The sequence below is a fragment of the Perca flavescens genome, chromosome 2, assembly GCF_004354835.1.
Source record: "Perca flavescens isolate YP-PL-M2 chromosome 2, PFLA_1.0, whole genome shotgun sequence".
NCBI lineage: Eukaryota > Metazoa > Chordata > Actinopteri > Perciformes > Percidae > Perca > Perca flavescens.
The window spans coordinates 18589447-18733625 of record NC_041332.1 but is presented as its reverse complement, the minus strand read 5'-3'; the positions used below and the strand labels follow the sequence as shown (position 1 = coordinate 18733625).

The 144179-nt window shown below is 40.9% G+C and overlaps 8 protein-coding genes and 2 non-coding genes across 14 annotated transcripts in view; 4 read left to right on the top strand and 6 right to left on the bottom strand.

The window, feature by feature from the left end:
• LOC114571256 (E3 ubiquitin-protein ligase SMURF2) overlaps window positions 1–15595 on the bottom strand; it is a 61256-nt gene extending 45661 nt beyond the window's left edge. The window contains exon 1 of the mRNA XM_028602130.1: window positions 15145–15595. Within this exon, the coding sequence (XP_028457931.1) occupies window positions 15145–15196 (52 nt within the window). The 5' untranslated portion in view covers window positions 15197–15595. The remainder of the gene's footprint in view (window positions 1–15144) is intronic.
• A 1011-nt stretch (window positions 15596–16606) lies between these two features.
• On the bottom strand, window positions 16607–24375 carry LOC114545987 (importin subunit alpha-1). Its single transcript, XM_028564618.1, has 11 exons — window positions 24275–24375; window positions 23830–23945; window positions 23599–23739; window positions 22494–22582; window positions 21817–22085; window positions 21192–21286; window positions 20108–20371; window positions 18841–19074; window positions 18086–18268; window positions 17455–17604; window positions 16607–16841 (listed from the first exon to the last, which is right to left on the bottom strand). Exons 2-11 carry the CDS (start codon window positions 23893–23895, stop codon window positions 16755–16757), a joined length of 1578 nt encoding a protein of 525 aa, XP_028420419.1. The 5' UTR covers window positions 23896–23945; window positions 24275–24375; the 3' UTR covers window positions 16607–16754.
• Window positions 24376–24627: 252 nt separating this feature from the next.
• Window positions 24628–24700, top strand: trnar-ccg (transfer RNA arginine (anticodon CCG)). The gene has a single exon. It is a non-coding gene; the product is annotated as a tRNA-Arg (tRNA).
• A 3056-nt stretch (window positions 24701–27756) lies between these two features.
• LOC114545401 (UPF0450 protein C17orf58 homolog) lies at window positions 27757–31695 on the top strand. The gene is made up of 4 exons (XM_028563676.1): window positions 27757–28088; window positions 29271–29357; window positions 29477–29668; window positions 30470–31695. Exons 2-4 carry the CDS (start codon window positions 29300–29302, stop codon window positions 30655–30657), a joined length of 438 nt encoding a protein of 145 aa, XP_028419477.1. The 5' UTR covers window positions 27757–28088; window positions 29271–29299; the 3' UTR covers window positions 30658–31695.
• A 2453-nt stretch (window positions 31696–34148) lies between these two features.
• Window positions 34149–84958, bottom strand: LOC114564970 (nucleosome-remodeling factor subunit BPTF). Of its 5 annotated transcripts, none has more exons than XM_028592703.1 (36): window positions 84162–84958; window positions 81216–82038; window positions 71671–71722; window positions 71243–71411; window positions 69240–69473; window positions 68324–68533; window positions 67186–67374; window positions 66638–66810; window positions 66057–66233; window positions 65676–65857; window positions 65011–65142; window positions 64046–64175; window positions 62421–62556; window positions 61692–61994; window positions 59417–61481; window positions 57188–57312; window positions 56444–56572; window positions 56148–56298; window positions 55757–55796; window positions 55186–55411; window positions 54728–54877; window positions 51395–51525; window positions 50863–50977; window positions 50476–50681; window positions 49457–49697; window positions 48956–49218; window positions 48568–48681; window positions 48224–48385; window positions 47656–47738; window positions 44833–45058; window positions 44228–44565; window positions 43510–43683; window positions 42940–43132; window positions 42134–42218; window positions 39544–39730; window positions 34149–36636 (listed from the first exon to the last, which is right to left on the bottom strand). In XM_028592703.1, exons 1-36 carry the CDS (start codon window positions 84730–84732, stop codon window positions 36600–36602), a joined length of 8922 nt encoding a protein of 2973 aa, XP_028448504.1. In that variant the 5' UTR covers window positions 84733–84958; the 3' UTR covers window positions 34149–36599. The 5 variants fall into 5 exon arrangements, with proteins under 5 accessions (XP_028448504.1, XP_028448513.1, XP_028448530.1 ...); XM_028592712.1 differs by having other exon boundaries at window positions 48962–49218; XM_028592722.1 differs by lacking the exon at window positions 34149–36636 and adding an exon at window positions 36746–37575.
• Window positions 84959–86099: 1141 nt separating this feature from the next.
• On the top strand, window positions 86100–86181 carry trnas-aga (transfer RNA serine (anticodon AGA)). The gene has a single exon. It is a non-coding gene; the product is annotated as a tRNA-Ser (tRNA).
• Window positions 86182–86570: 389 nt separating this feature from the next.
• Window positions 86571–96002, bottom strand: nol11 (nucleolar protein 11). The gene is made up of 18 exons (XM_028597765.1): window positions 95796–96002; window positions 95134–95247; window positions 94553–94609; window positions 93354–93502; window positions 93080–93137; window positions 92667–92808; window positions 91996–92202; window positions 91466–91542; window positions 90865–90988; window positions 90574–90665; window positions 89524–89589; window positions 89225–89409; window positions 88814–88939; window positions 88406–88645; window positions 88106–88184; window positions 87861–87953; window positions 87437–87544; window positions 86571–87177 (listed from the first exon to the last, which is right to left on the bottom strand). The coding sequence occupies exons 1-18, from the start codon at window positions 95940–95942 to the stop codon at window positions 87064–87066; spliced, it is 2178 nt and encodes a 725-aa protein (XP_028453566.1). The 5' UTR covers window positions 95943–96002; the 3' UTR covers window positions 86571–87063.
• A 2344-nt stretch (window positions 96003–98346) lies between these two features.
• LOC114548209 (beta-2-glycoprotein 1) lies at window positions 98347–103691 on the bottom strand. The gene is made up of 8 exons (XM_028568021.1): window positions 103382–103691; window positions 103065–103241; window positions 102341–102437; window positions 101558–101634; window positions 101055–101243; window positions 99985–100164; window positions 99223–99420; window positions 98347–98631 (listed from the first exon to the last, which is right to left on the bottom strand). Exons 1-8 carry the CDS (start codon window positions 103461–103463, stop codon window positions 98567–98569), a joined length of 1065 nt encoding a protein of 354 aa, XP_028423822.1. The 5' UTR covers window positions 103464–103691; the 3' UTR covers window positions 98347–98566.
• Window positions 103692–105090: 1399 nt separating this feature from the next.
• On the bottom strand, window positions 105091–109094 carry LOC114562507 (beta-2-glycoprotein 1). The gene is made up of 8 exons (XM_028588909.1): window positions 109025–109094; window positions 108533–108712; window positions 108026–108122; window positions 107805–107881; window positions 106625–106810; window positions 106092–106271; window positions 105619–105816; window positions 105091–105200 (listed from the first exon to the last, which is right to left on the bottom strand). Exons 1-8 carry the CDS (start codon window positions 109092–109094, stop codon window positions 105091–105093), a joined length of 1098 nt encoding a protein of 365 aa, XP_028444710.1.
• Window positions 109095–113246: 4152 nt separating this feature from the next.
• prkcaa (protein kinase C, alpha, a) overlaps window positions 113247–144179 on the top strand; it is a 155948-nt gene continuing 125015 nt past the window's right edge. Inside the window, 3 exon segments of the mRNA XM_028593335.1 lie at window positions 113247–113557; window positions 113560–113648; window positions 115998–116029. Coding sequence (XP_028449136.1) covers window positions 113480–113557; window positions 113560–113648; window positions 115998–116029 — 199 coding nt within the window. The 5' untranslated portion in view covers window positions 113247–113479.

Genomic DNA, 144179 nt, shown 5'->3' with positions numbered 1-144179 from the left:
ATTTGAAGGCCCACATCCTTTACCCCGGTTATGGCTCTTGCTACAGCCCCATGCTGTCTCATTCACAGCATTGTTCAACAGAACACTTCCTCTTCCTGTCCTCATGCCTCCCTGGCGGGCTCGCTTTCTCACTAGAGCACACTGAGATTAGGCACACATGTTGGAAAAATGTCAAGCACAAGCACACTGTGTGTACGTGACCACCTTTATGTTACAGCGACCAGTTCACACTGCAAAAAAAATAAAGGTGTGGTTTTGATTTGTGTTTATGGGTATCCAAAATTGGGCAATGTTGCCAAACTGGGGATCTAATCTACATTGTGCTTCCTCTGGAAAGCCATTACTAACTTTCCCAACCTTTCTCCAGACCAGTGAATGCTCGGGATGCCAATTATGTCATTGATTCGAGAGGCCAGCAGTCTACAGCTGACACTCCACCTCCCCCTCCCCCTCCCCTCTGCTCCCAGAGGAGACGCCAACAATCTGGAGTCAGGAATCTGGAGTGGAACGTAGTCACTACACAGAAAAAGAGGGTTGGGTTGGAGAGGGGTGAGAAGGTAAAAAAGGCAAAATGTTCATCTGGAGGCATCTACAGTGGAATGGAGAAGAAGGGAGGGGAGGAATGTGAGGAGGGGTGGAGAGAGGTCTATCTAGAGTCACAAATCTGTGGAATGCAGACAGTTGAGGGGGAGAAAGGGAGATAAATATGGGAAGGCAGAGGGAGGGAAAGAAAGGGGAGAAGTTAATTTGGACCAGGGAATTTTGATAGTGATGACATTCTGGCAACAATGGAAACACTGAGGGAGGAGAAGCAGGGATGGCGGAAAGCGATAAGAGGAGATGACAGAGGAGAGGAGGGATACAAGAATGAGCAAAGTAGAATAGAAAATAGATTGGGAAAGCGTGGTGTGTGTGTGCACGGGATATTTGGCATTTGTCACATTTACTTGCAAGTCTGCACTGAAATCCCCAAGGTTGTATTATTAGGAGGATGTCTAAATTTTTTTTTGTTTTAGTTTGTACAAATCTTATTGGCTGACATTTACCTGACATCCAAAAATAAGTAGACCATTTCAACTTTAATGAGCTGTGCAGGGTTTTTCATGCCATAATTCTGCTTAGGCACACGATGCGCCTAAGCCGAATAAACGCAGGGAACGGCGCAATAATGTATCGATACAATGTTCCCAACCTTCAAAAGTGGTACATAATATTGCCGATGAGAGTGCATTATCTACCAGTCATTCTGTTAGGCGTTGGGTTGGAACTAATGCGATATAATAAGCCCTGATAAAATGATGTTCATCACACTAATTGAGTGCCAAATAGCTGATTAGCATATAAGTAACAAGACTCTCGCTTAAGTACAGTTTATCATACCATTTATTTGTGAATAAATAGAATTAATGAAACACTGTTTAAAAGTGTTCTGAATCTGCTCTTTTGATTTAAAGAATACGATTTTACAGGGTAACTTTGCCAGAAGAATACAATGTTCAGACCAAGGCTGTGATGTTTGTAAATAATAAAATTATTCAAGTTTTGTATTTAAGCTTTTTGGGCATTGATAGTAGTAATGGTCCAAACTGATGTAAAATTGCATAGTTTTAAGTCAAAAACCTTCCATTTGAATTTTTTCAATTATGGTAAATACTTGCATAAATGGGGCCTGGGATCATATTACTATATTAAAACAGAAATGGCCAGACATGGATAGGAGGTGATGAGTAAAGAGAACACAGGGAGGAAACTAAATGAGTTTTTAGGTGGAGGCACGCTGCCACATAATGAACAGATGGAGAGTCTGGATGGTAGGAAAACAAAGAAGAAAGGTGACATGAAGCAGAGAGAAAAGGATGGAGGGAGCGATAAAGAAATAAAAGAATTTAGGAGGAGGAAATAAGCCATAGGGATTCAAGCTCATCTCACAAAGTAATTTGAATATGCATACAGGAAGCTGACTGATTACCAAAGCACAGCGACGTCATTCCCATATGACTCCTTAGACACACTGATGGCGTATCTACGGGGGAGCCGTTACAGCTGTTTTATAGTCGCGTTTAGATTGAACTTTTGCATGCCCTATTAATCTATCAGTAAACTAAGGACGTTTCTCAATACCAAGAATGCAAACTACGGACTTGTGTTCTTGGGGAGAATGTTCTTGCTGGTTGTTCTTGGAAGAATTAACTCGCAAGTTCACAAGCACAGAAAACGCTGTTAACAGTTTGAGACGATACATTCTTCCGGTTATTGCTCAACACTCCCAGCACAGAGGCTACCTGCAAGGCTCCAAAATACCAGCTAGAAATAAAAACCACAACAATATAACCACTTTGTATTAAAACAATCTCTGGACAAGAAAACCTCATAATGCTACAACTATTGCAATAATATTGAAAAATAAAACTAATTGAGCTTTAATTTTATTGTTTATGGTTTAGCTCAAACACCCCTTATTCAAAAGAGTGGAACGCGATCCCTATTATTAGCGTATAAGTTTAAGTCAGTTTAAATTAAACAAATAAATAGGCATATGCACTGGTGTGTCCTATGTGTTTCTATTAGTGTTATGTGGAATTATTATTTCTATATTATTGTAGTGCACTGTATATGACCAGGGAGATGGAAATTAGAAATTAAAATTATAAAAGGTTGCTGTCTCCCCTTTAGTCTACATAACATGTCATAGCATGTTATCACTTTATGTACAACTGTTCATTTATCATAAAGACTGAAACTCAACTTCTAATAAATCAGAAAACAAATACACCAAAAATATGAACTAACTACAAAATATAATGTAGGCTATAGTCTATGGCATAATTTAAACAAGTCTCCCGAAAAGAAACGGGTGTATCTCATAGACTAATAATATACAGTGTATCTATGGTATATCTCTCCTCTGCCTGATGCGCTGTGTGTGTGTGTGTGTGTGTGTGTGTGTGTGTGTGTGTGTGTGTGTGTGTGTGTGTGTGTGTGTGTGTGTGTGTGTGTGTGTGTGTGTGTGTGTGTTGAGTTTAACTCCGAAAAGACAGTTAACCACATGTGTTGTGATATTTACACAAACGATCCGAAACGGCGAAATAAAAGCCTCTTATTAACGGGACCGGTCTAAAAGACCTCCGGGGTCCTACAGCGGGGTCTCCGAGTGTGACTGTCCGAGCGCCGAGCAAGCGGCCCCGGCAGGCGCAAGCTGGCGGCCGCGTCATTTTATGGAGCTCCGAAAACTCCGAAAACTTTGGAGCAAATTGTCAATTAGAAAGATTTTCGCAAGACTGCCTATATTCGAAATATAAACCGTTCATTTCTTGCCTAAAATGTTCTCAGAAGTGAATTTAGTGATGAGTAAGATGGCGAAAATTGTTAAAATTGTCCCGTTTTTGGGCTGTCTACGTACTGGAAATCCAACCATCATTGAATGCCGAAATAAATGTTGGGATACAGGTGCTGCGAAGTTCATACAAGTTACCAACCGATGTATCCTCGGTAAATGGGCGTGTCAAGAATACATCCGGGAATTTTAACTGTTCTTTGCAAAATGCGAACTTGTGTATTGGGACAGTACTTTGGCAACACGAGATGACGTTTCACAGGGACACAAGTCAGTAGAAGAACACAGATTGGGAAACGCCCTAAGCAAATACTTAAAAATGGAGGACACTAGCAAGCAAAGCCGAGCTGACTCCACCAGAGCATCTAAGAGGCATCGTGTGGAAGTATTTTGGGCTCTACACCGTAGATGGCAAAATTACCAACAAAGATAAAGCGATTGTGTATTAGGCTCCGAGTGCTGCAGTGGATGACTTACATACAATAATGTGCCTGACTGCATCCTTTGTAGATGCCCACTAGACGTAGTACTGAAGCTGTCGCTCTGCTAAGGTGCTGCTTACAATATGCCTCCTATGCCGATGAAGTTTTATAGCTAGGAGATGGCTGGCACAGTTTGATGGTGGAGTCCAGGGATATTTGTTGTCTGTGGGTGGAGAGTGGTGATGCCTGACACAGAAGAGCATGTGTAAGACAGCATAAGCGGACACCGTGCCCACAAATCGCTTACGTGAACTGAAATAATCAAACTATAAAACTATTAACTCATATTCCCATTTTAAAGCAACAGAACAGGCCTTAATTACTGACCTTCACGTTCTGTCAAAACAGTGTCTTTCCAGTATCCAACTTCAAAGCTCTACTCTTTTATGATGCCCAGGCCTCTACCCTTGTGGCCATCTGTATAAAACTTAATAAATCACTGCTTTGGGCGGTTGTTTTTACAGCTAAATTGAGAAACGGACTGAAACTGTAAAGTTGTCCTCAAGCAGCTGGATTGCCATGTATGTTGCAAAATGTTGTGAAATCTCTAACAATCACTAATGTGAAAATCAGCCTTTAAGAATACAACAAAGTCTATAAAGTGGCCTAAGAACACAGCTTCTCAATGTCTATAATAAGCATGTGAGCGATTGGTTTCTCTCAGAAAATTCAGTTATCCACCTGATTCAGTAGTAGACTACTAAAATCGTCCACGCACCGTCACTACTAGTAGTACCAAAACATCCCTATTGTTGATAAATAAGGGGTCAAATCCTTTATTGGTAAAGCACGATATTAAGCATTGAAGTGAAGGAATCATCTTTCTTTACTTATGGACCTTTGTAAACAGGTGGGAAATTCTGCTGTTATTGTGATTAGGTTAAGAGTGGGATGATGTGGCACACCGGCGCCGTCCGAGCTACTTGATCCTCATCTCCACGAAAAAAAAAAAAAAAACACACACTGCATCGCTCACGTCCTCCGACTGTCTCTCTCCCACACTGAAACTGAAAACACAGACTCAGAGACAGGGGGATGCAATTTGAGTGGCAGTGTACGCAAGTGTGTGTATGTGTTTGCTATTCGTACAGTAGACATGCTGAGTGGTTTACCAGACACACAGACAGTCTCACACACAGACAGACACAGACACACAGACACACACACACACACAGCAGAAACAGTAGCAGGAGAACAGTGAGGGGGAGGAAAGTGTGATCCTTAAAGTCTAACCTGCCTTCCTGCTTCAATTGAGTTTAAAAAAATAAAATAAATAACACAGAAAAGTGAAAAGCTTTTTCTCTATTCACAGGCAAAACCTAATTAATATTTACAACTCTAGCCCGGCAACAGTGATAAATCTGTGGACATTCTTTGACGTTACACAGACATTTTTCCTTCTCTGGCGCTTCCTCTAGTTTCAGTTTTCATTAACATGCTTGCATTAACATTGCTCTGCTGAAGTTAAAGGCATCATAGTCTCTTACAAAAAGATGGAGATCGAAGCGCAGCATGAGGCTACAAACAACATCCTTTTAATAGCATTAATTGTATTCTTGGCCACACCAATGCCATGCTTTGGTTGTTTAGGATTTATCAAAGCTTTCTGATATTGGTATTGAATTATACAACTATGAGGACTGTATAAGGGTAAATGATAGTGATAAAGTAACAAATACAACTACTGTTGACAGTTCTATGCATAAAGTGATTGAAATAAGAATGAATGTATTACTTTTGCTCGGGGTCCCTTGAATCCCCTAACGGACTCCTTAGGGTCCCCAAACAAATGTTGACAATGACAAATACTAAGTACTGCACTGTGGTGAGGGACCGGTACAGGAAGTTTGTGTCTGTACATCACAAGTTGAGCACAGATAAAGAAAAGAAAATATACACCAAACTGGAGCCACACCGGCAGAGTCGTCTGTCAGCTGTCTGGACTAGATCCGGGGGGTGAGGAAGGGTGAGGAAGGAAGAGCGAGAAATGACAGAGATGAGGGGCATCCTGTTCAAGAAAGAAAAGCGAGTAAAAGACTGAAGAGAAAAAATACAGGACACAGAGACACATGATGAGACTGCAGTGGGGGGGTTAAGTTCAGGCAGTGAAAGGAAGAGGGCTAGGCAGGATGCAGTTAAGAGCAACACTGCAGAAAAATCACATCTGTAGACCAATTACCTGCCTTTTCACATGTTCCAAATTAAATTTTTAAGACTCAAGTTCTTAGCCTCCCCTCATAATTCTCAGAGGCTGTCAAAAGTAATATGCTCTTGGCCTGTGAATAGAAAAGGTGATATTTCTTCTCCATATTCTGCAGGAAAATCCTCCTGCAGCACTTGGAAAGTTTAATGTATTCTGCATATTGAAGACCCCTCCTTTCCAGTCAGAGGCTGTTATGCAATAGTGAGGTGTTCAGTCTTTCCATTTTCCTGCTCAGAAGCACTCTGATGCCACAAAGTTCAAAAGTAATTTGAAAAGCAGATAAAACTAAAAAGCTCTGACTGAAACCAAAGGATAAGAACAAAGTTGCACAAAATCTAGAGAATATATAGGGGCATATTCATAGGCTATATAGTGTGATGTAGTATACAAGAAAACCAATACAGGTAACATAAAATGCCATATACATTGTATCATTTATTAAATTGATCCATTTGCTGCAGTAAATCACAACGAGTTTTCCTCAAGACCAGCTTTCAGCCAAATCCAGTGCTCAAGAGGTGTTAGTCCAGTAGGAAGCATGTAAGCTCCCTGTGTTGTGTGGTAAAACGCAGGTCATGAGTGGAGAACAGTAAAGCTGAGTTATGAGACTGGCAGCGCCTTTTGAGATTTCATTACTTAGTCAGTCTCCTCGTATGCCAAATTCTTTCTGAAACACAGTGCTGCGTTGAGATACACAGACAGAGCCCGAAAATGCTAAGCCAGCTGGAATTTGTCGTTTTTAACAGTAATGTTTCAAAACAAATCATTACAGCCTGATCAGATTTCAAGGAGCATCCATCTTGTGTTAATAGAGGGTTGACCAGCTGCGCACACAGCTGACATCTCTCCAGAGCAATGCTCCTTCATGTCTGCTTTTCTGTGGTCGTGTTAAATGTGCGAAACCCACGTGAAAAAAGGAAAACGAAAAATCCACACGTCAACTGAAAATAAAAACGTATCAATGAAACAAAAGGGTATAATTTGAGACTCCAGAGACCCGGGGGTTCCCCCACAGCATTAAATATGAGCACAAAGGAGAAACTGAGATGACCACAAACTGTGCGGAGCTTTGTGTTCCCTTTTCATCCGCATTATGGAATTACATACCCATAAATCAGTATCAGCAATGCCAAAAATCAAAAAAAACAACACATACCAAGAGCTTCATTTCATAGGCCGATTTGAAGATGAACAGGGGTAAGGAAAGGGAAAAAGGGAAGGGGAAAAGAGTGGCTCTCGATAAATCCTTGGATTCAGGGGCTTCAATAATAAAATATGCATTTGCTGTGTAGATACAATATGACAACTTTCAGGGACTGTCAAAATAACTGCCATAAATATTGGAGAAAGCAAAATGCCAAATCCAATCCAATTATTTTTGTTTAACCCTTGTGTTGACTTTGGGTCAAATTGACCCGTTTTCAATTTTTGTTTTATATCAGAAAATATGGGACGTAGAAATAAGCGCTGAAAATGTGTTGAAGAAAAATTTTACAATTTAAAACGTAAAAAAAAAACAAAAAACACTTCTTTTTGACAACTCATCAAAGTCCCATCAGACCTTAGATGTAAAGGGCAGTGATGGATTTAGGTTAGCTTACTGCAACTCTGGTGTTAACTCTACATTGCGTTACTCCGAGATTAAAAGCAAATACAACCTTTTGTGTGCTACCATTACACATACCAGACAGCTGTACCTGAGCAACCGCTGGACAGGTAAGCCATGGATTAGATGAATACTGCACTGATTCTGGCTCAACGTCTGCAGATTATTGGAAAAGCGAGAAACATGGGTGTGCCAGCATGAGTGTTGCTGAACCGCAGGGTGATCCTCTCAACTACTCCGCATTCATTCATTATTATACAGACAAATTCAGTTACGGGCTAAGGCTACATCCAGACTATTACGTTTTCATTTTCAAATGGCATTTTGAAACACAAACAATCTCCGTCCACACAAGCGGTTAGGCTCCTTATCAGAAATGATACATATCACGTTACCAGTCGCATACTTGGAAGGCGCATGCCGGTGTAAATAGGAAGCAGATTGCTAACATTACTCCAAAAAAAGTCATTGATGCAAATACAGAAAATACTTTGGAGAAAGGACAATAGCGTAAAGTAAGACCAGGGATTAATTTGCTTGGACAGACGACAAAGTGGAACGGTTACTAAAAAAGTATGTAAGCCTACCTAACCAAGAGTGGCTCAACAAAGGTGCCCTAACGGTAAACAAACATGAGCATCAGCTCATTGATCGTCCACGGTCCTTCAACCATAGTGTTGCCTTCAGCAGTAAAGCAATAAGAGAGAAAAGAAAAAAAGTGTTTGACTTGAATCAGGATAACATTAGGCCTATATCTAATCAAAACAGGAAAAATCAAACTGCACACACACTTAAAAGTGTACATAAGTAGTTTCTACAGAAAGGTTTTGTTTCCAGAGGTCTCACACACACACACACGCCTATGCATTTCTCCAGAAGAATACTTAAAAATAAAACTGATAATTCAAGCTAAAGAGACCTTATAAGTGTTTCACCATCCTTTTATTTTCTAACTTAGAAACAGGGGGTCCCTCTTTCAAAAAGCAATAAGCCACGTGGCTGGGTTGGCTCAGTGGGTAGAGCAGGCGCACATATACTGAGAGGCTTATGCCTCGATGCAGAGGTCCAGGGTTTGAGTCCGACCTGTGACAATTTCCTGCATGTCTTCTCCCCCTCTTATTGTATTAAAAAATACAATAAGCCACATGTATTTTCTATTTTCAATAAATAAAACATGCATTTGTTTGGGAGTACCTCATTAGCAGTGGGAAATGTTCATGCTTTTACAACAAATTGAGCACAACGTGCAACAAAATTTTGGGTGGTCTGCTGCATCTGAAAACCGTTAACCCCTGTATTTGCCTTTTAGATGTACTGATAACAGAAAGGATAAATACAGCTGGAACAGCTGCATCATAAGGTGAATATAAATGGTTCCATGTGATGGCAAGGGCCACGTGAACACTAACTGAGTGTATGTGTGTGAACCTGTGTAGCGTGTGTATGGTCAATTGAAGTTTCTGCTCGTAATGCAGACTAAACAGAGCTGGAGGAAGTTTGGGTATCGAGCCCTGCGCTGCACTACAAACCCTAACCACAACACAGTGACCCCAAAACGCTAGAGGCAAGATCAAGCAGACACTCAGACACACACGGATACAAGAGCATCATCTCTTTCAGGACCGTGCACACAGACTAATCTATAGTAAAACAAATATTTATGCTAGAGGATAATTCAGCATTCACAGCCAGCCAGATGACTCAACTGAGTCATTCAATGTAAATGAAATAAAGGTCTTTAACTAGCCCAATTATTCTTGCTGCAGACTATGCATTTTTACACAGAGGTATGCGTCCCTTAAACTAAGACTAGTTTACACTTTCTAAAGAGTCTAGCACTTATTTCTGCCTCAGATGCCCAGGGCAAGGGATTCAAGCATAGAGTGGCATTTAAACGCAGCCTATAAAATCAGAATAAGAGAGGACTTTCAGAGAGGAGAAAATATGTTGTCAAAAAGGAGAATTGCTACGAGATCTAAGAAAAGAATAAACATGAGATGAGCTGATGGAAGGAGAGGTGACAACAGAAGGGCTGACAGCTGCAGGGTGGGGGGACGGGACGGGACTACCCCATTAGGGCTGCTCTCTTGTCTTGGCAGATCTGGTGTAAAATATTTAAGCAGAAGCACATAAACACAAACACAGGCCACCAAACAAGAATGTCAAGTACACACAAGTTGAAAACATACACATTGTCTCACTCTCATGTCTTGAGACAAAGAGTAACACAGTGCGATGCACTGTATGTTCAGGAATCACGGTGACAGACGGGCTCAGAAAAACAAGAGGAATGTCAAAAACGCGTCAAAGGGAAAGCGTCTGGTTCCAGAAAGAGGAAAGCCAGAGGTAAGCATTATTAAAATGGGCATGTAGGCTTGTACACATCACACCTTTGTACTAGAGATGCTCCGATACTAAACTAAAACGCTGGTATCGGGAAGTGCTGGAGTTTATGCACCGATCCGATACCACGTAATAAAGCCTTAAAGAAACTCTACGTTAAAGTAGTTTATTTATGTTGTTTTTCTGTTATAACTGACTGTCAAACTGGATAATAAAAGAAAGTTCTACGGCATTCATTGTTTGTGTTTGTTCATGTTTCACAAAGAGTTTAACCTGAGCCAGACAGACAACAAAGATAGAAATAATATCACATACTACTATCCACATACAGGGATAGTAGTATACAGCTGTTAAAACATAAAATATATGACACACTGGTATTGGATCGGTACTCGTTATCGGCCGATACGCAAGTTCAGGTTATCAGAATCGGTATCGGGAAGCAAAAACTGGTATCGGGCCATCTCTACTTTGTATAATTCTGTCTTAAACAGCACCAACACTGAACCTCAGGCTTCAAAAAGTCAGTGGACTGCAAAGAATCGCCCACTGCCCTCCCCAAAACACACACTGCTTTTTCAATGTGGTGAAGTAGAGATATGAGGTGCATACTGAAGAGCTAAGCCTTACTTATCTGAGTGTCTGGGTAGGTCAGGTTTATGAGCAGGTCTACATGGCTCCATCCTTATACTACGAGTTCAGAATCTACATCACATTAGCAGTTTACTGTCTCTCATTTTTCCTGAAGCTAGACATAACATTTTCTGGAAATGCACCAGTTAATCATCAATGTTGTTGGTGCAGCCACTATTTGTCCATATTTCTCGATGTGTGTGGAGTAGCAGACATTTAAGTTAGATAAATTCAGTGAAAATCTTAAGAAATCCCAGTAACTTAGAGGAGATTTCTGCAGAATTAAGGAATTTTGAGCAGTGTGTACTAATTGGCTCATAACTGGGTCCAACTGCATTTTCTGCCAGGGCATTGCTTGTTCTTAAATAAGCTGCTGCCAGAGATATATAAAACAGAGTGTAACACCACAACCATGACACAGTATGAACCACGTCCATTGTGTGCTTATAAATCAATCACGAACTCTGGTCCACATTTTAACGGTTAAAACTCTGTATTGTCCAAAATAGGGGGAAAAGCCACTTGGAAAAGAAACAGCTTTTCCAAGTGGAAAAGCAGCTTACAATGTGTTGATTAAATGTGACCATCTATGTAATCAGGCAGCCAGCAAGCAGAAATAATACTACCAACCTAAAACATTCAAGGTGAAGATAAAGAAGGGAGTCAGAGAAGAATAGTTAGCCTGCTTTTAAATACAAATTAATATGTATAACACCTGCCCGAATAAGGCAAATAGAGAGAACTATTTGCAAATAATTAAGCAGAAAAGCCCAAAAGGCAGTACATTACCCTTTAACGAGATAAATGCATCCGTCATCATAAATTTTTTAATTATTCTAACATTCTAATGTGAACAAAGTTTATCCATATTGCCCACTTGTCCCTCAACTCCATGTGGGCGTCATAACTTGTACTATTTCTCGTTCTATTTCTCACCATTACCAAAGCACACTCTCCACGTAACATTCATTCCTTATCTTTTAGGAAGCCTACAGCCCTTATTTAGCTCAACATCACATGCTGACAGAACATCCTGTGGAAGCTTAACGGTGAGTGTGACTGTGTGCATGTGTGTGTGTGGAAGTGTGTTTGTCTTCTGTTTTGAGAACACACAGCATTGCGCTTGCACATACAAACAAGCTGGCACACACATGCATGTACTTTCTGAGAGCCAACAGTGAATGCAGTGGTGCAGTGACAGTGGTCCCTGCTAACTTCCCTGAAATGCATTCTGGCCCGGTGCCAATGCTGGGCCAGGGACGGAGGTTTGATCTCTACATTGGATCTCTATCTTAAATCACCAGCTTCCTAGTTTTACCCCTCTTCAACACAAACAAAAGCTTCAGCACCAGCATCCCAAAATGTTACACACAAACACGCACACACGACAGTAAGTGAAATTGTACATGTGGGTTTTCTTGCTTGACTGTGTGTCACACCGCAGTCACACAGAACAGGAAGAATCCCAAGATGATTCTTCCAGACAGTCCCTGCTTGCTGCATGCCAACGGGAGGCTTATGGGGGAAATGGATCCCATAGACAGACTGCCTTCTTCTCAGCAGAAGCAGCGACAGCATAGTGATGCAGCCAAGAGGCCATATTTGAAAAGGGGGGTGTGAGATGGATTCATCACCTTGTACATCTCATGTTATTCACCTTGGAAAAACTCCACATTCCATCCAGTGAAGGAAAGCGAGCGAAAACACCCTGTTCCTGTTCGATTTCAGTAAATCATACACCTCCTCTCACTGTGCAGGAGACAGAGGGGGAACTACACCAATTGTTGGCTCCCTGCAGTGTTAGGAATAGCAGCTCTCAAAATCCAAGATTGCTTGCTTTTACAAGCTTGGCAGCAAGCTCTGTGGGAACACGACGACACACCAGCAAACTCAAACTAGAATGGTTTTTTTTTTTTTTTTTTTATTTAAATTAAGCATCAAAGAGCAGCTGTCCCTGTGTCCCAGATAAATGTTCTAGACATAAGGAGGAGCTCCAAAAATGCCATTATGAGAAGCTAGAAGGTGGCATTTAAATGCAGCGTGGGATGACTAAACTGGGGATGAATTCAGTCAAAATCCTGAAGTGTGTGTAAGCCCACCCTACGCAAATTCTAATCAACTGCCATGACGAGAGGGGATCCCAGTGAGGGTGGCACACTATAACAGCACACTTTAAATTCAGCTGCCTCATATCTAGGAAATTTACTAAATAGGTACTAACAAGATAGAAAAAAAAAATTTACTTTGGATTCTCAGGATTCTAGTTAAAATGACACTGTTTGATAAAGAGCAGGGATAAAGGCTGGGAAATGGCAATAAGGCTACAGACTGCATTCAAATGGCACTTTCACAAGTCACCAACCAGCACAACATGTATATCGTTTAAATTGAATCCGATTTTAAACAAATCATATCGGTCTGGGCATTGTTTAATTTTAAACACTGCGCTGGGGCTTGCTCACTATAACAATTCTCGCCAATTATTCACATTGCTTATCAAATAAACTGTTGCATAAACCCAAAACCTGGAGAGAAAAAAAACAACAGAATTATGCACAAAAATAGTTTACCAGATCTCTTAACTTCCTTAGATTCAAGATTTTGGTCAGACATATAAATAAAGTGTGGCCACAACTTAACACACATTTAAAATTTGAATGAATGCACAAGTCTAAATGTAGACTTAGCGTCACTGATCATCACTGTGAGCAGCATTTCTGGTCGCTCTCAGCCATACGAACCCCAATTTTTTTCTCTCCCCATAAACACACACACAGTTTCCCTTATCCTTTCTCTCTACTGAAGACAGAGAGGATGTGTCTATAATCGGGAAAGACTCACATTTCCTCTCTGAGGTTTCACATTCCTGGGATTCCGTCTGAAGACCACTGCAGCCCATTTAAAACCATTCCCCATATGGAGGGAGCGGGGGGGGGGGGGAAGAGACTCAGGGAAGGCGAGGAGGGTAGGTTTTAAGCTTTGAGAGTTAATTTATCTTTACAGTATTACTCCACCATTCTAGTAAATTAAACTGTTTTTTCACTTGTAGCACACTGCAGAATGAGAAGAAACTTCATTCATAGGATGTAGCTTACTCTACCAAAAATCATACCATGATAGAACACCTGTCATTATGCCATGCTGTTGGAATTAAAGGTTTTACTGGGCTGTCTTAAAAGGTCCTATGACATTTGCTTTTTGGATGCTTTTATATAGACCTTAGTGGTCCCCTAATACTGTATCTGAAGTCTCTTTCCCGAAATTCAGCGTTGGTGCAGAATTACAGCCACTAGAGCCAGTCCCACAATGAGCTTTCTTAGTATGTACCATTTCTGTGACTGTAGCTATTGAGGAAGAGAGGGGAGGGGTGTGGCCTTGACCAACTGCCACTGCCACTTTGCCATGATGTCTCTCTCTTTCTCACGGGTGGGCCGAATTCTCTGAGCAGGCAAAGCAGAGAAAGGGGAGATAATCTTCCTCCTTATGACCTCATAAGGAGCAAGATTCCAGATCGGCCCATCTGAGCTTTCATTTTCTCAAAAGGCAGAGCAGGATACCCAGGGCTCGGTTTACACCTATCGCCATTTCTAGCCACTGGGGGACCATAGGCAGGCTGGGGGAACGCATATTGAAATTTTCATGCCATGGGACCTTTAAGAATCTTAATGGTCTATCACCAAATAAAAGGTAAAAACGCCTTTTTAAAATGAGGAGGTTCTCTCTTTTCTCCTTCAGTTCAACTATTGTACCTTCTGAACACCATCAGCTTTATCATTTGATGTGGCTGCAACCAGACGATGGAGGTGAAGGGCAGAAAATCTGGTCCCTGCGTGAATCCATTCATGCAAGTTAAACATAAAATGATACAATGCTGTGTACCACATGGTAAGTATAGTAGTGTTCTATGCTGTTCCGTATTTATGGAGCACGTTGAAAGTCATTACCTAGCTAAATACATCAAGGCCGTTGGGAATGAATACATTTTTTAAACAATTGTAATTTGTGATTCCACATCCACTGAAGCCCAAGCATGGAGCCACACACACACACACATTGTATGCCCCCTTCCTCCTGAAATGTTCTTGAAACATGACTACACAGAAGAGATGTCCTAATGATTAGATGTAGTTCTGTTTTAATGACGATACAGATAAACAAGTGTTAACATTATTAAGCTTACCTATTTCATCTAAGCTAACCTTTAAGATAAACCCATTAGTAAAGATGCCAAGTAACGTTAGCCAGCTAACGTAGATTAATTTAACATCAACAGCGTTGTTGTCACAGCTAATGTTTGCTAACCTGCAAGGATTATGGGTTGTCCTTCTATGCTGCTTCGTAGGTTAGCGTGAGTTACATTCAGGTAAAAATAAAATAAAGTGCAATAAAAAAAAAGACAGAATGCGAGTTGAACATTTTTATATCACACAAGACACATGCGACAGTGTCCAGCGGCACCATCAGCAGATGTTAGCCTGCTAGCCAAGCAGGCTATCTTGCTAACGTTTCCGAGCGGCGCAAGACGGGGTTTAAATTTGCTTACCTGTCAACCGCAGCTTTACTGGGCCATTTCTCCTAACTCCTTGGCTAGACATCCCCCTTTGTGTTCCAGCTTGATGAAAATTCCCAAAAGGCGTCTAATTCATGTGTCAGCGTACGAGTCTCAAAATGGTATCTCCCAAACAATCCCTCTGCTAGCTTGTGGTATCACCATAGCAAATCACACTGGCTGTGGGGTAGCGTTATCATAATAACGTCGCTGGAATAACACTCTCACTTGAGCCCCTTTTCCGTAAAAAAATGCAAATAACTGATTACGTCCCCAAATGCCGGTCACGCCGCGAGCCACGGGTACTCCTACAAATCAAGTGGACGACTTGCCCTCCATCCAGACAGGCGTCTACTCTGCCCGTGCAGCTTGAACTGAAGTTGGTCGTGATGATGAGTACTGCAGGCAGGCTAGCAGAGCCAGGGAGAGACATAGGAGCACATCCGGTAAGATCTTTCAAAATAAAAACACTATCCGACATGTTCTCTATTTTGTTACGTTGTGAGCTAATTGTGCATCGAGGCAGCTTTAGAAAAGGGGTATCTTTCATACACGCCATTGAAACACAATGTCATATATCATCAATATTATTCAAATCACGTTTACCTGGTTAGTGATATAAAGCATGTGATAATTTTACTTAAAACTTAAAATCCGTCTTTAACCGATTTTAATCTGGATAGTTTGACACAGTTTATGTAGCTAGACAGCTCCTGCGAATAGTTAAATAGTAGAGCGGTTTCAATTTCTACACTAAATACGTGCACTCTGGAGTGATACTACTCACTAAGAGTTGAATCACTGAAGATCGAGGTAATTGTAGAAGTGAGCATCAAAGCTTTTGGGGGGCTCATTTATTCATTATAAAAAATAACTGACAGCCACAATTTCGGAAGCCAATTAGTATACATATCTTCACACGTGAAATGTAATGATACTGGGGGGCAAAATTCAAGTCACAAACTTTCATAAACTATCACAAGGCCGGTTTACACGTCGGGCCACATTCAACCAATAAGCAGAATTCGATTTTCCCTGGAGGGCACATACTGTCGATGCAGGTCTACAGTGAAGAAAATGACATTTAGCCTCCAGTCTGGTTCTGCTCCTTCCTGAACCCCCTGAGCCATCATGGCTATATAGTGTAATATACTATGAACACACTGAAACAGATTTCATTCATATTGTCAATTGTCTACAATGTACAATAGACACAACAGGGTCCTTATAACATGTAGGTTTACAACCCTATGCTCACAACCAACACGTAAAAAGAATAACCACAGTGTCACCTAGTGGTGACAGACACAGAATCACCTCCCACTCCCTATTTCTCATAGGAAATAATTCTTAACACCTCGTTCTTAACCACAGAATAAAAATCAGGCACACTTCCCAGTTCATGGCTTGCTTATACCTTAAACATCAATCACGAAAAAAAAAACGTATGCATGAGTAACATGTATTTACAAATATTTATTTAAAACAGGAAGATGTTCGTTGTACTGTCACATACAACGATAAAATGTCTAAAAAAAAATACAAAAATATCAACAAGGTACGAATTTTCTTATTTCTTGTTACAGAGAGAAAAGCTGGACATGTTAAAACTGGAATGTGCTTTGGTCTTCAGGGATCTGGAAAGTATAGCTGTCTGCAGTAGCTTCAGGAACCACAGACTCATCATCATTCTGAAAGACAAGAGGGACAGGAGGAGAGAAGCATTAGAGCATTAACCAAGTCTTAGCATGTTTTTTTTGGGATAATTTCATGTATTGATATAGATTCTGTGAACTAGGACCATTTCTGTCAGCCAAGAAAGGGTCTGTTGTGAACTGAGATCATGAGACTGAGATCAACAGATCATGTAAGCAACAGTTTTTTTTTAATTTATTTTGAAAGCCTTTGATCAATGATTTTTACCAGGAAAAGCAAAACACACATTAAACATTAAAATAAGCCTTATACTGAAGGTGGCCTCGCAGAAACCAGCCAACATCAAGCTCAGGCTACTGTATTACTGCGTCACACCCCACATTTACTGTATTCTTTGGCAACGGTAAGAAGTGACAAGTAACCACACGAGTGACGCCACCCCTGCCAGCTCTGTCAAGACTGTAGCCATTTAATATGTGAATGAGTCATACAAGTCTCTATGGGTGTTGGCAAAGTTAGTGCTGATCATTGTCGTCATCTCTTAAATTCTCTGAATGGTCCATTTCACCTACTGGAATAATTTATCAAAATGTAGCAATGCTTTCTGCATGGCTAGTCTGAAGGCACTCCTGTTTCAGTAGCATTTACCTCTTCAGAGAAGAATCTGTCTATGATGTTGAGAGAGGACTTGTAGACAGCTTCGTTGTCATGGGACTGCAGTGCCTCAATCTTGTCCAAACCACCCAACTCCTCAATCATTAGGCACAGTTTCTCAATTTCACCAGTTTTGTATGCCATCTGTTGAGAAAGGGAAAAAATAAATAAAAACTGTGAGACTAATAGTTCCCTCACCAAGAGATGAACCTGTGACCATCCATTTTAATCTGTCAAGAATCCATCTGCACCATTCAGACTATAATGTGATGAGATTAAATTCTGCAAATCTTCATGTTTTCTAATCTCAGAAACCCACAGTGTTAATCTCTATTTCCTCAGGACCTAAAAAACAGTCTGCTGGCAGAATTCCCCCATTGTGGGATTAATACAGAATTTTGAATTACCTATAACTAAATCAAGTATAAAATTGTGTGCATGTTGATTTACACACACATGCACGCCTGAAATGCTGCCCTGGAGGAAATGTGTACAATGTATTACATATAAATGTAAAACGCATACACTGAGATGTATAAAATCTACTTGAAACATGGCACACACTGTTAATTGCAGCTGTAAACAACTCCAATGCAAATATTTCAAAAAGCTCTTGGCAATATACCTGTAAAATATTGTAGATTGCATCCAGGATGACCAAGATGATTTTGCTGTCTTTGGCTGTCAGCAGATTAAGCAGAGGCGCCAGAACATTGCATTGGACCAGGTAGGCCACTTGCTCCACCGTTCCACCACTGGTATAATTGGTGACAGCCCACACTGCCTCCTTCTGAGCCTTGTAGTCTCCCTAAACAGAAATCTGATGTTTATGGCCAGAGAAAAAGTATAGAAATAAACTAGAGATACTAAAGATATAGTTAATGGGCCTATATGAATAAACATGAAATCATCATATATTAGTAAATCAGAAAATCTGTTTATTTGTTCATAAAATAAGAAAACTAAGCATAATCAGCAGCAGGGGAGCCAAGAAGTTGGGGAACAGGCAAGTGACTGGGCTGGTCAGGTTATATTAAGTTACAGAAAAGACGATAACATTTTTTTTTTTTTTTTTTTAACCATCAAATCAAAGTATGAATAAATAATCTTATTTTCCTTGCGATTCTGTTCTTGATAAATGTATGCATGTAACCATAGATATATGGAATACTCTAAGACTGGTCTCAAAACTAGAGTTGGAGCCCTTGTGCTTCCCTTTGGCCATCTACTGTTCAGGAGAGGGTGATGGGTAAATAAAGAAAAAAAAAATGTCCCCACACTGATCAATAGAATATAACTTGACTTTTCATGGATTAATACATCTCATTTGGATTATTGTAACAATTTGGCTATAATTTCTGTCTGCTCCTGTGATCTGACCTGTTGGAGGATCTCCACCAGCATTGGCATCAGGCCTGCAGTGATAACCTCCTGGATCTGGCTGTCCTTGCCAGCAGTGATATTGGACACTGTCCAGGCTGCCTCTTTCTGGATATTGGACTTGTGGTGGCGCAGCAGGCTGGGGAACATGGCCAGAGCACCTGCATTCAGCACACACTGTGTCTGCTCATCTGTCCCAGTCACAATGTTGCCAAGTGACCGCAGGGCCGGAGTCTGGGAGGGGAAGGAGAGCAAGTCAATTATCTGTAGTATTCACAATTTAGGGACTATATGGAAGGGATGATTAGCTGGCTGACACCAGACCCTTCTCAGTTGTAACTGAGAGGGGGTCTGGGAAAGGTTCATTGACAGTTCATTTCCAAAGGGGCGTCACCAACGGACGCCGCTCAAATGCCTCTGGGCGCATTGGATAGTCCAACCAATCAGACCAACGATCCGGGTGTCACTGTGCTTCGGTAGCCGTCATGTTAAATGTAAACAAAAAGCTGCTCGCCGTCGCTGCGCTATTGTCGTCGCGTAAAGCCCGCCTCAACGGTTGTGATTGGTGCCTCAATTTTGGGGACATTGGAAATGGGTTTGAATGGACTCTTCGCCAGACTGACTTGCAGAGCAAATCTCAAATTTACCGGAAGTTCGTCAGGGTTTACCCAGGCTAGGGGATGATGGTGATTACAATGAATTTGATACCTAAATTCCTTGTGTATTGTTGTTACAATTCGACCCATCTATCTGAATGCCACTAACAATGCACGCAACAGCAGAATAAGCTTGGTTTTCTGTTACAATGGTTCACGTCTCTGCACACTTTCATATCAGTAATTCATCCTACATTCGGCCAACATCTGACAGAAAGATTTCCCAGTAGTGCAGGAATGAACAAATAAGAGAAGTAATGAGAACAGAAGTTTAAAAACATGGCCGAGACAGAAAGTGGTTTTCTTCAACTTTGAGGTAAGAAGTAAAATATAAATGAGGTTTTCCACAAAAAAGAAACATAGTATGGGGTGTAAAGAACGTCTTGAAGAGTGCTGGTATGTATAACCATACAATGAGCACTCTTAGAGCCAATGGTACAAGCAATTATAGTAAAGGTGCACCAAAAATTTCAAGACTTATCAAGAATTGATAATTCCTTTGCATATCAATGTTGTACTAACTGAATATGAACACTGTAGACCGTGCACTAACTGCAGTTTCAAATATCACAAATAACAGTAACTTTTGACTTAAACTCAACACCACATACCACAATGGAGAGCTCCCCACAGGCTAGCAGCTGTACCAGGCGGGGCACCAGGCCAGCCTGCACCACCACCTCTATCCTCTCATTGGAGCCATCGGTCAAGTAGGACACGGCCCAACAGGTGTCGGCCAGAATCTCCTTGTCGTCACAGTGCAGGAGACGCACCAGGGCAGGAAGCAGCTGCTGCACCGCCGTCAAAGGAGGTGCCGGGTTCTTGTTCCGACACAGATTGGACAGCGTCCAGGTGACATTGCGCAGGTAGCTAGGCTGGTATGGTGGATTAAGAGCAAAGTGTCATAACATGATAGTTGTCAGAGTGACAGATACTGACAAGACTCAAGTTTATTAAAAGACCTCTCTAAAGAGAGAGCCATCTCCAAACAGAATAAGTTTAATATATTAAATAATATGTAATAAAAATGTAATACATTTTAACATTAGCCCTTTCCAAAACCAAATAACATCAGAGTCTCAGGATATTTATAAATCCATGAAACTGGTCAGTGAATTTAAATAACTGCAACTTAAGTAAATATTTTGCAGAATCATGCAATCTGTACAATGTGAATAACCCCATTAAATGACTGTACTGTCAAATCACTAAATAAAATGTTTCAGGTGCATAAGCAAAGTCAAATTATGGACCACGCTGCTGTGGGTAAAAGGCTTCTCAACTGTGTAATGACTTTTCAACAGGAATAAGTAATAAATAAACAGCTGTGACTGCAACCAAATCATATGGAGGAGGAATGCAGATCTGATTCTAATGTGGTAGGGGTTACCCATGTCCAAAGATGCACATGTACTCCTGACCCCACTAAAAAGGACAGACCAGTCAATTCTGGTTGAGTATTAATTACATTACAGATCTACTGACAGCTTGACTCAGTTGATTTGCCTACACCATGGAAATCTTGCCATTTTAAAGTGTTGAGTGTTGCCAAGAGCCAACAGCTGTCTGTCTCAACTGGACCTAGACAGCCTGGATGTCTATATCTGAATAGAAAAAAACAGGGTAGTGTAGTGCTATGTAAAATGAAAATGTCTCTTAAAACCAGCAGTGCAATATCGTTTGACCGAAACTCACAGGAAACACAGACAGGTCAGGGGCTGCCAGCAGGGCTAGGAGTGGCTGGAGACCACCATGCTTGATCACTAGGTCTCTGTAGTTAGATCCATCACCTAGATTTGGGGGGGAAATAGACATTTACAGTCATGTGCTGTCAGCAGTGCAATCAGAACAGAAAAAAGTACACCGTAACTAAATGAAAACCACAGTCAGATACTACAGTATGCTAGTTACCATGAAAAATGCATAATTTTCTTGAGCATTTCAGAGCTAGCTCTACGCTTTGCCTTTACCGTGATCTATTACCATGTTCTAATACTTTTACTGATTGCGAAAACAACCAGCGCAGATACTCCGATAGATCTCGTATGAATCATGTTTAGACAATTAACTCACTGTGTTAACAACACTTAAAATGTTTAGGACACACCCTTTCACATTAATTCAAAATCCCTCAATATTACAGCCTGTGGAGACCAACAACACATCAAGACAAAGGAAGCACAGTTACATACAACAACAACAACAACAACAACAGATCCTCCCATCACAAAAATCTAGGAAAATATTATACACAACATTGCAGGATGTAGTAATGGAGCAACAGTAGTCAAACAAGTGACTCAAACACATATCACCGTACCTGCGATGTTACCCAGGGCCCAAATGGCCTGCTCGCTAATGTGTGGGTGGGGTGATGTCACCAGGCTGATAAAGGCCGGGATGGCCCCTCCTTCCACTACGGCAGTAGTCTGGTCTGTGGTACCTGAGGCAATGTTGGTCAGGGCCCAAGCTGCCTCAAATTGGATGGGGGGGCATTCAGACAATGCCAGAAAACTAACAAACCTTGGGATGAGGCTGGCAGCAATGATGCTGTCTATAGGTGGGTGCTTTTCTCTGGAGAGGAGCCTCCTATACAATCAGGTAAAAACAGTTGGAGAGTTAATAAAGGGAAGTAACTTCAAGGAAAGTAAAAGTTAACTTATTCCATTGTTAAATGTCATCAGAGTAACAACTAGCTGGCACTGCAGGGGTTATCATGTTTAACAGGTTTGGGAACAAATTGATTTCCTACTCAATAGAAACAAGTCCGCAAAAGAATATGCTTGAAACTGGTGTGATGGACACCTTATCATAATTTAGATCTATAGTAGAAAAAAAGTGTAATGATGAAAGATTGGATAAGAAAAAAATGCAACATGTCACTGGTCCACTGAACCGCACGCAAGCATAAAATGCCATGGTAACACAACGGGAACAAGTTTATTACATCAGCACATCAAAACTCGGCAGTCAACGTTCTTTACAAAATGATTTTACCTGGCTGCCTGCGTGGCCTGCAGCTGATGATCTAGATTCTGGCTGTTAACCCCTTCTACAATCTCCTCCACAGACCATTGCTGAGGAGGCTGTCGAAAAAGAAACAGAAGCAATATACTTATCTGCCCAGTAAACCTGGGTCAAACAGAAGTTAAAAAGAACCCTCAAAATTCATTAAAACATGCTTAGAATAGGGCTGGGCGATATGGAGAAAATCTGATATCACGATATTCTTGACCAAATACCATGATATCGAGATAATATTCTAGGGTTGACAATTGGTGCTTTAATAAATAATCATCAGTAATGTGGATATAATGTCTAAGAGGGGGAAAAGGCAAATAATAGAACAGCTAGAACAGTCTGGTAAATTTAGAAAAATACATCACTCTACTGTAATGCAGCCTTTAAAACCAGTAAAAGACAACACTTATGTCATATCACGATATTACTATATCCAAAATCCAAAAAGACGACATCTAGTCTCATATCACGACATCGATATAATATTGATCTATTGCCCAGCCCTAGCTTAGAATATGTTTAGGTCAGGATTATAGAATCAGGACAATGCAAAAACACTTGACCTATTATTTGCTGGATGTCTTGACTATTGGGTACTGAATGCAAATAATGAAGGAATATTATTTCGGGTTATTATTTATGTTACGAAGCAACATTTCTGTACCTATGACTACCTTCGTATTTTCATCAAAAAAAAGGCAAATATTTATAAGGTGTATTCTATCTTGTGTGTTTAAGGTGTTCTATGCTTTACTGTGAAGCACATTGAATTTGCCTGCGTATGAAATATACTATACAAATAAAATTGACTTGACTTATGGGTACTGGGCAAATTTTACCCAGTACTGCTCGGTGCTAGATGAACACAAATTGGGTTAAAATGACCCAGAGTTTTTGTTTGTAGTTTGCTCCAAGTGACTCATTGGCCAGAGGAGGTTGATGTTGCTCATTCATTGCCAACTAAATTATATAAATCAGATGTTTCAGACATGGAAAACAGCTGTATTTATTTCAGTTACTGTCCCTAGCCAAATCAATTAGCTAGCTAGTGTGCGAAAGGGGCTGTAGAGCTGCTGTCTACCTGTGCGTTGGGATCTTTCTCATGGAGAGGAGAGGTTGGCTCGTCCAGAAGGCTCTCAACGTTTCTCCTCTTCAGGATCTGATCATCCTTCTTTGCTTTTCGTAGCTCCACGTTGACTTCTGCTCTCCTGCGCCGTAGCTCCTGAACAAGTCGATACCCATAAAAAATATGGAACGATTAACTACATAATTCGTGTTCTAGCTAATGCTGGGTGTTACTTGCAGAACTTACATTGGCATCTCTCCCTTTGTTTTTGAACTGGGTGAGTCGAGCTCCGTTGTCGTTGCCAGCTGACATTCCTGACCGTTTAACAAGACAATCGATTCCAGTAACGTTATAGATATTCCCTGTTGAAAGATGATAATTTAAACCAAAACGGAACCACCAACGGCTGCTTTCACTACCTTCTTCTGGTTAACTTTATGTTTTCTAGCTAGCAGGCGGTGAATTAGCTAACGCTAGCCGTTAACTGCCCGCTTGTCTTGAGGCCAAGCCGGTTATCTAACACCATGTGGCCCGTCGCACACGGAGTCTGTCTGCTATACCAACACCCAAAACCCGCTGAAATTCATAAGAACAACGATAATACATTCACATTATAAACTAGTAATGTAACAAACGTTAGATATTTCTTGAAAATGTAAAATTGGCCACACAACATGTGCGACGTGCTTACCTTAGAGCTCTCTTGTAATTTTTACGATACGTGACGTCATTTATATACCGCCCTATTTTTCCGAGTTGTGATTGGTCAGTCGAACTAAAAAAACGCTTCAAACAACAAAGCCGTTGTCAAAGGCAACCGCTGTTAGTATCGCGAGATAAAGCTGCCACATCTTTATGGGCTGGTTGGTTTTCATTGTGGACCATTGCGGCCATTACTGATTTATCTATTGTATCGTGGGTCACATTTTTACTTACATAACAATGTATTATTCAATTTTAGATGCTCAAATACACATCATATTGCTGATTTTGATTCTGTCTTTAATTTTTATAAAGGTTATTTTCCACATATAACTACGTATTGACCCAGTGGCCTAATGGATAAGGCATCAGCCTCCGGAGCTGGGGATTGTGGGTTCGAGTCCCATCTGGGTCGTATTTAGCTCCTTTTCAGGGTTAAAGTATAGGTCGCTTTTCACTATGATTTGGATGATGGAATATATGAATGTCTTGTAAATATTGAAACCATGAATCGTTAACGGCAACAACTCTATTCATCTAGCCAGGAAATTATGGACGACACCAGAGTTAAATGCTGTTAACAGCCACACTTAAACAACGCAGTATGGGCTCCTTGATCTGAGCCTCAACTAGCAATGCCAACGAAGTTAAATACGTAAGAAGAAATACGACATGCAAAGATGAACATGTATGCACACAGTTTAACTCACAAAAACTGCCACTCAGCTGGAAGACATAGTTAAGCACATCATCTCTTTCTTTACTTTTTTATTATAACTAATGCAATTTATTTTAATGGAAATGTTGAAAATGGAAAAATAAGAGCAACTATGTATAAAATGTGGTGCAAAACTGGTTAGGCTCTTTGGTGCCGCCCAGAATCTGCAGATACAGAGACCTCCAAACACTTTTAATGGGTTAAAAGCTATGATAGAGAGGCATTACTGGTGTATTACTCTATACATTGTTTTAAGGAAAGTACTGCATACAGTATTGTACCCTTAAAGGTCCCATGGCATGAACATTTCACTTTATGAGGTTTGTTAACATTAATATGAGTTCCCCCAGCCTGCCTATGGTCCCCCAGTGGCTAGAAATGGTGATAGGTGTAAACCGAGCCCTGGGTATCCTGCTCTGCCTTTGAGAAAATGAAAGCTCAGATGGGCCGATCTGGAATCTTCTCCTTATGAGGTCATAAGGAGCAAGGTTACCTCCCCTTTCTCTGCTTTGCCCGCCCAGAGAATTTGGCCCACCCATGAGAGAGAGACATCATGGCTTTCAAACAAGCAAAGTGGCAGTTGGTCAAGGCCACACCCCCACTCTCCACCTTGCCCATCCCTCTCTCCTCCTCAATAGCTACAGACACAAAAATGGCACATATTAAGGAAAGCTCATTGTGGGACTGGCTCTAGTGGCTGTAATTCTGCACCAAGGCTGAATTTCGGGAAAAAGACTTCAGATACAGTATTAGGGGACCACTAAGGTCTATATAAAAGCATCCAAAGAGCACCATGTCAAGGGACCTTTAAAAAAAGGTTGATCTCATACAGACTTGTGGCTTCCACAAAGGCATAAACCATTGTTTCACAAACTTATAGCTTGTGGTAACTTTACCTTGGATGATTAAGACGTTATCGTTAATGGCAAAATTCTGATTCAGAATATGAATGGGAACCACAGTGTCGAACTCTATAGGTCAGGAAGATGCTAATTTTACAAATGTATTGATTTGCTGTAGTTCCTCATTGTGATCACCAGAGGGCAGCGAACACTCATTGATATTAAATACACTCAGGTACACCGTCACCTCCACCTCTCATCAAGGCGAGCTAATGTTAGTAGACTAGTTGCTATCACTTGCCCTGGAGTGGAGTGCATTTTAAATATGTCCACCTAAGTGTCCCAAAACAAACAAACAAAGCAAGTAAACAATCAGTGCAGACACTTTGGAACATTGTGTTGGACACCAGATACCAGAAGGTGAACCTAGTTCTCTTTGACCTAAAATCCTACTTCGTAAACAACAGAAAATATTTACACAGAACCACATGTAGCCTTTTTATATTGCAAACAACAATGGGAGCCTTTTTAGAATCCATTCATGAATGAAAGGAGTGTCATGTCAAAGTGTTTACTTCTGCGTTAGGGACGTCCCACCATCTCCCTGCCCACCCCATCCCATCTCATTCCTGAGCAGCCTGTATAAAAATCCCAGGATTACCCTCTCTGTAGCAGACTTTAAAGTGTGTCCACACTCAACATCCAGGATGACAGGGATTATTCTGTTTCTCTTGTTTCTAGGGTTTCCTCTTTACAAGACAGAGGAGCATGTTGTCAATGGTGAGTGCACTTTTGTATTTATAGTGTTTTTATGTGTTGGAGAAAACATGATTTTCTTCTACAGACACCCTTCCTCGTTGCTTTACGTGTTTCCTTGTTTTTTTTTTAATGAGGTCTATACATTGTACACAGGTTTAATTTCACATCAGCTTACTCTGTCATGATTTGTTATTTACCGTTCGGCACTAGCTTTGGATCTCACCATTACAATATCCATTACATCAGTGCTATTCTGTTATTTGTCAAAAATATTTAACAAAAACTACAAAAATGACATCCCAAAACAATTACTTAATGTGGTTTAGATAAAATGCTAAGTGAGTAATACTTTACATCAATACTAATTTAGATGGATTTGGGGACTTTTATGATTTGGTTAATTTTAAAATCTAATACATTTGAGCTGTAGATTATTATGCAGTTAGACATATCCAACCCACTTGTGCTAAGGTCGTGTCATAGCCTAGTGTTTATGAAAGTGTCTAGTTCTCACAATGAAAGATAATTATGATCAACCTCCTACTAACACAAACATTTGTCATACTTTGTTAATTAAGCTAAAGAAAGATCCTAAACCCTGAAATATATAATATTTCAGGATTGAGCATCTTTAGCTTCAAGGAACATCCACGGTTATTATGTAAATTAAATTAATCCATTGTTGTCTTACTGGAGGACCAGAGAGGCTTTGATATTACATTGACGTACCATATACAATTGAAGGAAATGTCTGAAGTATAACGTTTTTGTTTGTGTCAACCCAGAGCTGTACACTCTGATAGAAAAGGGTCAGACCAGCTTCGTGGATCCATCTCCGAGCAACCAGACCTGGATGGTGGTTAAAGAACCCTCCCTGCCCATCAACGAGCTCCTAGAGAAGAGCAGCAAGACCGGCGAGTCCAAATTCACCCTCCATCCTCTACCCTCTGCTGTCTGGCCAAAGCACAGTGACCTGGCTCCCATCCCTCGCCACCACGGCCCCCACAACAAGAGCAAAAAAGGCCCCAAGAGCGACCGTCTGGTGGAGCACAACAGCGAGAAAACCAGAGCAGAGGTTGCTGGTCTGCTTCCCAAAACCCCACTGACAGGAGCTACAGCTGCTGCTGCTGCTGCCGCCGCCGCCAACAACAACAACAACAACAACAACCGCACAGTGCAGAAAACCAACCAGGACACCCAGTCCAACATTAGTCCCCCTCAGCAGAGTGAAGCAGAAGGACACCCCAACTCCAGACCCAAGGGTCCACCCCACACACAGCCTCAGGCTCAGCCGCACCAACCGGCCCCTTCCCCGCGCAGAGATCTCCCCAACCGACGGCTGGACCCAGAGGAGAACCGGCCGGGAAAGTCCAGTCTCTATCAGTCAGGTCTCGGTGCAGCGACCCGGAACAGCAGCCGCCCGCCTGTCGTCTTCAACCGGCGCTCCTCCAGCCTGCTTTACCAGTTCGACATCCTGAGGCGAGGTATGGCAGGATTTGTTCTGTCCTAACCTCGGAGGCTGACCTGTGTATTGATAGTCTACTGAGTTGTCCACATATTCAGATTCTTTACATGTTACTGTGTTGCGTTTCAGCTGTATCATTTCTCAAACTCCCCTTTTGGAATTACATATTTCAAAACGATTGAAATGATGTAAGAGTTTAGCCATCTGTGAAAATCTTTGATGCTTAATATCACAGTATTTATCACCAGCAATGACCTTTAAAATATGACATTACACAATCACAGTGACAAATGACTAAAACCAACTACAATATATTTTAGTTTAGTATTAGTTTAGTATTAGTTACTGAATTATATATGATATATGATAATGATATTTATATATAAATATTTATGTAAAACATTTTTCCTGCCAAGTTAAAAGAGGCTTATTATAACATTTGATCACAAAAGGGCCCAAACTACGAAATTAACAAAATGCCTTTAAAATAAAAGGGATAAAAGGGCTCAAATGCCAAATTTGTTGGTGCATCCGGATGGCCAAATGGGGTTTTACATGTTGACCATGTCATTGCAATGTCCCTGGTTTGAGTCCAGCCAGAGACCTTTGTTGAACGTCATCCCTCATCTCTGTCCTACATTTCCTGTCACTCTCCACTGACTCCTTTCTAATAAAGGCTACAAAATACCCCATTAATAACCTAGAAATATAAATGGTTTTACTTCTGTGTAAATGCATCAGTCATAGTAATATGATAGATACTACAAATAGAGAAAAGTTCACTCGGAGAGTGATAATGACAGTGATGATTTGAACCCTTCCACTGGTAGTTAGTGAATATCCCCTGCCACTAATTACAACCACTTCCCTCAAATCTGTCTGTCAGTGTTTCCCTTTGTGTGCAGTGAGGTTGTGATGAAACTGACGCAAAGCCAGAGATAATTGTCCTTAATATTGTAATTAAGATGTTTTTTTTTATCAATTAAGATTAAAATGTAACACGGATGTGATCCCATCACACACACCGCCTCCTCCAGTCCCACGTGGAGGAATGCAACACCTGGGTTTTGTAATGACAAGCTTGTCCTTTTTCTAATGATGCTGGAATGAGAGTCTGGCTCTGTACGGGCTTGGCAGGAGACAGTCTCTCTCTCTCTTTTCTTTTCATCCCTCCATCCTGTCCTCTGCTTCTTCTCCACAGAGTCCGACTTCACACATGATGCCTTTTGCATGAACGAGTGCAGGAAGGAGAAGGAGGAGAGAGAGTATTACTGCTACAGTGAGTTTGGTAAGTACCCAGCAAGAGACAAAGATAGAGTTTGTCAAAGGTAGACAAAACAAAAGTAAAATGTTATGAATTTTCCCGCATTTTGACAAATGTGACAGATGTTTTTCATTCTTTAACAGCTGTCAATGGGATAGTTCACGACATCGATGTGTTGCGTAAAGGCATACGCCTCATTACACTGATGGTGAGCAGTGATGGCTTCTACAAGATGAGTCGTCTCTATGTGACCCCAGACAGCTTTTTTTTCAAAGTTCGCCTTCTGGTCCTGGACACCTACAAGTGCAGCAAGCCCTGCCCTGATATCAAACTCGGTGAGTGTAGCAGGGTCCCTCAGAAGCCTCATAAAACAAAAGGATCGGATGAGAAAATCTGTTTAGTTTAGTAAAAAAAGAATGAAACTGATTTCAGACAGAAGTTAGGGCATATACTGTATGCAGAAGTATCAAAGCCCATTAAGCAGTCTATTACAAGTTTCCACCAAAGTATTCATGTGTGGGATGTGGGAAGATGTGCGAGTTGCATATGCATTATATGCAAAAAGCTATATATTTCTCTTTTTAAGGAAAAGGACTAGCCTATTTGAAGAACAATGAATTGCCTAACATGTATATACAGATACAAAAAATTAGGATTGTTGTGGAACTCAAAATGTTTAAGAGCTATTTTGCTGATTTAAATCCAGCTCTGTGTCATGGCAGTGTGGGTGGTGTGTTTAGATGAATGGTGTTTAGCTTCCCTCTGTGGCGCCAGTGCATGGAGCTCCCAGCAGAGGTTCGCCATGGAGTTTTGGAGCGTTTTTTGGCAGACCTCCGCTGCTCGAGTGCGAGCTCCTTGCACTGGCGCCACAGATGGAAGCCGAACGTTCACAACATTCATCTAAACACACTGCCCACACAAAGAGGACACAGAGCTGATTTAAATCGGCAAAGTACCCCTTTAAAAGTACCGCTATTAGTCTACGCACGTCAGATAATTAGTATTGCCACCCCAAGATTTTCAGTGGCCCCATCTGAACACCCCTATGGCAAATTTACTGGTGCAAACATGGAAATTGCAATTGAACTGTGCACTTTCTCCCAGTCACTTCAACATTTCCCCTGTTTGTTCCCAAGGGACCAGATACATTATAATGGGCCAGATCTACCACAGGAGGCGCCATCTTCCAAGTGACCTCCTGAACCTACTGGGAGGTAAACTGAAGCCCGGAGACGGCCTCCTGCGAAGCAACAACTACGTCAAGAGGTTCAACAAACGGAGGCACCAAAAAGCCCTGGAGGCCACCCGATCCAGGTGTAGGTGAACCAAAGATAAGACTATCGCCCCCTACTGCAGGGGAAGAGACATTGCAGCTTACCTGAACTGATCATAACTAACCCCTCAGTATTGTGCAAGACAGAAGACATTTTGCAGAAGGTATGGATTTATTTTCACACGGACTGCTATGATGTATCCTTATCCTGGTTCATCTTTTTTACTCTGTAAAGTTCCTGAAGTACTGACTTGTGGGTTCTTTGGTACAAACACAAAACACAAGCAGCTTTAATTAAATGGATATTCCACGATCATTTTGTTACGTTTGGGACATCAAACAAGGGTGTCCTCACTATTATTTAAAAAAAAACAACTCCACTCAAACTCCTCATTCATTCGTGACTGGTTCATGAAGTCCCTAAATTAAAAATGTATACAATTTGCTCACTTTTAAAGGGATATTTGGCTCATCTGAAGAACAATTAGCCACAAAATTAGTTTATAGACAGGGTATACTGTATATTATTATCTTGCATCAGCAGTCACATTGGCATGTTACTGTTTTATTCGTGTGCATTTAGCAAGCCTATATTTGTGCTGAGAGAGAAACATAGTTAGATCCAGTCTCTTTATTCCCACTATAATCCAAGCACACATATGAACATGCCTACAGATAAGGTAATTGGTTTAATGTTGTTTTTCTAGCTGGCGCAGTAGTTTTTCTAAGCATGCTCCCATATTAAACAATACCAGAAGACAAACTCTTTTACACAATATTTTTTTCATACAAACATCCTGTTTAAAAAATTAAATAATGGCTATTGGTTAGTGCATTTTAGGATCTGTAGAAACCCTGGATCTCATTTAGCAAAAATCCAACATTTTAATCATGTTGATTCCTTTGATTAATCAATGATGCTTCTAAATTTGTATGAATGCAAAATGTTGTATTGCACCAAATATTGTTTTGTAACATTCAATCCCATGCATGTTGTCACTGTGGTTGTTATTGGTAAGTAGGAAATGCACTATTATTGTAACATGGACCAAAGGGAGGGAATGAAGGGCCTGAAAAAGCAGCGACAAACCCCAGTGGAGGAGGAGGGTGAAAAAGGGAGAGAGAGAGAGCACAGGGACTTTGCTTGTCATGAGAGCAGCTTATTTTTCTAACTTTAATTATGTGTCCACGATGAAATATCTGCCAGAGTAGATTGGGACATCAAAAGGGGCCTTGCTGAATGAGGAAGGGGTGTGTTGTTGTAGGGAATAAGCCATATATCTAATCGCAGGAATCTGATCCTCTCCGCACCTGGACACATGACTCTGGAAAAAGTGCCTCCGTGACAGCTCCTCTTTGGGATGGCTCTTGTTTTCTTGCTTACACACAACCACGTCGTCCTGTGGGAGAGCCAAAGCTCAAAAAAGGGGGGATTTAAAGTATTAAGGCAGGATCAGTGAAAGAGAGAGAGAGAGAGACAAGGGGGCAAGATGGAGGAGAAATAAAGATTATGTAAAATGACAAGGACGGGGATTGAAGCAGGAGAAGAGGGGTTGGGTCTGTCTCTCTAAAGGGATGGTTTCTTATTTAATCAGAAATCCCTGGCTTGATTGTAGTACGACTCTGAGCTCATGACAGGGAAAACTTGCACTGAACGCTTACATTGCTTTACTATACATGAACCCAATAAAAATGTGTATTTTCTTTTTGTACTCAGTGACCCCGTGAGGAATTTATTTGTCTTTAAACCAACTCTCCACTCATGCTATCACATACATCTACCCACTGACTGAAACTTTGATCCTCATTATCCTTCCCAGTGATTGCACGGGAAGGAGCCCCAAAAGTAAGACACCCTAATTAGAGTTTAACAACCATGGTCTCTGTCTGGCCTGCGGGAAGAGAGACTGACTTGGGAACTTGGACGTCAAGGCAGCCAGGGCTAAGCCTCTTTTCTCGCCCTCTGTCTGTCTGTCAGCTCGGCCGGTCAGTTCCCAGGCTCGTGGAAGCCCCTATCTGGGATCAGCGCTGGAGGGAACAGATGCAGGCGGGCAGGAAACAGGAGCCTGCTCCACATCTTGGCTGCTATCGCAGCGGGAGGACATTCCTCATCGCAGAGGATGTAAAGGAGAAGGAGGGAGAGAGAAAAAAGCGGGGAGAGAGGAGAGGGAGGTGGGAATATCTCAAAGTTGCTTCCTGTGTGATTGCCCTCAAGCCGCAAGGGGGGGGGGGGGGGGGGAAAGAGACAAGGGTGGTGGATTGAAACCACTTGGGGCTTGTGGCCATCTGCGGTGCTCGCGGCGTCCATGCGAGCCTCTGGATTCATTTAGCGGTTTGAGTGGGGGGTTAAGAGAGGGAGGGTGGGGGAGAAGGGTGTGAGGGGAGAGTTAAAGGTCAACCTCGGAGGTGGCTTTTACGTGTCTTGCTGATAATTTGATCACAGGAAGATGGTGTATGAGCGTGTTGGAAGTCATGACCCCGTCCTTCAGCGATCACAAGTAGGCCTAGCCTATGCACACTTTTCAGTTAAAGCTCCAGATAATTGACAGGAGTTAAGGAGATTGATTGAGGACGGGGGTTAACTCACTAAAGGCCCCCAGGGGACTAATGAGCTGTGGGTTCAACTGAGCCCTCCCAGTCTCTGCGCATTATGTCTGTATTAGATAGTAGGCCTAATTAGTTTGTCATTACTACTTGATCAAGCGCAGATTTATTTTCATAAAATACATCTTATAAGCACATAACAACATATATAGGCTTACATTGCATACAGATATTAATATATACATAAACATCTATCTAATATCTATGTACGTATATGGCCATACAACTAGATGTTAACTCAGGAGTTTGCCTTGTAGGCTATATGCTTCTCCTTGGGCACATAAGTCATTTTTGGGGCACTTTTGATATTATAATACATCATTTTAGATATCTCCTATCACTGCTATGCAGACAATGTTCAATTATATATATCTCACTTAAGCCTCATAATTACCACCCAACTACCTAAACTCTATAAAAAAAATAGATGGCAGATAATTTCTTCAACACCGATGAAACATGTTATTGCTGCCACGCCCAGCCTTGTCCCTAAGGAAATGGAAGGTCTCGGTTTTCGTTCCTCTGCTTTTAAACGTTCTGTACAAAATCTAGGTATCACTATGGACCGGGCACTTACTCTTGATTGTTTTGATTCATTCTTGATTTTCCCATGCTAAGGAACATTGCGAGGCATAGGCCCACTGAGATGGAGATATTATTCATTCCATCCTGTCCCAGCAACTGTAACTCCCTCTTCACTTGCTTTAGCAAAACATCCCTGGATCACTTAACAAGTGGTCCAAAATGCTGTTGCTAAGCTTTTGACCAGGTCCTCCAAAAGATCTCTCGAGACACCGATCTTGATTTGTGTACACTGCGTGTCCCATCAAATCCAGAAGCCAATTCAAGGTTCTTGTGATCCCTTTTAGAGCTCTGCAGGGTCAGGCACCCGTCTGTCAATCAAAGAAAACACAACTCTTTTGAAAGCTGGTGTCAAAAGCTTTACTTTATTATCTAGGATGAAATGTCCTATCAAGTACAAAAGAGAATCTCTTCAGAGTTGCCACAATCAGTTAAAAACATAGTTCTTTTTTTTTTTTTAAATCTGCAGTTACGTTTCCTCAACATTACTAAAAAAACTGAGAACTTTTTCATTGATATGAATAAATAATACAAGAAATGCAATGTCAATATACTGTAGAAGTTATGTTGAACTGGTTGGTTTCTTACAAAAAAAAAACTCTTTACAAGAGTTAACTATCTCACTCTCACCCATTCAAAACCCTTATGCTCACAATATGCAGCACTTTTAATATAAAGAGCCATTTCTTCTAAAATGTAGAGTTCACTTCAATTAAAGAGAAAAAAATAGACAGTTAAAATATACAGGCGGGCTTAGTTGCTGGTTCAAAGAGTGAAAAATAAAAGTTTCTACTGCTCTAAAAATCTTTTATCTCTACATATTTGGACAGCCATAATATACAATAGAGGTTTCAAACAGTGGATGAAACACATCATCATCATCATCATGACAGACATTTGTGTGAAAGACACACAAACACAGTAAAGAAGATAGGCAGCTACATTATCTCTCAACTCTGCAAATACACACAAAAAAACTGATTGAAACCAAAACATTTGCCTAGTTTTTTTTTTATTTATTTTTTTAACAACTTAAAGACAACCGTGTATCATGACTGCTCCCCTCCTACAAAACTGATAATTACAGATTACAAAAATGTTCCCAAATATGATAAAAATGTAGCTATAAAATTTTCATACAAACCCCACGGTACAAAGACTCCCGAGTCCCCACTCAAAGTTTATTCCCAGACATACTGCAGCAGACCGCAACATAACTGAGTTGATGCTGAGTGGAAAAGTCCATTATCCAATTACTTAACCATGCTTTGAGGGCGAGTTGAGAGACATATGTGAGCCAACCTGTCAACCTCAATGAAATATGTTGGAAGAAGTGGCTGATAGATAAGGGGGAGAGAGAGAGAGAGAGAGAGAGAGAGACACTTAACAGACTCAGCCACTGACAGAAACGGAGCTTTTGACGAGACGGTGTGTGTGTGTATATGGAGGGGAGGTACAGTACATGTGGGTTAGTTAAGCCTTGTACAAGTTTCACCTTCCCTGGAGGCCTAACAGTCGCGCTTCCTCACTACTTGACCTCCTTCCAAATGGTCAAGTTTAAAGGAGAGCAGAGCCAGTTCACATTATGAACTTGCATTTCAGAAGAACACAACACGGTAAAAGGTCAAAAGAGGAGCAGGGTGTGGTGGGATGGCCGGTTCTGGGTATTTCCTGCTGGAAATTAACACGACAGCCCTCAGACAAAATAAAGACCCCTTGAATTACTTGAGAGTGAGTGCTGTCTAGGCCCATATGTGGTGATTTAAATCCAACAGAAAAAAAACTCACCTTCTGACTAGTTTTCATAAATCTAGCTTTGATTGCAAATGGAGCATCTCAGCATCAGGTTACAGTGACAGGGAATGTACAGAGAAATGCACCACTGAATGTGAATGTGCCACCGAGTGGGTTTTTACGAGGCTGCTTCAAGCTTCGTGCAGGGCTATGCAACGGAGGGTTTAGTCAAAATAACAGGGTGCAGTGGAGTTGGGTGTGAAACACGGAAGGTGAGATTGGCTGCACAAAGTGGATCTGAAACTGATCGGCTTCAATAGGGTTCTTTTTTTTTTTTTCTTGGTGGGGGACCAATAAAATGCTGGCTTGGGGCATACAGTCGTTAAAAGTCGTTAAATATGAGAAGAATGAACTCCAAGGTACTGTACATGGTTGTGATGCCTGCCTTTTGCCACATGTGAAGCCTTTTCATTTTGACCTTGTGGACATTTCCATGTAAGGCAGGGGACTAGGCTTTATTGGGATGTTTCAACAAACATTAAAATGCACCCCTGGGTGGAAAGATCAAAGCTGACACTTTGCTATAAAGGATACACAAAAATAGTGATCAGCTACAGTACGAACACAACTGTTTTAAGAGTCCGCTGCTGACGTGACAGACTGCCACTGAACATCCAACCAGCCAACTTATCAACTTTTTCTGCGTTTCCCCATCTAGATCTTTCTTCTCATGGGTGGGATGCGCTGGCAGGAATGGCTGGTTGGGATGAAGCAGGCTGCCAGACAGAGTGCGTAGCCATCCCGGCCCTGGTCTGAAGGTGGGACTTCTTTGCCATTACGTCCCAGTGACACTTTAAAAGAAAAAAAGGGGCTCATCTCTCCACTTAGCACTGCAATGGAGGTGTCGGAGGTTGGGCGCTTTTGTCACCAGTGCGAGCTGATTTTCAGCTGGGAGCGTGCTCTCCTGCAGAGAGGGCTCCGGTTCAGATGCAGCCTGACTTGGACCACGGGGCTTAATCATTCAGAGGGAACCACAAGGCTTGTCTTTTTGACACTTGGATTTTAGGAGGGAGCTAAGATGCAGCTGATTGTAGTTTGTTGTTATGAGACCTACAGAGACAGGCAAAGAAAGGAGGAAGAAAACTGTTGGAAAAAGTCTTGTTGTTTCCTTTTTTTATTAAAAGCTTTACAATATGACAAAAATATGCACTAGGGGAAATACAAAAAAAAAAAAAAAAAAAAAAACTAAAATAAAAACATGAATTGGTTGCCAGTGGGTCAGACACTTTTGACAAAGACCAAGCAGCCATGTTGGTGAAATGTTATTGAAGTGTATGACGTGATGTCGGCCAAACAGTGTATGTACAAGGACTTTTGTTTTTAAACTGGAGACTGTTAAGCTTGCCATATTTAGAACAGAGAAGCTAAACTACATTTTTCTCCAATCTATCTTTTAAAGGTCCTACCATTATTTCCTTTAGAACATAAAAATAGTCCTTCACAAAAAGATATAATATGCACATAAAATAACATTATACATGGGTACAGCCAATAAAAAGAAACTAGGAAATGTTGCATGCTTTTTTTTATTCTCTGCTAAGAAATGAGGTAAAAATGTTCTGCTGCAGCATGTTATGACCAATTCCATAAACAGTTAGGTCAAATTAAATGATGAGTTATCTGTGTGTGGAACTGAAGACAGATTTTACAATCAAAATCAATAGCTTTCTGTTTTTCAAAACAATCTCAAGAAAGAGAATGACAAACTGTATATGTTGTCCTATATCCAACTCAAACATAAACAAAATATCAGTCATCTGTTGCAAGAAGTGTAAGAAAATACATTTTCCCTTGAATGCTTTGTGTTACCAACATGGCTGCCATTATTCGACAGTAGAAACTTTTTTTTTCTTTCCTTTGCTTCTAAAATAAAAAAAAGGATCACACCTACAGTGTGACTTAATATATGCACTTTCTTACAAAGTTTTTAACGCTGTTTTAAACAAGTAAAAAGAGTGACCCCGGCACTCAGGAGTTTGACATCACAATCTGCAAGAGAGAGAGAGAGAGAGAGAGAGAGAGAGAGAGAGAGAGAGAGAGAGAGAGAGAGAGAGAGAGAGAGAGAGAGAGAGAGAGAGAGAGGGGGAATGGATGGTGTAAATACATGCGGGTGAAGCACATCACCGTTTAAGGCACATAGCTGGATGCAAACCACAAGACTTACTGAACTACTTAAACTTGACATGAAATGTTCAGCCAGTTCTACAGTAAATACATAACCAATTAAGTACAAAGTTAAGAAAAAAAAACAGCAAAGGCATATAAACGACAACTATTGTATGTAAATATGAATCAACCTGTTGCTAAAATCTTGTAGTGTACATCCACCTTAAGCAATCTCATCACACAGTGAGAGCAATGCAGTGAGGTGAGTTTTGAGGTGGAGTTATTGGGGCTTATTTGCTGCTTTTATACTACAGTATATGCTGGAACAGCAGTAAGAGCATCAGTAAAGAACAGGGTAAACATTACAGATGATAGAAAGCTTTGGTTCTCAGCCGGAACCTGAAGAGCCCTGATTGAGCAGAAGTCATTTTCTGTACTTCCCAGCCTATGTGCTACCAACTATTTGGGGAAATAGTAAAAAAAAAAAAAATAATAATAATAATAATAATAATAATAGTTGGTAAGAGCTCAAATCTTTACTTTACAGAACTCCACTAAAAACATCACAGCTGAAAATGCACCTTCATTACATGATGAAAGCTGAATGGGTGTAAATTCAGCTGACTGAAGATACTACCAACATGAAGTTGTAGAGCAGTGGTTCCCAACCTTTTTTCCTTGGCGCAGCCCCCCCCCCCACTTATGTCTAAGAAAAGCAGAAATTGAGGTAACTCTCGAGATACAGCCTAACTCTCGAGATACAGCCTTACTTTCTTTTTTGATACAGAGCAGTTATCAGCACTTTTACGTTTCTCCGCCATGTTTCATTCATAAAATAGTGATGCCGTGGCGGCAGGAAAAACAAGGATGATAGCAGCTAGCAGCTGACCTGATGACAGCAAGGGTCCCAGGTTAAGAGGTCCCGGAGGTTTGGCCTACTAAGTAGCATGCCTACAATTTTAAGCGAGAACAAAAATATATAGTTTTTATACCGACTTTTGTATACATTATATATTCTAGTGTATTATCATAATTTGTTTAACATGTGCAAATATTTTTATTTTTTTTACCTCAACCTCAAACCAGATAAAGACTTGCGCGCCCCCCCCCTGTGATCTTTGCCGCCCCCCTGAGGGGTCCCTGGACCCCAGATTGGGAACCACTGCTGTAGAGGATCGGGGGAATGAGTGAAAGCTCATACAGCCCGCCGAAAAAGTACGGAGGGTAGGGAAAGGCATGCATCCCTTGCAGAGGCTCAAACAATTCAGGCTTTTAAAATAATCCAAAGCAGTGGACGGGTTGGTTCAGTCGGTAGAGCAGGCGCACATATACTGACGCAGAGGTCCAGGGTTCGAAGAGGGACCTGTGACAATTTCCTGCATGTCCCCCCCCCCTTTCTCAAAAATGAAAGGCGGAAAAGCCCAAAAACATAATCTTTAACCCTGTCAGTGTCTTATGCTGACTTGTTCCGAAGACAGAAGAAGCTTGCTGGTTTTATCAGCATTCAGTCACGACTCCAAATGACAAAAAAAACAACGTGATTTAAATTAAATGTTTAGAGGCAGCACTAGATGGTTACCCAGGAAATCAAAGAGAAGGAGGAGTCAATGAACTCCACAAGCGTCTGACAAATTGTATTGCTCTCATTGGAGAACGTGTACTTCCACCCAACCTCTGAGGAGGCCGGAGTCAGCTAACCAGCAGCACATCTGGAACTGCTAATGACTTAGGTCTCTTTCTTAAGGACACTTCACTCTCTGACCCAGGGGCTTACACTGCCTCGCTTTTCTCAAAGTCACCTGCTGCCATATCCCCAATCAGTGGTGATTATTACCATTATCCCCATCTTACCTGCTGGCTTTGAACCCTTTGAGTTTCTGGACAAAGAAGGTCTCCAGAACCTCAGCACACTGGTAGAAGGGCGAGTCACTGGGGTTGTAGTAGCGGCAGTTGTCGAAGATTTTGGTCATGTCCGCCACAAACTCGGTCAACTTGATGTATTCGCGCTTCTGTATCCTCTCCTCCATAGTGGAAAGGTCTAAGTAAAAGGGGATTCAAAAAATATATATTTGGTTAATGATTGTATATACAGTATGTAATAGAAATGAATAAAAAGACCCTACTCTTTTAAATGGGAACTGTTCAAACATCACATAAGCGGAAGCGGCAGATAAATATATCTGGCTTTTCTAAATCGACTTTGTTCCACAAATCAGCATGCCGGCTTCAAAGTAATTTGAAGCTTATGTGGCATGTGTTTGACAGACATTCAGATAGGTTTCCTGGGAGCACAGTTCATCACTTTATATGTGACAGCAAAAATCCAAAACCTCGGCCAGCTTTAACCTCGATCTAGTCAGCCTTCCAGATCAGTTACTAAGATCTGACCGATTTGTCATTCCTGAGGAGAGCGTCATTATCCGAGTATCAAATTAGTGCTTCCAAGTCTAGGTCTCCCATAAAAAAAAAAAAAAAAAAAAAAAAAAAAGAGCTTTCAGTGTTACTAACCTGGTTAAATCAAGTTAGTTAGTTAATACAAGATTGAGTTAGCGAGGAAGCTAACTGGCAACAGCCCAAGCTTCAGACGCGCTGCACGGCGTCCCCCCCCCCGCCCCTCCTCACCGCCCCTCCTCACCTCCTTAACCCCCACCCAGCTGGCCAGGGGCTTACAAACTCATGGTCAATATCAAAGACCTCCTTCTTCTCTGTCATCAGATTTCATCCTAAAACCCTCCAAAAACTACCAACGGCTGCAGCTACACCAGCCAAATGCTCTTTTTTTTTTTTTTTATGAAAACCAGCAAGGACTTTTTTTTTTGCAGTGGAAGGGAGAGGGGAGGACTGGAGTTTCCAGGGCCGGGCCAACAGGAGCTAAGTGTGAGGCTGGTCCCTTTCCACAGGGAGCCCGGCAGACCCGGACCAGCTCATTAACGGTTTGTTTGTGTGGAAGTTCAAAAAGGCCCTGCTGACGTAAGTCCCATTTACATGGCCGGTTTGATCTGAGTTGGAGGCCTTCCTCCCTGCTGGCCTCCTCGTGGCTGTGTTTCAGTGTTTAAGATATAGAGACTGGGTGTTGCTTCCAGTAACCTGAAGCAATTAGGAAACGCAAACAGCACTACTGAGGCAATTTTATCTTCCGAATGGGGATTGCTCCCAGTTTTGGTAATCTGCTGATTCATGAGTCACGATTTTAATATTTTCCGACATAACAAAACCACAAAGTGCAACACTAAAAGAATGTCTACATTGTAAAGCCACTCCACAAAAGATACGTTTTAACTAACTTTGAAGAGCTCAGCATTCAGAAAGCATGGACCATTGCTTTCCTTTAATAGTTACCTATAATATTGTGCATTATGTTATGATGTATGGATATGTATAAACCAGGGCTGAAACTTTATCAACTATTTTTATTATCAATGAATCCATTTAATCATTTAGCATGTCTGTAAAATGTCAAAAAGACCTAACACTGTCTAAACACCTAAGGTGATTTTGCTCAACCAACAGTCCAAAATGCAATGATATTCAGTTAATAATGATACAAAAGAGATAGAAGACAGAACCAGCAAATGTTTGGTATTTTACCTTGATTAATGACTTTTACCAAAATTGTTGACAGATAATCTTTCACAACTGCAAAATGTCACTGAAATAGATGCAAAGGGCCAAAGCAAGTCTGTTTGCAGACACTCCCTGGGATGATTTTATTATTGTGCCACTTTTCGGTTTATACAACATTGTGTTTAAGGGTCTCCCCCACAAATACTAAAAAAATACCAACAAGCTAGTTTTGAAACTGTTTTATCTGGACTTCCCGCTGAATTCACCTGCAGCAACAGCACAGACAAAAAAATAAAGGCGACCATAAATGAAAACCAAGGCAGGAAGAGCACATTAATCAGCCTTATAATCTAATGGTATGCTGCAATTTATATAGCTATTTATTGTCTATCTTGTTTGTTTTTTTTAAATCTCTAATGCACCTTCAGTTGTGGCACTCACAATTTCATTGTACGGGTCTTTCAATTACAAAAAAGGTTTATCTTAACTTATCTTAAATGAGCTAAAACATTAGACATTTGTATGGCACTAAAGAGTTGTAATTAGTTTCTAGATTTTCCTAATTAATATGAATTTTATTCCAAAAGGCTATCAATGGGAAAACAATGGCAAAACAATGTTTTCCCAGGTCACAGTCAGGTCAGTGATAATATTCGTGAGAGAAGGAGGGGAATGTAGAAAGGTAAGGATATATGCACAAATACAGGCCTTCAATGGCATGAAGACCACAGAAAATGCTTGGGTCCAGAGTAGCTGCTGAGCTAAATTGGACTGGATGCTAATTCCACCCCAGTACAGCCGCTGGGAAGCATTAAATGACAGACCTTGTTGTCAGAATCACTATTATGTTTGTGTGCTTTTACATATTTCATCTCACCCATTGGTTCCTTGATAACCCTGTAGTAGTCCGGGGCGTCGTTTGGGTCCACTGGTTCCAGGAACGGCCATGCCATTTTATGTGCCTGCAGAGGAGGGTGGGGCCGTGAGAGAGAGATAAAGAGAAAAAAAAACACTACTTGAGAAAGCCGAAACCAATGAAGAATAACAAACAGCACCATGAAAATGACACTGGAAGCAGGTGGGTCAACACAGATGTTCTCTCTTACCTTCTTCCACACTTCCACCTCTCTCCCTCTCTCACACATACACTGGAGAGAGGAGGAGAAAACGAGAGGAGAAGAGGTAGGGGGAGGAAGAGAAAAGAAAAGGAAAGCTAGAGAAATTGCTGAGGCCAGGCAGCTGTCCAAGTAGCGCTCTGGGGAGCCGAACCCATCAGATAAGACAGACACAGAGGACTTTTGTTTGCTGCTCTTACACTGTAGCGAGGCGACGACGAACTATGTTAGTGTTCGCTCTATTTTTTTGTAATTACAGTGCCGCTGCAGCTACTGCTGACCGTGTTCATGTACCTGTACAGTAAATGCAATGCAGAAGAGTAAACCTCCCCGAAATTCTGTTAACCCATCGCTTTGGTTTGCAGAATAGAGTTTTACTGTATTTATAGGATTAACTTTTACCAGTGTATATTAAAAAAAAAGTACTAGAGCGCTCATTGTTTCACCCCTGAGATGCCAGGTAAGTGAAATTCGCGAGCTTGGCTGTAGTACAAGCATTGTATATACATCGCTGTATACAGTACACTGGAAGCACGTGTGTTTGTAAAGCTACAATAAATCAGTTTACCTGTAAGGAACGCAGGATTCTCCGCAGGCCCTCGTAGTCTTTGTCCGTAAGCGGCGTGAAGACCGTCATGGCGTCCTCTGTCGACTGACATTGCGGGCACACGTATTCGTCGATGTGGTTGGCCTCGCTCTGCAGGATGCCCACACAGCGACCGTGGTACCAGTTCTGACACCGGTCACAGCCGATGTAGAACCTGGAAAGGCAAGACGTACTTTTACTTGTAATGAAGGGCCATTTGCATTGCATTTCAATGTGCTTCATAAATAAATAATTATTAATAGAGCAGAGATGATGATAACATGTAGTTAGGTTAGCGTGGCAAAACAGAGACCTAAATGTGATTTCCTTCGAAGCAACAACATTGGTTAAGTAAAGCAAAAACACATAACATTACTTGTTCACATTTAATCCCTTCTTTATGATTTCTGATCAGATTAACTTGTAAGGCAAGGACAAGCACTTGGGAACAGCAGGCTAGATCTTGGAGAGAGTGTACATTTTCCCAATATTGCTCTTCTTTTTCGCCTCAACCCACTCGTGTTTGCCAAAAACATTCCTGCAGCTCCTTACTGGGACTCGTCGTATGGCGTCTGACAGATGCAGAACAGCTCCTCTGTGCTGCCCTCCTGGCCCCGTTTACACTCCACACAGATGTAGTCGTCCATCTTCTTGGCCTCCTTCTCTGTGATGCCCACACAGTCTCCGTGATACCAGTTGGTACACAGGTCGCAGCCAATGTAGAACCTTTAGGGATACAAAGGTGTTGTCACTAATGTCTCGCAGTAGACACACTAGATACACTTTTTTTTTTTAACATTGTGCTTTTCCACTTTAGTACATTTTTACTCATGTGGAAGTCGGCTGCACAACTGACGTTTAAGCATCAACTTTAAACGAAATTCCATCCCTCGTCCTAATATTGATTCTACAACCAGTGCTTGCTCACAGGCTGAATGAATGCTCTACACTTGTTGCTGCAGTCTGGAGGCTTGTGTTTGACCAGTCAGCAAGTTCAGTACGGTAAACTCTACCCTTGTAGTTTCTGGACCATTGGAAAGTACAACCTCGAGGAGCTGGGACTTTTTGGGAGGCAGCAACCAAAACTGGAAGTTGAAATGCAGGTTAAGTTTCTACGAAGGTTGATGGGAAAGTTATAAAGGTTACCATTAGATTCTATTTTTTGGGGGAATTCTTTATTTATAACGGTTTTATTGTGCCTACCACTACCATGCCTGCCCCTGGGTAATATAGTATTTAAATTAGAGTATTCCAGAGAGCTTCATCATACTTGGTCTCGTCGTAGGGGGTCTTGCAGACGCAGTAGAGCTTGGTGTCCTTTTTGCTCTCCTTGGTGCTCGTTGTTGATATCATCTTCTTCTTCTTGGACTTGGCTGACGTCGTAGTATCCCTCTCCTCCTCCCGTTTCCTCTTGTGTGTGGAGGCGACGCCCGTGGTGAGGTGGTGTTGAGAGGTGATGCCATGCGTGTGTGCCAGAGTATGCTGCTGTTGGTTGTGGGCGGCGGTGGCGGCGGCGGCGGCGGCGGCGGCCTGGGCCGCCTGCTGGGCTGCAGCCTGAGCCCTCTCCTTCTCCCTCCGCATTCGCAACAGGTCCCTCTTTAGCTCCTCCTGAGGAGTGTAATGTCAGGAAAGATGGGGTCAAAATGGTTGGAGAACAATGAATTCAGATACTGTCTTTATGACTAATAATGTTTTTAAAAAGGGATAAAGGTGTTTCCAATGCCATTTGTCACACCTGAGTGTGTAAAGCTTTATGCATTCTTGAGACCATTTTCATAATTTGTTATGTACCTCCTTGTTTTGATAAAGGCACACAGGACACAGATTTGTTCCTAATGTTTCTGCTATTTTGTCCCTCCCTCCCTGCCTTCATACCTGGGCCTCTAGCTGCAGCTCCTTATCGAGAAGCGCCCGCTTCTTCAGGATCTCCATCTTGAGGCTCTCTTTGTGTCTATAAAGGAGCGAGGAGAGCTTGCTGGCGTTGGCCAACCTCCTCTTTGCCTCCACCACCTCCTCTTTCTTCCTCCTCTTGGCCGCCTGCCTCTCATCTTTGTCTATCCGGTCAAGGATGAACTTCATCACCTGGTTGCATACGATCATCCTGGACAGAGACAGACAGAGACAGACAGGAAAAAAGGAAGATAAATAAGGAATACATTTTTCTTACTTGACTTATATCCTCCTAACCTTTAAAGTTAGAGGGCCATAAATGCATATTGTGTAGAGTGTATAGTGAATTACTGTATATTAAGGAGGAACAGCCCCTTGAATACAGTAGAAAAATGTACAGTCTTGCCTAAAAACACAGCTCAAGAAATAGCCAGAGTGAATCTAATGAGGACCCATGTGAAATAGGGCTGTGGCCCAATCAGAGTATTTTTAAAGGTAATAATACTCCTGCTGAGTGAGAAGGATAAAATCTGAATCTTGAATTCAGAGAGTCAGTACAGTCAAAGTCACAGAGGAAGAAAGTTATCCCTCTGTCACACCAGTGGGCAGGAGTTGAGTATTAATCCAAACAATGCTTCAATGTTTCAGAGAGTACAACCTGCACGGCTATTGGCTACTTCAAATAAAGTGAACATCTAACTTTCCACATGTAAGAAATAGCAGTGTGTGGGTCAATGAACAATGAAAGCATTTCTCTCAACACACGTCTTTTGAAGTTCTGCAGCTCTATGTAACGCTATGTAAATACAAAGTCCAGGGTTTGACTAAGCTCTAGATCATTCCTTTCTTTGCTGCAAACTATCAAATAAGATACCAAATAATAATCTTGGGAAATCAAACGGTTTGCCTTTCCCAGCAACTTCCACTAGTACAAACAACATAGCCTTTTAAAATCCTAAACCTAACTTGGCTACTTCCTAAAAGCGAATGCTGTTGTGCCATCATTCCTGTGAGAACCAAGCACTGAGAGTAGTGATGTTACTGGGCCACGTGTCTTACAGATGTTAGAGGGGTATTTGGTTGTCCAGTGTTTATTTGTACGAGACTCTGTGCTTCAGTCGCATGGGAGTAGAGCTGAGGGTTGGAAGAGAGGTATGGTGAGAGATGGACAGATAGATGACGACTGGGAAGCCACAGTGATCTTGTACACATAAGAAAGGGAGGGAGAAAGGTCATTTGCGCAAATTCAAGCAAATTAAAATGCACATGGGGATTCAGGGTCATGTGTACGGCCCTATATTTAGCAATGAAGAAGAAAATAGAATTACCGAATGAGGGTTGTAGGCCTTTCGCCAACCGGTCAAGTTGCAGTTTACATTCATGTCTGTCCAGACTCATAAAACATGCAGTGAAGACTTTGAAGGAATTTAATTAAAAAGGTATTGCTGAAGCTATAATTTAAGTGTATTTTTTGGTTAAACATGAATACACAAACGTCTTCAACCCAGCAGCACAGAAGATCTATACAATCACCCCCGTTTCAAGGTGGGCACCCAAGATTAGTGTCACCAATTTAGTATCGGACAAATTGTCTCCCCTTCCGTTCCTGAGTTTTGGAGCTGAATATGAATACATATGACTATGTTCACTTGTGTTCGCCAACATTCACAACTAAGATCGAAAATTGTTGGTTCACGTTCAGCGACAGAATGTTAGTGCATGTCTGTGTGAATAACGCACAAACACATGCATGGCTGCTGAGGTCAAAGATGGACCAGGGCTCCCACAGCGTAAATGCAGCATGAAAGTGGAAGAGACTAATGAAACAGGACACACAAACGCACGCAAGCTGATGTCAGAGTTTGAGGCTATTACTAACAGAGTGGTGTTTGGAAGGCAAAGCGAGAGAAAAGGATGACATGAAGAAATGGAAAAAGGATGAAAAACAAGCTGAGAGACAAACGACAGACAGAGCTGCTGTAGTGATGTCACGGTAGTCTGGGTTTGGTATTTCAGGTTTGTGTGAATGGGTACAGTGTTGACACACCGTCTGTGGACATAAACACATGGTTGTCAGAGTCAACTGTAGGTCAGAGTATAATCTATCTACAGCATATAAAACGGGAGGGAAGGAGGAAAGCCTCTCTAAACATTCCACTACTTTGACTTTTATTTTATAGATTCTGTTTTTGTAGTTGTCCTACCTGCTTACAGAATAACATTGCACCTTTTTCAAGGTAAAAGTAGGCCAACAAACTTCTTGACACACTGGGTCTTCAGAAAGTCTCTTGGGAACTACAGTACAAAATAAATGATTATTTTATCTGAATTATTTTGTCAAACGATGCTAATAGACTTGAAGAAGTGTAAATTCGCTAAATCCCTACAAATTAGGGTTGGAAGGGCCTTGTGTGATTTTATTGTGCAACTCCTCTCATTTATACATAGGCTTGTCCTTGTGTTCTTGCTTGTAGGGTCACAGTGAGTACATGCAGCTGTTGGTGGTTACACACCCAAAAGTTCCCACGCTGTGTAGTACCTCCCTACGTGGTGTTTGGATAAAAGTCAAATAGAGAGACGAGAGGATAGTGTACAGCCTGCCCAAGTGAGATCCATATGATGAGAACATGGACACATTAGAATTTAAAGAAGAACTGTCCCACAGATAATCACCCTAAACATAATTCCTGTGCTGCATTGTTTCTAAGGTGCATATGTTGCACAGTGCGTTTGGTATGATTGGTGAGAGAAGTCTGATCCTTCCAATGAACTATGAACACCCTCCGAAACACACAGACACACACACACCTCTGATTTTCTTCTCTCTCTGCAGGCGTCATGGTCTTCTTCTGCTTCAGGTGCTCGATCACCGCGTTTTGTTTCATCACCACCTGAAACAACCGACGCAGGAAGATATCAGAACAAACCACATGTTTAACAACAGAACATATATTTATAGTTTGAGAGGAAACAGCTACAGTGAAGCAAAGAAAGAACAGATTTTGATAACATATTTAAACCAATGAGTAGCAAAAAAAATAAAATAAAAATACAATAATCTGGACTTTGGGACTTTAGGGATGTTTAATGTGTACTACAAAGATCTAAAGAAATGGATTATTATTAAATGTGACCAGGCAGTATCGTGTGTCAAATGCACATAAAGAAAGATGAAAACATACACACACAAAGTAGAAGTGGCAGTATTAAGTCCAACAAACGGAGACAGGGCCCGAGCTGTAAAAATAAACCCAGCCTTAGTGGAGGGTTAGAAGATGGTGACTTTTACTGATTGAAGAGGGGAGGGGGCGAGCCTTGGACTGAGGTGGATGACCTGACGGCTACAATGAGTGCCTGAGCACGCTCGCATACACACCTGTTTCTGAATGATGTCGCTCTGGCTGGCTGAGTTGAGGGCTTGCTCTCTCTTGGCCTCTGCGGCTTGCCTCTTCTTCTGCTGCTGCTGTTCTCTGAGCTGCTGGATTCTCTGCAGCTGCTCCTGGACAGAAGCTGCCTGGATGGTCACTACGTTCCCAATCTGTGCAGACAGCAAAGTGTGATAAGGTATACCGTTTTGAATACTCTGTCTAAATGTGTGAAACAGTACTTAGGGAATGTCTCAATTGTTTTCCTTTAATTTTATGAGGATAAAAAGCCCTTAGCAAGGTCCTATTGAGATAATATAAATTAGGGTCTTGTTTAGCAGGCTTGCTGCACTACCTGTCCTCCCTGAGCTGAGGTGGTCCCGGTTTGTTGTATCTGGATAGGAAGTTGCAGTTTGATGTGCTGTGGCAGAGAGCCTCCACCCTGCTGGGCCTGCAGCTGTGCCAACACCTGCATTCACAGCACAGAATATACACACATTTAACAAAGCTGAAAAGAAACCCAGGGTTGTGTTTAATACATGTATATAAAACTTCTATTTCAATTAGTCAGATCACATCATCAGCTAAATTACCATCACCCTTAATGTAATAGAGTGCCACCTTAAAAAGTCTCCTAAAGTCTCCTACTGCTGGCCAACACGTAGCTTCATGTGAACAACAGCTGTTTTGGGAAGTGGAGTGAGGCTATGGCTAACGTTACAGTGTCTCTTTGCTAATCATACCTGTACCTGTTGCTGCAGTCCAGACATGCTGATGAGCTGGGGTGTCTGCTGCAGCTGCACGGTTCCTCCCTGCGTCTTCACCTGCAGCGAGGTGGGGGACTGGATGGGCATGTGGGCCTGCGTCTGAGGGGGTAGCTGGCCCTGTGGGGTGGCCAATGAAGGGCTGCTGGTGGTGGCCAAGGGCGTCGCCCCTGCCTGGACGGGGGCCGCAGCCTTCTGGGCGGGCTGCGCTGGGGTTTTAGTGGAGGTGGGAACTGTGGTGGCTGGAGAGAGAGAGAGAGAGAGAGAGAGAGAGAGAGAGAGAGAGAGAGAGAGAGATAGATAGAGAGAGAGAGAGATGTCATAAAAATATAAAAATGTCACCCTTATCCACTGCAAATCAGCCAGATGAAACACATCAAATTTATATTTTATTTTCACAATTATTTTCAAGAGTTTGTCTGAAAGCGAACCATCCTAAAATATACGTGTCAGGTGATCAATGCTCGTTTCTTATCATACTTGTGCTTGATGTGGGTGTCGCAGCGGAGGCCAGGGGGGTGAAGAGGAAGCGCTGCACCTGGCCGTTGGGCAGCGCTGCCTGCATGAGCTGCTGACCGGGACCTGGGATGACAGTGACCCCGTGGGGTATGACCTGCAGCTGACCGGTGGTCTGGCCCTGGCCCTGAACCATCACCGTCAGAGCCTGCTGGGTACCACCGACGCCAGCCTGCCGGTCCACACCTGACCCAGCCTGCTGCTTCTACGAGAGGCCGAGAAGAGAGGGGAAGGTAATCACATTGTACCGTCCAGTCTAAGCCAAAATAAATTGCCTGTGGTGAAAAATGTTGAATATATCCCATTATCCAAAGCATAGATTACTTTTAGTAACACAATTTCCCCCCAAATTTCAAAACTTGTTTCAAATTGGTTAAAGGTTTATAGTTGTTGGCTCTTATTGCATCAACAGCCATCTGAGAAGGGGGGGCTCTCTCTCTGAACAATCTCTCACGAGCTGTCTCCCATTCTCCATGTGTTCTAAAGTTTTTGGAGTTTCTTTTCGTCTTAACTTGAGCTGGGTTATGAACTGTTGCTGGTATGTGGTTGTAAAGCCCATTAAAACATTATGCAATACTGGGCTCTACAAATAAACTTGACTTTTGAGAAAACAGATGATGTAATTAAAAGCCAATTTTTTGGTACAATTTTACACTGAACTACATTTTGCATTTCTGTGGCGACCAGGGTGTCTGCACAATTTATAATCATCCTTTGATAATGGAGCTAAAATAAAAACATCTTAGTTCATATTTATACATAATCAATTGATGAATCTAAATATTTTCCCATCCTTTTTCTCTTACTGTAATTCAAGGAAAAAATGATGTCTACAGACCAATATAATAAGTGTATATTTCAATACCAAGACTGTCTCAAGGTTGTAACTGATATAATCTATGCTTTATTTTAAATTATGTCATCGCTATTTGGGAGGTGTTAATTTCAAACCCTGCACGCAGTTTTCGGTCTCCATCACTAACCTGTGTTAGCTGGGTGAGCTGTGCCAGGGTGAGTTTAACCTGGCCTTGCCCCTGCGCCCGTGGGGTGCCAGGCGGTGTTTGGCCTGCTGTGGTAGGGCTGGCCGCCCCTTGGCCAGTGACCGTGGCGACAGGGCTGGCACCAGATATTGCCGTGGAAACTGCCTGGCCACGAATGATCTGCGTCACTACCTGCTGTCCACCCTGACCTGGAGGAGAAAGGTGTATAAAGATGGTAAATTGAGCTCCACTTTCACACATGCTTACAAAGAGAGCATGAAACGGTTACATTTTAGCTTGTTGCTAAACTTGCTGCCACTGTGTGCAGTGATTCTTTTTTAGAGTGAGTTGCTATTTGTGCAACTGAAAAGTATTATAACTATACATTACCTTGCTGGACCATGAGGGGTGTGCGGAGTATCGTCTTTCCCATTGGTCCTGTCTGCTGGATCGGTGTTCGGATCACTGTCATTCCTGGACGGATCTGACCACCAGCTGCCAGAACCTAGAAGCACATTTTCATGATGACGTTACTAATTCATTGTTTCAAAGACAGCATCTTCTTCCTAAATGGTCAGAGTCTGACAAAAGAAAGGTCGGTTTCAATATGGGATTATACATATATAGAAAATAAATGTTATGGTATAAAAGAATGTACAGAGAGATAGTAGATATGTCACCTGCTATATAAAATTTTAAAAGTACCAACAGCACATCAACAAAATTGTAATGTTAGAGTTTTTTTTGCAAACATAGTAGAAAATACAATGAGAACAAAACAAAGCAGAAGGCAATATAAGGAAATTAGCGAAACAGAACATGTACAGACTACAGTTGTGATCACACAAAAGATGAACAAATTGATTACGGTAAGTTAGAACATCTCTATGAACACTTCAGAGCAAGGAGAAGGCAGATGTACCTGTTGCTGGGAGCCCGGGGCATTGTGCCTGATGTTGAGCGTGGTGGTGCGGGGCTGGAATGTGGTGTAGGTCTGGGCACCGCCTGCTGTGCTGGAGGGGATGATCCCCAACACTTTCTGCTGAACCACACCTGCAGAGGAAAATAGAAACAGAAAGATACCAGAGTGAACAAATGAGAAGAAATGAGAAGAGAGAGGCATGAGGAGAGGGGTACGGTGAAGACAAGGTATCCCGGGAAGCAGCGCGTCAATTCTATACTCAAACATAACTGGTGGATTGAGTGATAAGGGATGACAACAATTGGCAGAGTGAAAAGTGAAAGAGAGAAATGCGGTTTAAAGATACAATTGTAATTGTATCCTAATGGGAGTGCTTGTAAGCTATATTTTTTTTAGAGATCGATGCTATTTGTTTGTCAAACACCTGCCTTTTACTACATCAAACACATCCATCAACAAATTTTTAAATGCCTGAACATTCCTGATACAATTACTGATGAGTGAAGCAGTGGCTATATGTTTGCCTGTCTGAGCAGTTGTACAGAAGTCCGGCATTGATGCAACTTAATACATTATTTCTGGACTTCTCTCCTTGCTTGATGGCCAGCTTTTGATTACAGCAATGGTAAATATTAGTTGAGCAGGTAAACAAAATCTTCAAAAAGGCTCACTGAAAGCTTAGTTGAGTTTCCCCCAACATACCTGATCCCCCTCATAAATTATGCATGAATACAGATCCTACCTTTCAACTTTAATCTGACAAAGGGAGCGTTTCATATTTGTTCACCAGGCTCTGTGCCTTAATGACCTCACGTGAAGCTGATGGCAGAAATGGAAACCATGAGAGTGTCGCTCTTTTTTCTCTGCTGCCTTCTTGCTGCGGTTTTTCAACCGCAACCGAGCAGGTAAACCTATACATCAAGGGTTTCCCTCTTCAAACAGGGATGGTAAACCCGGTCGTAAGACCAGGGGAGTAGCTGCTCTGGTCACACACTTCAAACACACTTTTCTATGGACTGGCTGTTTGGAGAGGTTGGGGAGTTGGGACTCCGGTGAGTTGAGAGGTACACTTTTATTCAAAAAGGCGGAGGGGAAAAAAAAAGAAAAATGGAATCCCGCTATAGAGGGCTACCTGTCTGGGAAGCAGACCTCAGGGTAAACTTGTTTTCCTGCCTAACTTCCTCAAGCCCTTCCAAAACAAACAGGGTGCCCAACAGTCATGCTGGATAAATACACATGTCCAATAAATGGTTACACTCGATCTGAACTTGGTTTTTACTTCATGGTAACTTCAATATTTAGAAAAATCACTTTCTTTGTATCCTTAGAGAATACCATTCTCTTTATCTGGTGAATGCAATATTTTATTTAAGCAAGTCTGTTTTTGATGATAGCCTACATTTACTGCATACTGAGTGGCTGTTTTTTAGCAGCATCATCATTGCATCATGTTTGAAAATAAAAATATCTTCAGTTGTTTCTTTTCCACATTTTTTCTGTTAGTTGGCTTGACAGAATATAAGGGTATATAGGATAAAACAGGAAAACCTTTGAGTTATTGTAATTAATTATACACAGCTTAGAAAGTTCTTTTATTTCCAGACTAAACTTTCCTATCCAATGTTTTTGACTGAAGAATATTTACAGCTTGAAATGTCACACTTTAAATTTCAAAAATACATCTAGTGCATACAGCATGTAACTCAAGTAATTGATTTTGTGAATGTTGAATCTGACCTATATAACCCACGCGAGAGGTCAACAGCTTTAATGGAACATGTCAACATGACAGACCACCTCTACTTAGTGTTGAGCAATATCCATCATCCAATAATTTGATAGGACCACAGACAGACCAGCTGGTGCTCGGAACAAATCCTCGCCTCATCCACGGCGTCAATATTGACATTTCAAAAAGTTGAAAAGCACCTAACTTAAGATAGTAAAATCCTAAACCCGCATTCTGGATTTAGAACCTCAGACTACACAAGTCTACCATCCTACCAAAATAACAGCTTTCTATTAGATTACCATGCCGACAGAACTCCAGACATGATGTGCAACACCAAACTAAGCTGCTGACTCATGAGGTTGGCATATAGTGGGCACCACAATGGGGTTGGGGCAGACCAGGCTGCCACAGTAGCATAAAACACAATGAGTGCTGACTGCTCCTGAAATGGTAGCACATTTTATATTTTGTCAGGTGGAAGCAGATAGAACATACTTAGAGCACAAACACACTACCATTGCTGGACTTAACTTAGCTCAGCTTAACATTTGTAGTATGCGTTCAATTATTTAACTTGATCTCCCTCTTCCTCTCGTGTTCCTCTCGTGGTCGTGTACAGTGGCCAGCATCTTTGCTTTCATTTGGAGTCCATTTGTTTACCTGGTGAATGTGAGCCCAATATTCAGTCTCCTTTTAGCTAGTTTTTGGTTTCCACCGACTTCTGAGAGAACCATTGGTCTCTTTAGCTGCTAAATGCTCCACTATTTTCACCAGCTAATTGCTAACCTTGTCCGTCAGCTGTTTGCTGCTGTGCAGGTAGTATACAGTGGGTTTATAAGAGCTTTTTCGTTGAAAATTCTGCCTGCTGCAGCCGAAAACACTACTAAGAGTGGTGAAAATTAATACTTAACTTTAGATAGCTATGCTTTAAATAATAAAGCACAATGTTTCAGGGTAATCCTATACCATCACTAAAGGACAAACTGAAATAGCAAAATAAAGCTAACAGGAAATCACTGAACAAATGAGGGATGTGGGCAAAAAAATTCTGAGGTCTGGAACCAGGCTAAATTAAATGCTTAATTTCAAGGATGTAAAGAAAAACATGGCTGCATTAGCACCATGGTAAAACTAACCGTGACAGCTGTGTGACTGAGGAGACCAGTGTGTTTAATAAAGCTGAACACTTGAGCCCTATAGTTCTTCAAAGTTGTGGGCCTTTAAAATGGACCGTCTACTTGCTTACCTGGCTCACTGGCAATCAAGGACAGAGGAATGTCCAATTTGTAGATTTCAAAATATTTGGGCCTGCGGTAGCTGGCACCGACAACATTTAAAATGAGTGAAGACAGACTCAGTACCTTTAGAGCGCCGAGTTGCTAAATAGCTTACGGCGTCCAATTAAAGAGCCAGATTTAATCTGGCTCCTTAGACACATTTGAAATGTCTCAGCTGTGGGCCCGAGGTGAAGCAATTAAAAACACAAACATACATGTATCTCAAAATAGTTGTGCATGGAAAGAAGAAATGTCTACACTGAATCAATGCAACTTGTGCCCTCCGTCCACCTCCAAGGTGTGACTTATTAAAACCTGCCGTACCTCCTTGTGAAGTTGGCACGTTGACTGTGACAATCTTGCTGTTGGCGGGCAGCGGCAGCTTGGTGGTCACTACCTTTCCACCTACTGAGGTTCCCGTAATCTGGAAGGTGTGCCCACCAGACGTGGCCACGGTGGTCTCCGTGCCCGCTCCTAATAAAGCAAGCAAACAAAAAATTACAACAAATATTGTAAATCCAATAATATCACTTCTTCTAATACATTTTGATAACCAACACAGCGATGCTGGCGATCAACACTTAAAATACAATATATACGTGTAAACAATTATAGATTATATATGGTGAATGGTGTCTCCCTTGTGAACACATGTATTATGATTTGTTCTGACAAGCTGTGCCCCTTAATTTAGGTGACAACATATAGTACACTGTACCTCTCTACAGCTCCACCAGACTAAAGTACTGTAAACAGGCTATTAGTAACACTCTGCAAAGTACCTTGTGTGCTTTGACCCTGCTTGACCCAGGTGGCGAACGACTGCTGGAAGTTTTTGTTCTGCTGGAATGTGACGGGTGTGCCCATCTTGCTAGACAGTACCACCTTGGTGCTGGGGGTGCCCTGTCCTGAAAGTGAGCTGACAATGACTTTGGGCGTGGCAACAGGTGTTGAGGGAGTCCCTGTTGGGGTAGCTGTGACTGAGCCCGGTTTCTGCTCCAGACGTTTCTGAGATGGTATATCAGGCAGTCAGTACATTAATATTGGCACCCATGACAGAAGTATTCATTCAATCAGTAGAGTAGAAAATTAGCTATTACAGTGGTATAGATTGATATAGACAGGGATGTTTGGGGGATAGCTACCTGGCCAAACTATACCATCAATAGATCATCGGTTATCTTGGTCCAGTTTTCACTCATTGTTCAACAAAGAGTATGGGTAAAGAAGAAGTGTCTACTACTATTTATGCACTTTTTTGGGTAAGCCTCAGTTGAAACATAAAAAAAGGCTTACTTATGTTCCTTTACTGAAACTGAACATTTTGTGGAAAGACTACTGAACCACACTCACCTTGGCCTGCTCTGCTGCCTGAGCTTTCTCTTTCTCCACCCTGTAAAAGAAAAAAAAAACAAAGAAAGTTACACTCTAGTAATTTAAAAACACCCTACAATCTTTCCATAAATTCTATAAATTAGATGTGATTATGTCCAACATGTTGAGCATTCGCCTGAAGCAGCCTACATTTTATCACACGAGTTTGGCAGGACGAGGCAATTAACCTCAAGCAGAGCAAGGAGAATATCATTTTTGTTTGGACTTTACCTACTGAGACAGTAAAATCACCATCCTGAATAATATCTGACTCTCCAGTTTGACATTCTTCAGTTCTTAAATCGTTCTGACAGACTGCACAATTGACGCAACATGGGGGGCAAAGGCATAACATGCTTGACCCTCTGACCTTTCTGAGAAGGCTCTGATCTCCCAGAGGTCCAGCTCCTCCTCAGCCACCCAGGTCTCGATCACCACTGGGCCTGTCTGCTTGGCAGGCTCAGGCTTTTTGGGGCGCAAGGCGCTGGAGCGCAGCCCCTTCCTCTGAGGGGTGTGGGTTTCTGGAATGGTGGACCAATAACATATTAATGGATAGAAATAGATAAATTAATCCATTTTTTTTCTCCCTCAACTATGATCATGGTTCTGCCTCTGTAGTCCAAAGCTTCAAGCATTTCAGTGTCAGGAATAAAAAGTGCATCTAACCTTTCGGAGTCTCAGGCACTCCAAGGGGGCAGATGATTTTGCGGATGCAGTACTCTGAGCGAATGCCATAGGGTCCCACGTCACGACGCTTGATGATCTCGGTGGTGGTGATTTCAGTATCTGAGGTCTCTGTAGCAATGAGTGGGGATAGGGCTGGGTTGGTATGGTGATGAGAAGGAGAGCCCGAGAAGATGGAGGAAATGCACTCCAACATAAACACAGTGACACCTACATGAGACTGAGGGCTGTGTCTTTTTCAGACAAGCACTTTTGTATATGTCTCTGGGCCAACATGTGGATAAGAAGGATAGCCCAAGTAAAAACAGGAAGACACTATGGAGTTATTAAACAGCAGAAATGCTACAGTATTTTTTAAGGTTCAAGGTTGGAGTAGATTGATTTTTGTGGAAACACCAGCTGCATCTATCATCCACAGTATAGGTAGGAATAGGAGTATAAATAAAGCAGACAATACATGAAAGAACCATAAAGGAAATTAGATAACAGTAGATAAATAATAATAAATAAATAAATAAATAAATATAAATATATATATATATATATATATATAACGAAATAAATAAAAATAAAAACAATCACTTCTTCATCATATATGTCAAAAAACATTAATTCCCTCAAAAGCTAAACTCAAATTTGATAATTTCTTCCCCATCCTCCCAGGGTAAAAGACATCTTTATTTGGAGTCTGGATGGTTTGGGAGAGTAGTGTGTGTGTGTGTCTACCTGTACGTGTGGTGCCTACAGCAGCGGATGGTTTGACAGCCATGTCGTCCCATCTCAGAGAGGCCCACAGGAGCCTCAACATCAGGCTCACACCAGCCAAAGACTTCACCGTCTGCAGGCGATACCTATAACGCAACCACAAGGTCCCCACATTAGTCATACATACAGTTGCATGCTGTCCAAGTATTGTGTCGCTTAAAACTTCGCACCTATACATAGCATGAACTGAAAGAAAACTCCTGGAAAATGGAAATGTCTGTAATTTTTTATTTAAAATATTAGAATTTTTATTTAAACTAGAATATAAACTCTGACTGAAAGAAGAGTTGTTCTACAGCTATGAGCTGAAGGGGTTTTGGCGTTCCCCACTGCCCTGGTGTCATGCAGTTCATTAGTGCTGGACAACTGACCGCCGGTGACTCACTCACTGTTACAGACATACATTGCATCACGATCATGTAACAGGAAGAGGCAAGAGTAAAAACAGACTGAGGTTTCTGGTGATGTTGCTGTCCTCTCATGACCATTTTTTATGAAAGAATGACTGGCTGCCATATTTAATAATTCTATACGCTAATTTAGTTAAGGAATAGATATTATCTGTGACTACAAAAGGGCACAAAGCAACAGTTCAAACTCACAAAGTTTAAAGTGGAAGCTTGTGTATATTTCAATTGGTCATTTTTAATTTAATAAACAGTTTTGGGTGTAACAGGCTGTTCTGAGTGTAGAATTAGATGACAGGAAAAGATCCCTTAGAAGAAATATTCCTTCCTTGCATCATTATGGCCGTGTCTGCTGTTCCAACAATGCACTCCTCTCTTGAACATTTACAAAAACATCATCACAAGGCTGTGTGTGTATGGGTTTTGGTAGATATTCCCTTTCCCATGTGTAACCACAGGCGGGAAAATATCCCTGGGTTGCAGGGCTGGGTCACTGCATAAAACGAACATCCTGACACTTGTCCGCTGTATGATTCATGACTGCTTTGGAACTCGGAGGTCCAGTTAAAATAACCGGTGTGACACCAAGCTCAGAGCCACAACATCGCTCAGGGCCAAAGCCACGAACAGCAGACAGGGAGGGAGACACAATGAACAACAAATCAATAGGACATGGCACTTTGACAAAACCAGGAAAGGGTTTAAAGGTGTATGCTTAAAAGGACAACATATCAGCCTTATCCCTTCTGTTGTCTTTCGTAAACATCACAAATGAATATTTTAAACTATAGCTGTTAAAGAAGTGTGTTGTTATAAAACATTTATGATTACACAACTGTGAATAATTCTATAAGATTCTATACACAGGCCTTGTTATGTCACCCAATATACAAAGCTAAAAGTGAAAGTACACGTTAAATGCGTATTATTCTGCTCATGCTACTATGTACCACAGCCATATGTTTTTGATTTCTATTTCATAGAATCCATCTGTACATACACTGTACTATGACACTGAACACACATAAGTCTTTGACAAATGTGAAATTGACTTTTAAGAAATCCAAGAAAAAAAAAAAAAAAAGTGTCCTTTGATTAAGTTTTATTTAGAAATAGTTTATTCTCAAGAGGCCATTTATAAAATAAGGGTACAATTTAATTCTAGTCAAGCCATAATTTTTATTAAAATTTGGAGTGCTGCCCCTGAAGGGTTTTTAATGAATATTTTTTGGGGAGTCCATAGATACAAATCATGTCTGACTGACTAAAACTAAACTAAAATATATTCTGTTTATTTGATTTGGGCTTTCTGTATTGGAATTTCCGTTTTCATTTGGAAAGTGTTGTGTGTACAAGATCCACAGTGTCAATGGTAGGACCACCATCATCATTGCTTGTCCTCTGTATTTGCACTGGGTTCCTCTGGTGTTTTTCCTTCTTCTTTTTTTTCCCCCTCACACAAAGGGACATGCACGTTAGCTATCAGTTACTCTAGAGCCATTGCCCTTGAACAAGACGCTGGCATCAAAACTTGGTGTCGCTCCCCAACTGCCACCCACTAAATCACTGACACAGCCAAGATGGGTCAAATGCAAAGGAGAAATTGCACTATAGAAAAGAGCTACTCAACCAGCAACTTTTGTCAGTGAATATGGGGATTATTATGTGTAAAGTGAGCCCAAGGGGGGCAGAAAGAATAAAAACTTTCAAATATGCTTTGTGGTTTAGGTGGGTGAGAAGCTTATGGGTGTGAGAAGAATAAACAAAAAAAGAGCGAGCTTACCTCCAGGTGATGCCAAACGTGGGCCTGGGTGAAGGATATGGCCAGATGTCCAGCGCTGGTTTGGCATTGTAGCTAAATATGGACACCTCACGGAATCCACCTCGCCTCGCCAGCACCTTCAAGTCGTCATGTGGCAGTACAAAAATACTCTTGCGGCTGCTCTTGGTGACAAACTTGCGGTAAGAAGGAAGGGCGGTGTCTGAGCGGGTCTTCTTGGTGCGGGAGAACTTGAGAAGACGTACACGGCCCTTTGTTGATGACGAGTCCTCCAGGCTCACAGCAACAGACGACACTGAGGTTTTACCACTGGAGTCAGTTGTTGACTTACTGATAGAGGCCGAGAGCGCCGTCCTCTGTTCTTGTGTCACTATTTCACTCCGGCTGGCCTCTGACTGACCGTCGAGGACGGGGGAACAGATTTTGGTCACAGTTGTTTTGGTCATGGTAGTAAGGGTGGACACTGCACTGTTTTCTTTTGTCGACACATCAGGCTTCATTACCACTACAGATGCCTTCGATGGCACTTTGGCTATCCTCATCTCCGTGGAAACTACTGTTGTGGTGGTTGTGGAGGTTGTGGTTACCTGTGTGATGATGGTCTTGAGTGGTTCTGTCGTACCACTGTTACTATTCTCCTCTGCAAAGTCGTCACTTAGACTGGACTCTTCTGCTGAAGGTATGGGAGACGGTGCCATTCTGATGATCTTGACCACAGGACTGGGTTTGGTCTCCACAGATGTGCTGCTGTGTTGTAGAGTGCTCTGAGTATTGGCTCCAAGTGCATTTACGTTGTTCTCTAGCTTCGTCTTCTTCAGCGGCGGCTCGTAGTGCTGGTCTATTATTGCCGTTTTGCTCTCTACCTTAGAAGCTAAGCTTGGTTCCTCGCCCCCAACCTCTGTACAATCATTTACAGAAGCCAAATCTCCGTTTACTAAAGGCTGTTGCTGTGTGCTGTCCTTCAACGAGACAACCAGCCCTTGTTCTTCAACTTTACCGATGCTGTTCACCATGGGCTGTGGACTGTTGCTGAGCACAACATTATTTGAGCTCATTACAGAGTTACTCAACATGCTTGCACTCCCCAAGCCATCATTACCATTTACCTGAGGGAGATGAGAAACTGGCTCGGGAGTGCTATTGCCTTCGGTTTTACCTAGTCCAATGCCTTCTATATTTTCTTGGTTCTCCTCTGGCCCCATGCCATTTTCCTCTGTACCCGAATGCGCTGAGCTTAAAGTTTCTGGGTTTTGCTGAATACCTTTAGAAGGAGATATGTTTCGACTGCTTATTTGGTCAACAACACTTGTAGATGTCCTCAGAGAGTCCAATTTTAAGTTGGGTACCTCAGACCCTGTATTTTCAATATGCACAGCCTTAGTAACATCTGATGGTACACTGGCTGTTTGTCGCTCTAAAGAGCTATGAATTCCCCCTGCTGTTTCATGTACATCAGGCAGTGTGACACCCTCCTTCACTGAACTGTCCGTTTTAATTTCTTTTGGCCCCATAGTCCTTTCTACTAAGTTTGCCTCCAATACCTGGGGTATGGAGCTGGTTTGGTTTTGTGTACCTGTACTGCAACTGTCTTTGGGTGTTGAGTCCGGAACAGGAGAAGGAAGAGGAGGAGTGACAAGCTCACCTGTCGTTTTAGAGAGTTCCGCCAGACTCTCGCTTTCAACCTCTCGTCCTCCAACTTTTCCTGGCCCTGAAGTTTGTGTTGTGGAAGCTTTGCCCAGTGCAAGCTGTGTCTGGGCGAGTGTATGGGGCTTAAGTGGTGATCGCGGCCGTACCGGAGTGCTCAGAGCGGGGTTTGAAGTGGATGAAACTGGTGTAGGAGTCTGAGGGTTGGAGGCAGACACCTGCTGCCTCTGCCTCTCTTCAATAACGTGTTGCTTCACTCGCCGCTCTAGGAGGCTGTCCAGCTTGGAGGACTTGACCTTCTTCTTGTAGGCGATGCGGGTAAGGAAGCCCTTACTGACATCCACTACATCGTAGTTAAAGGGTCGTGTCGGGCCCTCTGTGGGCTCCTCCTTAATAGAGACCTTTTCCTCCTGAATGCTGGACCCTGGAGAGAAAACAAAAAAAGACTTTAATCTGCACTGAAATGAAAACTGGGACACTTCCTCACATTCTCCTTACAATCTCTGTCAATCAAGTTGAAAAAGCTGTGGAAGGATAAACAATACTAAAGTAAAAGTAATTATAAATGTTCTACAACTCATCGCCACATGCAATTGAATACAATGCTATTAGACACTAAGTTGCACTGTCATACTTTGCTCTTCATCTGATCTTGAGAATGCGGGCTCCACCTCCATCTTTGCAGGTGATTCATCTGCTGACAATTCCTCAGACTTTTCATTTTCACCCAACCCTTCTTTCTTTTCCTCTTCCATCCGCTCATTAGACTCCAAATCGTCAACAGACATCGGATGATCTGTTACAAGCTTGGAGAGGCCAGAGGAGTCCTGATCTTTTGCCTCACTGTGTAAGACAGCAGCTCCTTGAGCTTCTGGTGCAGATACACTGGGACGTCGACTCAAGTCCAACAGGGTACATTTCTTGCCAAGTTTAGCATCTTTGGAAAACACAATCACAGTGAGAGTTTATTTTTCAAATTTGTTTGAAAATGCACATCTGGAGCTACCAATAACATAATTAACTTGAGAAGGTTTATCGTGGCGTGTCCAGCTTTTATAACATAAAGAACATGATTTTGATGCTGCAGTTAATCTGCAGCTCTGCTTAACATTTTAAATATTTAGTAGCAGTTAAAGGATAAATAATAATCTCAACTATTTGTGAGGTCTTTGATTGGCTCTTTGAGATAACTCAATGACATCAACAGACACATCAAAAGAGGCTTAAATTCATAGAATGCCAACCGACACACACAATGGCATCGTTGAGATTACTGAACGAGAGACTTATTCACTCTCAGAGTCAAAGATACTTTATATTAGAGAAAACCACATTTTAGGCCCCAAAGTCTCCCATTCCAGACCTTCAAGTTCTTTGCGGTAGTTGGCGTTGGTGTTGCCGGGAAGCCTGGGGACAAACCGCTGCACATAAGTCTTACTGATCCAACTCCAGCCCCCATAGCCCGTAACGCGATACTCCTCTCCTTTCTGCTTCCACACCTTTAAATAAGACAAGAAAGTAGAAAATAAATGAGGGAAAGAAGGATAAAGAAACAGAAAGCAATGCAAGGTTCAAACAGAAAAAAGTTATTGGGAGAGAGAAAGGGGTGGGAGAGGGAAGAGCAAAGGTATGAAGAGAGATTAAAAGTTAAAAGGTTATCCACACACTGATCACTGTTGAGGGAAATGACTCACAGCGCAGCTCAATTTGCTGCATCAAACAACCCTTGATGGTCACAGACACACAACATACACACCAGTGTTTCCCAGAGCAATGCCTCAGTTTTTCAGGCAGCAAAGTCTCAATCTAGAAGTAGACTAGAGTAAAATGTTATTGCCATTATCCTATTGTCAGTATAGTTTCATGTAGAATAGTCTCTAGAATAGTTAGGATGTTTGTATCTTATTTAATCAAACCTCTTGTAACTTGTTCAGCGGTGCATCTAAAAATGTGGTTGCCACAGAACGTTTTATTTTACATTACATTAAGCTGACGCTTTTATCCAAAATGACTTCCAATAAGTGCATTTAACCATGAAGGTACAAACTCAGAACAGCAAAAATCACAGAGAAGAATTATATTAAAATTAATATAATCACATACCGTCACATTAAAAAATAATGTCACGGTGTGGTGCATGAAGGCCTTTTTACAGTCGCAGCAGGCAACCTGGCGCGCGCCAATGTGACGTCAAAACAACGTAGACCTCGGTGCGCGACCAGAGGTTTTCAGCGGTGCGCGACAAAGTGGAAACATAGAAGCGGGGATGAGTTCGGGGGGTAACCGAGTCTATAAGGACTCTCAGAGTGACTGCAAGTCTCTCTTGTAAACTTACTGGGTTAAGAGGAGTTCTTTTATGGACGGTGAATGAAAGGCTTCATTTGACGAAGTAGGTCATCGAAATCAAACCGAAACATTGACGTCAATGCTGCTGCCAGTTCTGCCATTGTTTACCTTTTTCTTCTTCTTCTTGTACGTAGAAATAGCAAAGTCAGTAGCCTTTCCTCAGTTGCGCCACCTCTGTTCAGGAGAACACTACAACTAGTGTTGCGACCACCACACGCGAGTATAAATAGTTACTGTGCACCCATGGCGTCACACTGGTGTGAGACAGGTCGGCTGCGGCGAGTATACCGCACATCTGAGACTCTGAACTTCCAGTGTCAATTTCAATGCCCATGTTTACATTTAGCTTTTAACACTGTGATGGCAGCCATACTGGACACCCCGGTGTGTGTGTCATGTGCTGTACAAAGCTCATTTACATGAGGAGTGGATTATTTTATGTAGAAAAAATGGCAGGCTTGCAGCCAGCTGGTCCAATCTCAATCTGGCATGCTAAGTACAGTATGTATACATGAGTGTAAGAGGATTGTCCTTGTGTGCATGAACGGCAAAAGAATATCTAACTTCTGACAAATTAAATTCATCTTGTGTTAGAAATAATCAATTGAAAAGCCAACATTTGTGAATATGTATGCGACCTACCTGGTGTTTAATTGGAAAGGTGTATTTGACCCAGGTGGCCTGTTGCATTGTCTCCTCATCCTCAAGCTTCTTCTCCCTCTTCTTCACTTTCTCCTTCTCCTCACGCTCCATAGAGGTCATGCGGTTTAACCTGAAAATGAAAATGTCACTGTCATACAGCATAGCCTGCCCTGCTGCTCTTAAATTAGAACTGCAATTGATTTTACATCTACACAGACTAGTAACGTAGAAGAAAAGTTGACAATATAACCTTTGATGTGACTTCTCAGTCTGAACTTTTGTGTTCATGGTGTGCTGCACAGACAACTGTTTGTTGTATAAGTTCATCGATCAATTAGCGACAACCATGCATATCTTTTCAACCCTTCACCCTTCTGTTCAGCCTTTTGGAATTGGAAAGCTTCTTGAGTAATGCAAAAGTATGATTATAGCCCTGACTAAAGATGAGATGATAGTTGCTCTTGGAACATAAATTAAAAACGACACACACAACACACACACTTGCCCTACAAGTTGCTGAGAAGCTCTCGCTCACTTACTTTGCTCACAGTTCAGTCACACATTCTGATCCTAACCTTGTGAAATCTTGGACAATCGCTTCTTTACTGGGGCGGTGTGGTGTTGAAGCAGTAGTAGAGGCAGAGGTGGGTGGCACTGGTAGTGGTCTTGCAGTCTAAATATTATGCCTCACAGCTAGGGTGGGCCTTTTGATCTGACCTGGTTATGATTGCCTCTGCCTGCTACACTTACCACACACCCCCTTGTGTACATGCACTGAATGGTTGTTTGAGTATTTGAATGTCTTGCATTTAAACTGAATTTCTGGATGGATCCTATAACTATTATTTTTGTATGCATGTTTGATATATCATATCACTGTGCAAAAGCACAGATTTATGAATATGTGTAGTATGTAAACAATATGTACAGTACACATACACTGTATATATACACTATGTGTGTACCTGGTATGGCCCAGTGAGTCCTTCCAGACAGGTAGCATAGCCACAGGCTTGATGGCACACTCCAGGATGGCCAGAGCCAACGCAAACTCTCTGGCCTTACTGCACATCTGAACTGCTTTGATCCAATTGGTCCTACAAAACAAGCAAAGAAACATTAAACAAATTGGAAACTTCTGTTTATTTTAGGCGCTTTCACTTTTAGGCTACATTTAGTTTTAAGTTTTCTGTTATAGTGTGCTTATAGTTCTGGAAGAAGTACCTTAATTCTGACCTTTTTTCCATATCTAAACATAAGATGATGTAATCACTGAAAGGCAACAATACCAACATGACAACCTAAAGCACTAAAACCAATACCCACTAAACATTTTTTATGGTTCTAAAATACACAGCAAGCTACACAAGTATACATGTGTATATTTTGTAAGATTTTTTTGTGGCATTTTAGGTCTTTAATCAACAGGACAGCTGAAGACATGAAAGGGGAGAGAGAGGGGGGAACGACATGCAGCAATAGGCCGCAGGTCAGAACCGAACCTGGGCCCACTGCGTCGAGGAGTAAACCGCTATACATGGGCGCCCGCTCCACCAACCAAGCTATCCGGGCGCTCCAAGTATCCGAATTATAACACATAATTTCCATATCACAGTGCCTGACTCTGTACCTGTGTGAGGCCCAGTTAGGGTGCATGAACGGTGCTGGAACATTGTTCTCCAGCTGGATGATGGTGATTCTCAGTGTGGAGATGGTCAGAATCTTTGAGCCATGAATGGACCCATTCCACTTAAACTCTCCTGCTGGTGTCATGCAGAACTTATGGGAGAGATGCCGCCTCTTGTCGTGGTCCTGAGGAAAAGACAGTTATAAGTTATAATTGCCAATCCATGTGACTTGGAAGTCTATATTACAATGGGAGAAACCCTTGAAAACATGCGGAAAAATGAAAACCCAGAAAGGGCTGGAATGCACTGAGCAACCCTGCAGCTCTTATTTAATGTTTCTGAACATTCAAATGGCAAAACCAACAAGATGTAGTGCTACTTGCCTCTCTATGCTGGTGCTTGTTGAGGGCCACAGTATTGGAACTGTACTGGTTATGATAGACGCGGTATTTTCCCTCCTGGCCAAGCTTGAAGTATTGGCTGAGTGTCCCCTTCATCACCACCTCCTTGCCTCGCGTGCTGACACGGGTGACGTCACCTTGTGCATTTACTACTAATACCTGTAGAGGTAAGGAAAAAATATATGAGTCACTTACATTTATTAAAGACTGCCTTGTAACAACAAAGTTCCTATTCCAATTTATAATACAATGTACAACTTGTTGCAAACCAGATGTCCTGAATAAGAAACATCCTCATTACAGACGCTGATGTTGCAGCCTTGAAATGAGCCGTGGTTTACTTGCTCATCTGCTTCGGATAATAAATGACATTTTACGAGAAGACAAGTTATTTTGGGACAATGTTAAATAGCTTGAAGATTGTCAGGTAAATTCTTCCCCAAGGCCATTAACCTAATTTTCATCCATTGGCCTGCTCTGTGCACCTGTGTCAGACACTATGCAGGCATTTTTCATTTATTGTCTGAAAGAGCAAAATCGTTATCATCCATGGTCCTTCTCACCTCTTTGCCCTCCTTGAAGCCCTTGTTGGCTTCGTAAACAGCAGCGGCCACCTGTTGATTTTTCATCTGGCTAAGCTTGCTTTCTGGGTTCCTCAGCCGGGTCACCATGCGAGTGGCTGCAGACTTCTTACTGCCGGGACCCGTCTCACCATTGGCTGAGTCTTTACCGTCCCCTGAAAACCCAATGCCAGGTTCAGTCAAAGACAGACGAAGCCAAGTCTTACACAGTTGTGAACTCCATTTGAACTATGGCCGTTTGATGTGCTATGATCACTGAAAGCAACACCCTGTTGACGGTGGTTACATCAAATATTTATGCATATGCATTTAAAAAAAAATAGTTGTAACATGCTTGTACTGTGGTTTTTAATACAGAAAATTCTACCATGTAAAATGTGCTGCTTTTATGTTTTAAGGCTATTAACTGGGATGTAGAATGTGTACATGAGTAGTATGTATGAATATAGAGGTCAATTATTGGCATCATCACGTAGATAGCTATATTACAACAAACAAGACGTAATTATGGAGGTACTGTTTTGTCAGACCTGTGTCATCAAGGCTGGCCAGGGATGACTGGGAGGACTTGTCAGCCAGGTCTGGAGGTTCGGGACCTCTGGGAGGGACCCCAGCTCCCATGCTGCTGTTACTGTTCTCCTCACTGGTCTGGGAGGGCTGGCTCAGGCTGGGGATGCCATCTCCGCTGACACGGACAGAATCTGATGATGGCTTTTCTGCTACACAGACAGAAAATCACAAAGAGGATTGACCGTTACATAAACAAGACTAGCTTGTTTAAGTGTTTCAGCAATGTACAAGTGTTAGACGGGGCTGAAGTTACTCAACTAGAAACACCAAGACAGATTGCTGCATCAAAGCTGTTTAAAATGACCACTAACTAGGAGGCGCAGTACAAGCAGAAGCTCAGTCTTAATAAAGCCAGAAACATTCTTGTGATCGTTCTGAAATAGCTAAAGCTGTGGCTCCCCCTACTGATAAGTCATGCATAACACATGCACCAAATAACCACTTGAAAGCAAGGGTGACCAATCCAGGCAAGGCAAAGATCCAAAAAGGCTTGTGTATACATGATTACACTGACCACAACAATAAAAGCTCTGCAATTATTAGAATGAATATGTGCAGATCATCACTAAACATTTTTAAAAAGGAACTACATAAACAGAAAGCTATCTAATCAGAGTTCCTGATTACAAGCAAGCAGCAAAATAAAAGCAAAAAAGAAGAAGAATTATTGCGACAAGCAATGTAAATGCTGTCCCCAGTTGACAGTGGCTTGGTTCCAGTCATGCTGAGTGTAGGGACAATGCCATCTGATTGTAAATCAATCAATGCTCTTCAGAGAGAGCATTAGGGAATTAAGAGTTCAAGTGCAAAATGGCTGAAAGTGTTCCAAGGCTGAAGCCCGGGTTTCAAGAAATAAAAACTGGACAATTGAACACAAAAGCCAGCAGCTGGAATGAGAGCCACATGCAAAGAGGCAGGCTGAGAAATCGTGAAAAAAAAGGAGGAACGCCAGAGCACTGGGGGTTATATGGCGGAACAAACAAGTCACTGATTTTAGATTTATCGCACAGTCCTGTGAAGTTGCAAACTGTGGCAGTAAAGCAGATCCCCGAAAAGAGCTTAATGAGGTCAACTTCCCACTAAAATGTCCTTGTATACCTTCGGTGATGTTAGAGACCTCCATATGGGAACATCCCTCTATCAGAGCCTCTGGTGTGGAGGCTGGGGGCTTTGGAGCCTCAGAGGCCAGGCTATAGGTCACGTTGGTGGGGATGGTTTGTGTTGGGGCACAGGTTGCTGGGAGTATGGGTCCGTCTGAGATGCTACTGCCACTACTGCCTTCTTGGCCAGTGGGTGGAGCTTCAACAACTACAGATGAACAGCAGCAATGTTGTAAATATTGTGGATTTTATTTTATAACGCATGCATTACTTGGAGAGAACCAGTGATGGTTGGGGCTGACAAATATGGCCAAATCATAATAATCATCATTTAAAAAACAATAATCATCTCATTGACATTGTTGCATTACCTTTAAAAATGTATCTTAACTTCTGGGGTCATTTCTTTTTTTTAAGATGAATGCATTTATGGGAATACATATAGACACTTATATTCATTATGCTCTCGAAGCCAAATAGTGTACCAACGCTTACCAAAGACGTTAGCGCTTTTTTTTCTGCTGCCCATAAATGTCTTATTATTCTATATAGGGGTCTCTTTATGGCTCTGGATAATACATATTCAGCAAGACACAGATATAAATAAAAATATGTGCTTTATAATTGCCAAACGTATCGCTTGAGTCTTGAAAAAGACCACAACATTTCTAATTGGTCGAAGAGCCAAGGAACAATGGATTTGATTCTTTAAATCAATAACTAATTACACCATTGTGATGATGTCTTCTTCTCCAAGGCTCAAAAACAGAATAGAGTGGAGTTACTGAGACCCAGGGAAACTGCTTTTCAGGTCAGACCGTACAACATTTTTATGCTACTATTATCATTACTTTGGGCTACATATTTGATTGGGTTTTTCAGAATACTTTGTGAAATACAAACATCATAAATACCTCCACCACTTTTTTTCTTTTCCGTGGCCTCTTCTTTTGTCTCCTCCTCTTCGGTCAGATCTTTGCCCTCCTGTTGCCCCTCGTCCCTCACCTTGGCCTCTTCATCTTTCTTCTCCACATCCATCTCCTTTTTCTCCATCTCCAGCCGCGCCTTCTGGGCCTCCTCAGCAGCCCGTCTCTTCACCTCCTCCAGCTCCTCCTCCTTCTTTGCCCGCAACCGCTCCAGGATCTCCTCTGGATGAAAGAAGGTGTATAAACAAAAGACGATAGTTTTAAGACAAAAGAAATGAAAGGGCTGAGCCACTAAATAGTGTGTGATATTATTGAAATCACACTCAGGGATTTGATCAACAACACAACATAGGTACTGTGTTTCTAAAAAGGCATAATTTCAGAAGATACTGAGAAAATAAAATGATTATAAGTTGTTATGCAACAGTAATAAAGAAATCACAAACTACAGAAATACAATAAAGATACCATATTCCATAGGTAACAAAGAAGACTTGGGAACCAAACCAAAATGACAAAGAGGGTGTGTTTTTGGAGGCCACATTAGGACGTGCTTGAACTTTATATTTAAACTCAAAACTAGAAGGATTACCTTCCAATGAACCTGCTTGTTTAGAATTCAAAAACGGTAGCAGCAACAGACTGTTTACATGATTTACATAACATGATTTGCATGTAAAATGTGGGAAAATGTTAAAAAATAAACATGCTTGTTGAGGTTGACTGAGAGCAATTAACATCCTAACCTGCTGTAAAACACCACAATAAAGTTAGACTGTCGTGTGTGGTCAGAGAGCACAATAGTATCATGATGTGATTCACTACAGTGTTAATATGTGTAGCAACAGTGATGGTCATATACTGAGAGAGAAGCATACATAGTGGAAGACCGTAACCGTAAGTCCTTTACCAGAGTATGACTCATTGGTAGCACCATTACAAATTTAACATTAGCTGAGCAATATAAAGCCTCCATCTGCACTGTGCAAAACAGCACAAACAAACCACAAAGAAATATGATAAAAACAGAAAGAAAAATTCCAATCCTGAAATTGAAATGCTCAGGAAAAAAATATACAGCAAAAGAAAAATTGACTGCAATCTGTATTTTATCACTGAAGCAGATATTATTTTGTTTGTGTGGTACAACAGCTTTGATGACACCTTTAGAGTGAAGAAGAAAAACACTGGATGACCGACTATATCTTCCGTTTCACACTTGTCACCAGGCTTGGATGAAATATCCAGTCATAAAGAGACTATGTCTATATAAAAACTTTGTTTAAACAAAGCAGAAATTGAATTTAAAAGCCTCTATATTCTTTTCACTTCATGGCACTTTTTAAGCAGTGTTAGAATTGTAATGCACTCTTATGGATTAGTTGTGAAAACAGCTGCCAAATACACACACCAGAGCATGCCAAAAGCAATGAGGGGATGCACTTACAGGACATTAAGTGGTTTAACACACACAAAGTACAGGGATGAAGTTTCCAGTTTGAAAAAGTTTGACAAAAACTGTCTTCATTCTTTCAAGTGGCATACTTCCTGGGGGGTAAAATGTCAGCTGAGGAACCTTTAACCTATCCGTGCACAGCAGATGCTTTATGGAAGTGCTAGTTTGCTAGCAAAAAACATACAGATGGATTTGGTGGACACAGACAGAAAGGAATGGATGAGGGACTGAAGGGAAGCTCAAGTGCTGGATACTGGCCAAACTGGGACCAGAGTAAGGTTACATAATAGCTGTGTTGATTCCTATTGCCCAGCCATCTATGACTGGGTGGCATTCATGAGTATTGGGGGGAAAGCAGACAGAGGAGTGGGGAGACAGACTCAGAAAGAGAAAGGGAAGAAAAAAAATACTTTGGGCTTAAAGAGATCCTTCTTCCATGATTGAACTCCGCGACAGAAAGCATCTCAGATTTTCTGGGAATTGGTTGTTGTTTTGTTTTTTTATTGAAACGGAGAAAGAATGAAGAACTTTTTACCATTGGCAGCAGTGAGGAAACACTTATTGCTGCCACGGGCCTTGTTAGTTAGGTCCTCAGTGATGTCCATATGCCCGTGCACCTCGTCCCTTATCTCCTCAAGTGCTGCATACAGGTCAGCCTCCCAGTACTGCTTATCCAAACAATCTATGAGCTCAGCTAGCTGGACCTGGGAAGAACAGAGTTTAGGGAGAGTTCAATAAGTGCAATACAAGATTAGCTTAATACCATGACAGCCGCACTGCCAAAAAACAGGGAATGTTTGGATGTATTTTGTTACTTAAAAGAAAGAGCAGGATTGTGACACATAACTACAGTAAGTAAGAAATTAAGATAAGTAACAAGATTACTTAAAAAGAATAATTCAATTTTATTGTGTGAAAAGCATACACCCGCAATAATAAGATAAAACCATGAGTGGCATTTACCTTGGTGCTGTAGTACCAGATGGCTTTGTCCTCCTGCTCGCCATCCTCCTCACTGTATAGGAGACATGAGAGTAGACAGGAGGGAAAAAAATTAGGAGACACAATAGTGAGTAGGACAAACGGGGGGGAAAAGGTAATGATAAAACTGGAAGATCTATGCTCTAAATATGCTTGTTTTCTATATGCTGTTCTGTGGCTTAATGTGTTTAATGCTATTTGTTTGCCTTGCAACGTTGCAAAATGAACATAACGTTTAAGGATCAGAGTGTAAAGCTACCAAATTACCTAAATATTGGCAACGCAGCCCGTCTGGTGGTTTTTCCGACATTGCAATAGAACCGATATAGCAAAGTATATACAATAGACATTTTTTTTTAATATCTTTTTGACAATATATATATATATATACAGTGAGGAAAATAAGTATTTGAACACCCTGCTATTTTGCAAGTTCTCCCACTTGGAAATCATGGAGGGGTCTGAAATTGTCATCGTAGGTGCATGTCCACTGTGAGAGACATACCGGTAATCTAAAAAAAAAAAATCCAGAAATCACAATATATGATTTTTTAACTATTTATTTGTATGATACAGCTGCAAATAAGTATTTGAACACCTGTCTATCAGCTAGAATTCTGACCCTCAAAGACCTGTTAGTCTGCCTTTAAAATGTCCACCTCCACTCCATTTATTATCCTAAATTAGAAGCACCTGTTTGAGGTCGTTAGCTGCATAAAGACACCTGTCCATCCCATACAATCAGTAAGAATCCAACTACTAACAAGGCCAAGACCAAAGAGCTGTCCAAAGACACTAGAGACAAAATTGTACACTTCCACAAGGCTGGAAAGGGCTACGGGGAAATTGCCAAGCAGCTTGGTGAAAAAAGGTCCACTGTTGGAGCAATCATTAGAAAATGGAAGAAGCTAAACATGACTGTCAATCTCCCTCGGACTGGGACTCCATGCAAGATCTCACCTCGTGGGGTCTCAATGATCCTAAGAAAGGTGAGAAATCAGCCCAGAACTACACGGGAGGAGCTGGTCAATGACCTGATAAGAGCTGGGACCACCGTTTCCAAGGTTACTGTTGGTAATACACTAAGATGTCATGGTTTGAAATCATGCATGGCACGGAAGGTTCCCCTGCTTAAACCAGCACACGTCAAGGCCCGTCTTAAGTTTGCCAATGACCATTTGGATGATCCAGAGGAGTCATGGGAGAAAGTCATGTGGTCAGATGAGACCAAAATAGAACTTTTTTGGTCATAATTCCACTAACCGTGTTTAAAGGAAGAAGAATGATGAGTACCATCCCAAGAACACTATCCCTACTTTGAAGCATGGGGGTGGTAGCATCATGCTTTGGAGATGTTTTTCTGCACATGGGACAGGGCCACTGCACTGTATTAACAACCTCCTTCCCTCAGTTAGAGCATTGAAGATGGGTCGAGGCTGGGTCTTCCAACATGACAATGAGCCGAAGCACACAGCCAGGATAACCAAGGAGTGGCTCTCTAAGAAGCATATCAAGGTTCTGGCGTGGCCTTGCCAGTCTCCAGACCTAAACCCAATAGAGAATCTTTGGAGGGAGCTCAAACTCCGTGTTTCTCAGCGACAGCCCAGAAACCTGACTGATCTAGAGATGATCTGTGTGGAGGAGTGGGCCAAAATCCCTCCTGCAGTGTGTGCAAACCTGGTGGAAAAACTACAGGAAACGTTTGACCTCTGTACTTGCAAACAAAGGCTACTGTACCAAATATTAACATTGATTTTCTCAGGTGTCCAAATACTTATTTGCAGATTTCTGGATTTTTTTTTTTAGATTATGTCTCTCACAGTGGACATGCACCTACGATGACAATTTCAGACCCCTCCATGATTTCTAAGTGGGAGAACTTGCTAAATAGCAGGGTGTTGAAATACTTATTTTCCTCACTGTATATCTCATCATATTGCCCGGCCCATGATATCTTTAGAGTTCATATAGCAGCAGAATGGAATATTTGACAGTTTTTTTTGTTCAGTATGGTCCATGCTGAGGCACTGTGGAACCTGAGGCCGTGTAACAGTAGTGTCTATTCACACACACACAACACACACATACAACACACACACACCATTCATTGCACGTACATCCAGTCACACAAACTTTCCTCTGTGCACTCTACTTATATGCACACAGCCTCTGAAGGGAGAGTGAAGATCAGTAACGCAGCACCTGCTGGGCACCAATTTGGAGAGCAGGACGAAGCAACAAAAAAAAAAAAAAAAGGAGAGAGAGTGAAATGAGGCAATGACAAATCTTGGGCCACCTACACTTATAAATCTTATATTGTCCAGGTGATCCATGCTGTTTTATGGTTTATGTAGCAGGCCTTCTGCTGCTGCTGAACCAGCACACACACCATCTGTGACTGCTTAATAGCACGATCATTTGCTAATGTATGGGACCAATACTGCTGACTGTCAGGTTATGTTAATTATATTGAGGGATGCACTTATTTTTGGTATATGAAACATCAGGTCCAGCCTCCATAGAGAGCCGAAGTCACGCCCTTCTACTTCCGGTCCATGGGACCTATCTTAAAAAATATGAACAAGGGTCAATGGAGAGATAATAATTATTTTTTGATCCAGTTTGAATTGAGCCCTGGATTACAAATATGATGTTCGTCAATTTAAAACATTATTTTTCAACCGAAAAAAGTCTCAGTTTATTGTTAAACTGTTGAAGTATAAGACTGTGAAAATACGTAATTAGAAAGACTACAAACTTCATGGATGACGTCTGGCTGAAGCTACGATGTCTGTGTGTATCGTACCGGGGATATAACGTTACTCAAATGAGCAGAGGATCTCGCTTGTTCTTTTGCTTCTCTGCTGAAAACCCAGCAGTTAAGATAACGTTACATGTGTTGTGGAACAGAGCTAAACTAGCTAGCTAGCGAGCAAACCAAGCATCAAGCTAAATAGGTGACGTAGATTGTGTGAAACGGGAGATGTAGTCCACTGAGCGGTTTCACACAAAACTAAGTGGTACTATGACAAACCTACGGCTAACTGAGACTTTCTTTGGTTGAAAAATTATCTTTTAAATTGACGAACATCATATTTGTAATCCATGGCTCAATTCAAACGGGATCAAAAAATAATTTGCCTCTCCCCGTTCACTACCGTTCATATTTTTTCTGACTTAAGGTCCCATGAGGTCCACCGGAAGGGGCGGGACTTCGGCTCTCTACGCAGGTCTGTACTGAGGCCCTAAGCTTGTGGTATGCTTAACTTTGCACTAGAGGTGTGACGAGACACCCAGCCCACGAGACGAGACACAAGACTGGATTCACGAGATTGAGACAAGATTTTAACACTATATTAAAGAAAACTTCAATGAAAAAATGAGACTGGAAAAATAGTCCATTATTCAATCGAAAGTCACAAAATGAAAAACAAGCACTGAAAGGTTTTGCCACAAACTTAAATGACTGGTTTCTCTTCTGTATAACTAACAGTTACACTGTTACTTATTCCATATGTATGGAGGAGAGAGTCTCTTACTCAGAGAAGCAAGGTTACAACATAACCAAGGGTTTTCTGGCAGTAGTTGAGACCAGTTGTGTTGTACTTGAATTTGTACAGTAGAGAAAGAGAAATACATCTTATTTTACTATTATTTCATACGGATTAGTTCTAAAGCACAAATAAATTACCATCACACACTCAACAGATGATTTTTGTGAAGACAGATGCTCTTTTCTCCTCTTCTGCATTTTATTAATTGCAGCAGTAAACAAGGAAGTAGGCTACTCTAGTATCGATTTATGACCATTATAGGCCAAAGGAATAACATTGCTCTTTATTTAATATCATTAAAAGTAAAGTTTGGTTTTGCTGTCCGCTTCCCAAATCGTTTTAACAGAGAAGTCTGCGCAAGACAGCGCCACAGTGAACTGCACGGCACACTGCAGACGTGTGTGTGGTAGTGTTGACGAACTGACCGAAGAGCCGGTTAATTAACCCGACTCGTGTCACTGAACCGGGAGACTCGGGTGCCATACGTCAATGAACCGACTCACTCCTGTTTTTTTTCTTTTACTTCATTCGTGCCGTTGTCTTTTATATATTTCAATCATAGACAGTATATAAGATGTCAATGGCTATTGTGTGTAGCTGGTATTCTTCTGCTACTGTGTGTGTAGTAATCTAGCTCATTAGCGCCTCCATTGGAGTGGTGGTGGTAGAATCAATCAGGAAATGAGCTACCTAGACCGCGCACCAGGCTAGTGAACGAGACCGAATGTAACCGTGCAACCGGCCGGCCCGATCGAGTCTAATGTAATCAAGCGGTGTCTTGGTTCTCGGCAAGTTTGAGTTATTAACCGAGCCTTGTTTCTGGTGCATCTTAGAGGATTGTTTCATGGCAATTCACACATTATCGATGGGGAAGTACAGTACATCGCATACAAATACACGTCATGTTATTTTGGTAGTTATGTTAAGGTTTGTTACGTGATAGGTAGGCTGTCACCAGGAGACCGTGCACCAGGCTACTAAAAGAGACCGTAACCGTGCCTAATGCATGAGTCTATGTAATCACGGGTGTCTAGGTTCTCGGCAAGTTTGAGTTACCGATAGCAGAAGCCTTTATGTCTCGTGCATTTTAGAATTGTGTTTATGGAAATTCCTAGGCTACATTACCAAAGGGAAAGTATTATACCACATACAAATACACGTAATGTTATCTTGGTAGTTATGTTAAGTTAAATGTTAGAAGTGAATGTTGCTACATAGTAGTTAGACTGTCATGAGGAGACCGCCCACCAGGGTACCGATGTGAGTCTAGTCGGTCAGTATGAGTGTGTAAATAATATGTCGAGACCGAATGTATCCGCAACCGCTCGAGTCTTCCGCGGTGTCTTGGTTCCTGGCGGGGGAACGCGATCACCCCGCCAGATGCATACAGTATCTCACAAAAGTGAGTACACCACTCACATTTTTGTAAATATTTAATTATATCTTTTAATGGGACAACACTGAAGTGTAAAGCCTGTGTAACAGTGTAAATTTGCTGTCCCCTCAAAATAACTCAACACAGCCATTCATGCCTAAACCGCTGGCAACAAAAGTGAGTACACCCCTATGTGAAAAGTGTTAATATTTTGTGTGGCCACCATTATTTTCCAGCACTGCCTTAACCCTCTTGGGCATGGAGTCACCAGAGCTTCACAGTAGAGCTGGGCAATATATCGATATTATATCGAAATCGTGATATGAGACTAGATATCGTCTTAGATTTTGGATATTGTGTTGTCTTTTCCTGGTTTTAAAGGCTGCATAACAGTAAAGTGATGTCATTTTCTGAACTTACCAGACTGTTGTAACTGTTCTATTATTTGCCTTTACCCACTTAGTCATTATATCCACATTACTGATGATTATTTATCAAAAATCTCATTGTGTAAATATTTTGTTAAAGCACCAATAGTCAACACTAAAATATCGTTGCGGTATCGATATCGAGGTATTAGGTCAAAAATAGTAGTAATAGTAATAGATATTTGATTTTCTCCATACTGCCCAGCCCTACTTCACAGGTTGCCACTGGAATCCTCTCCCACTCCTCCACGACGACATCACGGAGCTGGTGGATGTTAGAGACCTTGCGCTCCTCCACCTTCCGTTTGAGGATGCCCCACAGATGCTCAATAGGGTTTAGGTCTGGAAACATACTTGGCCAGTCCATCACCTTTACCCTCAGCTTCTTTATCAAGGCAGTGGTCGCCTTGGAGGTGTGTTTGGGGTCGTTATGTTGGAATACTGCCCTGCGGCCCAGTCTCCGAAGGGAGGGGATCACGCTCTGTCACAGTACATGTTGGCATTCATGGGTCCCTCAATGAACTGTAGCTCCCCAGTGCCGGCAGCACTCAGGCAGCCCCAGACCATGACACTCCCACCACCATGCTTTAGTGTAGGCAAGACGCACTTGTCTTTGTACTCCTCACCTGGTTGCCACCACGCACGCTTGACACCATCTGAACCAAATAAGTTTATCAGACCACAGGACATGGTTCCAGTAATCCATGTCCTTAGTCTGCTTGTCTTCAGCAAACTGTTTGTGGGCTCACACGACTATTTAACAGCGGCTCCGTGCGGAGATAAGCGCCGCCCATGACAATTGCGATTTCTTTGAAGAAATGCCAATTAACTAGAGCACGGTCTTCTCCCATCCCGGAATGCTATGTGAACCAGCCAGACCCTCCTCCGCTCCGCAGCGCGTGGATGGTCTGACAAAGCGAGACTAGGTCACTCATGACCAGGGCCTGAAATTAACACCCGACCACCAGCCAAATGCGGGTGAATTTTGCAATTGCCGGGTAATGGTGCGTTCTTTTTGTCCACCGAAGTCGATCTACGAGTTGTTTTTCGGAGTTACGAACCGGAAGTTGCTAAAAGAACGCCCCCGAGGTCGTATATACGACTCGTCAAGTTGTCTGAACTCAGGGGACCCAGAGTTCGTTTCTCGTTTTTCGACACGGATGTGATGTCACACTCGAGCTACTAGTCGCGATTACAAGACAAAAAGAACGCACCATAACCCTGTCTATCTACCTGCCACATTGGCAGTTAGCCAATGAGAATTAAGTGATTCAGACGCGTAACTATCGGTAAGCAGGGTACGTGGTTGCTTCTCGGACCAATCAGGGGTCTGCATTAGGGCTGGGCGATAAAACGATAACGATATGTATCGCGATAGACACATAATCAATATCAATAGAAAATGCGGTCGATAAAACGTTCGATAACTTGTTTTTCTTCATCAGAAGAAACCAGAGGTTGTGAATCAAGTTTGGTTGCATGAACAAAGGCCCTCACTCTCTGGCAACCTAGCAACGTGGGGAGTGACACTCTAACAGCCAATCATGTAACAGTATCATGTTTGGTTGCGCCACATCGCTGTCTCGTGTTCTTCAATAACAGAACCGGCGTGGAGTGGAAAGTGAGTGCCGCAGCGAGCGAGGTAAATCGTTGATAAAACAGGAAAAGCCGGTATTGCAGTTTTGGGGATTTTTGAAGTCTGACCATAGTCAGACAAATGTCGTCAGACCGTCGTCCCCACCAACACTGGTACTACCATAAACTTGTTTTACCACTTTAGCCGCGCTCAAACTTTCGAGCACAGCCGTATTCGCCATCAACGTCCAACAACATCTGCAACTGCAACACGGCACAAGCAGCAGAGCGCCATGGAGAGGTACTCTGCATCAGCGCCTTAATAAACGCTACAAGCAGCAGACCACCATGGAGAGGTACTCTGCATCAGCGCCTTACTAAACGCTACAAAGAAATAACGGAGGCAGACATGCTGGGCACTGTCCAGAAGCCAGGTTACCAACCTAGCACTAAACCTGCAGAAAATAGTTTCTTCTCAGGTTTCTTATATTTAGCTAACACTTTGCACTATTTTATGACACTTTATTAAGCATTTCTTACTTATTCTTTAATTTTGCACCTTAATGTTAAGAGATAATTGTTAAGTGTTCATTGTGATTTTAGACCTGTTTACATTTGAATTATTTGAGTGTTTTCCATGGTTGTGTTGACATTTCTGCTTTTATAACTGAGGGGATTATAATCAGAGCAGGGTTAAGTTTTTAAAATAAACATGTTTAAATTTAATATATTTTTCTCCTGGTCCTTATTTTAAATAGGTCATAAAATATATCAATAATTATCGATATCGACCGATATGAAAAACTTATATCGTGATACAGTTTTCAACCATATCGCCCAGCCCTAGTCTGCATCACTGGAAGACATTGATTGACAGCCGGGCCCCCGATCGCATTTTCATTACTCGCGACAATCCCAGCAGTCCCACGTGCAGCCACTGACCAAGTGGGAGTGAGAACGGGTCAAACTCATTTCCTTGTTTCTGTTATGAAGACGAGACGTGTGTGTGACTCGAACATCTCACATTGACCAACAAAACGTACAGCGAAAGACCGTGAAAAACATTTCAGACCGTCCTGCCAACCTGTATACATTTTAACATCACTGTACGCTGTAATGATTTTTCACTTTAAAGTCGGGCGGGTCTGCTGCGCCATTCTCCCCGCGACTGACGCGCGCATGCACACGCACACACACACACACACACAATAAGTACTTCTAACCGTATGAATGTGTCCCAGCCCAGGATAGTGTGTGTGTGTGTGTGTGTGTGTGTGTGTCCCAGGCCAAGATAGGAAATTAACTAACAATGTCAAGATCAACAAGCCACTGACAGAAATGTTCATATTTGATTCATTCAATAAATTTTAATTTTTTGTCTTAAATCCACCAGCCATTTTCATATTATACCAACATTTGCAGCATCCTGACCCTTTTTGGTAATGTTACTAGGAAAACTCAGCCAGAGTAATTCATTAATAGTAATAATTATTATTTGCCCCAAAACAAGTTTCCTTTTTTTTTACTTTTTGCAACTTTCACTGTCTATGTGAATCGCTATGCAGGATTATCAAGGCGGGAACCCCCTACTACAGCACATGATGACGCCGCAATGTCCACGAGTAGGCTACCATGAATAGGACAGGATGGGATCATAGAGACACAGCAAGTCCTGTTTTTCACCTTTATGAGGCAAAAAAATAAAAATAAAAATGGCTGGTAAAATGTCGCTGTGGCAGGTGGATTCTTAAATCCACCTGCCACAGTGGCTGGTGGTCAAAAAAGTTAACTTCAGGCCCTGCTCATGACCCCCTCTGCTTACATGGGTTGAGCTCGGGCTGGCTTTGAACGCCAGATGACTCTTTTAGGAAAGACATTTAATTTAATGTAATTAACAGTTATGAACAATTCTGAGGTTAAGCCATAATGTGTATGAGCTAAAGGTGCAAACATGAGTCTTTGTGATCCTCAGGGATTAAACTCCCATGAATGAAGGGGTGGGGGGGTCGAATCTGGGTTGAACATGTGCTCAGCCTGTCTTCTAAATCAACAAATTTTAGATAAGTGCTGCACAGACAGCAGCGACAGTATATATTGTATCATAACAAAAAATGACAGTACAGGAATGTGCAGAAAGGTTATTACAGTGTTACTGGCTACATATTTTCTTTATGGTGTTGTTCATAATTGTACATGCAGATGGTTCGTGACATTCACAAACACTTTCTGTGAATTATGTGACAACTTGGAGACTCTACTTTAGAGTTGATTAAACTGCTTTAAAGCATGCTTATGGATCTCGCAACCAAATACTCCTAATCTTTGACAACATAAAACCATAGTAATTTGGGCTAATGTGCGAGTTGGTTGTTTATTGGTTGTGTACTGTAATAAATATTTTGTCGAGGACCCTTGAATTTTTTTTTACTAATCCGAGAGACCATGATGGTTGAATAAATAAAACATGTTTAACACAGTCAGTCCTTACCGAGTGCTTCAGTAATGTTCGAATATTTCAGGTACTTTGACTCACACTTACTACTGTTGAATTATTTGCAACAATCTCGGCAAATAAATGAAACATGGTGAACTTACACAACAATGCGGCGGTTCAGGAACCAGTATTTGCGATTGTGTCGGTCATAGCCGACTGGCAGCTCTCGAATAAACGGTCTGCTCCTCTGCACTTCTGGGATGCAGTCTGCCACACCGGGTACCTTGTGTGCCACACACACCTCACACTGCCACTCGTCCTCCGGCACTTCCTGCAAAGGCGGCTTCACACACTCCAGATGGTAAACGGCTGAACATGTCTCACAGCACAGCAGGTCACCAAGGCGATGGCATACTCTGCAGTGGTCGTCATAGGCAACCACACCTTCCGACATTAGCTCCTCGCGGGCAATGTTGGTCGCCAGGAACTGGTCCACCAAAAACTGGAGAACTTTGATTTTGCTATCCAACGGTTCAAACGGGTAATCCTCACACTCCTGGAAAGGCAGAATGTGCCGGTACTCCGGGTCACTCTCACAGTATGCCCGCACCACCTCCGGCCAGGTCATACCATCCACAAAATACAGAGTGGAGTTGACGGAGTCCTTCACATCAGTGGGACCAAATGTGGTGTTGGAAGTATCCTCCTCTCGGAGAATAGCTTTGAGCAGGGAGATGTGGGTCTCTGCCAGCAGCGTGCACTGCTCCTGGCTGACCAGCGCTGCACAGAAATCCTCAAAGCGGAACGGTGAGAGCCGCAGCACCGAGCCAAAGTTACGTAGGACTTCGTAGACGGCAGACACATTAAGGAGCTGTGAGGTAGGAACCTGGAGGTCCTCAGAGGACTTGGGAAGCTCCAGGGAGGGAATGTCCTTTGCCTCAAGGATGGGAGACTGCGGTCGCAATGCCCGACTCTTTCTCCGGCCTGCAAGAAGTTAAAGGAAAAGAGCCAGGAGTGATAAGAAGGATGGCATACAAAACAAAACAAGCAAAGGAAGAGAAAATGTGTATACAAGATTAAAAAAGGACCATTGTTGCTTTGAATCAACATTAAATATTCAAACATGGCAACTGTGTGTGTTTTCGTCAGGTACACTGTTTACCACTGGGATACTATATCTTATGTTCACCATTTCTCAATGCAACATAAGGGCTGAACTTACTAGCATTCTTGATGACTTGTTGAACTGCACTATTCTGATTTTGCACGTGTAAAGGAGGATAAACGTGGGCAGACTCAGGACAATCAGAGTCGACTCCCTCTTCCAGTTTGCCTGGTGGCACTTGTGGATCGCCCAAGAGGCATCGCAAAGTGCCACCACCAAATCTTAGGAACAGAAGTCATGTTGTAAAAAAAAGATACACAAGCACATTCTTGTCCCAAGACAATAAAAATAATAAATGACTACACCCTTATAGTAGGTTGGTGTGCTCTTCTAGCCTTTCCATGTGCTCTTTTCAATCTTAAAGATACTGCAGCATTATTGTAGAGTGTAGGTTGCAGCATTATCTTTTCATAAGGAAACCAAATCATATAAAATTACACCACTTCATCCACACTGTCTGCCATGTTGTACCTTAAATGTAGACACTGCAGTAACCGCTGATAGACTGGAAGTCAATAACTGTTAAGCAAATATATTTGCATTAGGTTTGGTATAATTCTGAAAACAGCATGGAAATGAGTGTCTGTATGTTCATAGCAGTGAAAGCACTGGAATGTCTAGAGACCATTGGTCTTACGGAAGACCCCTCACACTCGGCTGCACAATGCTGCCATGTTCAAATGTCTTCATAAAAAGCAGTGGCTACTGGAAATTGAGAGGTATGCGAGTAATCTCTGAACCACTTAAATGGCATAACGCCTGATCAGGGTGTAGTGAAGGGTTGTAGGGTGAACAAATCAAGAAATACAATCTACATTCACATGTTTCTTTACAAAGAACATTTTTGTTTTAAAGAAAGAAAAATGCATCCCAACAAGAAATGACAATGTCTGATGCCACAGAGATAGCTTAAGGCTTTTCTGTTGAGCAGATATGGAAATGCACAAAACACCTAAGTCTGGATCACTCTTTCACTATTTTTCTAATCTTATGCATGTAGAATTACTTCCAGTGGCTCGCACACTGCATCTACTGCATTCTTTACATAACAGATGTGTGATGTCAATTGATTTTTGCAAACATCACTTTATTAAACATGACTATCCATAAGAGGGGCCGCGATGGCTCCAATTTGTTTACCCAATAAACACATGGATGTATTAATAAGACGGATAAACAACTTGGTTACTATGGTAACGGGGCACCACGTAATATTGTAACGAGTTGGTGTTTGCAACAAGTGAAAAAAAAGAGCGCCTCTCTTCAAAACAAAGTCCTGTCAAACTCACTAAGCAGCATTATGTAACAAAATATGTCATCTGAAATCTCATTGGACACACGTGAAAACGTCCAATAATTGTGCGTAAATAAAATACAATTACAAATTTATTTGACTGGTAATACTTTCATTTCGGTACTACGGCATTAGAAAAACTGTTAATCCCAGGCCAATGGGAACCAATATTTACAAACTAAGCTTTTCGATGGAGCGTAGACTACAGTAAGAACTTCACTTACTGTAGGCTGTAGTGTGCCTATATAAGTTGAAATGTTGAATGAATAACATGACTGGAAAGTGATGAATAACGTCACAGTCCACACATCTAGTTTCTCCGTGTGTATGAAAACACAGCGTTAAACACAGCGCGCATAAAAAAGTCCGGTAAAAAAACAAAACACGAATTAATTATTCATTATAAAAAAGGACAACAAAAATGTGCTGATCCGACAAAAAGTCAAAAACACGAAAGCCGGTTAAAGCGTGCAGCAGATCTGCAAACCAGTGGCAAGCAGAGCACACGGTAAACAAAGGCCTGTTTCTGAGTGCAAGCTCCATTTTGAACAATGCGGCTTGGTTTCTGTACTGAGCTAAAAAATAAAATGCACTTTAAGTAATGCAAACCTGCTGTGCTAAAGTGCGTGCACTGGCAAACGAACGTACCTGGGGTGCTACCGAGCGTGCTGTGGCTCCTAAAACTACTCTCGGTACAGTAGCTGGCATCATCATCATCATCTGGTAGTTCCTCCAGATAGTCAGAGTCGTTTCCCAAGGCCTCCTCTTCTTCAAGATCCGAAGGGTTGTCGTTCAGGAGTTCATCTTCGTCTGACCTATAGCTTAAATTATCATCCTCATCGCTGTTGTCGTCGTAGACCACCTTGGTTTGAGGCCGCCTCACTCCGCCTCTACTGCCGCGGCTGCCTCTCGACCCCCTGCCTCTCCCTCTGCCTCCTCTGCCCCGCAATGCCGCGGCCGCCGCCGTGGTGGAGGCTCCAACTTTCCTGCGGCCCCGGGACGAATGAAAGTTCTCTCGGCCGGAGATTTCTGTATCCACCTCCGCAGAGCCAGTGGCGCAAACGCCGCCACTTCCACCCCGTCCTCGACCGCGTCCTCTGCCTCGTCCCCGTCCACGCATCCCTCTACTCCTACTGCCCCGAGAGCCGCGGACTGGCCCGGGTGAACCTTCCCGCATCACGGCTGCTTGTTTGGGCGGCCTTCCTCTTCTCCCCCTCATTGTGGGAGAGAGTATCTTCTGTTCCGCTTCAATCTCGATGCTCGAATAAGCCACGCACACCGGAGAAAAGCGGGGGAGAAAGAAACCAACAGATCTGGTGACGGTTCCCGATAAGTCTCCACCAAGCCCCGGTCTCAATTTCAGCGCGGAAAGCTCAAACTGTATGGCCGGTGTCCCGCTCTGGGTCGCCTGCAGACGCCATTTTTCTTCTCAGCTCTCCCTCCGTTGAAAACACAGCAGGCCCCAGAGCTGCGTTAAGCTAACCACGGATACCAGGGGTTATACCGGAAGTATAGCGCCCTTTCCTTCAAAATAAAAGCAACGCGAAAATAACAAATACTTATTAAATACAGTAACAGTGGTGTATAGAACATAGCATAAATATAAAACCAAATTAAATTAATTATTTATTTTCAATGCAGCCGTTTATATAAGCCAAATATAAACTTTAAACGCTTTCATTTGAACTAGTTCGCTATAACATATCGGAAAATGCGGTTTTGATCCACTAACTTGACACGAGCAGGCCTGAACTCAATGCGAGGTCACGTGACTCACTATTCTACAATAGACGTGATTAGTTCATAAAATGAGTTATCCATGCAAACGCTTTCCACCAACAGTACTTTATTCGCGCTAGCTGTTTGGTGGGTGATTTTAAACACAGATGGCTCGAGTGTAATCAATGAAACACCATCGTTCATTTTCGGCCATGTCGCTATCGTCGTCACAGCAAAGCCAGGCGAGAAGATGCATGCATACATACTCCCCACATTCAGCTCTATCTACATGAACCTAAATAAGTCGTCATAAAAGTTAACAGCACACATTCAACATTCATGTTTAATATTACGTCAATGTGTGAAACAGCTGTAAATAATTTCTTAATCAAATGCATTTTATATGACTTTTTAATTTATTCCCAAGGAACCGCTCTTCAGCCAGTTCAAGTAACTGAAATCTAACCGGACCAATGCTGGGCTCTGCTGATCGAATCTATTCTATCTAGTGTGACAATGTGGCTAGCACTAGCAGCAACATTTAACGTTAACTAAATAGCAATAGAGGTGCGATCGCGACACCCTCCACTTGTGTCTTTATCATATGCAACTCTCTGGGTTTGACTAATTGAGTTTGGCAACTGTTTATTGTTTTGACATTCGTCTTTTGCATTTCAATTTTGCTAGCTACTTCAACAATAGACAGCACACAACCCAAGCTCCTGTTTAGCCGGCCTAACTAGCCAAACTGTCATTCCTATGGATAATATCGCAGGATAATTACGTAAATCAATATTTCTGTAATTGTCCAACTTTATCATTTTATATTTCCCTTTATAAAGTTATCACAACGCCATAATGTTATCTGTTGTCGTGGCCGAGTGGTTAAGGCGATGGACTAGAAATCCATTGGGGTCTCCCCGCGCAGGTTCGAATCCTGCCGACAACGTCAGTTTTTTTTGGGGGGGGTTTTCTCGATAATATATTTGCGAAGAACCTGTGACCTAATCACTAACCTACTTGCTGTTAATATGAAAGGTAGTTAGAGCAATGAGTTGGACTGGTTACTGTTAATGTATTAAATTTAGTGTTTTTCAGTGTGCCCTCCTACATTTATTTTTTCATACAGTGAAAACTCATTGCAGGAGTATGGTAAGGTCAGTCCGCAGAGGTGTTCCTGTACAGCAAGTAGTGTCAAACCACAGTTGCTATTCTATGTTAAGTGCACTTCACTGGCTAATAATAAAGTATTATAATATTAATGCAAATTAGTAAAAGCGTGCAAAAATCATGACAAACATCACTGACTTGAATACATCCCAAATTAATTCACAGGTATTTGATAGAAACCTTTAATAAAAATAAAAAAAATAGTCAAACATGGATTAGCTTTTCTCATAGTTCGATATTTGTATTCAAAATAAAAAGCTTTCCTGTGGAACACCCAGTACAAAGTCACAGCCATTCATTCTCAGTTGTGTTTAAAGGGAGACGATTTTGCATGCATTTAACAAACCCATTTTGAACCAATTTGGCATTGAGCAGACAGTTTATTTATCATGCAAACCATATTATCTGAATGATCACATTTTCATCATCTTGAACACATTTACATGGTTAAAAGGCATCTGCATGTACTTATTCAATGCCTAAATTAAACCAAGAATTCATATACAGTAAAACTCATATCTTGAGTTCTGATGGCTAGCATTTGTGCCAAAAAGCACTTAATATTATACCATTTTGGACAAGTGTACAACCTTAAAACCACTACAGGTGAAACTTTGGAAGGAGACAATATGCTTAATGATTTATTAAAAGTATAAACATTCTAAAACAGTTCGATGACTTCAATGGAGTATTGTCCGACGTCCTTCTTCACCTTCATCTTGTTGAGCTCTTGGAGGCTGCCCTCGATCTTTCCGAGCTCAGAAACCAGTCTCACCTGAGGACACGAAGACATCTTGATAGAACTTTTTTTTTTTTCTCTAAAAAAACTGCTGTAGTCTGGCAACAACCTACTGGCAGGCATACACAACCCCCACATTCAATCTCGGCTATTATAAACCTATAATAAAACCACAAACCATATAATAACAGAATCATGCCAAATGGCTATTTGTACTTTTTGTATGTAATCTCTTGAACGGTATTTTTTTTTCAGAATATTTAACATGCAACCAAGGGGTAGGACTGTTTGTTACCTGAGACTTAACAAAGCTGTGGAGGTTCAGCAGCAAGCCTTTGGCCTCTGGAGTCATCACCAGCACTGTGAAATGGGCATCCAAAAGCAAGCACACCCAATCCATGATCTACAATCAAGTGCAAAGAAAACAGAGTTTGTAATATAATTCTTTTCAAACTTCTTTTTCTTTTACAACCATTTCGCAGGGAGTTTCTATATAATTCCAGTGCTTTTACATGTTTGTTACATATCAGAAGTTTATAAAAAAAAAAAAAAAAAAAAACAGTTGGAAAACTTTATGCTATGAATTTTATGCTGACTGTATGTACAGTGGCTGAACTTCATTCAGACTGCACACAGTTCAGGTCAAAATGTGAGTCTGACTTCCATCACCAGACACAAACTGCACCTCCCTAATTATCTAGTTAGACATTGAAACAGACCTGAGTCAGACTTGGTGATCTCAATCCATGCATCTGTGGGAAAGCATCTTGGGAATATTTTAGGTAAAGGAACTGCAGGTACTGGAGGAAAAGCTGATTGGATGAGAAAGAACATTGTATACACTGTTATTTTTCTCCAGCCTTTAGAATTAGTGTTACGAAAATGTGCAATGAAATGTGTTAACTGAATGAGTGCTGCCCGTTTTACTTTAGGACGGGGGGGAAATTAACAAGCGGTTACTCACAAGAACATGTTGAGAGGAGAGATCTTTTAGGTGTGGGAGGAGGAAAGAGTCGCTGTACGCCGTCTGCAGTATCTCATTTCTATGCAGCTTAAGTTAAGATCTCAAACAGAGTAAATTCAAATCATTGCTCACCAAATAGTTTACAGTGACGCTGTAGAACTGTTGTAGAGCTCTGATACAAGATGAAAAATGTGTCAAATTTTATTTGCATGATAATTAACTTTTAGCTGCACAATAATAGACAAAAAAATGTGACAGAATGCTAAAAATATTGTGTCTGAGTGTGCACTGGCAGGATACAGTAGAACAGCCTTGTGTAATCCCACTGGACAGATCTGTTCTGTTGGAGTTGATGCCTTCTCCTTGTCTTCTGCTCTGGTGCCACCTACACCGAGGCCGTCTGAACGGTCCACTTCAGTGGAGGCGGGGCTGAAACCATTCTGCAAGCCACGCGGGCCACGCTCTCTCGCCATTAGGGATTCCATGAAGGAGACAGAGTCAGGCTCCACGCTCACTTTCTCTGCATCAACATCTGACATACTGCAAGACAAAGGTAGAACACGGTTTATTTTACATTACACCGAGTCAGGCTAATTATCAGATTATCAAACTAAAACTACTAAGCTAAATCCCAAATATATATTACTCTTGTGCCCCCCAGTGGTTGTATCAAAAGGACCCTGTGGCAGAGACATCCATCAGTTTTACCTGATAAAGGCCTTAAGGCAGGCACAGGTGACAGCTTCTGGGATGTCAGGGAAGAACTGCAAGCAGAGCTGACACAGAAAGTAGTCCTTCCTCTCCAGGGCCAGGAGCACAAGGTCAGGACACACACTGTTCAAGACCATGATGGCAAATGGTCAAATTCGTCAGAAATAACACTGGTCGAATTACTTTACCAGTATTTATGAATGCAGTTTGAGTTATTTAATTCAGATTTTCTGCTTCATTATGTAAACCAACTGTTATGAAATTTGCATTAAAATGCAGTTTTGGAAATACATTCTGCAGACTGAATACTGATTAAATAATTTTGAGAATTAACATTATCTTTCAGTTAATACCTTGTTAAAAAAAAAAAAAGTAGCATAACTAATTCCATTGCCATGCCTTACTGACCTGTGGCAGAGGCAGCGAGTGTGCACCAGCTGTGCCAGGCTGCTGGGGGTGTAGAAGGCTGGATCGTCCAGGCTCCGGGACACGAGGGTTGATGCTAGCTGCCCCACCGAGGGCTGCAGGCCCTGGACGTCCGTCCTTGAGAGGAGCACCTCTACCTTTTTCTGGACCTCTTCTACTGGTGCTGTCTACGTTAGGAAATTAAAATGTTTTTTTAATTATAAAATTATTTTTTTTTTTTCTATTTTTAAATCAGTGGTTTCAGTATTTTGCCAGAGAGCCATGAAAAGTCAAATTTTTACCTTGATGAGCTCCAGAATGTGGTCATTTGTTAAACTAGGTGCTGATTGGCTCTTACGGTTTGTTCTCTGTATGGAATGAGAGAAGAATCACACCATAGATGATACCACTGACAGGAACATTACTGGACCATTGCTCTTCAGGTGGCACTACAACACACACACAACTTTAATACACTTTAGTGAATTGCTGATTTGCAAAAATGATGTCACCCGCCACTACAGCTACATATTCCACCAAAAGCCACTTGTGTTATGGTTCTAGCCTGGGTGCATGTTTACTCTAGCAATTCATAAGTTGGGATGAATTGTTTGATGAGAAAGACCTTTTTACATACTAATTTATGTTACCTTTATAGATATATCTACAAATAAACAAACTAGTAGGGCTGGGCGATATGGAGAAAATCAAATATCACGATATTTTTGACCAAATACCTCGATATCGATACCGCAACGATATTGTAGTGTTGACTATTGGTGCTTTCACAAAATATTTATAGCGACGCCGCAGGAAACTGCCGTGACCTAACGCGACACACACAAAGAACGTCGGAGGTGTGTTGTTTTTGACTCTCGGCATGTGGCGGTTGCCACAGCCAGAAGAAAAGTTTTGTTTCAAAAGAAGCTGGAGGCAGCAGAAAAAACACCACTGGCTAAACTATTTAAAAATGCTGGTTTTGCTCAGGACACCCTCGTCTGTCACTAGCAATGATGGCGCAGTGATTAGTGAGGATTCTCTCTGACCAATCAGTAGTCTGCAAGTTTTCACGTCACCTTCTGGTATCGCCTCAGCTCGCTTGGAACCTCGACGGAGGGGATACTAAAAAAAGTACCCGTTAGCAGGTACAAGGGACTTTTTTTTGTAATGGAAAACCAAAAAAGGCAAGTAGAGTTGAGGCGAGTCGAGCAGGTACCATGTAATGGAAAAACGCCATAAGCCAGTTTTCAAGGCAACAGTGTGTTGGATTGATGCACAAGTAATTCAGGCTGCAACCTCTTTTCCATTTATGCAAGTCCCCTTATTTTGCCTCAAACACATATTCAACATACCGTCTTCCTGGTCTCCACTGTTCTCGAAGGATGAGCTTTCTCTTCATGCAGAATATTATTCCAAGAGGGTACAGAAGTGGGAGCTTTGGACTCTGTAGCAGTTAGAAAAACACACTGTACTGAGTAAACATAGAAATTTCCAATGTCAAATCAGTGTTGCGGCATTATTAAGAGCAGCCCACTACCAACTACCGACTACATGTTATTGGAGTATTATTTATTTAGGTTCTCTGGGATCAAACGTTTTTGTTTTATGCACTACAGGAGCAGTACCAATTTGTTTAAGCTCACCTTCAGTCTTGGCCTGCCTTAGTTTTCCCAGGGCGGACGCCAAGGAGGATTTGGGCCACTCATATGGAATAACAGAAAGGGTTTTCCCATGTGGAATGAATAACTTGTTCGAATAACGCCATAGCTAAAATCAAAAAGAAAAATAAGTGAATACAAACAGGAATTAACTGTAAAAGTTAACATAGTTTAACAGTGATAATACAGACTGGCACAACTTGTCTATTTATGAGTCAATATTAAGATTGTAAACTGCCATTAAGTTGTGAGGAGGGACAGTGAACCCTGTCACAGTGGAGAGCAGACACAATGCTCTACCAAAGTCATACAGTCCTCAATCAGCACCCAGCAGCTGGAAGGACAGGGAACCTTGGCCTGCAGTAATAATAACAATGAGGGAAAGCTTGAGTAGGTGTTTCATACATACTCATCAAAGCTCATATACCCTCTGGTAATTGTCCCGTATGAGCACTAGGGCCCTGCTGTTAGCATGGCTAAAAATCGTGAACAGTATATTGTTTCATCCACTGATCATACAACGGAAAGATTAGATTACAATATGTTTGGTGGGTTATTTGCATTTAAAATAGCAAAGCATCCCCACCTGTCCGTAGACTTTGCCCGCCATCTCTTTTCCTGCCTGAAGCGTCTGGAAATTGGTATTCCAGATGCAGAGGAAGTCTGAAAAAAATCAAAGAAGCCATTCAAGAACCACACAGACTTGCATCAGATAGTGGAGTCACATAGCTTCAGGTCATTGGTCTAGTGCATTTATTCCGAAAGCAAGGCCCACGTGTCAAAATTAATGCAATTTAAAATAAATATTAGCCTTAATTAACCATTAATTTAAGTTTGAATAATTCAAAACCTATGAATTTCAACAAAAATAATTGTCGGACACAGCTCTGGTGTTGTGCCTGCTGACTCACTAGAATAGTTTAGTAAAAGCTGTGTAGTACATCCCAGACTGACTAGATTAAGATCTAGTCAGATAAGATCCGTCATGCTTAAAATGGTAATTTTAGGAAATGCTCAGGCTAATTACATCTGAAAATCTGTCTGAGTAGAGCACTTGTGGTCTTCATTTGAGGCAGTGTAGTTTAACGTGAGGTTTATTATTTATAGCACATTTACCTTTCCCAGCTCCGGCAGAGGGGTGTGGAACCCCCACAACAGCTACATGGGCATCATCCAGGACCTGAGCCGATGCAGCCTCCAGCAGGCCCTCTCCGATAGGAAGAGCTAGCAGCAGGCTGCGGGGCATCAGAAGGGCCTGGGCCCCCTCGTCAGCCCCCAGGCCCCGCACGGGGACTAGACTCTGGTACACATGACCGTTAGGGTCTGGGTGGAAGGAAAATGATGAGGCACAAAAGGTAAAAAGGATTATTGAGGCAAGAGATTAGAGGGACCTGATAACACCTATGCTGTGTATCTTGCATGTAGCATCCCATGTTTGTGTAACACAATGCATAACTTAAAATATACCTAAAAATAAATGTACAAGTGTACATTAAGCGCTGTGAGTAAAACCACAACTCACCACTGCTGTGGATTTTGGTTGTGTAAAACACTTCATGGATCTGTAAAGTAACTTGCAGTGTGGAAACCATACCCAAACAGTACAAACCAGCACTGTGCAGGTCAGGCTTTGGAATGTACCCTTTTACACATGTCCTTTTAATGCAAACCTATTATTATTTTTCATGCCACCCACTATGTCGCATTTTAATTCCCAGGTCCACAAAACTAGCCTGTGCTGTCAAACACTGACACTAAGAATATTTTAACAGGAAATGCAGGCTTACAGAGATAAAGCAGGCGGATGTGTCTATCCTTGCAGGAGGCAGAGAAGCTGAGCGGGGAAAGACCAGGATCCTCTCTCTCCAGCCGGTACCTCTGTAGGGTGTTGGGATTCAGTCTCTGCAGGTAGAGGAAATGATCTCCTTTCTGTGGGAAGACATTGACAGCCAAGGCAAACAGTCCTTTAGAAATACCAATAACCAAGAGTTGATGCACAGGTCCATAGAGAAAACAGAGGACAGACAAAATGAGTTATTGATAAAATGGGTCATAAAAAAAACATGCCATTCACAAGCAGGCACATAAGCATGCCCTCAAATTACTTTCCTTTACAGCATAGCAAGTGTGCTTGAAACAAAATTCATTGAATTGAGGTGTAAGCTTTATGTGACTTGCCAAACAATTAAAAAGATGTTACCTGTTCAGTTGTGAAGATGACAACCTGCTGTGACTCAGTCACTATGTTGGTGCTCCACCTAAAGACAAAAAGAGCAATCATCAACATGCCACAAGAGACAACAGGTGAGACACAGCACAGCACTAGAAACCCTATTATGTAATGATTTGAAATGCAATTGTCTATATAAATTGCTTAAATTTAAACATCTCTTTGGGCAGATTCTGAACCTCGTTCTCAATCCGGATTATAAAACAAGGGATTTAATGGGGCTGGTTGGCATAGTGATACTGACCTAATGACTTCTTCTTGAGCTAGGACTTCCTCTATGGGCTGCTGGGGAGCAGAAAGGAGAGAGTCCAGGAGCCTGACAGCTCCTCTCTGGAACAAGACCACAGGCTCCCCTCCAGCTACACAGTGGACCCTGCAGACATCTGATGACACCTGGAGAGAATATATACACAGGAGGCAGGAATGAGGAGGTGTCACCCAATTGAGTGGAATAGGAACAAACGATTACACCAACATCCAGGTGAACAGACGTCACCTCATCAAATATCTTTTGAGTGGATTGAAAGCAAAATGCTCCATCTCATACAGTATGTTAAGTAACCACATATAATAATGTACCATGTTAAAGATTTCAGCAGTGGAAAGAAAAGAAATTCTTTGTTGTTTCAGTAACCTAGCTTAGGCACAATATACATGTTCAATTGGAGCTGATACAGAGTGCTTATTAAAGTGATGGTTTGGAGTAATTTCACCCTAGGGTCCTTTGCACCATGACCTCGAGCCAAACACCCGCCGAGAAGCTTTTTTTCACCTGGGTCGAACATTGGGAGAGTTACCGAAAAGAGAATCAACAAAAATATTTTTTAATTTAACTTTTTTTTTAAAGTAAGTGCTGTAGTATAACTAGCAGGAGACAAGTAATAACTGAGATAAGTTTGGAGACATTACCTTATTTAATCATTAAATTAATAAATATTTTTGTTGTATCTCTTTTCGGTGTAGTAATTTGTAGACGGCCCTACGCACTCGTCTAACTGCAGGTAGCAGCAGCAGCAGCAGAAGCAACAGAGAGCAGAAGAGAGCAGGCAAGTGTTCATAAACTTCTGGTGTACTTACAAACTTTCCAATCAATCGTTTTATGAGTACATAACCTATTTGTACTAGTGTAGAAGTTTGGTATCATTTCGGGCATTATTAGGGGGGGTCATTTACGACATACAAACGTGGGTCCATTAGCCCCTGCGCTAATAAGCTATTCAGCTGATAACGCTACTCTACGCTAACTCTCCCAGCTTCTGGGGGTGTTTGGCTCGAGGTCATGGTGCAAAGGACCCTAGGGTGAAATTACTCCGAACCATCACTTTAACAGTGTGAATAAACCACTATCACCAATTGTATGACACGTCTTATCTCTCTCTATAACAACAGCCTTTTGCCTTTAGACGTGATCAGACAACACATCGTACAAACAAGTTCACTCACGGTTGCTTTGAAGGCCTTATCTAAGAGTATTTCTTCTTCCTTCCAAATTCTGATCACCTTAAAAAAACACACAAACAAACAGTCATTATTTTGGGAGTGTCAGGCAGGTATTTCTGGAAGGTCAGACAAAGTGAATAACAGGTTTATTTTACAAGGACGACATAAATCTGCGAGGTCAAAGATTTAAAAGCGGGTAACATTGTGTTGTGAATAACTAATCATATGGACAAAGCCAATTGAACATTGTCTAATGTACACCTGGTAGACAAGTGGGCAGGAATAAGGAAGTGATGCATAAACAATTCAGAAACACAGCTAGTACAAGTTGACTGAAAAAGCAACATTTCATGTTTTCCCAATGCACTTAACACTGGTAAGTGTGTTGGAGTTCACTACTTTCTTTTATTGTATAGGAAATGAAAACAACTACTTTAGTCTGGTCTGTGTACTTAAGGTAAGAATTGATTGGTTTATTTTGGTCAAATTTCAAATCTGACAGCAAGTGAGTGGGGCTCTGTTCAGATGGTGATCTAGGCAAGCACAACACCACCTTGCCACAACAACAATGAATAAAAGTCTACCTTGCCGTCTGAGACTGCCACATACTCCTTGGTCTGGGAGTTGTAGACTGCTGAACAGGTCAGAGTCTGTCCTTGTTTCACCGTCCAGCTGCTCAACGGCTTTTGGTCTGAAACCTGTCTCACACACACACACACACACACACACACACACACACACACACACACACACACACACAAAACAGTACAACTGTGTGACTAGCTAAGCCATAGTGTACGATCATGAAACAAGCAAGTCAGGGAAATTCTGAAAGATTACATTAACTGAAAAGGAACTGCTTGATGAACTATTAAGTGGTATGTAGCTTTACGTTAGATTAATATGCACACTGTGCCTAGCAATTCAAAGTCATCATTAGTTAGCAAGCTGCCTGTGTCTTGCGCTGGATACAGCTACCGTTAGCTAACATTTGCCCGTTTTGTAGACTGGCATATTGTTTACTAAAAAACGAGCGACCCTTACTTACGATTTTCACGCAAAAGGAATCAAGGTACTATCCCAGCTAACTGAGGTATCTGTCTTGTCTTGCGTTTACTTGACTGTTTTGGTCCTTTCTGCCACAGTTGCTAAGAACAGCCGAGGATGCCAACACGAGTTAAACAGGTCGCACTGATCAGCTGGCCCAGGTTAGGAGAGCCTCCTCAAAACAGACGTTAAACGTTACCTTGTACAGCGTGACGGATCTGGTTGAGTCCGTGACAACGACATGGTCGCTGTCTCTCTCCGCTTCGACACCTTGAATGCCTGAACTTAACAGATTTTGAGCTGGAGCAAGTCCGCACAACGTGTATCCCTCATACAGCGCGGCCATGCTGGACGAGAAGAAAGTGGAACTCGTTGGATCTCGCGAGAATAGACGATTGAACGTCAGAGGCCACCGGAAGCGTTGCTTTCCCCCGCAAGTCCCGTGCTGTGATTGGTTCGTACCATAGACTGTATATTATTAATATTAACAGTCTATGGTTCGTACTGGTTCTCGTAATACATCCCATAGATATATACATACATGATACATCCATGGTATTTTTTTTTTTATTATTAATTTTAAAAGGAATTATTTACTTAATACCTGGCTGCCACAAAACATTGCATGTCATATTTATTTTGTAAGAAGACAAGATTCACAAGATTCAACATGTTTTCAGTAGGCTACCAGTTTACAGCTAGATCTAACATCAGAGTTCCTGTGCAGTGCAGCGAAACTATGGCCGTCTCTCTCTCTCTCTCTTTTAGGTTATCTTTCTGGGGCGAGATGTTTTCCCTTTAGGATAAAACATTTTTTTGCTTGTTGTTGTTGTTTTTTTATTTATCTTAAATATCAGAAGGCGTTTATCCAGGGAATGTGACTTGTCTCTCATCAAAAAGAAGAGGTTTCCTGTGATGAACACATCCCAATAAAAAATATATTTTATGGATGAACAGCATGGATGTATTAGACTATAAGATAACTAGCACCGACCCTCATGTCATCATTTGCAACTACATCGCCCAGAATGCAATTCAGGCCATATCCATTAACGCTTGTATAAAAGGCATGGAGTTCGCCAGTGTATCACAGGGTTTCCCCTAGAAAATTGGGTGGCATTTTTTACTTTTTCAGATATATTAGAAAATTATGTTTTCTGTCAGACAAACAGGCGGCACAAAGTTGTGAAAATGAGTCAATGAATTCGAGTTGGCCACTAGGTGGAGGCAAACAGCCATCAATGGTATAGATACATGAACTGTGTTTCTGACAAACAGCTGCTTTATTAGACTGAGTTGTTTAAATGGAATTTGTGAAGAGCAAGCCGTTTTTGGTATATTTTTTAATGAGATTTAAATGATGTTTTGTTGAGTTTAAATCCTATCTCTGCCCAAAGAATCATAAGCATGTTATAGGCAAATAGTGGCCCATGCCATGGGCCTAACCCTGACAACAGTTTTCACTTCCAAAGCATCAAAGCTTTTGCATTATTTTTCACAAATCTAATAAAAGTACAATCAAAATAATACAATAAAAAGACTAGGCTCATGTAAATCTCAATGAATATACTGTATCTTTGTAACATTTAATACTGCCCCCACATGAAACATGCAATCCTCGTCCTGCACCAGACTGTATGAACAGTTCATTGTGCTGGAATATTTAATGTTGTAGAGAAATACTTTGAGGTAAAACCAACAACTAATTCACCGCTTAAGAGACAATGTTTACTGTACTGGTGATAGCTTAGATTTTCCATTTTTAGAAATCATTCATCCACTGTAATAATGTCAACTTAAGGGTGTCATCTCGAGAGATATATGTTTGTATCCAACTAGTGCATTTGTATAAACTGCAAACTTTTAATGGAAATAGATAATTATGCCTATTAAGCTTTTAGTATGAGTTGACATAGGAATTATGAACACAGGGTAGATGTAACAGATTATTTGAAATAAAATACTCACTGTGTAGAATTGATCACAAATTTCTTTTATTGTTGTAACCACAGTTGTAACCACAGTTAATGTGCTTTAAAGCTATAGTGTGCAACTATTTTATATAAATGAACATCCGTTACATTTAAGCCATTGCCAAATTAGTTAATACAAAGCTAATTAGGCCTATCAGCTCCACAAAACTCTCTCTGTATTTCTCAGTATGGCTATGGTGGAGTCTGGCGACTTCGCGTTCAGAAGCTCGTGATGTGTTTTACGTTACCACTGAGAAAGGACAACAGCAGCTTTGGAGACGAATAGGACTGCTGCAACAGGTGAAGGCATGGCTGAAAATCAGAAGAAGCGGCCACGAAATGTCTCAGTCAGTGTTTGTACTGCTGAAAAAAGACCTACACGTTCAGCAGAAGGTCTAAAATTCCAAAAAGAAAGTGACCGACTGCAAAGACAAACACGGATATTCGGAGAGCGCTGAAAACAGAAAAGGGACTGAGGTCAGACATGGATGTCGCCTTACTGCTCTTGAACAGGTTAGTAATGGGTTTTGTAACGTATTAGGAGTAGAAATTATTGCTATTTAATTTACTACCTAAATGATGTGCTACTAGCAACTGCATTAAGGAGGGGTGGGGGTGGTGCACCATCACCGAAGGCACCCATGAGGAATTCTAAGTAATGACAACAACACTGTCGTTGCATCCAAATGAGGCTGTGATCATGCCCCCACCCACCCACACACACACACACACACACACACACACACAGTTGCTAGTAACCAAGGAGGACACAGAGGATTAAAAAACAAACATTTAATTAATATTAAAAAAGTTACGTGTTATAGCTTTAAGAAATAGAGTTTTGTTCTTCTTTGTCTCAGTGTTTGGTTCCTACAAATCTAGTGGTTATTTATTTCAAGTTAAAGAAGACTGAACAGAGATACAGAGAAAAACACAATGACAACCAGAACACACCAACACATTTTAATAATAATCAAAGAAGGGGTCTCCAGCTGTTTCAGCACTGTGTGATTTCTGATGGAAGTAAACTTGAATTAACTTTATAATCCAGAAAGCTGGGCTCTAGAAAAGAGAAACACACATACACACACAAATACAGAGAACAGGTTAGAATGCTTACACATAATATAATAAAGGAACATATTCTTAATAAGTGTTTCTCTTTTAAAATCTAAGTAACATATCTAGAGAATAAACTGTGGTCAACTGCATTGACATTTTTTTGTTGTTGCTGTTGCTGAAAACAACAGAAACTGTGTTAACAGTGCTTGACTTATGCTAGAGTAACTACTGTCATTTCTGAAACAAATTGAAGGAAATATGAGCTAGTGAGGGCAAATACTTTTGAACCCAAAGGAAAATAAAACACCTGGATCATATACTGCTCCAGCTGTTCTGACAGTGGATATATTTTATGTCCCTTTAAACAGTCCCTTTAAAGTCATTAAAATTTGACAGTTAAGAATAAGCAATTAATAACTTTAATTTTACAGCTGACACTTCAAAGCTGGCGCTGCTGTGAGTGATAGTAAAATGACAAATATACAAAAACAACGAATTAAATAAAATAGAATAAAAGAAAGCCTATCTAGTGTTTTGGCTATTGGGCTCCTTTTTGTGACACATTGTGCTTGTTCATGAAATATTCCTTACCCTCAAAGCATTCAGGGATTTTGAGTTTTCCATCGGTGCACTGGGTTTGCACTGCATAACCACAGTTCCTGGCCTTGTCCATGCAGTAGACTGAGACAATTTCTTTGTGCAAGACTCTGTTAGGACGTAGGTCTTCGATCCAGATTTTTTGTCCTTTGTATAATATCCTTGCTTTATGTATGCCAACACTGCAAGGAGCTGTAAGTCACAGGGAGAAGAAAAACATTATACTGGATATATACTGTAGTGGTGGTTGTACTGTTTTTGTGTCGCTACACAGGAAATTGAGAGGGGTTGGCTGCATTATATTCACCTATCAAAATGATCTTGTCATTTAAGAAGTAATATTTAAAAACATTAGTAGGGGCTGATATTTAAATGTGAAACCTGTTGTTCCCATATAACAGCTGAGGGAATTTGGAGAAGTTTATATTAGTTGGCATCTGACAGTTTCATTTAAATGCAGAGGTCTTCAAATAAGCATTTCAACATTAAAAAGCATTTCCTATTGTATTTAAAGAATAATGGAATTAGGCTGGGATAGAATTATCACTAACAAATGTCCAGTGGGAACAGAAATCCATAAATCCAAACTAGGAAACACATGAACAAACTTTCTTATGCCACACTTTTCTATACAAGCTAAACTCTCAAAACAGCTACAAGTAGGTTTCAAGTCCTTGCCCCACAGGATGACCCAAGAAAGACAGCTATCACCTAATTTGTAATGTAAAACAACTGTAATATTGGTTTTGGCCCTACCTTTGCAGGATGGCTTCTCAGACCAATTTCCATTGTGCTGACAAACAATCTGGAAGCTTCCTTCAAGTACATAGTCTCCATTGCAGCCATATTTGATCGTTTCCATGTAGTCATAGTCTTTCTGGTCGTTGCTTGACATGTAGCCTTTGTCAATGTTCTCCGGTGGAGGGCAGGTCACCACTGTAAAGGGAACAATTTTGTCCATTCATTAGAGAGACTGTACTAATGAAAATGGCTAGACATCATATTGTCTGTCACTATATGGTTTCATATTTTCTTTACTAACTGTTGCCAGTTGGGGTTGCAAGTTGGAGATGGTGAAGACCGAATGTGGGACAATTTTGTCTAATTTTGTTAATTAGTGTGTTGTCCTTTTCAAATCCCACTGTTTTTTAATTATGCCCTTCTAACTGGAGTGTTTTACTTTCCAATAGTGTTGAGAAAACCCCCCATATCCTCCCAAACTGTTTTGCAGACGTTTTTTTTTTCTCTATACATGATAGAGACTTCACACTGTGTCTGATCCCCCATTAATAAAATATTTATTTTATCCAATTATTGAATTCATTGAACCTAACATTATAACTTTTCTAATAATATCTAGCAGCAGAAAAGCCACTAGCCGTCATATCTCTGAGTCAGTAATTACTTAAATTATTGAAATTATTTTGTTTTACTCTGAACAGAGGGGTGGAATCAAATACAGTAGGAACAGTTCTGTTTAATGTATTATTCTGTGATCATCGTAGACTCCTTCTATATATGGTGGTTCAGAAAAACATAATACACATCAAACTATACATAGGTGGACCTTATGGTGAGACTGTTTTCTCATCAGCTGATATTAAGATCAAGAATAAACTTTGAACCTCAGTTTTGTAAAGAAGTTTGACGATCAGAAATGTCACAACAGTACAGTTGCAACAGTACTAGAATACTAACAGGTTGTTTGGCTTATCCTACAGTAACACTTTGAAGTAATTGGTTGTGATCAATAAATACTTCTTGCAATGCCACAATAACTCCTCTTGGTATTATTACAGCAACTCCTGTTTTTCAAACCTTTATACCTCGACATTCAGGTGTCTTGGTCCAGTTGCCACTGACAGTGCACTCTGCTCTTGCGTTGCCAATAACTACGTATGGAGGCAGACACTTGTACGTCCCTCCGACACCATAAGAAATTGTATTCCCTCTAACCGTCTTGTCGTAAATTATCATCCCAAACTGTGGGATTGGAGCGAGACCACAGGACACAGCTACGAGAGAAGAGACATAATATGCCAATTTATATACACAATTATTGCTTGTACTGTATGTGTCAGTTTTTGTCTATTGTCTGTTAGTATGTGTGTATTATTTTGCCTTTATAGCTGCTGGGAATATTGAGTGATAGCGTAGTTGTGGTACATTTCTAGATAACAAACACAAATGTGTTTTCACAGGCCTAATATCAAGTTGATGGACATAATTTGAAAAAAAGACCACAGAAAATTAAGTAAAGAGCAACTGTATGTTTATGATTTCTTATTTATTTTCCTGGTCTTGTGGAAGGATATAGGTAATTACATACGAATGCACTCCGGTACTGATGTGCTCCATGTTCCATTAGCAAGGCACACAGCAGTGCTGTCTCCAGTCAAGGTGTACCTGTGCAGAGCCATATCATTCAGTCAGTTTGTGCTTAGATTGCAAATACATAGACATTACACATTATGGTTGATCTAAATCATATTAAAGGCATTTGAAGCCAAGTATTGAATGATAAGAGGAATCTTAAAATAATGGTCAAATCACAAAATACAAAATAATTTGGTTTATTGGTCACCTTACCTACACATATAAAACACCTAAAACATGTGTTTTCAGGAGATAGCTCCGTTTGTTGTGTACGCTGATGCTTAAATAGTCAAACTGCATAAATGCAAAAGTGGGACCATGAGAACTCAAAGGTATTGGCAGTTGATTGGAATTACACTATGTGTACACTTGCCACCGTTGGTAAAACAGATTACATAGATATTAAATAAAATGTATTAAAATGCTTGCACTTTAAATGGCAGAAGATCCTTACTTGCACAAACCACTGTTTGCCCTGCTGATATGTTATGGACTTAACTGTTAATGAAGATTATGATTTTGTTTTCAGAACTTTCATATCCACTAACAGGATGATGCAAGTAGCCTACATTTTACCTAACATGCTTTACTGTCTGCCAGATTGAACTGTTTGCCTGATCAGAGGTTCATCATTTGCATTTTCAAAAATCCCCCAGTGTATTAGGGACAGCAAGGGTCCGAGAGAGCAAATTACACATGTCAAACAATGAATTTCAACAAGATGTTCTTGCTTTACCCATAATCACAAGTATAGTTGATCGTACTCTGGAACACAACATCCTCATAGTCCAGCTCTCCGTTAGGCAATGGCTCAGGATAGGGACACCTTTTTGCTGTAGTGGAGAATACAGTACAGAGAACATGTGTAAATGAAAGCTTTTGCTATTTAGTTGTTCTGTTATTTATAATGAAAACGTAGAAAGAGATGTTTGCTGTACCTGTCGTAATCGCATCTTCTCTGTTATTTATTTGGCCAATAAACAGATTACTAATAACTTACTCTTTAGTCCTGGATACATATATTTATATGCAGCATAACAGAGAAACATACAGAATATTTGTAAAATAAGCAACATGTGCTTATCTATCTATTCATAGTACAAATAATAGTATGAATTAAAGTATAGTAATCAAAATCTGTTGGAAATGGTTCACATTGCTTTACCGTACATGTTCAATAAATATTCTTTTCAGAATCTACAAAACCATTGCATTTGTCTATGCCACATCAAAAATAAGTCTTCATTTATAGTAAGATTGGAAAATGATCAAGGATATCAGGAATAATCAATGAATGATTGCAGGTAAAATTACACTTTCCTATACAGCTATGACGTACTGTAATATAAAAAGTAAAAGTTTCCTTAAGTAATGTTTGTTTTCAAGATTACTGTTAAGTTTGCAGTACAAGGCGACCTGTCACAAGACCCTAAATTCTCCCTAGAATAATGGAGACCCACGTATGCACATGAATTTAGTTGTCGTCCATTTTCCACTGGCAGCGCAGACAATCTTCCGAGGGCCCGACACGGGGGTGTATCCCTGTTTACAGGACAGCACTAACTCCTCACCGGGGCCAAAGTACCTCTGGAGCCCATCTGACTCAATGTTGGCAGCCAGCTCAGGCCTAAAACATACTGCAAGGACAAATAGAAAATGATATATAGACTCTCAAATTGCTTGAAAAAAATATTTAAGATTTGCGTAATCCAGCCACAAAAGACATTTTGCTAAATCCCAAATGGAGGAAGAAAAAGGAAGAAATAATAATAATTACCATTGTCTTGTTCAGATGTCACAATGGTAAAAAAACAAAAAACAAATGGAGATAGCAGAAACAGAGTAAGCATGCGTTCCATCCTTTGTAGAAAAGTCAGACGCTCCTCGGTTCTTTCCTCTCCTCAGGTTCAAATACTGACGCTCTGTCCCCTCTTTCACTGCTGTTTGTGTTTCTCTAAACAAAAACAGATAAGAGCAGCATTAAGTAACTGATTATTAACAATCCTTGTTTCGTTTTCTGCTTTTTTTTGGCTTGCTTTTTGCAATAACAGACAACATTTTACTGGAAAAGAAACGCCCCAGCAGCGGACTTCCCCTTGTTGCTGCAATATTATGAAACACCAGCCCATTTGGCCCAATTTTGCCATTTCTTCACTTCACTTTAAAGAGCAGAGACACGTGAAAGCTAAAAGAATACAATGGAATGATAATCCATTGCTGACAAATTCATCATGTTATTGAGTTGTAAGAATCCGTATTTCCAGAAATTTCCATTCACCCCACCATTTTTGGTTCCCTTTGCAACACCATAAACAAAAATGCCTCTTACAAAGGTGAAGAGCATTACAAATATTGAGATAACAAAAAGGTTATTGTATTAAATATTGGATTAAAATTCTCTGAAATTAGTGAGGTCTAAGTTACTGTAAAACAAAAGTTGATATGCCATTAAAAATAATGCTTCTCAGGGCGCCTGGGTAGCTCAGCTGGTTGAGGGGAATTCCATATGCAGAGGCTCAGTCCTTGACGCAGCAGCATGAGGTTTCAAGTCCGACCTGCGGCCATTTGCTGCATGTCTTCCCCTTTCTTTCCCCCCTTTCCTGTCTACAGCTGCCCTGTCTATTAAAGGCAAAAATGCCCACAAAAAAAATAAAAAAGTAATGCCTCTCTCAGTGAGTAGCTACAGATGATGATATCAATGTCCAAATTCTAAAAGTTTGAAGTAAACCTATATACTATTTCAAATTAAAGTGTATTTGTTCCACTGCAAAGCATTACCAACGCTATAACAAAACATTTTGTTAATTTGTAATTTAACTGAGCTGAGATCTACAAGGGCAGTTGCTATAATCACACATGCACACAAACTTTATTGTTTACAAGCATGAAGTTAAAACTATACAAGCATGATCTTTTTATGGTCTCACCCCTTGTGTAATTTTGTGTCATTGTCTTGAAGGCATTTCACCACTCATCGCTTCATCGGTTATACTGGCTGATGGGAATAATGGGTCTAATCACCTCTGTGGGTTGTTCACACAGTGACATCACATAAGAGTGGTTAAGGTCACATAGATGTTTTGAGCGGTATCAGATTCACGTACAATTTTCACACGAATAAGGTGTGAATTGGTATTGAATCTCCTGTGAAAGGATGTCAGATTTTGGACCCACGTAGTTCAGGTCTTCAGTTTTTATTGTAACCTCAGTACTGGGTACGGGGGCATGTACAGTATAGTATGTTCAGTATGTGTGTTCGGTATGTATGTATCAGAGTATTGAAAACTACACAGGTTCATCTGGTCATTGACTCTCTAAGGTACCAAACCAACACAATTTTCATTATTTTATTAAGAATTACTTTATTATCAGCTGATACTGACAGGTCAAATAAAATAAGTGGCCTCTATCTTTAACCGTACTGTTACATATTCATTCATATCCATATGTAGGTGTACATGATGTTTCAGGTCATTCTGTGCAAAGTTATGCAGGTCTTGCAGGGCTTGTGGGGCTTGCAGGTGGGGAAGCAGCACACATTGCGATTTCTGATGGAAGGGTTTTGGACCTTAAGTTATACTCCACCTTGCCTGGTTCTAAAAGCAAGAAAAAGAAAGGCAGATATAAAAATGCATGGCTGCATGGGGCTTATTCAAAGCCATCTGTAAGCCTCTGAGAGACTCATTATGTAACATTGTTTTGGGGGAAAGAGCACTGCATTGCCACTATGCAAACATGGGGATAGGGACAAGCTGTGCCAAAACTCAGTTTTGAGTCAAATATCCTGAACCCTTTATTATCTAATGTATGCTGTTATACCGTATATACAGAAATACTTTCCCATGCCTATAAACATAGTTAAATTTTTCTAAGAATTTTCTTAAGTGCTCATGGTTCCTAAATCTAAATACAATTGAATACAGTTGTATTTTTAATTATCTGTCGAGCATCCAAACCTCAACAGGTGGAACTAGAGAGGTTTGAATTAGATTTATCCAGCTGACAAGAACTTACCCTCAAAGCACTCTGGGATGGGGAGGGTTCCATCGTTACAAGTGCTGGCCACAGGGTAGCCACACCTCTCAGCTCTGTTCAGACAATAGAAGACAACATGTTCTCCATGGAGGACTCTGTTGGGTTTCAGGTCTGAAATCCAGATCTTCTTGGCATTGTAGAAGATACGGCCTCTTTTGATGTCAACTGTACATGGAGCTGGATGGAAAAACAGAGCAATTAAAGCGTGTTTTCAGCAGACATTGCAGATCCCCTCAGTCGATTATAACATTAGTATCGGGTTGAAGCTAATTTTAATTACCACTTCCAGGTTTGCATGAAAGCAGTGCTGAAAGTTAAGAAGAGTTTAGCTCTAGTTTCTTTTAATGAACTGGGGGGCTGGAGACTCCCTCAGCTTATAATGCACAGAAACAATATGAACATAATTACAGAAATTTAGCACTTTTACCAGATTTTAAGATCTGATGACTCACCTCTGCAAACTGGCTTGGAAGACCAGTTTCCCGTGTTTTGGCACTGTATCTCAGCCTCACCATCCAGAATATAATGCTCATTGCAGGCGTACTTAACCTTTTCCTTGTAGCCATGTTGTCTCTTCACAGCAAAGGTGATGAAGCCATTTGGTATGCCTGTTGGGATGGTGCAGCTCACCTCTGGGATGATCAAAAATGTAAAGAGGTATTATGTGGTAGTTACAAATTGCAAAGGGTATGCTGTCTAAAAAAAGACATTATAGAAAACATTGGAAAAAATGCAAATGCAGGCAGGCAGGCTAGTTTCATTGTGGCAAATCCTATAGATTTGATTTGGCCCATAATCACGAAGACGAGAAATAGATGAAAGAGGAATGAATGAATGAATGAATGAATGAATGAAGGTTTATTCGGTTACTAAACATAAAACATAATATAAGTACAGCAAGTTCATTACAAACAAGAAAGAAGGAAGACATGGTTAAAGAATATGGAGAACAATGACACTTTCACACTGACACTTGTCTGCGTACCTTGGCACACCGGTGGCTCAGTTGCACTTCCATCAGCCATGCAGGATCCCCTCTCATAACTTGGTGCCTTAGGCGGGTTACACTCGTATGTCCAGCCTTGCCCATACATGGTGGTGCTTCCAGTAACTGGCTTATCATGGGTAATTCTTCCATCTCTAGGTGGCTTGGGCAGCTGACAGTTCACAGCTGGAAGAAGAAAAACAATCACGCTAGAGTTTTACTGACATCAACTCTCCCTTTTATGAGGTTTTTTAACATTAATATGAGTTCCCCCATCCTGCCTATGGTCCCCCAGTGGCTAGAAATGGCGATAGGTGTAAACCGAGCCCTGGGTATCCTGCTCTGCCTTTGAGAAAATGAAAGCTCAGATGGGCCGATCTGGAATCTTGCTCCTTATGAGGTCATAAGGAGAAAGGTTACCTCCCCATTCTCTGCTTTGCCCGCCCAGAGAATTTGGCCCACCCATGAGAGAGAGACATCATGGCTTTCAAACGAGCAAAGTGGCAGTTGGTCAAGGCCACACCCCCACCCTTCACCTTGCCCCCCCTCTCTCCTCCTCAATAGCTTCAGACACAGAAATGGCACATACTAAGGAAAGCTCATTGTGGGACTGGCTCTAGTGGCTGTAATTCTGCACCAAGGCTGAATTTCAGGAAAGAGACTTCAGATACAGTATTAGGGGACCACTAAGGTCTATATAAAAGAGACTTCAGATACAGTATTAGGGGACCACTAAGGTCTATATAAAAGAGACTTCAGATACAGTATTAGGAGACCACTAAGGTCTATATAAAAGCATCCAAAAAGCAGCATGTCATAGGACCTTTAAGAATGCAAAATCCACATTAATGACATTATAAATATACTTTAAAATGATATGTATACTACCTTCTAAGGAACAAAGTGAGTTAACCACCTTTAAATATACTCTACACTTTTACATATCTATATAAAAGTGTTGTGCATACTGTCAAAAATGAACAAGGCAAATGTCTTGTCAAAATAACTTATTATTATACCATAGTATAAAGTATACATAGTAACAGAAATTAAGCATCAATAAACAAATAGAAGAAGTATTTCCTAGTTAAAAATGTTAGTCTTTGGAAGTTGTGTTTTCTCTCCATTGAACAATGTGTAGTTTGTTACCATTTCCACTATGTATATTTTCCTCCTGTACCTTTACAGAGAGGTGGTGGATCACTCCAGGTGCCATCATGTAAACACCGGCTCTCATTGGCTCCTTGCATGACGTACCTGACAAAGTTCACATTATTCTAACATATATTATTGTAACCACACCTTGTAATGATTTATTTGGAACTTTGAAGTGACTATAAAGTGACTTTAAAGTGACTTTTTGACACTTGACTTTTTCCTTTTATCACCATTTAACCTTACCCGTCATCACATGTGTAGTTAAGCACACTGTTGAATGGAGCCTCTGTCCTTCCCATTGTTAATGGCTGCAGAGGTCTAGGGATTGGGCACATCTTAGCTGTATAAAAGATGGTACAATTTTGAATCCAAATCTCTTGTAGGTTATAATCACATTATTCACAATTCACAATATTATAGTATATATAAATATTCTAGGAGCACCAAAATGTGTTATTTTTGTCATTGGTATATTTTTAAGGTCAGACTATATCAGTGTTTGAAAACTGATATTCCTGTATTTTGGAATATATGTGGCATTATATGATTTTTTTTAAGAAAGGTCAGCAGGAGCACAATACATAAGCCTGTTTTTACTCCCATCTTGCTCATACTTTCTACTTTGGGATGGTTGTAACAATTTAAGAAAGCAGTTCTAGTGTTGCACTTCTGCATCATTCTGAGTAAAAGGGACACCAACTACACTATTTAAAATGTAGTAGAGTGAAAGTCCCACCCCAGTAAACTCACGGGAGCATGTTAGGTCAGACTGTGTCCATTCTCCTGTGTTGGTGCAGGTAATCCTTCGAGGGGTCACTGTTGAAGGCAAGTACCCCTGTCCACATGTGAGGGTCACCTCTTCTCCAAACTCATACACACGTTTTAGGGTCAACTTGTCAATCCCGTCAGTGACAAGAGGTCGGCCACATACTGGTTAAAGACAAGAAATATAATATGACAAATACACGGGAAGATTTCACAGAATAATGTTCCCAACACAGCAACACTAGCCATTCCTTCATAATCCATTGTGTAGATTAGAATGTTGTGAAAGTTGTGCACACTTTACTTTTGATGCAACACCATCAATCATGTGCAAAAGGTACACTAGATAAGAAAATGCGAATACATAAAGGACCGTGATAGCAAGTCAAACAGGAGTACTTGCAGTACATTACCAAAAAGCCAAATAGTAATTTCATGCTCAAATACAAATGAAGCAATTATCCTGCTCCATTTTACCTTTAATGGATGTTACAGTGGTGTATAAAGCTACTTGGCAAAGGACCAGCAAAGTCAACGTTGAAGCCATCTTCTTAGGAGTGAAGTCTCCTCAGTGTCCCCTGCGTCTGGGTGGAGATGGAGTCAACATAAGGGCAGCTGGGTAAACAGGCCCCCCTGATAATAGCCTGCTCCAATCAGATGCCAGTGTATGTAAGCTCCTATTGATCGAGCACAAAGGTCTTAACTCCTGCATATTTACCAAAAACTTGATCAATATCCTTCATATTGTACTAGAGCCAGCAGCTTGATATTCACACACACACACACACACACACACACACACACACACACACACACACACACACACACACACACACACACACACACACACACACACCGAGAGAGAGAGAGAGATTTTCAATGAACATTACTGTGTTGTCCTTGTTAGTACAATGTTCAATGGCTGTTTGCTCTAATGAAGCAGAGAAACAACATTACAGCAATAAAACCAATTAACAAAGGGCCATGTTGTGTATGTGCTCTAGTTTGGGTTAACAAAACTTGCTTTTTGGTTAGGTTAGGAAAATTTAAGAGGTGCATGTTAAAAAATAGAAACTCTGTGACCTGAATCATAATCACTGAAGTGATGCAATACCTAACTAGGTCAAAGGATTTGTTGATAGGAAGTAATATTGTGTGTCCTTAATGGGTGGATTCAGCTTTGCAGATATGCTACATTATTTGAATAAGATATACATCATGGGACTGCCAGCTAAAAGCTCTTTTAGTATTGTTCTTTCTTAGGCTGCACTGCTGCTCATTGAACCTCGGGGAATTAAGTAAACTTTTTAGAGATAGCAAGCAAGTCAAAACAGCAGGTGAACCTTCCCTGTTAGTAAATGTTTAAATGGGAAGAAATGTAACCCTGCTGAAGCAAACACCAGCAGTAGTTTGTGTAATAAAGGAATCCAGTTGAAGACATTCATAAATACAATAAAATATCTTTTAAGAGCAATCATCACAATTAATTAAGCACATTATCAGAGACAAAGACTGTGAGCTTAAATGGAAACTAATACTATGCTGTTAGTCAAGCAGGAAATGAATCTGCTTGTTTTTAAAGATATGGTAGGCACTCTTAATTTTTGGCTTTGTTGGGCACAAATTGCAAAATAATCTTTCAGCAAATTGTAATTCTAGTGGTCTGAGAGAAAACTAGACTTTTGCACCTCCTCTCGGCTCTGTTTTCAGGCTTTAGATAATCTAGCGTGATGGGAGACTTTGGTCAATCACAGGTCATTTCAGAGAGAGAAAGAGAGAGCGTTCCTATTGGCTGTTCTGTGCATGCATTGCCCGTGTGACAGAGAGGGGTGAGGTAGAGCTGCAAGAAGAGGTCACTCTATTTCTAATTCTGGCGTTTTTTTTGTTGCATTCTACTCACTGCAGCTTTAATAAATTATGAGTTTAATAAGACTGATACACTGCAGTGCCAGTGGCCATATAAAATGACACATTCTGGACTCCAGGCCTGATGCAGATATGGTTGGTGGCATAACCAAATGCTCAGGCATAAGCATTTCTTGGACAGTGTGCAATTTCCAGCGGTGATATATCAATATCCCATATTTTCTCTCTATAAAGTTAATTTTTAAAGAGGGTTTATCTTTTGTTACAGCTTCATAATAATCATACAGGCTGAGTATTCTGAAACACAGAAGCACAAAAAGAGTAAAGCAACTCAAACACAGCATACGTATGTGCCGAACTGAGAACTGTTAACCGTTTAATGTAATGTGCTATGATTCCACACGATGGCGCTCCCCATACAAAATTCCTGAAGCGGGGCCATGAGCCTGCTCCCTCCCACATACAGTTAGTGTGGGTCCTCCTGTTGCGTGACATCAGCCCAGGCGGATTGAAAAGGAGGAAACAGTGCGGAGCAGCGTTAAGTTAACACAAAGATACTTAGACCACGAGCAGGAAGTTTGTCTAAGAAATAAAATTGGCCTGTTCGTGCCACAGCTATAGGCTACTAACGTTTTAAAGGAAGAAGCATATTCTCTCTCTGGTGTTTGGATTGACGGATTAAAATGTAGCTCCTCATGCTTGAAACTATGATAATATGCAAAAAATGGCATCATTCGGGCAAAAATAACACATTGATTTAAAATCCACTACAGACTTCAGCAATTCAGAGATCCCTGTTTATGGCTTGAGGGTTGCCAATTAAAATCCTGAGAAGAGCTAAAATTGTAGATGCAATCTACAATGCTCTGTGTTTAATAAAGAATAGCCTACTTTATATGCAGAAAGGTCTATGTTTTTTTTTTTGATGGTTTAAAAAGGTTGGTGTCTGTCGCTTTCATGTATCGTTTGACAACAAGGGCATCACAAAGCTCTTTGTGACTGAAACTGAGATTAAAGGCTTAAAGGGCTGTTTTTATGGCAGTTTGAGAATTGTATACACTCAGTTGCCAGTTTATTAGGTGACCAAAGCTAATGCAGTCCAGCAGCCTCACAATAAAACCTACCCTCATACAGGTTATACAATTCATTTGTTGAAACAGTGAAGTGTTGTTTAAACTTCACGGTCTGTGGCTTGTGGTTCTGTTGAATTGCGTTACGTAAAAGCCTCCTGAAAGGCAAATATTTTGTCTAATTTAGGCTAACTGATACTACTAGGGTGGACACTCAAACACAGCCTTAAAAAGTGATTCTCAAAGTGGGGCCCTTGACAAGTTTTATAATATCATGATATAAAAAACTGTATTTATTTTGGATTTATTCTAGTTGTAGGCCCTATTTATAACAAAAGCCTTCATAGTTTAAAAAAAACCCATATTTTTTAATATTTTTTAATCTATAATAGTTTATAGATTACATTCTAATCTAAAACATAGGCCTACATTGAACCTGTAAATATGCTCTACATGTCTATTATCTTTCTAATACATTGCTGTTGTGTTGTTCATTCACATAACTAAGATTGGACTATAGACGTGTAAAAGAAGAGCTACCTGAATATATTCCAAGGGACAAGAGGGGCTCCCTGGTATAGTCTTTATCTTGTAAGAGATAGTCCTTTGTCTGAAAAAAAAGATTGAGAAACTCTGGTTTAGGCTACATACTAATCTGACTGTCAGTGACTATCTTGTTTATGACTTCCACTGGCTAGTCTCGCATTGCCAGATCTATTCACTGGCATTCAATACTGGATGACTTATATTGATCTCAGTATACCGATTTTAACATACCGGTATAAGCATATTAAATTTGGTCTCCAACTGGAAGACAAGAAAGCAGAATTTGGGAACAACAGTTTAATTATCTTGGTAAACTATTTTATACATAAATGTCATTTCTTGAAAACTATTCCTGTATTTGCTGCATACCTAAACGAAAAAAATGCTGTACAAGAAATATGTCAAATGTTGTAATAGTCATAAGGCCCTGTCTGTGTGACTATCTATGTACCTGAATCCCTGACTGACCACTTGTGTTTTTTAATAAAAAAGACTATACACTGGCAAACAGCAAAATGCAGGATATTTGTTATCTGTGTCTCTCCTTGAGCATCTTAAGCTAAAACAAATTTACAGAGTCAACATCCTGTATGCCTACCTTTGAGTGTAGTTTTAGTATGACACTTTATACTGTGTAGGGTGTGGACTACAATTTATGACAGAAGGCTTTACTCCACAGCGCTGTGGAGATAGGTCTGGCAATGACAAAGCTTTTTGATTTCTCTGTAAAGAAATTATTGGTATTAACTTTGATTCAATGGCAGGTAGATTTTGCTTGCTCTGCATGGTTTTCTGGGTTGACTGTGAAACTTAAAAACAAATTCCAAGTGCTGCAAAACAATGTTATTCGCTACCTATTAAAGCCCCCCTACTCATATAGATAGGGAGGAGTTTACAAGAGCTGGTCTACTACCTGTACATCTAAGAGTAGAACAACTTAATCTGAACCATATGTTTAACATTGTCATAATACTAGGGCCAGCATCTGCTCTTGCATAGTTCTTAGAGCTACTAATGCAACTAAAAATTATTTCTTTTACACTGGTATCATGGCATGGAATAGTTTGCCTAATGCTACAAAACTCCTAACCTGACTCCGCCAGATGGATTGCTTCGCATTTGCTCGGCATATCCGTCTGAGAACATCGAGAATAGCCTCTTTCACAATAACTGACTTGAAAACAAAATCACTTTTATTTTGAAGGTAATGACCGGATGTAGCGTTTCCCACTGTGGCTAACTTAGCAGCGCACAGAGCTGTCAGTGGAGTAGCCCAGTGATAACGACAAACAGGGAAAGCCCTCTGACTGGAAGTACAGTGTCTCCGGTGAAGACCGCCGCTCCGCAGTCTGCTGGCTCCACGTTGAGGGCTGCGCCGCTAAAGGGACTGAAAAACTCTTCAAGACAGCAAGACAAAGCTGTAGCATTGATTTGTTTGTAGGAGGGGGACATGGCAGATGTGAGTTCAAACGAGTCGTCCACCATGGACGTGGCGAATAGGTTTGCTCGCAAAGGTGCTTTGAGGCAAAAAAAAACGTCCACGAGGTCAAGAACCACAAATTCATAGCCAGGTTCTTCAAGCAGCCGACTTTCTGCAGCCACTGCACCGACTTCATCTGGTAAGCCTTCCGTCTCCCACCTCCACCCTGACTGCTGCCTGTTGCATATTGGTAACTTCAGTCGAGTATACACTCTGCTCGATGATGTAACACAACTTCAACTAACTTTCCCTTCTTACTCCTGCAATCGACATTTGTCAAATACTTTCTTACTAATAAAGTGACAGAACATGGGTGTCCAAAAGTCGGCAGTATTATCCCTAGTCGATTTTATTCCAGGGATCCCAATTTCTCGAGATTTTGTCCAAGCAATCCCAAATGGGAGGAGGAGTTATGCTGGTGTTTATGTTAATAGTGGAGCACTGAAATAAATGTTTGTAGGAGAGTGAGTTTAACTTGTGTTGTACAAATTCTCTAATGGGACAATTCCCAGTGAGAAACAAGGGAATTTAAAGCAGCCATTTTCAATTTTGTGGGACATACAATAGGCGGTAAAGGCCAGTAAATCCCAGAACCACTTTTTGAAAATAACTTCAATGTTGCATTAAGAATAAACTAACACATTTCTGCGTGAGTGGCATTGTATTAGTCTTGCCAGGCAACTAAATTAACAATAGTTAAAGTTCACTTTAATTGTTGTCTTCCCTGATTAACACATTACTGCTGTGGCGTTGCTGAGATTAAACCTGGTTAAAGTAAATTTGGATGAGTAATAGGTTCCCCTCCCTGGCACCTAGTCGAGCTACTAAAGCCTTCCATCTACTGGTTTTTACTGTGGGGAACAACTCAAGCATTTACGGCTAAAACCCCTCGCATAGCTGGCTGGATTTTAAGGAGAAATTCTGCAGTTTACTGGCAATGAGAGCCCATATGGAAAAGCACTCACACTACAGAGCAATATTCACATGGCATTCGGTTGAAACAGACTAGAACTGCAGTTCTTTCCATTAGTAACACACTGCATTTGGAAAGTATGACAAAACATAAGGTTGCTGTGTTGTTTTTCTATTTAGATATCAACTTAGTGATATCTTACGTGTGAGAGGAGTAAACTTTCAGACAACTTGGTAGAGTTGCACCCACGTTTTACAGTCCTCTGCTGTTACAGGTGGGAGTGCGATCTCAGGCCCTTTAATGCTGATGGCTTCATAACACCACTGTTTTACAACATGACCTGTGCCCTACCAAACATCACTCCTCAGCAAAACACACACTCAACATGAAACTTCAAGTTTGGGATTTGTCACAAGGTTATATTTTGTGTAGTTTTCAGTATTTATCTCACAATTTTGGTTTCATGTTTCAGTTGTTGAGTATTTTTGGAAGAACATTTTTTTTTTTTTCTGTGATTAAAATCAAATCAATCATTTGACAGCAGTAGAACATAATCTATGTGGCCAAAAGTATGTGGACATCAGATATGTTACTGCCGAACACCTCATTCCAAAACGATGGGTGTTAATATTCTGATATTAACCTTTGTGTTGACTTCCTGTCGACCATGCAGTTTTTAGTTTTTCTGGGTCTGGGTTTTCGTCGTGTTTTCGACACTTTTACCACTATACCCGACGTTTTTGAAGATTTCCCAGATGTTTTTGTCCCTTTTTTCAATGTTTTTGAAGCTCTTTTCAATGTTATTTCATCAATTATTTTCTTTTAAATGCTATAAAATTGAATAAAACACCCAAATTCAATGAAAGTAGTGAACTGATCATTTATTTTACTTGTGAAGAGCGTTGTAGGGAACCATCCACGTTATTTCTTTTAGACAGTTTGTTTGAAAGAAAACCCAAATTTCTGATATAGAAACATTTTGAAAATGGGTCAAATTTGACCCGAGGACAACAGGAGGGTTAAAGCCTTTTTAGTCCTCTGGAAAGGCTTTCTATATGATTCTGGAACCACAGGGAACTGTTCCCAATGCAGCCACAAGAGCCTTAGTTAGGCCGACAATGATGTTGGCCGATAAGGTATGCCTTACTGTCGGCGTTTCTATTCATCCCAAAGGTGCTGGATGGGGTTGAAGTCAGGGCTCTGCACAGGCTAGTCAAGATCCTTCACGGCAAGGAAAAAGAGAAAAGGATCTCTTTATGGACCCGCTGGTTTTTCAGGGGGGCATTGTTGTCAGGTTCAACAAGAAAAGGCCTTCCCTAAAGCACACTGTTGTTTGAAATATATTGTATTCTTTAGCATTAACATGCAATTAGAACTATGGGGTCTTTCCCAAAATCATGCAAAACACAGGAGTGTCCATATACTTTTGGTCATCAAATGTAGTTGAGAGTATACTGCGTTCCTGTCCCTGGTATGAGTCAACATATAAATACATGAATGGATTTACTGTGCATATGTGTGTGAGTGAGAAAGCGAGTAAGCAACAGTTTAATTGAGCCTTCTTTGTTTTCACAGGGGGTTTGGAAAACAAGGATTCCAGTGCCAAGGTAAATACTAAAGTGTGTGTGTGTGTGTGTGATCCATTTCTCTCTTTAGTTTGGTGCTCTTTGAGACATTCCATTTGTGCAGCTAACATGGGATTAAGGATGTTTGAATATTTCTGCTAGCTGCAGTGTTATGACGAGAAATGGCGTTGGTGTGTTTTTAATGCACCAACGCTATTTCCATCCCGTTCATCATTTGTTTGCTGTTTTGCAAGCATGACATTTGTTTACCCACAGTCGGTTTAGTGTTATTCATAATGTGTCTAGTATAGCGAGCAGCATAGAATTAGACGGGGGTTTACCGTTGGTTTCTATGGTCTAGTTCTTTTCAGCTTGTTGCATGGTGCTGAATTTGATTTAAAATGTTAATTATCACAGTGACAATTAGAAAAGTTATGTGTTTGCTATCAGTAAAATGCGTACTAATTGAAGCTTTTGCTTAAGCCTCTTGGTAGAGAACAGTTTGGCAAAAAAAGAGACTAATAAAAGTGTGTTTGATAATAACTGTGTGAGGTGAAAACAAAAGAATTTTTGAGAAAAAGGGGGGAACAGAGAGAAGAGGATAGAGAAGAGGTACAGTACATGACACACAAATATGGACACAACTAGTTCCCCACGTCAGCCCCCAGATCACTAGCATCACTGAAGGTGTTTTTGTATCAACCTGCTATTTTGAGCTTTAGCATGCATCAACTCTCAGAATTCCTCTTCTAATGTGGAAATGTTTGGGCTTGCCAAAGTCTGACTCTGGTGGCGAGTGCCCAGGTAACAGTGCAGTGCATGATGTCAAACTGAAGTTTCACTTAGATGGAGATCCTTTCATGTTGTTTCAAAAGTCCGTCTTTTACATTGCCGTCACTGATACCTGGAGGCCGTTTCTAGTTTTCTTTTTTCTTCTTTTATTTAATCACTGAAATAAGTAACTATCTTTCCAGAACGGGTTAGGGTTAGGAGAGAGAGCGACCTGAACCCACAAGTGCATTCAGTAAAAGCACACAGAAAATACACAATTACAGAAAATGAAAATACAACATATATAAGGGCCAAATAAGAATCTAGCCACACTGAATTAAAATACTCCCACATACTTTAATATTTGATCACAGGCATTTTTTTGTTGCATTTACAGTATATGTGTAATCTATGGTGTAATTCTTCTGAAAGTTGTTGTAGTACTAGTTATTATCAGATGTAAATATCACTATTACATATTTCCCAATAGTCAACATTTTTTCCTTCTTTTTTCCTCACTAGTTTATCCTCAGTAACTGTTCATTGTACATGTGAATACGGACTGCTACAATGTAATTTAACCAATGTAATGATCAACTTTTGAATGGACTGTGTCCTCTTTGATCAGGTGTGGAAAAAATATTGGGCTAATGACAATGCACTGATTATCCATTGTTTTTAAATGTATTGAGTGGCATTTTTTCTGCCTTTTCCTGTTCACAGTCCGTGATGGGAGTGCCACTTTGTGAATGATTGACATCATTCAAGAGCTGGACCTGATTGGTCCTGGTTAGTCAACCAAACTATTTAAGGCTGTGGTTGAGGTGACTGTGTGAATTTACCTGATGAAGGTCTGAGACTGAAACGTTGTATTTTTCTTCTAAATAAATTATTGCTTGCGTAATGGTCAGTGTGCAGGATTTTCTCTAAACTTTTTGATCTGCTAGTTTTGATCATATCCTACGCACTTGCCCGACAAAAGAGGTGTGCAAAAAAGCTTCCCTCGTCAGAGAGAGTGAGACATACATAGGTCTTAACTGAATCATTACTCATCATACTAATACATTTAGATGCTAGTGTATCTTATGTGTCTGTAAGGGCCTGTGTCTGGGAAATGCTCACATGTATAGGAACTTGTATATTACCCCCCTTCAATGTGATTTCCTCTCATAGAGGTGAGATGCAGACTACTCTTTAGTATTTGCTCCTACTGGGGTAAAACCAGGCTAAGTTCTGAGTTAGTCAAAGGTGTCCCAGTGTTGAAAGACTAACCTGCTTTTGCATAACCTGACATTATAGTCAGCCAAACCCCTCCTCTGCTTTCACAGCAAGTTGTCATTTTCATCCTGCCTTATTGTTACCGTCACAGCATTTAAAGGAGATGATTGACTGAATGATTAGAAGGACGTCAGAGAGGCAGCAGTACGGTGTAAGAGAGTTCTTATGCACAAAATGGAGCTCTGGAGAATTTTCTTAAGACAGCAGAAGGTTGACTGCATCTCTCAAAAACTGACCACTCTTTCTTCTTTCACCATACATCCATGCCTGGACCTGTTAAATAAATAATCCGTACCTTATCAAGATGAAGGTCATTGGTTACACTGCAGCTATTCAAAGAGATAAAGGTCCCCACTTTATAATATCTGTTTAGCCATTAAATATTAAATTTAAGCTTCTAGAAAATAAGGGTTGAGTCCTCCAGCAGAGACAGCGAGCCTCTCAGTCACTACTTGAAAATAGTAATAAACTGGAGAGTGGCATTTCTGTAACAAGAGTGACATTTAATTTTCAGCCTTGCAAATGACACTTTTCTAAAAATAGGGTGGGCTGCACAGTAGGGGTGTAACCATATATCGATCTGGATCAGTATATCGATTCAATCCTCAACGGTCCAATACTATTGATACAAAGTGAAAATATCAATAAATATCGCCATCTTTCAGATGCGCCTTTTATTTAGAAATTCATTCATTGTTTTTATTAAAAAGAGTAGTTTGTTTTTTATTTCAATGTCTGGACGAGCTTAGTAATGAAATTGTCAGATCATATTTCAGGTGCTTTTTGTAGTTATATAAATGTCCAGGAGGCTTGGACATACTTTCAGCATTCTGTGGACAGTTGATGACTTGTTGCGGTCGGGCAGCCCCTATGTTCAGTTCATTGTCGTGGACACATGCAGCCATTTTCTTGGAACAGCTTGCACAGCCGACACAAGTCCACAGCGGTCCACGGCGTGAGCCCGTCTCCACCGCATCCACAAAATAAGGACATTTTGAGTGTCCATGACCTGATTTCCTGGATTCTGATACATTTTTAGGCACAAATGTATGGTGAAAACCTCTTTTTATTTATGTCAAGGAAAACAAAGTTCTGGTGGCAGGCAACAATTTTAAAATATGGAATGTAATGCAGTAAGAGAAGGGGGCTTTGCATTACATTTTGTTAGTCTCAGCACTACTACTACTACTGCTCTGTATTGTATGATGTGAGGATATACTGGAAGATGTGAGCATTATGCATTGTGCAGCACATTAAAATCCCCTGTTTTATTGTGTTAAACATGAAGCTATGTGGGCGCAGGTGAAGAAAAGATCAAACCACCCTCAGCATGACACTTGTAATGAAATGTTAGAGCAAAGTAAATTTCGAGCAGAGTTAATGTTGTGGAACCATTAACCAGCTTTCTAGATGGTATCTGCATTGAACGATCTGTCTGTCTTCACCTGGCTACTTTTTCTGTGGAGTCTTATTTCAAGGCTCTGGCAGTATCTCAATTTAGTTGAGTTGACATTGTAATACGGACGGGCAATTTGTTACCGTGTCACTCAGCAGATTTACTGTTCAGATCTTGTGATCGTATGTCTTTTGAAACCTTTGAGTCCAGGGTTAGGGTTACCCTTTTGGTTTTCATACCGCAAAGTTCTGATTTACCGAGGAGTTAAAATGACAGTGTAATCCTGTTCTGTGACCTCACATTCATTTTCATCGACACTGTTAAGCCGCCTCCTCACCAACACCAGATTGATCACACACAAAATGGATGAGCTACAGCAGAATTGAGACAGGGTAGGTGAATTAAAACAATGTCTGAGTTGAAAACGCATCTTGTTATCACGTAAGGGCCCTGTTCATGTTGCACTGACATTTTAATAGCATTTTGTGTTATTACATTATTACATGTCATTTAGCTGACGCTTTTATCTAAAGCGACTTACAATTAAGTGCTTTCAACTGTGAAGGTTCAAACTCCAGACAACAAGTAGTTATGTGCAAGTACATTAGCTTTAAATAAGCAAACTTACAAAGAGCCATATGAAAGTGCAGGTTCAAGAATTTTTTGTTTTTGTTTTTTTTATCCGAGGTGTAGTCGGAAGAGATGTGTTTTTAGCCTTCAGCGGAAGATGTGTAGGCTTTCGGCCATCCTGATGTCGATAGGGAGCTCGTTCCACCATTTGGGAGCCAGGACAGTGAACAGTTGGGATTTCGTTGAGTGATTAGTTTCCCTCACTGTGAGGGGGCAGCAAGCAGTTTGGCTGATGCAGAGCGAAGTCGGGTATATGGTTTGACCATGTCCTGGATGTAAGCTGGGGCTGATCCGTTCGTGGCCCTGTATGTAAGTACTAGTGTCTTGAAGCGGATGCAGGCAGCAATTGGTAACCAGTGAAGAGAGAGCGGAGGAGCGGTGTAGTGTGAGAGAACTTGGGGAGGTTGATAGACAAGCCGAGCTGCTGCGTTCTGAATGAGCTGCCAATCAGAAGGGAGTTGCAGTAGTCTAGACTTGAGATGACTAGAGCCTGAACCAGAACCTGAGCCGCTTTCTGTGTTAGAAGGGGACGTATCCTTCTGATGTTATGCAGCATGTATCTACACGATTGTGTAGTTGCAGCAATGTTGAGAGTTGGTCGTCAAGTGTCACACCCAGATTTCTAGCAGTCTGGGTGGGGACTACCACAGAGTTGTCAATTGTTATAGTCAGGTCTTGGGTAGGAGAGCCCTTCCCTGGAAGGAAAAGGAGCTCAGTCTTGTCAAGGTTGAGTTTCAGATGGTGTGTGTGTGGACATCCAAGAAGAAAGGTCAGTCAGACAGGTAGAGATACGTGCCGCTACTTGAGTTTCAGACTCCGGAAAGGAGAGAATTAGTTGGGTGTCATCTGCGTAGCTGTGATAAGAAAAGCCGTGCGACTGAATGACAGACCCGAGAGAGTTGGTGTACAGAGAAAGGAGGAGGGGACTCAGGACTGATCCCTGAGGAACCCCAGTTTTGAGTGGGCAAGGTTCTGAGCTAGAACCTCTCCAAGTTACCCGGTAGGTTCGGTCTGCCAGGTAAGATGTGAGCAATGAGAGTGCAGAGCCTGAGACGTCCAGATTCTGGAGTGTCGAAATGAGGATCTGGTGGTTCACTGTGTCAAAGGCAGCAGAAAGGTCCAGACGGATGATGTGTCTGTTAAGAGGCACAAAGGCACTCTAAAACTTGCTTTGACAACTGCCGTTTTAGCTCAGTGGAAACTTGTACACGTAGCTGCAGCTACTACGTGTTGCCTGCACCGATTCGGGTCGTTTTTTTTCAAACGAAAGTACACGCATATTTATAGCGATCGATTAACGTAAAAATTGGCCGGAATTCTCCTAGGGGGGATCAGACACTTATTAAAAGCAGCTTTAGTTTAATATATTCATTCCTTGCTTCAGATTGTCTCGCCAGTCCAGGAATTCTGCTACAAAGTGACTATTTTATTTCTTCATTTTGGCCTTTTTTTTGACAGGACAGCTGAAGACATGAAAGGGGGGAGAGAGAGAGAGGGGGGAATGACATGCAGCAAAGGGCTGAGTCGAACCCAGGCCCGCTGCATCGAGGAGTAAACCTCTATATATGGGCACCCGCTCTACCAACTGAGCTATCCGGGCGCCCACAAAGTGACTTTTCTAACATATATGGACCAGAAGGCTTCACGGATTGTTGTTGTTCTTGTTAGTCCAGAAGAAAGGGTGTTCCAGTGCCGTACACTGTAGTGACTGTCGAAGTCCAATTTTCTGCTCCATACACTGGTCTTAACACAGATAATTTCTATAGTGTCGTTGCATTCAATGGATTTTTGCTTGCTCAATGGTCTCTTGAGGAGGACTCAAGAGACCTCCACCTCGGTGGATTAGACATTATTGGCAGACTATAGACAACTGAATTTCGCCCTAAGCTTTTTCCATTGTTTCCCGATGCAGGAGAAGATAATGAGTTTTGCTGTTGCCTCCCAAGAGAGAGAGGCCTACTTGATGTCCAACCTTACAAGTGAGGGCATGTCCAGATGACTGCATTTGGACTAATTTGTAATGACCGTTTTTTGTGTGATGAGAATTAAAATACCTGCTACAGAAACAAAACTGTACTACAATATAAACCTGAGTGTGTTTTGTTTACCGTGTGCTGTTCAGTGTTTGGACAGTACTCAAAATATCCTTGTACACATCCGCCACTGTGTCATCCTAATAAGGGCCCTGTTGACAGTCAATGGAAAGGTAAACTCAAGAGTGTCCATGGTCCCTGTCTATGCCAGCTGGCACATACATTCTACCATTACTTCTTGTTGTTGGTTTACGTACAGTATATCTCCATGTCAATTAGGGGTGCACGATTCAGAAAATGTCATGATTCGATTCAATATAGATTTTTAGGCTCAAGATTCGATTCAAAATGGATTTTCGATTCAAAAATGATTCTCGATTTAAAAAAAAAAAAAAATATATATGATTCACAGTATGTAAATGTAGTTACTTTTCCCATGTGATTGCAGTAGACCTACAATTAAAAAAATATGAATTGATTTTTGGAATTCTATGAATCGGTTTGAATCGCGATACGAATGTGAATTGATTTTTTTGTTTTTTGCACACCCCTAATGTCAGTGTGCTCAAACAGCAGCACTTGGTTAATTTGAGCGCCATACCCTACGTTAGAGGCCTGGTTATAATGCTCAAAGTTCACCACCATTGCACTGTCAATGGTGGTGAACTTTGAACTTTGAAATTTTAAATAAAAGGGTCTTTTTAATGTTAAGTTGAGTTTTAAAGCCCTTTTAGACGGTTCTCTCGATGTACTATACTGTAATGTAAATTGAGTTACCGATGGAGTAGTTGAGTCTCAAATCACACTTGAACAGCAAAAACTTGAAAAATATCCATTTTAAAGTACATTTAGAATAGAATTAAAAATAAAAAAACTTGATGAATGAAAATATACAGACGTCAAGGCCTAACCAGCAGCTACAGTGTGGCAGATTTATGCATACAGATAGTGATACATTGGTTTATGCTTTTATTTCTCCTGGGGGTTACACAACCTGTAATAAACTCCATCTTTTCATGAGTTTATTACAATTTTAACCTTAGGTGGCCTGAAATAAACCACGCTGATGTGTTCCTCAGTGAGTAATGCGTTTAAAGTAGTATAGTAGCCACAGCTATTTTCAATTCTACTTTCACTAGAAAACTATATATGTATATATGTGTGTATGTATATATCTATCTATCTATCTATCTATCTATCTATCTATCTATCTATCTATCTATCTATCTATCTATCTATCTATCTATCTATCTATCTATCTATCTATCTATCTATCTATCTATCTATCTATCTATCTATCTATCTCACATTAATAGTTACCAACGTTCTATAAATATATGGAAGAACCACAGCTTATTTTTTAAGGAGTCCTGAGTTGCTTCTATCAAATGGCGCACAATTACATTAATTTGGTGGTGTAATAGCAGTGAGCAAAAAACTAGCAAGGGTTTAAAACCCTCAGTGATAAAACTTTGAAATACTAATCCAGCAAGGATTAATATCATTTTCATAAGTGCCCCTTTGGATTCTGGGCATGCTGAAGTTGTATTTGTGTATTTACCCACACAAATATGGGGAAATTATGTAAACTTCAAACAAAAAGGGCAGAGCCCGGGCAATGGTTTTTCATTTTGGACACAGTTTCAGCCATAAAAGCCTTAAACCAAATGTTTGGCCTTCCAAGAAATGATTCTGAGAAGAAATGGACCGTGACAGACACATGCCCTGTTGACTGTGGTCCTGGGATTCTCATAAGCCCTCAGCCTCAGTCAGAGCTGTGTAACTACAGGCCACCCTGCTGCATCTGTTGCTTTATCTCTGCCACCTTAGTGGCTGTGCCTTTGTTCGGGCTTTCATCTCTGCTGTAAAGTGGCGGTATACTTAGAACAAAGAAACCGATTAATTGCTAACAACTTTGATGCTAGCAGCTGATTTTTGTTCATGTAACGTGTATACTGCAATTTGTAATCATTTGTTTGTTTCTCTGTTTGGCTTTCTTGGGCTCACAGCCTAAAAACTGCCCTCTACAGTGCCTTCTACCCTGGGTGGGCTTTCTCCTGTATGGCCTCTTTCTTTCTCTCTTTGCACACACACACACACGCACACGCACACACACACACTCACTCCCACATATCCAATCCCTTCATCTCATGCTGGTAAAGCAGAGGAAATTAGCAGTCGGGATTTAATTTGTGCTGGGTTTTCTTCTCATATAGTTAACATTGCATGGGCATGCCCTTAGGGTTAAGTTGTTCCAACTGCTTGCCCCTTTATACTGTTTTGACCGAGAGTTAGATGGACTTTAAGATTAGAGAACCTTTGAATGGAACGGAGTAGAGGTAAGGCATCATGGCGTGTGTGTGTTTGTGTGTTTGTGTTATGTGTCTATGAGACCGAGGAGAGGGAGCAGAGTTCAACATAGGCTATATTTAGAGATGCTCCCCAGTCCCCTGAAGAGACATACTGCTATGCATAGAGCAGGTTCTGTTTATAGGAGGACACTTGCTCTGTCTTTAGATGCCCACTGTGTGATTGCATAAAAGCTGTGTGGGGACACACAAGTTAGTCAAGTTCTGCAGGTGTTAGAAACATGGTAATCTTGCATTACCAGATCTCCACAGCGCTGTGGAGTAAGGTCTGGCTACACCACAGATACGTAATTTGCTTTTACTAGTGTATCACAGTGTGTACTTCATTCCTAGCAAATCCCCACCAATTGGTCCCAAAACGTCCCAGCTAGATAGTAAATGCCGTAAACGTATTCTTAGTAAATCTTTACAGTCATTCGACGAAAGAACCAAGCAGGCCTGTTTTGTTGCACAAACATAATTTTCTTCAAAACTTGCCATTTTCAGCGTGTAGCTTGCTAGCTTGAAGGTTGTTGTTTCCCGTTGTGAAGGGATGTTGAGAACAACAACGCACAGAGAGCGGACATCCTGCCCAGTAAACTTATACAGTAACAATGGTGCAGAAACAAGTGCAAGACAATGCACTGCCCATGAACAAAATATACACACAACACATCCATTTACCCTTTCACATATAGTAATTTCCCTTATTAATTTCTAATCATCACATTTAATAGTATATGATCAATAAGATTTGTATCAAGCTAAAGTAACTTCTGACAAAACCATAGTTTAGCAGTTCTGTCACCACTGACTTTGGTGCCTTCAGTTTAATCAATCAAAAAGCAGTCATCAGCAGTCTACTATGTACTTTAAAGAACTCCGTCACCTGCTATAGCTTTGTGTTTTGGCCAGTTATCTATAAATGGTACATGTGTATCCTGATAAGGCTGTTAAACACCATTATCAACCATATCACTGTACCAATATTGGTGCGGTTCTTTTTCCTTATTACAATTGAGCAAGTCTGTCACGCACACTAAAAGAGACTTGTGCCCTGTAGAAACTACAGTCATTGCTACTGTGCTTGACACCTTAATCATAGCTGTTGATCAGAACCATGACCTGTGCAATGCTCTATGGTGCCTGAAAAGATATGGCCTGTCGGACAGTGACCATAATAACAAACGCTGCTCCAGCGAAATCCCCAGCAGAAAAACCTTAGTCCTAAAGCCTGCCCAGCTGTAGAAGGATTCATGTTTTATTTTGATCCATTAGCACAAAAAACAGTCACCATTACTGTAAAACCAACAATAACGGGACATTTTGAGTTACTCACTTGTAGTGATATCAATGCATGGTAATTGCACTAAGCTTCAAGTTCTGTAGCTGGCTTTTCAGACAAAAATGAACGGCAACAAAAACACTTTACGTTACAATAGCTCATGCTTTTTAACTGGCTGGTCACCTCTCATCCAGTCTTCACTGCAGGCAGCAGCATTACCTTACACCTAATATATGCAGGGGGTCTAAGGAAGTGCTTTGAGCACAGGAAAAAAAAAAGGCATTGAAAATATACAGATTGCTGGCAAATTAAAAACCAACATAAGGTGTTTTATATGTCTGTAAGTATGGTGTTAGACCACTTCAAGCCTCCAGACCAGCTTAAATGTGCATTCTACAAGTCTGTTGTGCACTACTGTTGGGAATGCAACACCATTCCTCTAAACAAAGAAAAGCTATAACATGGTCTAAGACCAAACATACTTGTCCAACCTGTTTGAAAAATTGTCTGTCTGTTTTTTTGTCCATGTAGCACATTTAACCATTTCAATGTTAGCTATTACCTTCGTTTGTTTAGTTATGAGGGGTTAAAACTAAATAAATTGCTTCAATTAGTTTGGCTTTTTTTTGGCACTTTCCCTGTAGTTGTAGAAAGGATGTAGTTCTGCTGTATACTTTACAGAAAATTTCTGAGCTGGTTTTATTCAGTCCTCTCCCCGCAGTGTTTGGATGACTGTTGTTATAGTCTTTTGAATGCTTGCGTGCTGTAAATTGCCAGTGCCACTGATGCTTTCTAATAGCATAACCTTTTACCAGTGGATTATTAAGTGTGCATTGTTTCACTGTAGATACAACTTATGTAAGGCATGTTGCACATATGTATGAGTGGTTGAAAATAGTTTGTTGCCTGTGACCAATTTCATTGCCAAGCATTATGCTTTGAAACAGACGGAAATATTCCCAAAATAGGTGTGCTTTGATAAAACGAACAGACAGTACAGGGTCAATGTATGATTCGAAATATATTAGAAAAGCTAATAAAATGCAACAAGTCACACATCACTTACTGACATAGAGCGTAGCTGAATAAAGCCTTAATGATAACATTGGAAGATGAACTGGAGGTGCTAGCTCGCAGTTTGGCACTGACCAGAAACAGCACTGCCAAAGTGTATGGCCGCCTTGGATTTCCCTGAAAGCCTCTCGTCTCTTCCTTTTTCTCAACAATCGATTCAGACCAGCAGCATTAAGATTAGACTAATCCATCATGGTGGTCTGTATTATTTATCACCTCAATTCCCAGCATGCATTTGGGGGAAATGCCCTGTTTGTTCAAAATGTGCCTCATAGCTCTAATGTGTTTGGAACTGTATAAGGTAGTGTTTTTACAGAAGAATGCTGCTGTTTGTGATATTTGTCAGCCTAGATGGACTGTGTTGGAATATGTAAATCTCAGTGCTTACAAAATGAGCATGGATCATAAATATTGCTTTTAAATGTATGCGACTGAGCACTGATGTTCAATAAAATATGTCAATATTTTAAATTGAGTTGTGATGTTTGTTGCTCCCTTGCTGCAGTTCTTCCCTCCGTGCTTCTGAGCCTGTATTAGATTACCTCCTGGGCTTTTATAGAGACCTGGACGACACGTTGATGCAATATCTGCTTGTCTCTTGGCACAGGACGGCTCCTGCATGGAAGGAAATATGTCCACTAACACCTGCATGCCAGGAGATAATAGAGCCCTGTTCAATTCCTGATTGCATGCTGTCATGATGTAGCCCAAATCTGTTTCACAGTTTGATAAGGGGATTTGAGGGCAGGAAGGGACCTGACTGAGCAGTCCCAGGTGGGATGACGTCCATGTTCCTGCTGTCATGCTGATGTCACATGGAATTTGAATGGTCAGATTTTTCCACCTCTCTGTCAGTTGGCCTACACGGCTTCAGCAAAAAAAAATCCCATGGCTTTGTACTGTAGTCACATTTTGATACCTCTGAGCTCCTGGATTTGTGATCTTTTATATTGGCTCAAATACTGGATTTGACCTTACTTAGACCTCTTCACATGTGACTAAAACTATGTAGGAATGTCAATTGATTTAATTATTGCAGTGATCATCTGTGACTGTAATTCCATGTTGATATGCCATGTCTATAACAGAAAATGCAGTCCAGATTATTTTAGGCATGCAATTTATTCCTATTATTTTTCTGGATGTGTGATTTCACCTGCTGTTGTGACAAGTGGTGGGTTCATTTTGTACACTTGTATTTTTGAATATTAAGTGTTATGGTAATATATTTATGTTTTATGGGACTATTCTCTACCACCACCAATGTGTAGGACCCACCTGGGTGATGCACGGCAGCCTTACGATGCCAGACACTCGCCACACATCAGCTTGGTAAAGGGAGGGGAACATGTTTTTTATTTTTATTTTTTTATTTAATTTTTTTAGTGGAGCACCCGGAGAAAACCCCATGCAGACACGGGGAAAACATGCAAACTCCACGCAGAAAGGCCCAGGACCCTAGACAAGGAAAAGCATGCATTTTACTGTCTCTGTGCCACATGCTGCTTATGATACTACACACACGTGGGAGAGCCTCACTTCCCATTACAAACCCCGCCAGACTATGTCACATACACACGTTGCCCATATGGCCACCTGTCTTAAAGGGGTAAGTTGGACTGTTAACAATCTTGGAAAATGAGAAATGTGCAAGTTTTCCTTTTGTATCAAGCAGCAAAAAAGTTGTAGCATTTACATCCCACATCCTGCAACGTGACTATTGCACATCGCGATGTAGAATCAGGTGAAAGAGAGGGCCCTACCGGCAACTTTGTGTCGTGGTGTCAGCTCTGTTTGCTCGGGGAACTTAAGCTCCTGCAGGAGGAAGCGTTTGGCAGCCTGGTCATAATGTGCCGAGGTTGAGAGCGCACAGATACAGCATGGTGAGCCACAGTGGTGAGTCTCAACTCAAAGTGATTCCCCCTTTGGCTTGTCAAGAATGGTTATAGTTGATATTTATTGCTGCTAGCTAGTTTTAGACAGGGCTTGAATACAAATTTGTCATATTTATCATGGGAAATTATTTTCAGTTTATTGTTCCAGCATAGTAATAGCAACACAGCCACAAACACTGCAACCACTACAGTATGTTGCTTCCTCAACCTTCACGTATGGATGCAACAATCCTATCGAGTTGTTTGGGTGTTGTTGAAAGTTATCCCGGCAAGGCCTGTCGCAATATGCAATAAATCAATGAATCGCATGATAAATAAAAATTTGCTCGATCATTTTTAAACGGTTCATTATTGAGGCCGGAAAAATTTTCATTTTATTTATAGTTGTTGATTGTGTATGGTTTTTATTCCAGTGGATTTTTTGTTAACTGAGACGGAGAGTCCATTTTATTTACTGTTTTTGGTTGTTTTGTTCATTTATTGTGGATATTTAAAATGTCTTCCAGTTCCAGTGTTAAATATTCTCTAGAAATAAAAGTTTATTGATCTTTGAAAAGGTGTACCTGCATTATTATGCCATTATCATTATATTAGATGAAAATGGCTCCAGAACGACAATATTGTCGTTTTTCATTTCTGGGACAATTTATCGTCCAGCAAAATTTGTTATCGTGAAAGGCCTAACCCCGGCAAGTGTAGGAACACAACATGGGAGATAAGGGCATGCTAAAGGCACATGGAAACAACAAAATGGTTACTCACAACCCCACATTACATTTAACTGTTAGTAAGCCAATGTCAGCACACATTATCCCTGCAGATACACAGTGTCCTTTTAGGATGTGAGCAGCTGCTGTAATGGTTCTTAAAATCATCCATTTGGATGATTAAAGTCACGTCTACGGTTTCTTTGTTAAATCTACTTTCAGATGGTTGATGTTAATGTTTTGAGAGGCAGAATATTATCATAGATGCTTAATGGGAGCTTAATGGTGGCTTTTACTTGAATAAAACCTTCATTCAGACCGTGTTTGTGTGAATAGAACCACCTGTTGTTCTGTCATTTGCTCGTAGGAAGTGTGCCCCTCTTACTGGGATTAACTTTTGGGCTGGATGTGAGCAGCAGGTAACAATCCTTCCCTTCACTTCTGAATCGATGCTGTAACATTGACAAGTCACAAATCCCACATCTGTCATTCATGCAAAGTAGGCCTCTGGGCTGGCTCAGTGTCACTAAGCTGGACTGTCTGTCTTGCCATTTAACACAGACCTTGTGTTGGCCTCTACGGTTAAATAAAACCCTCAGAGTGCCGCTTTACATCGATGGCTGGTAACCTTCAGAGATTCACACAGGTCAACATCCCGGGACCATTAAATAATCCTTGTTGACTCCCATATAATTGTGGCTCTATAGCTGCAGTTTGGGTATAATTTACCTTTTAATTGATAGTGTGCATCTTATCAGCTTTAAAAGGCAGGCTTGACAAGAAGACGTGAAGAAAATCAAAGTGAGGACTACCCTTTTTCTTCTCTAATAAAAATAAGAACCAGCAATATATTCCTTTTATATCCAGCGGATACAAAAACAACTGATTTTGGTAATATTACATTTTCACTGTAGAGTATGGTGAAATATTTGTATATGAACAAGCTGGCGTACATATCTAAGGGGCAAATGTTTTTACAACCTCCCATATTTTTCCTCTTAATAAGGTGAAATAAAATAGGGCCATATGATTCAGAGCCTCTACTCTTTTTTCCCTCCTGCCTCTCTTGAATTTGAAATTTAATCTTGGCAGCTGCAGAAACGTGGAGTCGTAATGGATTTTTCACCCTCAACACAGTTTAGAAACCTGTTGAAATGTTTCTGATGTCTCAGGAAGCTGTTTGCAATAATGAGCTATTGCAATTGATCGGGGAAGCAGCATATTAAATCAGACAGTTACCCAGACAGATCTGTAGCACCAATTTCTTTTGTCACATCCTGGGGGAATTTGTAAATGAGAAACCTGATGAGATGAAACTGGGAAAATAGATGTTCTAACAGTTTACCCAAGTATCTTCCCCTTTACATCAGCCATTTCTTTTGATTAAACAGGCTTACCAACCCCCCTCTCGTACATGATACCATAGCAAAAGTGCCAGATCGCTGCCATCAGATGAACTGGATTACAGAGTACTGAATAATCCGGATGATGATAAATTTCCTTGGGTTTTATCATCTCTATCGTCACCCGTAGTTACAGCTGCATGTGAGTCGTGAAGCCCATGTGAACAAATGCACAGAATGTTCATGTCCATTCTGCTGTATTAGTTTGCTCCAGTTTAAATAAACAAATGCAGACACAGATTGGTTTTAAGTTATTAAAAGTGTAATTTGCGTCTGTCTATCAACATCTGCTCCCTGAGAGGGGTTAGCGATGGCTGCCAACTTAATCCATACGCAGAGCATATGACCTGGTTTGTTAATGTTGTCATATTTTATCCCTTTTTCTTATCTATCACATATTCCATGTTTTCTTATTCGTCTTTCCTTTTCTTCTGGTGTGATATGGATCAATAAACTTTAATCTTATATACCCGTGTAAGAAACTGAACAACACACAGGGTTAATTATATACAGGTGGGTGAATGTGACACATGATTCATACTACAAGTTTGGAACTGAAACCAAACCGTCAAATAGTCTATCAACGTGTTTGCATCCTGTTGTACATAGGGACCTTATTATAGGATTTTATAGGCAGATACAATAAAAGTAACTAAAATGTCCCCATGTAGCAAAAAACCCAGGTGGTAATCCACATGCAAAACAAATCACGACAGGAGATTTTAATATATGTACTGTATGTGTTCACATTCGAAAGAAAAACTGTGCAGTGATGATGCTTTGTAATGGAAGCATTAGTCAATCATTCCTAGGGTGAAATAACGAGAAGTATAATGCTCATTCCATTATAACCATGCCTTGGATGCAACAAAATGGAAATATTTGTGGATTTAGCATTAGAAATCTACGCCACACAGCAATGGACAGAAATCCAACTAAGGATGTATTTTTAGCTTTAGTTTGTTTTGGCCACTGAAGTTGAAGAGGTTTGACAGCAAACATGCCAATAGTTCTCAGGCTGACACCGTGAATGACACCAAGAATAACCCAGACCACAGTGACCAAGTATATTGGATTTTGATGAGTCGAATCACAGGATGGACACAGTGTTACATAAGTGATCATTCACAAAGAATACATGATTGTGATTAAGCTGAGATATTCTGTACGTATTGAATTACAGCTGTATTGGATATAAAACTCTATCACTTCATATAACAGCTGTTGTTAGTGTTTCTTGCAATGCTTTAGTCAAGTTGTGTTGTGATGCTGATGCTGAACAGGTGCCATTATCTTGTTTCATCAACTACAGCTGTAAGGACAGTAGCTAATGACTGCTAGGCCTTTACAACTGGTACACTTTCCCTGTCTATGTTTATCTCTCTGTCATTCTGTGTATACAGATCAAGCGAATGTCTTTGGGACTCAGAAGTAACATGAGTGGGGAGATCATAACAAGGCTCCTACTAATGCTTCCGGCTGAATGAACAATTGAATTTCTGTGGCTCTCAACCGTCGTCGTCATTATGGTTTTGATGTGTCCTTACAGACTCCTTGTGATCATGTAGCGGGGAACGGTTTCTATATCTAAGTTTTTATACTGCAGATGGCCCTGAATAAGTAATATAAGTAATGTATCTTTCCGTGCCTCACTTTTATTTCATTATATCCAAACTAAATAATAAAAAAAAAAGATTTGTGACCCTTGGGACAACATCCAGAAAAATATGAAAGGTCATTTCCTTTCAATGCTGCATAGAAGAAAAAATACAAAATACAGCAAAAGAAAGCTCTGGTCACTGTTAAGTCAATTATCCGAATTCAACGGACATTGACATACAATATATATAGTATAGTATAATATCTTAAAATATATTCATCACAATGCTGCTTCTTTTAAAACACTGCAGCATTATTTGGCAAAACCGGTTGAAATATAATTTCTTCTGGTCTTTCTGTAACCGCACATAAAAGTTAGGCTATTATATAAGCAGTTTGTTAGTGATATTGAGTTGCTGAAGGTTGTACATTGTATGATCTTGGAGAAATTGTGTCCTTATAAGCTTTTTAAAATTGAAGCAAATGCAGCTTTTGTTCGGGGCTTATGTATTCAAAATTATGTGGAACATTAAGGTCACACCACAGCTCAAAAGATACTGCACGGGCGGCGGTAAGATCTAAAATAACTGTATTATTTCTGTCTTTGTTGTATCCTAATAACTTCTGTACAGTAGTCTTCAAGGGAAAACATAAAATATGTCATCTTTTAAAAAAAAAAAGTATTACACATAGAGGCAGATGGATGCAACATGGACAAGGACGGGTTATATACAGTCAACCGGATATACTGACGTTAAATTCCAGTGATTAAATGTGTGTTTTTTGTCCCATTATTCTGTCATAAAGTTTTCGTGGTCAAAGGCCACAGTCGATTTGTGAAAATATGTTGTGGTGGTGTTCATTTTCTCAGATTCTATCAACCATTACAAAGTTAAATGACTTCAGCAATGGAGAAATGGGCTGTTTCATCTGACTGACCTGAATTTACCCTTTGCAGACTATTACGAGATAATAATGCACATTTGTAAAAATACTGCTTTTGTAAAAGGCATGGGTTCAACTTAATACAAGTTGTACCTTTCAGAGGTGCATGTCACTTTGGGTACGGCTCAGAATGCTTTTAAAACTGATAGGGTTTGGTTAATCCATGGGAAGGTGCAGTAGTGAACATTTCCAAGGATTAGAGAGGGATATTACTGTCTCAATGCATTAGAGGTGTATTAGATAGCTCCATGATGGAGCACAGACTAATGCACCAGGCTCTGAATTACAGCGTAATCTGCATTTAATTGCCCTGGGTTTTGTTGTGATAATGGAATTATCTAATGGAAGAGCTCTAAAAGGGTTTGTATGAAGAACAAAAGACAAGGGAAATGAGTCGCAGTTACAGATGTGGGACTCTCACTTTAGAATCATTACACAGGTTGGCGAACTAGTGAGATGTTTTTTTCTTCACCCTAGTTAGACTAAGATCCCTTTCATTACAACTGAGATGTTTTTGAACAGTAAAAATGTCAAGAATGGCATAAGAGGTTTTTTGATGAAATACAATTGCATTTTACAACATCAAAATGACAGTTGTCTTTGTGTAATTTGCATGCCTTTCAGCTATTGGCGAGAGTTGCAGGCTCTTCCCGTATCTCAGTCAAATGGAATACAAATACTAACTACTAAACTAACTAATAAAATGAAAAAGTACTACCATGGGTCATGTTGACTTACACTGGCAGATCGTACCGTGTGATAACTAACTAAGAAACAGAGCCTAAATTTGTGGTACACACACGCACGCACACCCGTGTATTCCTATCTTCGAAAAAGGGCTAAAGTGCCCCAGTGGGTTAAACACTTAATATTGATTTGCTCAGTCCCTCTCTTGGTTATCAGTGGAAAGCCGTCGGCACATGGTGTATATTATTTACCTTCATTGTTGTTTGTGTTACCCTTTTTGTCGTCAGTATTTAGAAGAAGAGGAGGAACGTTGTGTACCCGCCGTCTCCTATTTAATACAGTAATTTATGTTGTCTCTTGTCTGCAGACAATGCTTTATCATCCAAACACGCTCTGCTAAGCCCTCACCCTCTGGTGGCTCTAGTACTCAAACCTGGTTGGTCTGTTACACCGAGTCAATGAAATATGTAATGGGTTGCAGAAGTGGTATTTGCCCAACACAATGTGGACTGTGTTGTTAACTTACCCAAGATGGAAAATAGCAGTCTGAATGTCAACAGCTGAAATATTGAAACCATATCGTTACCTGCAAAGCTGAGATTGAGCAGTTTCTTTTTTTTTCAATGTATCCAGTGAGAGATCAATGCAAATATTGTTTGCAGCATTGATACACTGCCAATATGGTTCAGACTTTAATTGGAAGAAAGAGCTTGTGCAAGTCAGAAAAACGTGCAAGACTGAACAGACTTTGAAGGGCATCTATTATATAGCATTTTCAGGTTAATACTTGTATTTTGTGTTTGTAATATAACATGTTTACATGCTTTAATGTTCACAAACACTTTATTTTTCTCATACTGCCCATGGTTGCTGCACCTCTATTCACCCTCTGAATGAGATGCTCTGTAGGAGCGCCTGTCCCCTCCCGACAAAGCCCAGTCTGCTCTGATTGGCCAGAATCCTGGAATCTGCGCTTCTCTCCGAAGCCTACGCTGTTGTTTCACTAGTCGCAGCTGGAGCTACTGCAACGGAGTATATAGCAGGACTTTGTAACGTGAAAATCACCAATAAAGGCTTCTAAACCAAATACTACACAAAATGACATGTCCCAGCAGTAATGTGACCCAAAATTGGAGAGAAATGACCTCCCCAATGGCTGCCAAGATTAGCTACAGCTATGTTGCATTACGGAATGTTAGATGACAACTTTTACTGCCGTTAGCATGTAGCTACTATAGTTAGCAGTGGACACTAATTGAATATAGCAGCACTTTCTACGGTCAAAAATCGCAGATAAAGGCTTTTAAACCAAATACTCCATAACCAGAAATGTTACCCGGAATTGGGGAGAATTTAACAACACTGGCAGCCAAGATGACATTGTTTACTGCCGTAGCATGTAGCTACATGCGACAATGTTAACACCGCAGTAGCTTAAAAAAACACTTGTAATGTACTAGAGCCCGACTGATCTATTGGTGGGCCGATATTAGGCATTTTCCAAACTATCGGTATTGGCATTTATAATGGCCGATAAATGAATATTTAAAAAATAAAATAAAAACGGACGAAACACCCTTCAACCATGTTATGAGTGTTGGCGTTGCATAGTTTGTTCCAGTAGAGGGCACTCTACAACGTAGATGTTGTCATGTTTAACCCTTTTAAGTTTCATATTTTGTTTGTATTTTTATGCATTTTATTTATCAGAACTTTAATATATTTTGATGTTCTGTTGTGACAATAAAACAAACAAGTTTATTTTTAAACTGCATTATATTATTTTAGTGAGGACTCATAAATAACTACAAATAACTAATATTAGGGAAATCTGTTTGTTTTGTTAGGCCGATATATCGGAATATCGGATTTTTAAATCTCCAAATATTTGTATCGATATCGGCCTTAAAAATCCTTTATCGGTCGGGCTCTATACTGTACACTGTAGTTCTTGCCTGGAGCAGATAACCAATCATAGAAGACCGGCTTAGAGTTGTGTAATACTAAGCCGAGAGTAGAAAAAACTGTTTAAACCGGAGCGTTCAGAACAGTTGGAAATCTGAATGTTTTATCTCACTGGGATTTATACATATCAAGTTAATGATTCATACATTTATGACTTAAATCATGAAGCCAGAGGGATTTTCATCCAGTCAGTATTAATTCTTATGTGATGTCTTTGCCTTTTAATCTGATATGGGTGAAGAAACCTGTGAAACTGATTACCATAAATCAATGATACACTGATAATTAAATGACACAACTCACAAGAATGTGACATACTTCTCTTTCCACCTCTTCAATTGTTTTGCAGTTTTCAGTTGCATAATAACACATCATAAACACAAAGGGTCAATATAAATCCAGTTCCATTTGGCTGTGTATAAATTAGAGATGTTCCGATACCAGTATCTGTATCGGCTCCGATACTGCCTAAAACGCTGGTATCGGGAAGTACTGGAGTTTATGCACCGATCCGATACCACGTAATAAAGCCCTAGAGAAAATCTACATTAAAGTAGTTTATTTATGTTCTTTTTCCGTTATAACTGACTGTCAAACTGGAGAATAAAAGAAAGTTCTGGGGCATTCATTGTTTGTGTTTGTTCATGTTTCACAAAGAGTTTAACCTGAGCCAGACCGACAACAAAGATAGAAATCATATCACATCCATACAGGGATAGTCATATACAGCTGTTAAAACATAATGAAATATATGACACACTGGTATCGGATCGGTACTCGGTATCGGCCGATACGCAAGTTCAGGTATCGGAATCGGTATCGGGAAGCAAAAAAGTGGTATCGGGCCATCTCTAGTATAAATAGTTAACCCTACCACAGTTTGTAGAAAAAACATTTTCTAAAAAGTCCTTTGTTCTTCTAATAGATCATTAAAAGGCCTCATTAATCCGGCCACAGATTGCAAAGTGCTTTATAATCCATTTGCACAGAGACAAGATGAGACCTAAGTGACTCTAAGCCGTTATAATACTGTAAACATAAAAAAACAATAATGTTTCTCAACAGCAGTGTGCTCTGTGTTTTAGAAAAAAAATGGCCTGGCTGTTGAAACAGCAACTCATCTCTGATGCTACTCTAGCTTCAGTAAAAAGGGGAGAATTGGTTTCAGAGATAATAATTATATCCATGTTCTGTTCTGATATTTCAACTAACTGGAAAGTCCAACAAATTTAACTTAAAAACTTTTGTTTTTTTGAAGATGATGGTGTCCGCTGAACCAGTTAGGTACAGTTCAGGACCAAATCATGATACAATGGAAAAGGAGAGGCAGTCTGCACACTGATATATTACAAGCTCCCAAACGTTTAATAAGACCACATGTCAACCATCAACGTCTTCAACAATGGCCTGTTGCTCATATGCTAAAACTTATGCATCAATGACCATCCTCAATGCAACCATCCCCCACACTGAAAACCCCAGCCAGGCTGGTAAATTGGCTTTAACAAGCTAGAAGAAATAAGTAATATGCTCTGGGGCATATGAATCCAGTATCCATTAAAATGCACAAAGATCCCTGAGAATGTGCCTCGAAACAGTGGTGAGGTTTTGTTTGTAATTTCAAAGCATCAACAGGAAACCACTCAAGAACACACAAGAATGTATCTGTTTATGGAAATATAGTTGATGATTGTCTGAAAGCCACCTGTTCTGTGTGGTTAGAAAGACTTTAGAAGTCTATACTGATGTTGTTACTCAGATACTGTATCTCGTCTAGGCCGAACGATTATGGCACAAATAATAATCATGAACGTTTTGATCGATATTGAGATCACAAATATTTTGCTCAATATTGAGATCATGATTACTTTTATCAATATCAAGATCACGATTATTTATTACAATTATTCATTGATTTCAGGAACAAAATATTTGTATTGCACTTTCACATCTATATCTATAAATTGCAGGTGTGTGTGTGTGTGTGTGTGTGTGTGTGTGTGTGTGTGTGTGTGTGTGTGTGTGTGTGTGTGTGTGTGTGTGTGTGTGTGTGTGTGTGTGTGTGTGTGTGTGTGTGTGTGTGTGTGTGTGTGTGTGATGCGATGCGATGCGCATATCTCTTGAACCGTTAGTCTGATGGATTTCAAACAGGTGTCTTGCTATGGGCACGAGCAAGTGCAGTGCCAAGTTTGACGTTGTTTGGATTAGAAATGCGAAATATATCGTTAAATATATAGGTAAAAGAAGCACACATTGGCTCTTGCCGCTCTAGCCGCTGGCCACTCCCCCTCTCACACTGAGGACCAGGGACAGAGAGCAGCGGAGCTTTGGCTGCTAAAATCCATACACCAGACATACACCTCAGACCCACAAAAATGTGCAAAGTTGCACTACTTTGGACTATCTTTGACTTTGAATAAACAAACGGCAATTCCCGAATTTAAGGACGTTTCAGAATCCCACACATGCAAAGCACAACCAACTACAGACAACAAGTGGCAGATAGCGCGTGATGCCTCTCATAGGCAGGCTATCTATCTAATAAAGCGAGACATATCTGTATATATGTGTGTCTGTGTTTGGGGTGAAGGTAATCTGCAAATTACAAGCAGACGCCACATGCAGAACGCTTTACAACAGCGGGGGGACTCTTTTCTATTGTATTAAATTGCTATGAGCTGGTAGAACATAACGTAATCCTGGAGATTATTCCTTCACAGCGCTGTGCAATGCGAGAAAATCTCACAGCTGAACCGGGCAGACACGGCAGCTTTCATCAGACTCACTCTGGGTCGGGTTAATTAAGTCTACTGCTAACTTACAACACTAATAACATTACCGTCCCCAAAATACCCCAGCGAATCAAATCCATACTTCACCGTTTACCGTCAAGCCACTAAACCTGTACACCTCTGCTGAAGTGTTAAATTCGTTAATGATCATACGACACGAGAAGTCTCTCCCTCTATCTCTTTCTCTCTCTCTCTCTCTCTCTCTCTCTCTCTCTCTCTCTCTCTCTCTCTCTCTCTCTCTCTCTCTCTCTCTCTCTCTCTCTCTGTGTGTACACACACACACAGACACGGTCTACTTCTGGTGGTGATTAACGCAGATATGTGCTGATTAGCTCTCATAACGGGCCAGGTGGGTAGCACATTGGCATGCAATGTGATTACATTCTGAATCTGCCCCGTTCTCTGTCAGGTAAATACAGTAGTACAATGTCTTCCTTTGATGTAGAACTAGCCTACACTGTAAGTCCGTAGCAGGCTATACAGTAGAGTTGCATATTAAGTGGTTTGGGGTCCTTCTGTAAGTAATTTTGGGGTACAGTTTTGGTTTTGAAGAATTCTAAAAGCAGCAATAATAAAGGAAAAGCAATCGCCCGTTACAAACAGGCATATTTTCAACGGGCACTGCACAAGTTTTAATAAACACAGCATTGCTTTTACTCAGGTTATGCTACATTCCTGCTAATTTACAAATCTCTTTGCATCAAAATAAGACTTAAAGTGCTCATTTTATGCTCATTTTAAGTTTCATAATTGTATTTGGAGGTTGTGCCAGGATAGGTTTACATGGTTTAATTTTCAAAAAACACCATATTTTTGTTGTACTACACATTGCTGCAGCTCCTCTTTTCACCCTGTGTGTTGAGCTCTCTCTTTTAGCTACAGAGTGAGGCATCTCACTTCTGTTCCATCTTTGTTGGGAGTCGCACATGCGCAGTAACTAGGTAAGGACAACTAGCCAGTCAGAAGCAGAGTATGAGGGGGCGTGCCACGCTTGCAGCTAGGCGAGCATTATAACGTGTGTTACAAAGTGATGCATGTTTTTCACAGAAGTAAAGGCTAGACTGCAATAGAGGTGTTTGGAGCAGTTTGTGAACAGTGTTTTCTGTTGGAGATGGTAAGACCCTTTGGGTGGACTTTGGGCTTTTTCACTTTGTAAACCTATGCACAAAAAAGATATAGCCTATAACGCGATAAAGTAAAGGGGAAAAGCCAAAAAGCATAATATGAGCACTTTAAAGGTTAAGGTTCTCCTTCACCTGAATTCAGTGCATCTCCTAGAAGCAAAATATAAATAAAATTGTACCCGAAAGGGACTAGCTCTTTGCCTTCTGCTCCAGACATTTGATTGTCATTTTGCCTGTCTGTATTACTCTTTTACTCTGGACTGCAGCCGCAAGATTCAGGAAAGTTTTGATGAGGGCGCCACAGAGGCATGACAGCTCCCCAACAGTGAAGACAAAACGTCTCGATTGGCTGGCTGTTAGTTTAGGAAGGGCTTGATATGATATGCAGCAGTTTTCAATGAGCGGAGCATGTATTTTAAAAGTCAATATCACAGTCGATCGTGTTTATTTAATTGTGGGAAGCCAAAACTACAATCCCGATCAATATTCGAATAATTGTGCAGCCCTTTTTTCATTAAGTATTTCTTGCCTGTTCTGCCAAATGCAATATGTATCTTGTTTTATCACTTTTAGTATTTTTACTACTAACTTTTGGGTGTTCAGGTCGCCATTGGTTGACCTTGAATAACAGCAAATGGACTCCTAAAGCGAGACAAGAACACTTGTTGTCATCCACACAGTGATTCAGCATTTGATGGTTGGCCTTTAGGAATGAGTCATTGTGGATATATACGGCTTGAGGTGTTAGGGCTTTATTCAGCCATCAGAGGTGTCCCTCCCTGTTGTAACTTTAAAATTGTAAATTGCTGAAGTATGTGTGTGTGTAGTGTGTACTGCTGGGTTCCTGTACAAAGCAGACAGCCAAGTGTGTGTCTTTTAGCTAACAGCTTCTTGCTGTCTCTGTTGTTTACTGTCTGTATATGACTGTATAATCCCTGTGTTTAATCCCCACTGCTGATGATTAAAGCTGATGGAATACATTGTTGTGACCTGAGCAAAGTTCTTGTTGGAGAGGAAGGATATGTCAGGAGACACAATCTGGAGTCTGGTACGGCACCAGACACCAATTGTTGAACAGTGTGACTATTTTCACCTTGAATGTTTCATAAATGCTTTACTCGGCTAATAACTCCATTTGAAAATGTAGTTTTCCCTTACTTTCTCGTATTTTCATCGTTTTTTCTTCATTTTTTATTGTGTGACTGTTATCAGAAAGCTAGCAAGTTGGCACATGCTCCAGGTATTGTTCTGCCAGATAAACACGTATGTCACTTTTTTTTTTACTTGGATCAGGTGATTCAGTGGGGGGATTGTAATAATAGTATAGTCCACTACGTTCTGAGACTTAAGGATGTGGCATAAGATTGTATTTGCAATTAAACAGAGCTCATTAAATCCTCTCTTGTTTAATACACCAAGCTTTTACCGCCTACATTCCTTACATGTCTCATTTGCTATTGACGAGAGTCAGTGATTTTTTTTATGAAATAACCACTTTGACAAGAAAGCTATTGAATATAATGGCAACATGTTTGTTTTCAGCAAGATGTTGTAGGTTACGGCTTTTGAGATTTACATTTAGTATTTTTATGGTTTGTAGCCACACTTGTGGCTCTATGGATGTCAGACGGCCGGTTGGTTCATCCATCCATCCACCACTCTGGTCTAGACTGAAATATCTCGACAAACTATCCGATTGAATATGCATACAATTAAGTACAGACATTTGTAGTTTTCAGACAATAAATCCTACTGACTTTGGTGATCCCCTGACGTGTTTTGTCTATCGCCACCACGAGGTGCAAATTTGTGGTTGTACAGACCACAGAATTGTTGTCCAATTGAAACTTGATTCCCACTGAATTAATGTTCTCTAAATATACAAGAGGGATAACAGCATTTTCTTTTTTCTTTTTTTTTTACCTCCAGTCTGGTTGTGAATTTGGATCAGCATCTTTTCAAAGCAACCAAAACATTCCAAGTTGTATTCCTTGGAAATCGCCCACACTCAACTTTTTTCTTCAGCTCAAGATGTTAGTGCTATCATGGGGAAGTAGCAACGTTTAAATGATATGTTTAAGCTTTCCTGCTCAAATGTAGGCCTGAAGTTTGGGCTCAAGAAGAATGTTGGGTATAATGATCAAGATATTTTACAAACTATGTAAAATGTTTCGCAAGTTGACCTCTCTTTATTTAGATCTTATCTTTTTATACATTATCAGTTCAAACCAGTCAAATAATAAGGCATGACTTTCTTTTTATATAGCTTCCACATTCATATAGTGATCCCTCTGCAAATTTTTTGGCACACGTGGTTCAGTCCATTTCTAATAATAAACCTCATCATTTTATTTAATAGGGCCATTGGTCTGTGAAAAATCACAACTCACAGCTTGTTCCTTTGGCTCTAATGCGCTCATCTTTAAGGCAATCCGACGTCTTGTAAGGATTTCAGCTCCTGATGATCTTCTGATGAGAGAAGAGAATGAATGAATGAATAATTTTATTTTTGCACTACATCTGACTGTATTTTATCCCAGACTGATCTCATGAAGTGGTGTATGTATAACATGCCAATTCGTATGCCATTATTGGCGTGTTATTAATTAATTAATTAATTAATTATAATTTTTTTTAAATTAATTATTTATTTTTTAGCATGTTTATCAACGCCGTTTGGCCTCCATTGACTTACATTACCTTGTGATTGCGTGTGAATTGACGCTGTAGCAAATAGTTTGAAAGGGCGAAAATCCACCTAGGGACGTTGGTCGGGGTGGAGGATGGGTAAAACACAGGACTCTCACCCAGGAGAGCGGGGATTGTGTCCCACGTGTGATGTTTTCTTTCCATGTTTGTTATTTTCCTAAACCCAACCAGTTCTTCTTTTCCTAAACTCAACACGCGTATGATGTTCCTAAACCCAACCCTAGTCTTGTGATAACACGCCACGTGGCTTTAGAAAGTGCCACGAGGCGTGTATGTGTACGCTGTGACGTTGCAGACTGCCGTCCGCTATATAGAGCGTAGACATACACGTGGATAACTCAAAATGCGTACAGATAACACGTAAACACGGAAAGTGGCGTGTATGATGATGATGTCGAGAAGTGTCAAAATACAGCTGTCTTAATGGATTTGGTCCAAATTTTATACCACTGTGAGCAATTAATTGGGGAATGAATGCATCTTTGTATAGTGTAGCCTGTTTATGTTTCAGCCTGTTCATTTAAAAAGAACTAGAGTTGCAAGTTGATAGTGATCTTTAGCTGAGAGGCTCCAGCTACAGGGATGACCCTGAAATTGGCAACGAGTGTTAATGTTGTGTCAAGTCAGTGTTACATGCTTTCATTGGACGCTTAAAGACCTGGTGCTTGTTGAGGTGTTTCCTTAATAGGCAGGGTGGATCAGCAGATATTGTAGAGTGAGATGTCAGAAACATAATTGCTGGCTTGAGGGTGCTGAAACATCCAAGCGACGTGATTGTAGCTTTTGCAAGTAGGGAGTACCAGTACACATGCCTCCTGTGTCCGGCAGTCACCCGTCACTCAAAGCGGAAAGACCTTCATTTGGCAGAACTTTAAGCCTGAATATAATTTAAATTATAACACAGTTGTCATGAAGGGGGAACTTATTGTAACTAAAGAGACCAAAACTGTTTCTTGTACCAGACTGTAAACATGTTTAATTCTGCTGTAAAATTGGGCATTTTAACATGGCGGTCTATGGGGAGCCAGCCTCAAGGGGCTAATTGAGGAACTGCACTTTACCACTTAAGCATTGGTTTAATTTTTCAGCACTTTAGGTTGGTTTCAACATGACAGAAAGTTGTATACAGGCAGGTGACAACCAATTTAAAGTGTAACTATACTTCAACCAAAGTGCTGGTCGGGTGGTTGAGCAGTGTCTGAAAACCCCTGAGAGAGTATGCAGGATTTACACATCTCTGTCACTTTTCCCCTTCAAACAAAGTGCTTTTTTGCAAGAATACCCCGGCCTTATGTTCAGGCTACCACAGTTACATTAGGTTAGGTTATTTGTGAAATAAAAAAAATCTAATAGATTAATGAAGAAAGCAATTTCAAGGGATTTCATGGGAATCCAGAAAATGAAGTCAAGCAATATTCTTGTGAAGACCATTCCTGATTGCAGCAGCAGCATGCCAACATCCACATGAGACTGATAAAGTGATGGTGATAACAATCATGAAGCTAAAGAATGGGAACACTGCTGTTAGTTTGGGGGCAAATAAACAACAAA

Coding starts and splice junctions, on each gene's coding strand:
- LOC114545987 (XM_028564618.1), bottom strand. CDS start 23,895: ATGTCAGCTGGCAACGACAACGGAGCTCGACTCACCCAGTTCAAAAAC. Junction 23,740..23,829: donor ACAAAGGGAGAGATGCCAAT/GTAAGTTCTGCA, acceptor CGACTTGTTCAG/GAGCTACGGCGCAGGAGAGC. Junction 22,583..23,598: donor AGAAAGATCCCAACGCACAG/GTAGACAGCAGC, acceptor CTTTTTCGACAG/CCTCCTCAGCAATGGTCTGT.
- LOC114545401 (XM_028563676.1), top strand. CDS start 29,300: ATGAACGAGTGCAGGAAGGAGAAGGAGGAGAGAGAGTATTACTGCTAC. Junction 29,358..29,476: donor TTACTGCTACAGTGAGTTTG/GTAAGTACCCAG, acceptor ATTCTTTAACAG/CTGTCAATGGGATAGTTCAC. Junction 29,669..30,469: donor CTGCCCTGATATCAAACTCG/GTGAGTGTAGCA, acceptor TTTGTTCCCAAG/GGACCAGATACATTATAATG.
- LOC114564970 (XM_028592703.1), bottom strand. CDS start 84,732: ATGAGGGGGAGAAGAGGAAGGCCGCCCAAACAAGCAGCCGTGATGCGG. Junction 71,412..71,670: donor TCTGGTACTACAGCACCAAG/GTAAATGCCACT, acceptor TGTTCTTCCCAG/GTCCAGCTAGCTGAGCTCAT. Junction 62,557..64,045: donor CCTTTCCAATTAAACACCAG/GTAGGTCGCATA, acceptor TCTTATTTAAAG/GTGTGGAAGCAGAAAGGAGA.
- nol11 (XM_028597765.1), bottom strand. CDS start 95,942: ATGGCCGCGCTGTATGAGGGATACACGTTGTGCGGACTTGCTCCAGCT. Junction 90,666..90,864: donor AAGGCAGGCCAAGACTGAAG/GTGAGCTTAAAC, acceptor TAACTGCTACAG/AGTCCAAAGCTCCCACTTCT. Junction 87,178..87,436: donor ACAGCTTTGTTAAGTCTCAG/GTAACAAACAGT, acceptor TCGTGTCCTCAG/GTGAGACTGGTTTCTGAGCT.
- LOC114548209 (XM_028568021.1), bottom strand. CDS start 103,463: ATGGAACGCATGCTTACTCTGTTTCTGCTATCTCCATTTGTTTTTTGT. Junction 101,635..102,340: donor AACTATACTTGTGATTATGG/GTAAAGCAAGAA, acceptor GGCTCTGCACAG/GTACACCTTGACTGGAGACA. Junction 100,165..101,054: donor CAAGACACCTGAATGTCGAG/GTATAAAGGTTT, acceptor TTCCCTTTACAG/TGGTGACCTGCCCTCCACCG.
- LOC114562507 (XM_028588909.1), bottom strand. CDS start 109,094: ATGGCTTCAACGTTGACTTTGCTGGTCCTTTGCCAAGTAGCTTTATAC. Junction 106,811..107,804: donor TCCACCACCTCTCTGTAAAG/GTACAGGAGGAA, acceptor TTCTTCTTCCAG/CTGTGAACTGTCAGCTGCCC. Junction 106,272..106,624: donor TGAGCCACCGGTGTGCCAAG/GTACGCAGACAA, acceptor TGATCATCCCAG/AGGTGAGCTGCACCATCCCA.